Source organism: Trachemys scripta, chromosome 4, assembly GCF_013100865.1.
Source record: "Trachemys scripta elegans isolate TJP31775 chromosome 4, CAS_Tse_1.0, whole genome shotgun sequence".
Classification (NCBI taxonomy): Eukaryota; Metazoa; Chordata; order Testudines; family Emydidae; genus Trachemys; species Trachemys scripta.
Genome location: NC_048301.1, coordinates 94704690 through 94848868, shown reverse-complemented (window position 1 = coordinate 94848868; position 144179 = coordinate 94704690). Strand labels below are relative to the sequence as shown.

The 144179-nt window shown below is 41.0% G+C and overlaps 2 protein-coding genes across 3 annotated transcripts in view; both read left to right on the top strand.

Annotated features, from left to right (window-relative positions):
- LOC117876498 (F-actin-monooxygenase MICAL2-like) overlaps positions 1-29925 on the top strand; it is a 189250-nt gene extending 159325 nt beyond the window's left edge. Inside the window, exons 32-38 of the mRNA XM_034768763.1 lie at positions 1-595; positions 7806-7897; positions 12084-12176; positions 14939-15032; positions 23259-23358; positions 27611-27684; positions 27779-29925. The exon at positions 1-595 is cut by the window's left edge and continues 774 nt beyond it. Of these exons, the coding sequence (XP_034624654.1) occupies positions 1-595; positions 7806-7897; positions 12084-12176; positions 14939-15032; positions 23259-23358; positions 27611-27684; positions 27779-27963 (1233 nt within the window). The 3' untranslated portion in view covers positions 27964-29925. The remainder of the gene's footprint in view (positions 596-7805; positions 7898-12083; positions 12177-14938; positions 15033-23258; positions 23359-27610; positions 27685-27778) is intronic.
- An 8849-nt stretch (positions 29926-38774) lies between these two features.
- On the top strand, positions 38775-128183 carry PARVA (parvin alpha). 2 transcript variants are annotated; one of them, XM_034769985.1, is made up of 13 exons: positions 38775-39014; positions 93178-93267; positions 93367-93437; positions 94567-94669; positions 97286-97426; positions 99710-99825; positions 113276-113334; positions 114430-114449; positions 115854-115915; positions 116845-116913; positions 119168-119269; positions 120120-120192; positions 126128-128183. In XM_034769985.1, the coding sequence occupies exons 1-13, from the start codon at positions 38876-38878 to the stop codon at positions 126202-126204; spliced, it is 1122 nt and encodes a 373-aa protein (XP_034625876.1). In that variant the 5' UTR covers positions 38775-38875; the 3' UTR covers positions 126205-128183. The 2 variants fall into 2 exon arrangements, with proteins under 2 accessions (XP_034625876.1, XP_034625877.1); XM_034769986.1 differs by lacking the exon at positions 38775-39014 and adding an exon at positions 80705-80804.
- The last annotated feature ends 15996 nt before the right edge of the window (positions 128184-144179 follow it).

Below are 144179 nucleotides of genomic sequence, written 5' to 3'. Positions count from 1 at the left end.
GACAGTAAAGCCAACCCTACTTCAGAACACACCTTTTTCAATTCCCCTAATACCTTTGGCCGCTCTGTACGTTTAAAGAACAGTAATGGTAATAGAGAACATGACGTACAACCACAAGAATCTAATGGACTGGAAACTAGAAGCTCAGTCACAAACCCACCTAGTCTTTCCTGTAGTCTTGAAGAGAAATCTTCATGTGATTCCACAGAGGTATTGCTTCCGGTTTACAGTTTGCACACAGGTCCTTCCAAAGCTGCTGTTAAGCCTGAAAATTCATCTGGTGCAAAGACGGAGGATGTACCCAGACTCCTAAAAAACTTTACTCTCAAAGAAACTCCACTGAGGGCTTCCACTGATGACTTATGTATCTGTAACCAGAAGAACCTTCCTTTTTCATCTCTAAGTCTCAAGAACAAAACTTCCGAGGACATCCTTGGAGATCCTGCACAAATGAATATCTGCTCGCTCTTTAGTAACTTGAGGAATAAAGCCAATGAAAGGGAAAAGAACGATTCCTTAAAATCATCTATGTCCTTCATTAACAACTTTTCCCCCGAAAAAGTGCTAAATAATCCTTCCACTGATGAGGACTCAGGTAAATAGGATTGTTCATTTTAAATAATACAATTTTTTTAAGTTTAATATACATATGCATTAATTAGTGTAAACAATTTATTTGCCTTTTATTTTGTGTGTGTTTATTTTGAAGTTATGCTATTTAAGGAAAATTTAAGAAACGTTAATTTTAATTAAGAATATTGATTAAAACTTGGAAGATGATTGAAGCATTTAACAGGAGAAAAACGTACTGCTAACCAAGGATCAGAGGTCCAGGCTCAAGTCTGGTTCTCTGTTCCTTTGGGTTCAGACATGACTGTGATAAGCGCAATGTAAATACTGAGATAGAAAGACAGGTGGGATGGAAAATTTTGTAGAGGCTACCTGAGGAGTAATGGTTGCCATGATGTTAAATGTTCTGATGGAGGAGGGATCAAGTAGGCAAAGTTAAAAGCCTAGGAGAGGAGGGCAGAAGATCCCACTGTGGGAAAGAGGGAAAATACCAGTTATTTATGTGAACTCATGGCCTGACTGATATTGCTATTGAATGATGTCAACCCAGTTAAGAACATAAGAATTTCCATACTGGACCAGACTTATGGACTATTTAGTCCAGTATCTTGTCCATGACAGTGGCTGGCAACAGACACTTCAGGAAAAGATGTAAGAAACCTCACAGTGGATAATTATGAAGTAATATGCCTATAGGGGAAGCTTTTTTCTAATCCTCAACCTCATTTGTCTTTTGCCCTGAGAATGAAAGCTCGAGTTCCATAAGTATATTGTATGTTGTATAAAAAGCATTGGCTCTTATTAGTGTTACAGTTTTTGCTTTTCAATGTTATTGAATGTCCCTCTATTCTTGTGGTATGAGAGAAGGTAAACATTAGCACCTGGTTAACCATCATTACACTATTCATTATTTTGCTGCTCTAGTCACTGATTATGAATAAGGCTATGGTTTTGTCACAGAGGTCACTGAATCTGTGACTTACAAAGACCTCCGTGACTTCAGCCCTGGGAGCTGCTGGGTCCTGCTGCCTCCCGCAGCGACAGGGAGCTGTAAGATACCCACTCCCCGGCTTGAGGCAGTGGGCCCCCAAGCTCTCAGCCACCATGGGCAGCTCCTGGCCATTGCAGCAGATGGGGATCCCCGCAGCTCCCTGCCACGGGGCAAGGGAGATCATCCTGGCCACTCCACGCCGCGGGGCAAAGGGACCCTGTAGCTCTGAGCCCCCACTGGTGGTGGAGGCCCCAGAGCCCCCACCCACCCCACAGCTGCACAGCCCCTTCCCATTTTATCATGGATATTTTTAGTAAGAGTCAGGGAAAGGTCACGGGCTTCTGTGAATTTTTCTTTATTGCCCATGACCTGTCCATGACTTTTACTAAACATATCCATGACAAAATCGTAGCCTTAATTATGAACAACCATTCTTTTTTGGGAAGCAAGTTAGTTACTCTGCTGCTGCAAGGAACTCTCACAATCCAAATAAATGCTAATAACAAGGAAATTGGAATATATATCGGTGGCAGAGAGAGATGAACATGAACGGAGTCTGTGAAAGTTTGAATGCTTTAAGGCCTGATCTTATGAGTTACTGAGCACCCATTGCTCCTGTGGAAGACCCTAGACTAGAGAGCACTCATCACCTTGCAGAACTGAGTCCTTACATTACCAAACATTATAACCCACTGCTTAGGAGAACAGTAAATAGTACATCCTTGCATGGATCAATGAGGTGAAGGGCAATTGATGCTTTAATGCCTGTGACCCTTTGAGAAGGAACAAATCTGTGAATGCTGAAATGTTACATCATTAAAACATGCTGTTATAACTGATTTAAACATATCCAGTGTGAGAAATGACTCTGAACTTACATGCATGGATCAGAGAAATTGATGTGAAAAATGGAAGTACAGTTAAACAAATCAGTGTTTTATTTAAAAATTAATTGTGCTTGTAATAATGGCCTCATTAGGATCCATAAACTTGATGGTGACATTGCATTTCACTGCTGTTCAAAGAGACAAAGGTTCAGATGTAGGTTTGAATCTGTTGTCACTAAGGCCAGGGAAAGTTGAGCAGCTTGGGAACTTGATGATGATAGTATTTTGGAAGTTGGGTTAGCTGCATTTCTCTCCAGCTGCTGCAGCACATTCACTTACATTGTTAGTTTTGGTTAAGCTTCCATCCTCTTCCCACTGTGCTTAGAAGCAAAATGACTGAGCAGACACCGTTTCGATTGGGAGAAATAATAGCATGAGGGAAGGATATGGGAAAGTTCTGACATTATTGCACCAAGACCATGATCTGGAGTGCCTGTTTAGGGAAACTTGCAATATAAACAACCCCAACTTTTCTCAGTTCCCCTTTATTATAGTTCTTGTCCACATGTTATCCCCTGCCTTAACACACTGAGTCTAAAATCAAGATTTTACAAGAAGACTGAGTCTTCCAAAATGTACAAGACTATAGCAATGTAAACGTTCCAGTTATGACCTCAGAAGTGATATGAAGTTTCTTTAATACCAGGACAGGAAAGAGAGACTATAGCTACAGTGCTATGTATTGACTGGATGTGGTCTCAACATAGCAATAAATATTGGGAGTTGGCCCTTCTTGAAAGACTGTTTTGCTTTTGACACATCGAAATTCTCTTTGCATTTCATGTGTACTCCTTGGAAGTACATTATGATTTAACTAACTTTGAAATATAAACTTATTGAATCCATAAAATACATTTTGATCCAAACCCGCTTTATTTTGTTAAAACTGATCCAGTGTTTAAATAGGTCCAGCAAAGGGCTAAATTCTGACAGGTGCTGAATCACACTGAAGTCAGGATTTGGTCTTCGATCATCTCTTACTCATGGAAAGCAAGAACCAAGGCTAGAAATAAGGAAAATCCTCCAAAATATTCTTTTAAAATACAAGAAAAAAATAACTTTATGCTTGGGATGGCCCCTCCGTGCAGAATCAGTTTCACCCTAAGGCCTGTGACCATTGAAGGTCCCTTTAATTCCTAAAATAAAGCTTAAGTGGGAGTCAGGTGGTTCAGAGGCTTTGTACTTGTCCTCTGCATAGCAGTGAATTTCACCCGTAGTGGGCTCACAAGCACTGAGATCTTTCAGTGTGTTCTCAGTGCTCCAGCACTACTGAGGAACTATTCTGACATAGCGATGGAGCTGAAGGAGCAGTCTGGGTCCTTGCATACAAATGAATATACCAAGTATCCCAGTATTCTTTGGAAATCTTATCTCCAGTGCTACACCAGTGAATAGCTTTTGAACTTGCGTAGCTTTTACACATCAGGTAACCAGTATGAGAATTGCTTGTCTGCACCTCTCACAATCAAGCCCTTAGTGTAAACTCTTAGAATTCTTCCTATTCAAACTAGCCTTTGGTATGACTATTGGAACATTCCTTGCTGCAGGGACAGTCCTTATTATAAGCAAAGTTACTTAATAGACCCCTGAGGCAAGAAAGCTTTCTGTCAGATTCTTTCCTACCCACTGCACCCATTACACTGAAACAAGACATTTTTACCTCACACAGGGCTTATTTGTAAGTCCCTAAGGTAGCAAAGGGTATTCATGGATGTAACAGAGTGCACTCAACCCTCGTGAGTGCCCCTTTGGCTGAGTGCGCATGCCTGCACACACGCACTCTCTCTCTGATTGTCCCTCCTCTGGGATAAAGCAGCACCCCAGGGCTCCCTCCCTGGAGACAATGTCTTTGCCCTCTTGGGGCTTCCTGGCTACGGCTCTGTAGTTCAGTTCCCCTTCCGGGGTGCCTCACTGTCCAGGCCGCTTCCCCCCAGTGGCTAATGAGGGGTGGGGAAGGGACACAGACCTGCTGGTTTCTCACCTAAGTAAAGACTCCTGGTGTCGTAACATCCTCTTTGAGTGGGTAGGGGAGACTGAGTCCGCCGTTTCCACCAGAGTCTGTTCTAGGGCCCAATGTTGGCAGCTACATCCAACACCATGGGATGCTAAGCTGCTGCCCCCCATACCCTAGACCACTTCCTACTGCAGTCTCCTTTTAGCTTCCCAGAGTAAATCATTTCAATCAAGGCTCTGACCCCCACACTCAGTCACTTACCTCTACTTGGTGGGTTTGCACAGGTCTGTGTTGTCAGGTCTTAGGCAATGAGCTCCTGGGCAGTACTTTCCCCTCCGAGCAGCCACCTGCTCCCTTCTGCTGCCTGCCTCTGAACTGCTCTGCTCCCCTTTTTTGCTTCCAGTTTGTGCAGGCTTTGCAGGAGTGGCTGGGCAGAGATGCCTGGGCCCAGAGCTGTTCCTTAACCCCTTGCTCCCCAATGTGGGCTTTACATACCCCATCACATTTGGGCAAGTCATTCTACGTGCCTCCATTTGTAAAATGGGGATATTCATAAATACCACAAACTATAGAAATGCTCAATATTTTTCATTGTGCACAGGATCACACATTAAACACATTATCACCACTAATTGTGATTGAGTATTTTTATTTGGCCTAAATACCTTTCTGTCTTCAGAAGCCCTGATCAAGAACTTTTCCATGAAGGGGCATTGCTAGTTGTCACTTAGTTGCTTGGTGTCTTCTAACAATGCTTATACAATGTCCCTTGAAAGACTGGACTTTTTACAGACCATCTAAATTGATTTCCCAAGCAGAATAAGAGACAGATGCCTGACATTCCAGAATACATAAGATGACAGGCAATGTTGGGACTATACTATTAATCCATTTTATGTAAGGACACTGACTTCTTCATCCTCTGGTGATGGCCCTTGTCCTAAACCCTTAGGGAAGTGAATGACACTGCCTCTGTTCCAAAAAGGCAAACAACTCCCAAGTCGGAGTCCCTTGAGAAGGAGACAGGTGCTTTTGTATCACAGAAGGCTGTTTATCCTCTAGACCTTGTAACACTTTTTAATTATTGATGTAACTCAGAGAGGAGGACAGAGGAAGGCAATAATTTATTCCCACTGAAGAAAGAAGAAAGGGAGCATGTAATTGATTGTGTTGCCAACCCCACCAGAAAATTTTGTAAAGCTTAAAAATTTGCATTTTATGAAATTTTATTTCAATGACAGTGTGATCAGAAGAAAGATACTGGAGATATTTGGTAAAGAACAGAGGAAAAACAAAATCAAGTGAGAGATGATATTTGAATGAGTTAAACCATCAAAAGAAACAAGACTGCAAGCCAGAACCCAGCCTCTAATTCATTCCTTTTTACCCATTCTGACAGTGTGAAGGCTGTCTTAGAGAATTTCCCTGGATAACATAAAGCTGGCAAAACTGGCTGTACACCATCTACTGCTGGCCCTACAGTGTTCTGGACATGCCGAGGTAGGCATGACCTTTCTGTACACTGGCAATCATGATCAGCTGATCAGTCCCTAAAGGGCTATTCTAGCAGGTGCAAATTAGAGCCACTCTGACTTGTACCCTGTCCTTTTCTCTAAAGATGGGGTGAGGAGTGGAAAGCTCCACATTGTTCCCATACATAGAGTAGAGCTCAGGCACACTTGGAGATGTGGCTCTGTGTCTTTCAGAATGCTAACTGTAAAGTGGCTTCTTGAGTCTAGACAGCTCCTCTTTTTATGAGTAACTGTTTTTCTTGACCTGTGTAGCTCCTAGAAATCTTATGAGGACCCATTCTGCTCTCAATTAAACCTTTCTAAGCCTGCAACTTCATTAAGGTCAGTGGTTTGGTGTGAAGTCAACGGAGTTATTCCATGATTAACGTGGATGTAACTGAGGCTATGTCTACACTAGAGAGCTTACAGCAGCACAGCTGAGAGCTCTCCCATCGATATAATTAAACCACCCCCAATGAGCTGCGGGAGCAGCTCTTCCACCGACATAGCATTTTGCACTCTGTCACTTAGGCCGGGGTAACTTTTTTGTTGCTCTGAGGGGCGGTGTTTTTTTCACACCCTGAGCAACATAAGTTTTGCCAGCCTAAGTGGTAGGGTAGACCTGGCCTTATTGCGAGCAGAATTGGGCCCGCTATTGTTGTGCTTGCTACCATTTACTTACTTTTCTGGAATGAACATGTTTCAGTGACTCCAATTTTAAAGTCTTTTTCGAGACAGAAATTACATCTGCTTTTGAAGGGTTTGGATTCACAGTGAAACAAATGAGAAAAGGAAGGGAAACTTACACAGAGGGGAATGGGAAGTGATCATATTCCAAATAAAACTTGCATTCATATACTGGATTATAGCAAATCAACAGTTACCTGGCAAATGCTAAGCAAGAAGTCATTGATCACTTTAAATTGTGTGTACTCCCAAGATGCAGTCCACTGCAGATGTTAATCATTAACCTGCAGCAGGTTGAAGTGTGGAGACAGATGTTCCTGGAGCAGTTTTATTTCTTTAAACAAAGAGAATAAAGATATGAATTAAACAAATAAATTGAGAAGAACAAAACAGCCAGCTAGAACAAGACTCTGGTGAAATGGGCATAATAAAATTGTTGTAGTTAAATATACATTAATTTGTATCCCTGAATGCATGTTTTTCCCAATGATATCTTTTGAATTTCCCTCAGAGTATATTGTTGTGATGTATGGATTTTCCTGACTGATTATGGCATTTTAATCAACAGTTCAATGATGTGATAATATTCTTAAGACTGAAAAATAAGTGACATTTGTTTAGACATAATTAATGAAATATTTATGTTGCATGAGACTATGTGATAAAACCTTGTTCTCTTAGTCCATTTGCTTCTGATTACATTTGTGATTTTTTTATATGACCAGACATTCTGACGCCAGCTATTTTACACTGAGCAGATGTCATGTAGTAAAAATGGGTGCCAGATGCTAGAAGCCACAAGGGTAATTTGTTTAAGAGCTGGCTCAGACTTTTTGCATTCAATTACACCGCATGGTGAGCCTTACACAATCATTTAAGTAATATGGCTAACTTCAGATATGCTTTTTAATAACAAATTTCATTTCTGAATACATTTTGAGCATCATGCTACATAGATGGCGTTTAAGAAATTAATTGATTGATACATAATACTGGTATGTTTAAAAAAGAATTCCAAATAACAAGCAGCAAAGGCTTTGGACAGTGGCCAAAAATTTAATTAACATGATCAGCCAAATTTCCAAATTGCCTTTAGGTGCAACCTAATAAAGCTCAGGACAGGTGCATTATGCAAGTGGCTAGAGTGAATGTCCATATGTCTCAAGGGAGAATACTTCCTGCTTCACTTTGTTCTTGCATTTTAGGCTCTGAACACCTATCTGTCAAAAAACAAGTGACTACATGTTGTTCTTCCTCTGATGGTGAATTTGAACACAAGCCTTCAATAGCACTCAAGGTAACCTTTATTTAGAAACAAAAATAAGCTTTTACTGTTGAATTATACTTAGGATTTGTGTGATTTTGATTTTAAAATAGAACAGTTTTGGGGGGTGTTGACATGTAAACGTAGTATCGTAATATATAATGGATTGAACCACATCAGGTCTCTTTCCGAAAGACAGGTACCAGAATTTCTTGTACCTATCAGAACCGTCCCCCAGGTTATAAGAATTTTGACAGAGATGGATTTAATTTGAATAACAGACGTGCTTTACATAAACCACTTTGAAGCTGCATTTCTAAAGTGGTTTTAATATGTAGCCCAACAAACAAACCATTGAAAAAATTAAAACAAACAGATGCAGATTTCCCTTGGGGAAACACCACTTCATTTAAAAAGAACTACAGGCAGATTGCATGGAAAATGTTATATTTATTCTAATCAGAAATATTAAATGAGCCATGCAGTCCCATCACAAAATTATACCCCCAAAATGCCTACTGAATACTGGGCTCAGATAGGTCAGCTGTGTTTCTGTATCTAATAGGAAATAAGAGAGCTAAAATACCAATGAGGTTTTGCTCTTCATCTCTTACTTGCAGAGAGAGATTCTGTAGGCTGAATGGCTCATCGGAGACTTGTTTACCCTTTCTCTGAAAGTGGAGGGGCTTCAATAAGTAGCATCAGTAGACGGCCTAACTAGAGAGGTTGCTTGATTAGGAGGTGGCATTGTGAGTTGTTTTGTTTTTTAAATTAAACAAGTTAATGTTGGTAGCGTAACCCACACACCTTCTGGGTGTGGTGTTCTGTCCCATCTAGTGGTGTGGAGGGAGAGGGAGAGAGAGACAAAATGAGTCTGCTCTACAGCCTTAGCTAATAGCCTGCTGGCTTTTAGCTTATGCTGTAGCGGCTCATGCACTAAGCTCCAGAGGTCCCCGGTTCGATCCCGCCCACCAATGACCGGGGTCTGTACACGCAGTAGCACGCTGCAACCCAGAAGGATGAACTGAGGTTAAATCAGGCTTGGAATGACCAAAACCTGAAGGGCCCAAAATCCAATAACCTATTTCCACAGGAATCACAACATTTTGAAATACAAGGGTATGACACTTTTTGGGCTTACCTGAGGTGTCTAGGGTTTATCCCAGCCACCAGCCCACAGCAGAAAGGAGCTCTGTCTCCTGCCAACCAGGGGAACACTTCCTAGCCACTAGCTGCTGGCAACATAGGCACTCTGCTCCAGGCTCCAGGAGACCTACTTTTTCCTCCTGCAGGCTAGCAGTTTACACACCTCACTTTGTTACACTGGAGTGCCCAGTCCCCTATCTTCTGGACACCCACAATGTACTCCTATCTGCTGCCTCTGTGGAAGCAGTGCAGCCCAATTCACTGGTTTCACCTCAATTTGACAGTCTCCTTAGCACAAGGCACTTAGACTTGTCTATAGTGAAACCAAATTGAAGTTTATTTAACAAAGCTTGAGATACAAATCCAAAAAACGGCAAGTATAACAGTTTGGAGACACAAGGTTACAAATAAAAGAAAACCCTAAAACACAATCTATAGCCTATACTTATTAGACAGGAAAGTAACTTTTTAAGAAGGTATTTCTCACCCAGTGGTTAGTCCTTGCAGCACTTGTCCAATTCAGAAAACTGGAATCCTTTCATGAAACCCACCGACAGGAAGAGTTTTTCCTCTGTAATGGATAACAACTTGTTGCCATTTCTTCTGCGCTTATGCAGTTACAGGCTATTGTCTCTTAGCCCAGGGGGCCCCCTCTTCAGAGAGCTCTCCTGGGGTTCCTTTGTCTCAGGTCTTCACCTGGTCCAGGCAGTAGACCAAGTGTTGTCTCCATGGATGCCCATTGTTCTCAGCATTGATTGAGTTAGCCATGAGGCCCTACCTCACCTCAGGTGACAAGTCTCACTTCAATAGTTTTGCAACTTAATATGCTACATTTTGCATGTCTCTTAAACTATTTCCCATTCTCCACTGACAATAACCATGACAATCAGCTAGTTCTTAGCTTTCGGCAGAAACCATCCATGATCCCCTTCAGTGAAATATTGAGAAGATGGTCAGACACAGAGGTAATATACCTGCCTGGGTATGTCTGTGTCAAAAAGGGCAAAGGTGCATTGAGGAAGCAAGGCAGCAAACCCACTAGTGTATTTTTCAAAGGTGCAGATTAATATTTTGAAGGACTCTCCAAACCAATGCAACAAAGGATAAGCTGATCTGTTCCATTTGACCCCAATCTTTCCCTCCCAAACTCATCAAAAGATGTGCAAGAAATATCAGTTTAAACTTTGCAAAAACTTGGCTTAGAGGGAAGGACTTGACAAGTAGAAAGGGTGGCCACTTTCTTCAGTTCTCGTTACATTTGTCTTTTAACTGCTGCTCCTCCCACTGCTCCTACCTACAATTCCCCAGCAAACATGTCTCAAAGAGACAGTTTAGGAGACATTTTCAGGGTGGAAGAGGCTCTCTCACATGCATTCCTACGTGGAATGGAGATGCAGCAACTGCTTCCCACTCACTTTGATGTTTGAGGCTACCATCAATGTTATGTAATTTTTTTTTAACCAATTATTGGCTATAACAGTGTTTCAAAGTTTTCCTGGGTATTCTGTGTTGAAGACATCAGTTATTTGTAAAAGAAAAATGAGTAAGTGATGGTTCAGAGACAGATCTTGTTAAACTCAAAAACCAGAAGCTTCAAAGAATAAAGCCCTTTAAATAAACAAAACCAAAAACCACAAAGTGTGAGGAGAAAGAACCAGAAAAAGGAACTGAAATAGAAAAGAATATAATGGGGAATTAGATGAAATACAGAAAACATATAGGTGAAAAAACAAAGAAAACAAATCCAGGCATGAACTGAACAGGAATGAGTTTCAAGAATTCAACCAGCGGCAGGCACAAAGGGACATACGGGAATGAGCAAAGACTAGCTCTAACCTATGTCAGGTGTAAATGACAAACTATAGCACAAACCAGTGGCAGTGGCTCAGGCCTGGCATTTCTTGCCCTTTTTTGAGTCACATCCACTATTAAATGTATCAATTCATCTCAGTTGGCGCCCTGTGACAGTTGACATACCAGTTTTGCCTCGTATCTTAAAGATGTTGCCATGCTCCACTGACCAAACTGAAGAGAAACTGAAATGTAGCATTCTGAGAGAACTGGCTTCTAGACTTCTGTTTTCTTGTCTATTATTCTCTTATTTCCTGTCTTTCTTTTTCCTTGAGTGGGAAATCATGACTGGTCTTGAAACATTTTCAGATCATATAAGTGAGGAACAAGATTAAACAGTGCATGCCACTCCCTATGTGAACCCTTTAACAATTGCTTTGTTTGTACTTCTTGGAGGGCATTGCAGTGGTCAGTGATTTGTGTCCATAAAAATGTTCCCATTGCAACATACCTGTAACTTGAAAAATGAGGGGTGTTGGTTATCACCGGGAAGAGAGGGGACAAAAAAGAAAAGAAAAGGATGCTCTTTAATGGCAATAATTAAGCTGCTTTTGGAGAAGACAAACATTATCCAGTTTCAGATGCTAATGTGATTGTTGCACTGCTTCAGACTACATCAATCTTGTTACATTACAAGCTGCTCAAAGTGAACTGCTGTTGTATAATATGACTGACTTCAGAATTGCATCAGAGTTGATTAATAAACAGAGGGCCAGATCCTCTTCTGGTATAAATTGGCATAGCTCCATGGACTTCAGTGAAGCCACACTAGCTAGGGATCAAGCCCAGTTGTTTTTGGAAAGCATATTTTTACATATAATATAAAATTTTAACTAACAAAGAAATGATTATTTACACAAAGGAACTGAATGTTTAGTGACGGTCGGATACAGTAAAAAATAGGTCATGTTTTTCATAGGAAGCTGGTACTTTCTGTTCTCTGGTAACCATGATGTTCACAGAAGTTCTTGTGAGATGTGTGGTTATAGGCGTGTAGTTGTGTAGCTCTATTGATTCAATTTTCCCTTCATTGACAGAAATAGCTAATGCTTAACTAGGGATGCAGTGAGGGTCTTTCTGATAATGTCTTAATGGCTGAGAATAAACCTAGCTGAGTGAATCAAAAACTACTTAACATTTGCAGCTGGCAAAAGTCTATGAAAATCTAAGATGACTAAGTACAGGGTATTGATTACCTTCTTTTCTCCCCTTACTCTTGTAGGCAAAAAGGACCCTTAGAAGAAGGAGAAAACTAGAAAAGGAAACAAAGCAACTGGTTAAACAAGAGGAGCTGAAAAGACTCCATAAAGCCCAGGTGACAAAGTAAAACTGAGCTTGTGTCACACTTAAGGGTATTTTGTGGGTGGGGGAGAAAAGAGGGTGATGAGGGATGGGGGTGTAGTATGTACTGTGAGGATATTTGTCCTTTTAAATAATTTGTGAGCCCTCTAGTGATGCTTACTGTGTTTTATATTGCAGAAACTCTCGGAAAGCAGTCAGAGCAGCAAGATGTATGCAGCTAGCCTTGCATGTTTATCTATAGTTAGTAAAGATGATTTATTTGGAACCCAACTGTGCCCATGTAGCTTCTTCATACTATTTTTATTGTCCTATAAAAAGCAAAAGATGTAACAATTGGTGACGAGGATGAACACCTAACTCAGGAATACAGTGCAATAGAGAGTGACTGCAAAGACCATTGAAATTTAAACAAAAAGGGCCTGCAAGTAAACTGCTAATTTAGAAAGGATAAAAAAGGACACTACCGTATTACTATACACTAGAGAGGATTAGGAAAAACAAATTATTTTTTTCTGTGCCTCAGTTCCCCTATCTGTATAATGGGAATATTAATTCTTCCTTTGTTAATTGTGCAATAAGATGGCCCTCTGTAAAGGCTCTCTTCTCCAGACAAAGCAGAAGGAACTGTAGATTCTGTCCATGGTGACTCATACAGTTGTGCACTTGACCCCTCCTATTGCAAGTATCTGTCATGCGGTGTTTTGTGAGCACACTTCTCAATGAGTTGATCTCAAATGGTGTCTGATGCTAATGTGCCAGAATCACAGGTCATAGTTAACTCTTTTAACACATGTACATATGAGTTGCATTCTCTGTCTGAATTTGCATTGTTCAGGTATTACAGGCTAAATTTTCAAAATTCCTCAGCTCCCATTTTGGCTCCTAAATGAAGTTCTCAATGGGATCTGCTGGGTGCTGAATTCTTTTTTGAAAATCTGGCCCTACAAATTTATGTGGCGCATCAAAGGCCACTTTTGCCTGTTCAGACATACCTTTCTTTGAGGCAGGGACCGTCTCTCACTATATGTTCGTACAGTCTCCGTTTCAACTGGGGCCTCTAGGTGTTACTGTAATACAAGGAGTAAATATGTATATATACAGTGAAACCCCACTATAACGCAATGATTGGGGTCCAAAAAATTCGATCGTGATAAATGTGGGGTCGCAGTATAGCGAGGTTTACCATTTCAAGCCAGTCAGTTTCAAGCTGGTCAATTTCTCTTGAGCAGAAAACGACTTGCATTTGCGAACTGCCCGTAACAGGAACTGAAAGGGTGCAGCTCCAGCAGCGGGGGCTCTCAGCCATGCAGCAAGAGAGGGAAACACTTGGGGAGAGCAGGGGAGACGTGCAAGGGACAGAGGAAGAGTGAGGAGCAGCTGGGGAGGAGAACGGCTCTTCTCGCCAAAAGGAGAAGCGGAGGTAGGGGGGGAAGAGGCAGTGGGGAAGGCACATTCCATTTTGTTTGGTTTTTTCTTCGGTGGCACTCCAGCCTCTCTCTTTTTTTTTTTTTTTTTGCGCATGGAGCAGCCGGAGCCAGCTTATGATCGCGTTATATCCAAATTTGCGTTATCGCGGGGTGCATTATAGCGGGGTTTCCCTGTAATTAGCATGTGCATATATATTAAGTATTATAATAATATAAATATATATACACTATATAACGAGAAGTGAAATTGAAATCTCTGGAATTTTTAAATGGGTCTCCTCTGCTGATTTACTGTACTTTGAATGAACAGATTTTGTGCTTGAACCTATTACATTTTTCTCTATATTTTAAATAGAACCTATTACATTTTCTTTACATTTTACAAAATATTAGATTAATCATTACTGAGAAATCAATGACAAAATAGAAGCAACTACAAAAGAAAAAATCCACATGTGCTTAACGTATTTTTTGTAAAACTGAAATAGCAAAAATGAAACTAAATAAGTAAACAAAATCCGGGGGGGGGGACACATTGTAAGCGTCTTCCCTTATTTTATGGTGGTACAGTAATAAACATTTTCAGAAAGTGCCCAGTGATTTTTGGGTGGCTAACTTCGGATACCTTCACAGGGCCTGAATTTAAGGAAATACTAGGTACCTACCCTTTCAAAATGTGGCCCTTTAAAGGTGTGTCAGATTGGGCAATGGATGCTTTTGAAAATAGTTGACCTAGAACACAGACATGTTTAGAGGGTATGGTCAGGTCAGCTCATCTGAGGGTTACCTGTGTAGTGCCAATTAAAGGGAATTCTGGAGCTATATACTCTTTTCTTTTCCATATCAAAAGGTTATATGAGAAGAAAAAATAGCTGAATTATCCCACTCAATTCAAAATAGTAGACAAACCCTTTAAGTTATTTTAGGTACCAATATGGCTCCCATTACCATAGTGTCTGCATGCCTCACAATCTTTAATATATTTACCTTCACAGCAGCCCTGTGAAGTAGGGAGCTGCTGTTATCCCCATTTTTACAGATGGGGAACTGAGGCACAACAAGACGAAGGGCCAGATTTTTAAATGTATGTGAGCACGTAAAGATGCAGATAGACACCTAGCGAGATTTTTCAAAAGTGCTTTCGAAAATCCCGTGAGGTGCCTATATAATCAATGGTAAATCTGGCCCTAAGTGACTTACTCAAGATCACACTGGAAAACTTTAACAGTAACGGGACCTGAACGTGGGTCTCCCAAGTCCCAGGTTAGTGCCCAAACCACCGGGCCATCCTTCCTCTCTGTATTTTAAAGCTGTATTTTTATCTTTTATAATCTTTATAATTCTGCAGGCTATCCAGCGCCAACTGGAAGAAGTGGAGGAAAGACAGAGGGCCCTAGAGATAAATGGTGTTAAACTGGAGAGGGAACTGCGAGGAGAATCAGGTAAATGGGGCAAGAAATTTGTGATTATTTGGTGCCTCTTTAAAAGCAGAGCAGATTTTACAACTGTTTTAAAAGTACAGGTGGTTGGAAAATTTTCCCTGAAACAATAAATGAGAGAAAATTCACCTATTTTTTTTCTATTTGCCAAGCAGCTTTAGATGTTATCAGTTGTGAATTTGTAACTATTGGAACTTGAAGCTGAATCTACTTCCCTCCCATTGTTTAAAATCCTGAGCCTGATTTCATCTACACTACAGAATCAGTGATGTTTCTAGGTCCAGTAACTCCGTTACCAAGCCAGCAGCCTATGCTTAGTAACAAGGTCCTTAACAGCTTCTCTCTGAGTGTCAATAATATGATTGCAGTCAGTGACTGAACTGTGGAAATAACTCAGACAAGCCATGTAAAAGGGCAATGTGTAGTGAGACAGACCTGAACTATGAAATGCTGTTTTCTTATGGACAGGAGATAATTAGGATTTTTCCCTGCTCCAATGAAAGTTTAGGTTTTAATTAGTCCTGACCCAGCTGTGGAGGGGAGTTAGAGGGTATAAGGTCTCCCCTACATGCCTACATAAGGACTATTCACATTACAGTTCATGCACAGAAGGGTGAGGCGCAGATTCATAGATTTTTAAGACCAGAAGGAACCATTAGATCATTTAGTCTGATTTCCCTAACCATGCCTAACGTGATGTCTTTCCCTTCTGCTACATGAACTATTGGACGGGGAGGAGAAGGGGAAAGTGGACAGTGTAAGTGAAGAGTTGAGAGTTAGTAGAGCCATAATGCTGCCTTCCCCAGCGTGAAGACCCCACACAACTGGCTGGGTGCAAGGGGGGAAGCAAGCTACACCACAGAAAAGGGTGACACGACTTCCCCCCAGAGCAAGGAGCACAAGAGGGACTGTGCCTCTCAGAGATGCAGCTCTTCTCATAGCTCCTCCTGTGGTCAGCACAGCTTGACCCCACCCTTTTCTAAGGGATGAAATTTCAAGACCCAATCTAACCTTAAGGGTTTTTTGTTTTGTTTTTTTAATAAAATATGAACATAAATGGCTGCCCTGATGCAATCTACCTTCTGAGGAGATTTGAAAGCTATTTTAGATGTAAAAGATTGTCTGAAAGCCAGAAGTCATATTGCAAATCTGCTTTTTATATTCTTCCTTGTTACAAGCCAAAACTCCTAAATCATTAGTGTGATTTTGTGCCAGGGAGCTACGATGTTTTTTGATGCAACACCCAACACTTGGAAAATGTTGTTTTTATGCTTAGCTGCATAGTATGGTAAAGTTTCTATGTACTTTTTTAGTATTGTATTACAAAACCACCGTAATAGCAGCAAAATCATGCTGGGGCCAATGCTGAGTGCCTTACTGAGATTTTTATTCTCTCTGTGGGGGAGAATAAACTCCATCACTGTAGTACACAAACACTGAAGTAAAGAATTGGCTCTAGTAGTTGTTTGCCCAAGTAAAAACTGTAAGGTCTTCAGTATTTACCCAATTGGTTTATAAAACAAATGCCATACAACTGATTGAACTAATCTATTTAAAATGTTATTTAAAAAGCTAATGTCAATTCATTTGTTAACTTAAAACACTGTCTTTTTGAAAGGAGAATCCCCAAAGGGTTTTTAGTGTTAGGCCTGGTCTACACTTAAAAAGTAGATCATCTTACTTAGCCATGTCATGCAGGGTTGTGAAAATTTTTGTCCCTGTGCAACCTAGTTGGGTAGACCTCTCCCTTCCCCCACCCCCTGTGCAGACGTGGCTAAATCAACAGAATAATTCTCTGTCAACTTCACTACCTCCTCTCGGAGAGGTGGATTATCTACATGGAGGGGAAAAACCCTCCTGCCAACGTAGGAAGTGTCTACCCTATGGCGCTAGAGTGGTACAGCAACAGTGCCATGGCTGTGCCGTTGTAACAGCTGTAATGTAGACATCCCCTTAGTTCTAGAAAAAAAAAGTTATGCTCTTCTCTCTAGGTCTCTGAAAATATGGAAGATCAAAACTCTTCTAACTGTAGGGAAATAGGGATACGTGCAGAATACCAGAATGGATGGCCCAGAGCCACCTCTTGTTCCCATTATTTTGACAATCACATTTTCTAAAGAAAGCTCATCTGCTAAGAGATTGATGCTCCTCATTCCCTTTTCATCCTTAGTAATTTAATTCCTTTCATTAAGATTAGAGTGCTATTTTTTTCTCCCTGTTGATTGTTTTCATGTGGGTGGCCAGCTACAGATGCAGGCAGATAGGAAAAGGGGTGAGGACTGTTCTGTTTGAATACCTCATATTGTGTAAAATTTCAGGCTGAAATTCTCCGAACTAGACATCAAAATGTTAATGCTTTGTTGCTTGTAATAACATTTGTGTAATAGTGCAGGATTCAGACAGATAATATTCCATTCATCCTTTTAAAAATGTGCATTATTGTTTAATGAATGACCAGTGCTTATTAGGTTAAGTTGTATTTAAGTAGGCCTGTGCTTATGTAGCTCAAGTGATTTAATAGGTATTATTAAGGTAATTAGAAAATGATCACAGTTAAGCAATAATATTGAGCTGCAAAGGTTGTGAATAACCGAATTTAGAGACAGGCCTGCAAACACTAGTCTTCGGTGACATTTATGCAACTCTCCTCTAATAATTATGTGAGCATGGAATGAAAGGCTCTTTTGTTAGTGGGAGTTATTCATTAGCTACTGAACTGAATTAGAAGAGAACATGCGTGGGTGTGAAACAAACTGCCATGAAGACTGATGAACAAAATGAGGCTTTGATAATCTCGTAATTGTAGTGACAACAATTCATGCATTTAAAGAAAAATTAGAAATAATCAATACTATGAATAATTTTTGGTGGTTTCCCCCCTTCATTTACTTTATTCTGTGCTAAATACCAAATAATAAATCATTAATGTACTGCTGCTTTATTTTTTAGTGATATTTGTGTGGGTTTATAGGGATCTTTTGCCTACAACAAAATTCAGTAATGTAGGTTTTGAACCACATTTTCAATTGAAATTTGTATAACTCAAACATTAAACAAACAAGTTGTGAAGGTTGCTAGTAAAAAAAAAAAAAAATCCATGCTGAGGAAGCACCATTAGTCTCTCCATATTTCAGTATATCAGTGAATAGCTTTCTATAGGCTTATGCTTTTATAGATAGCGTACACAAGGTTTGTTTGCACTGCTTTTTGGAAAAGGGAAGTATTTAAAACTGTAAACAGAGTCAGAAATATTAGACCCTTTGAAAGTGTGTGTGGACAGGAATGTGAGTTTTATACCTTTTTTTCCCCAAAAGAACAAGTGGAAGAAGTTGAAGGAAGAGCCTGCTTATTCTCCAACCTTTTGTCTGCAGAAAGATGCTAAGATGGCAGGAAATAGAAAGTTTGAGAGCCATGTTTAGTAAATGCTGTTTTTAAATAGGCCATCTTAAAGTTGTTACGTAATAAAAAGAAAAGGACATCTTAATTTCTAATGGAGCCTCAAATGAAAGGGATTTGGATAAATAAAAAGCCACCCTTTTGCAAAAAACATTTTGCAAAAAGGCAACAAGGCTTGATAAACACAGGAACTGGCATCCAGTTGACCTTCCCTATCTCATTTGGGTGTTGTGGGGATTACTTAGTTTGTTGTATTGTTCTTGGAAGTTACTTAATTGTGCAAGTTAAGTAACTATTGGCATTAATAACAATGATAAATCAATAGAGAAGTTCAGTGAGTAAATGCAATGCAGCTTCAGGACACTAGAGGGCACTCTGTAGGACAGAGAAAGAACAAACCCAAAAGCTACATATCAAGTATCAGGGGGTAGCCGTGTTAGTCTGTATCTACAAAAACAACAAGGAGTCTGGTGGCACCTTAAAGATTAACAGATTTATTTGGGCATAAGCTTTAGCTACGGTTATTACAGCTACAGTAGGTGCTTTTGCTAGAATGAGGCATTTTGGCAAACCACATTGCTGTTTGCTTACTTCAGTTGAAATACAACTCAAATCTTTTATTAGAGGGAGAAAGTGATATTTCATACTATAAGCATGGAAATATTTAAAAAGCAATATTTTTCCAAAATAAGAATATAGCAAAAATTGGGAAGGAGATGGAAGAAGGACAGAGTGTTTACACAAGTGCAGTACATATGCACATCTGTGAAAACAGATTCTCTTGCTAGTGTGTTGTCTGGTTTAAATTCTGGCTGCATTTCTGCTGTGTGTGTGTGTTATATCTATATAAAATCCGGCTATATACAGGCATTTAAACTAGACATGTCCCCATTAGAGCTGGTTGGAAAAATTGCAACAAAACATTTTTTGTCTGAATTTACCGATTCATCCAAATCTATTGACTTTGACAAAGTTCTGCTGGAACCCAGGAGTAGCTGAACTGGAATTGTGCCTCGTTTTGTGCCAGCTCACCTGCTCAGCATCTCAGTATCCTGCCTGCCAGACTGCCTCAGAGTCGGGGACCCCAAGGGCTGCCAGAGTCCATGACACCAGGACAGCCCACCAGGCAGACTGCCCCAGAACCAGGACTCCATTGCCTTTTGTGGAGAATTTTGAATTATTTGGTTCCATTCCAAACTAGAATGAATCCATATTTCAAAATATTAAAATCCTCCAGGAAACTGAATTACCTTTCTCCACACAGCTCTAGACATCATATACCTGTACCTTGCTATTCCAGTTAGACAGCTTTGGCTTTCGGGAATGATAATGCCTAACCAAGATGGCAGATTTCTATAAGTACACAAATTTAGCTTCATCATATTTTCAAATTGAAAAAGCGGGAGACAATGCCATTATCTCTTGTGCTGCTGCTCCTGGTCCATTAGGTGTGTTACCTCTGTCTTTCTCCTTCGGGATTATCTATACTTATTCCTTTTCTCAGGTTGTTCTCTACTCCTTGCCTCAATTTCTAACCTAGTTTAATGACACCCTTGACAGATCGCCTCTGTGAGGTCTGACCCAGGAACCTCTAAAAACATGCGTCCCTAATTGCTTGAACTAAAGGCCCAAGTCCATTAGTTAGAGGCAGTAGCAGTCCAGCCACTAGAAGGGGACAAAAAGCCACCCTGTGTTAGCATGAGTTATATTAGCAAACAAAGAGGTAGTTGCTTAACCTAAAAAATTTTTTGGAAATCACAGCTGCATTCCTTTACCCCTGAGTCTCTCTCTCTCTCACCTGCCCCCCCCCCCCCACACACACACTTTTTCTGTCCCATACTCCTTTCCAGTTCTATTCTTCTCATACTGCCCTCCCAGGGAAGCAGCAGATTGAAGAGCCAACTGCCATTCTCTGGGTTGGGAGCTGCTGAACTCGTGGACAGCTCATCTCTTTGTGCCTCTGAGCAGTTCAGTGAGTGGTTCTCTCAGCTCTTCATCCAGGAGCAAGATGCACAGAGCTGAAATGCATAGTGTACTGCAGGAGAGGAGGAGTTGCTGCTTCATGACTGATGAAGGCACTGCTCTGGAGGATTTCAACACAGTGGTATCACTATGTTGACAGTAGCCAGAGAGATCAGATGTCCTGGGATTCTACTGAAATGCAGACAGAATCCTGACATTGGTGGAACTGGCTGGACATTGGAATTGTCCCTCAAAGTTGGGACAATCCTGAAGTAAATTAAGACCTCTATATCCTACCTATCATTATTATTATTAATTATTATTATTCACTGTACACGCCGAAAGGGAAGTGCACTGCAGTATGGACGTGACAGACATTATGGAGACAAGTTTCCAGCTTCCTCAGTACTACTGTAGTTAGTAACAATGGGAGCCATATTACAGCGTATTTAACTATCCCTAAATATTTAAAATCTAAAAGCGCTTCCCCTCCTCCCCCAAGGTCATCTTAGGCAGGATAACTCTTTCTTTCATTTAGCAAAGAAGAAACTGGAAAATTGGGCAGAAGGGCAAGCTAGAAAGGGGGAAAGAGATGTGTATAGATCAAGGGGGCTCAGATCTTTGGAAAGCCTCTTGGGCCTAGAGATTTTTTTTTTTGACAGGTCTGGCTGGGAAATGGTTGGTAAAATACCAAAGAATCAGTTTAAGGGACGAGTGTGTTAATTTTATAGCCAAATTTTCAAAGGTACAAACAACCTGCATCAAGGGGTAAATGGGTATGGTACACAAGCATCCATTTTAGATTCATCCATGTAGGGGGCTTCCTCAGTGCACTGCATCCTCTTTTGAAAATTTAGCCATATGTATTAATGACCTGTGGGATCCTACTGTTGTGAGGAGTACCTACTTCTAACAGAACATTGAAAGGATAGATGATTATGAATAGAGTATTTATCTATTGGTGGCTCGGTGTCAAACTGGCAGGACGTATCTAGTTGGCTCCTACCAGGATCTGTCCTGGGGCCAGTACTGTTCAATATTTTCATTAATTACTTGGATAATGGAGTGGAAAGGGTACTTGAAAAATTTGCAGATGACACCAAGCTGGGAGGGGTTGCAAATACTGTGGAGGACAGGATTAGAATTCAAAATTATCTTGATAAATTGGAGAATTTGTCTGAAATCAACAAGATGCAATTTAATAAGGACAAGTACAAACTACTACACTTAGGAAGAAAATATATGCACAACTACAAAGTGTAGAATAACTGGCTAGACAGTTGTACTGCTGAAAAAGATCAGGGGGTTGTAGTGGATCACAAATTGAATACGAGTCACCAGTGTCATGCAGTTGGAAAAAAAAAACTAACATCATTCTGGAGTATGTTAACAAATGTGTTTGATGGAAAACATAAAAGGTAATTGTCCTACTCTACTCAGCACTGGTGAGGCTTCAGCTGAGGTACTGTGTCTAGTTCTGGGTGCCACACTTTAAGAAAGATATGGACAAATTGGAGTCCAGAGATGAACAACAAAAATGATATAAGGTTTATAAAAATCTATCTATGAGGAAAGGTTAAAAAAGCTGGGCATGTTGAATCTTGAGAAAAGACAACGGGGGGGAGGGGTGGAATCTGAAAACAGGCTTCAACTATATTTAAAGCTACAATAAAGAGGACCATGATCAATTGTTCTCCAAGTCCACTGAAGGTAGGACAAGAAGTAATTGGTTTAATCTGCAGCAAGGGAGATGTAGATTAGATATTAGAAAAAAAAATTTAAACTATAAGGATAGTTAAGCACTGGAATAGGTGCCCAAAGGGGTTGTGGAATCCCTGCCATTGGAGGTTTTTAAGAACAGGTTAGACAAACACCTGTCAGGGATGGTCTCGGTATACTTGGTCCTAATTCAGCACTGGGGGCTGGACTAGATGGCCTCTCGAGTCCCTTTGAGCCCTACGTTTATGAGATGATGGGCTATTCCATGTCTTAAAACAAAGTTTCACCAATATACCCTGAATGACAGCTTGAAAAGGCCAGTTATCCATTGCCATCTCTTCTTGTGCGGCAATATTGGCACTCAGTGAAGGAATGCTTTCATCTTAGGGAATCTGTTCTTTATAGAATAGTTGTATCCACTAATTGTTTATAGTCTGAGTTCTTTGGGGCGGGGGCCATCTCTTTGTTATCTGACTCTATGGCACCTAGCACAATGGCATCCTGGACTTGAGACACTACTACAGTACAAATAATATTAATAATAATAAGGGACTTTCTATAGTGCAGCTTTTCTAATCAGTCAAAACATTTATTTCACAGATGCAGATTTAAAGACAAATGTCAGATGGCAAATGAGCTGGGGGCCCTTTTGGTAGGGACTTTGATTAAGAGTGAGGGTACCACCAGGAAGAAGGACCAGTTGACATATGCCAGCCTTGCCCACCCTTAAGTCTGATCTTTCTGATGGAAGTATCCACCTAAAATAGATAAATCAGGTGCTGTGTTAACATAAAAAAAATGAATTATTTATGCCAGAATAAGGAGCGATTAATACCAACCATTTCAAAAAGGAGTAGACAAATATTTTAAAAACAAAAAAAAAGCCTGCTAATTTTCAAGATGGAAGTGGGATTCTTTTCTTGTATTTATTCTAGCCTAAAATTCAGTTTATCCTTAACTACAATAAACTATAACAATAAACTGTATATCGGGTACCTTGGAAAACTAGTGACAGAAATATCACATCACAAAGGTTCTACATGGTACACATCTAGCCATACAAACAAGGATCATTTAAAGTGGCTTCAAAGCAGTTTGATCATGGAGAGGGAAATCCAATATAACACATTTATTTTTTTATATCTCAATCAGATTCAGGCACACAGGATGAAACTCAGCTGTTACATGAATGGTTTGAGCTGGTCCTGGAGAAGAATAAATTAGTGCGTTATGAGTCTGAGCTCTTGATCATGTAAGTAAGAAAACACAGTTTGCCATCAGTAGTAAAGATGTGGGGGGTGGGGAAGTGGACTCATTTTAGGTCCCAGGCATAGGATTTTCCTCTTGATACATGTGGCTCTCATTATTGAGCTAAATTGCCACTTTGCGTCTTGCATAGCATATTGCCATTAGCACACAGAGAGAGTCCACGCTTCTCCTTCTTGCATTACTGTTTCCTGGAGTTGGAAGTGTGTTAGAATAAATGGACCCAAAGCTACATTCTATTCCAAACACAGATTTGCACTTGAACTCCCCAGTGGTACAGTGGTTTTGATCCTATAGGTCTATTACATAGCACTATTTGTGGATGCACTAATGGGCCTAATGACCTCCCAGGCATTTAATCCACTGGAAAACAAATTGGTCAAGGCACCGAATGAGTGGGGAGTGGAGGGAGATTTCTAACATACCGTATATCTGCTTTTCCTGGGCAACACAAGGAAATGAGAGGAAAGATTAAACTCATTTGTGAGTAGAGCTGGGTGAAATGTTTTGGATAAATAGTTTACTCATCAAAAAATGCAGTTTCAGGTCAAATGAAACTATTTCTGAATTTTGGCCAAATCTGGTAAATAGTTTCCGTTGGGGGGAAAAGAATGCTGAAAAAGCTGAACCATTTCCATTTTGGGTTGACCTGAAATTAATTTTTTCCCCAGATATTTTGGTTTGGCCACCAGACTAAAAATTCAGTTATTCATTCTGCTCTAGGACTAGATTACAGAGGCAGAGTGAGTGGTGTCAAAATCTGGGGTGGATTAAAACAGAGTTTGGATCCATCAGTACTTTGGTCATTGTCTTAAAAATGTGCACCTTCGCTCCCACAAATGTTTGTACCATATATGCCTGCCAAGTCAGAGTCAAGTGACTCCCAGCTGCTTCCTACCCCTACTGCTTGGGCTAGATGGGTGGTGCACTGTAGGTCTAGATGGCATCTCTTAATCCCTGGGTTCTGCTCTAGCAGCAGGTAGATGGTTGGCATTTATCAGTTCCATATTGTGCAGCTGGCCACAAACACCAGGACTGGTTCAATGAGAACAACAAGGACATTTCCAAACTCCTAAGTGACCAGCAGAAAGTGTTTGTTGAATGGCAGAATGATCTCACTTACATCTCAAAGAAAGATAGATTTAAGTACCTAGAGCAGATGTGGGCAAACAGCCTGTGGTCCACATCCGGCCCGTGGGACCCTCCTGCCCGGCCCCCGAGCTCCTGCCCCGGGAGGCTAGCCCCCGGCCTCTCCCCTGTTGTTCTCCCTCCCCCATAGCCTCAGCTCGCCCCACCACCAGTACAACACTCTGGGAGGCGGGGCTGTGAGTTCCTTGGGCAGCACTGCTGCAGAGCGGGCCCAGCCTGACTCAGTGCTCTGTGCTGCGCAGTGGTGTGGCTGGCTCCAGCCGGGCGGCGTGGTTGCCTGTCCTGGTGCTCTGGGCAGCGTGGCTCTAGCGCCACCAGCCACCAGTGCTCCAGGCAGCGCGGTAAGGAGGTGGGGAACGGGGGGGAGGGAATAGAGGGCAGGGGAGTTTGGGGTGGTGGTTGGGGGTGGGGGTATGGATAGGGGTCGGGGCAGTCAGAGGGCAGGGAACAGGCGGGTTGAATGGGGGCAAGGGTTCCAGGGGAGCAGTCAGGAAGGAGAGGGGGGGTTGGATGGGGCAGCGGGGACAGGGGCAGGGGCTCCAGGGGCAGTCAGGAGACAGGGAAAAGGGTTGGTTGGATGGGGTGGGGTCCCGGGGGGGCCATCAGGGGGCAAGAAGCAGGGGAGGATAGGGGGTGGGGGCCGGGCCACTCCTGGCTGTTTGGGGAGGCACAGCCTCCTCTAACTGGCCCTCTATACAATTTCCGAAATCCGATGCGGCCCTCAGGCCAAAGAGTTTGCCCACCCCTGACCTACAGAGCAAGGCCCAGTTTGAAGTGAGGAGTATGGAGGATGAATGGTGGAAAGGAAACCTGAACAAGTTTAGCATTACGCAGATACAAACAATACAAAGATGTTCTTTGACTCTCTGAAAGCAATCTATGGACCATCTAAATCTGGCACAGCTCTCCTGAAGTTGGCAGGTGGCACAACCCTTCTCAAAGACAAGGAGGGAAATCATGCAGAGATGGGCTGAACACTTCAATAGTCTACTCAATAGACCATCCACTTTGATCAGCGTATCCTTGACCAATTACCCAAGAAATCCATCAGAGGATCTCGACCTCCTTCCAACAGTTGAAGAGGTCATGAAAACCATCAAGCAATTGGACTCTGGCAAGGCTCTGAAAAGGATGGTATTCCAAAGTGTACAAAGTAGCAGGCCCAAAGGCTATCAAGATGTTTCACGATACCTTGAGTAGCATTTGGAGGAAGACGAAATGCCACAAGACTTGAAAGATGATATTATTGTATCCCTGTTCAAAAACAAAGGCAGCAAATCTGGCTGACTGAAAACTACAGAAGCATTTCCTTCCTTTGAACAGCAGGGGAGATACTAGCTCACATTCTTCTGAACAGACTCATTGCAAACATATCTGAGGAGAATCTGCCAGAAGCTGAAGTGTGGTTTCAGACCAGGTCGTCATACAATGGACATGATTTTTTGTCATAAGGCAGGTCCTGGAAAAATGTTTCAAGCAGAACATGGACCTGTATGCATTCTTCATCGACTTGACCAAAGCTTTTGATACAGTCAGAGAGGGTCTATTGGCTATTCTACATAAACAGGGCTGCCCAAAAAGGTTCATACAAATCATCCATCTGTTCCACAATTACATGACAGTGCAAGTGCTCTTCAATGGTGACTCTTCTGATGCATTTAAATCTCGAATGGAGCAAAGCAAGGCTGCATATTTGCTCCTGTGCTGTTCAACTTGTTCTTTGTCTGTGTCTCCAACCAAGCCACAAAGGACAGAAGAAAGAAGTATAAGCACTTCACAGATAACCTGAGGAGCAGTCTCGAGTGGGCTGGCATCAGTCTCAAAGAACTTGAGCAGATGGCTCAGAACAGGACTCACTGGCGGTCTCTGACAAAATCAGGATGTAACAGGTTTGAGTAGGATTGACTAAATCATCTCCAAGTCTCACATGAAAGGTGCTACATAGTGGCATCATCAAACATCATAGATAGTCTTCCCATGATCTCAGTGCAGCTGACTCTGTGCATCAAGGTTTGGACTTCAGAGTTATAAGGGTAGCCACAGATGAGAACTGCAACAATATCGTCATCAGTGATGGACTGCCAACATTGTGCAGCTGGCCACGTACTACTGTGTTGGGAAAACCTCCAACCACTAGACCCTGATCACAAGGTTTATAATTTAAGGCTCTGTATAAATGTTTATTTCTTATTTGCCCTTTTGTTCTTGTGGTATCAGTGCTTCCTGTTGTCTGAAAAGGGCATTTAAAAAAACAAATATAGGACTGTATCAATCAATTCAACACATCAAAATGAGATTCTGATTTTATTCATGTGTTACTTCCTCTTCCTCCAGGGTCTCTCTCCTGTGAGGAGCTGCCCTCAACTTGTCGAATTGTTCAGTTTCTCCTAAGATCAGGCCCTTAGTCATCTTAACAAAGGATAATTGCGTACAATTTCACCACACTCAAATGCCCCAAGTGAATGAGGGAAATGGAGATCCTGTGTAATGATGCTATCCAGTTTGTAATGTGAGAATGTAGGAAGAGCCAAAACTTTTGGATCAATCTCACTGATTGTATAGAGAAGATACTGGACATGGGGGATATACACAGTATACTCAATGACTAGAGTCCATGTCTATAATAACGTTACCATAATATCTCAGTATGCTGAACACTAGCATTGTTATTCATTTTCTTGACAGTTATTTTAACAGGAACATCAACATTTGTCCATTATAGTGGTGGTGATTGTAATAAGAAAAAGGAAATGATCTTACCATTTTCTCTTATTATTTTAGGTAATAATAATAGCATACTCCTGCTGCATCTCACTAGTTTTAGGGAAAGAATGCCCTTCTTAATGTGCATGTACCACTAAGTTTATCCGCCAGAGATCTAAGAAGCAGCAACATAATAAAAGGACAGCAGTATTGACAATCAAATGAGCATAAAATCATTATAATCTTATTAAAAAGGCCAGATCCGTAGGAGCCTGTATATCAATCTTTTTAACAGGTCTGCTGAAGGTTGATTGTTACCTTCTGAGTTCTAAAATCCTTAGAAAATCTGTCAGCTGATTCTTTGCCATTCTTATTTTTGTATCTAGAGCCCAAGAACTAGAACTGGAGGATCACCAAAGAAGATTGGAGCAGAAACTGAGAGAGAAAATGGCCATTGATGGTAAAGAAACTGGGAAGTTAATTATATGTTTTGGTCTACAGTAATGGTCCCAATTTACAATAGTGTTTTAACTGCTTGTTTTGCAATCTCCTAGATAGCCTAAAAGATGAACGAGAACTGAACGAGGAACATGAAATTTTTACTGAGATGATGAAAGTGATTGAAGAAAGGGACAAACTTGTATCTTCTTTAGAAGAGCAGAGACTGAAGGAAAAGGCAGAAGATCAGCACTTTGAAAGCTTTATATTATCTAAGGGTTATCAACTCACCAGGACTTAGCCACGTGCAAATGTATGGAACTTCAGCTATATTAACCAACATGGAGACAGTCTTTTGGCAGAGATCTGGCTGAAATTGAAGGAATCATATCATTTTAGTATCAAACACTTTTAAACAGGCTCCTTGCTTGCACAACAGTGTCTCTAGTTCCACGCAGATAATTACAGGAAGAAACATCGCAATCTCATTGTCAGCAAAAAGGGCTAGTCATCCTGTGAGATGGAAAAGAACTGAATTCACCTGTGTGATGGACAGTGTGTGAAAATTACACTGGAGCTGTCCATTGTTTTCCTTTTCCCTGTAATTCTATTTTAATTCTGAGAACAGAGTTCCTACAGACGTAACTACATGATCTGGTACTTTTGAAACAGCAACATTTTCCATTCATTTGTCTGAATCTGTGTGTATTTTTTTTCTATTTTGGCTTGGTTGAGCCACAATGAACTGTATTCAAGTGTCAAAAATAAGCATCACCAATGTAAAAATCAGGTTAGTGTTTAAAATGTATTTCTAAAGGAGTAGGGGAAGAGTCTTTAGAATACTGACTACACATGTTGTAAATAACAAGTGTAAATGCAAGGTCAGGCAAATTTAATTATCAGGTGTATTTGCAAGCTTGAGTGCACTGTATGTATTGAATGAGGACTTAATACAATATTAAAACCTTACATTATGTAAAACTGTAACTTAATACCAAAGGGATTACTATTCTTAACAAAATGTTGTAGAGTCAGAAGACCTTTTGTCTGTAGCTGACCAAAGTAATCATTGAAATATGCTCGAAGAACATTTTAAAAAAATTGATTAACATGTATATGGTAGATTTTGCAATATGCATTCTTCACAAAAGCATGTACTGTATCTCAAAGTTATCACTAGTTAGAGACTTGGAACCGAATAACAACAAAAACTGTGGCAAAATTATATTCTGCATTTTTATGCTGATAGTTGATGGTTGCATATCAACCATATTTAAACTGCTGCAAAGATGAATGCATAAATAAGACTGTCAGAGCTATATCTGTTGAATGCATTTTTTACTTTAAAAAAACATAGAAAAGTGCCTTCTAGCTTTTCTCGCACATGCATAGACATAGCAGTTGTGCAAAAGATTTCCTTAGGCTATGTTTTCAATTTACTGTGAGCAGTCTTCTAAATCTGAGATGATTTTGTAATTTACATTTGATTGTTTCTCCCAGTTGTATGTATGATAGTCTGAAAATTCAGTATAAGAGACATGGAGAAACTGGAGGACTGTTTTTGAATATTGTTTTACCTCATTTTCTGACTGGAAGGGTTTACTGTTCTCATTACTAAATGAAAGGTGCTTAAATGCTGTTTCTGCCTACAGTTCAGCAAAGGCAAAAGAAACTCTTCTAAATGTAATTGTAAAACCATTTATAATCTACCTTAGTTTTTGTTACACTGAAATTTCTTATAATACATCTTTTTAAAGATAAAATCCAGATTTTATCATCATCCATGGATTATCAATATACCTCTGTAGAGGCTGAGATAAGAATACTATTGTTCTACGGTATTTATCTATTTATATTTATTTGTATATGTATCTGTTTACAGGAAATACCAATGTCTAATAATATTTTACATAGTTTGGTGAATTCTGTCTGTGCTTTGGATGGCAGCTATAAGATCTACAATAATAACATGATGGTAAAGCCATGCATAGTAGAGCAGAGGATTATATCACTAATGTATACAATAGGAACAAAATATAAAGTAAGACATAAACAATATCGTCAGATATTACACATAGGAATACATTTCTAACATGATGCACAGGGATTTAGTTACATTACTTCCATTAATCAGTGGGAGAGGCATAGCAGAATCCCTGTGTACATTCAGAATCTATCCTCTAGCATCTTTATCGGTTATATGCTTGTATCTGTTATATGCCTGATCTTTGAGTTATCTTCTTAAATTGTCTCTCTTGTTTAAGGTGGACTCAGTGGTATTTACTATTGAAGATGAACTACATATATAGTGAAGACCAAAATTAAATAAATCCCAGGTTTCAGTGCAGACTTGCCTGTGTTTTGAATGCGGGAGGCATTCAGCACAGAAATAAACATTTTTAAAGTTATTTTTTTCCTCCTTTGAAATCCATTGGCACGTCCTGCTTTGCCAAGGATTTCCTAGATTCTTTTTCCTTCTGGCATCATTGATACCAGAAGTTTTATGCAACTCAATGAAGTCACAGAATGATGCATTCTGGGAAATCTGTAGCCTACCAGGAGGGGGCCATAACTTCACAGGAGTTTTAAAAAGTTATAGCATGTTACTTAGCTCAGTGCCTTGCATTGGAGAAATTCATCTCCAAAATCCAGAATTACATCAATCTTCAGTTTTGTTTTGCAGTTCACCTTATGAAAAAGAGGCCATTCGTTTTAATATGTGTTACTGTCACACAGAGAAAAGGAGGGTAGAGAAAAGGGATAAGGAGTGTAGAAATATACAGTATATATATGTCTTGTTGTCAGGACCAGCCCCAAGCTTTTTGCTGGCCCAAGCAGCGAAGGAAAAAAAAAGAAAAACCCAATTGAGCTGCCGCCGAAGTGCTGCTGAAGAGGAAGAGATGGAGTGAAGAGACCTGCCGCTGAATTGCCGCCAAAGACCCGGACGTGCCACCCCAATAACGGACGAAGTGCCGCCCCTTTCTATTGGCTGCCCCAGGCACCTGCTTCCTTCGCTGGTGTCTGGAGCTGGCCCTGCTTATTGTGATTAGGACATTGCAATCCTCCTTTCACAAAGTGTAACTTCCTCATCCAAAGTAGGATCGATGAATTACAAGTAATCAGGTCAGTTCTAATTTATACACAGATCCTGGAACTTCAGTTTACAACAGATGTGCTTTCCAACAGCAGAGCAGGCAACACACAGGTCTAGAAATGTACTAGGTGCTACACTTTCCTTTTAGCTCTGAAGAACTAGGTTTTGAGGGTATTTGAGACAACAGGACTTGAGGGCACTCTGCATCTTACAGGGTAAGGTCCATAAAAGGAATAGTCAGCATTTTTCTGTATGCTGACTTAGTTGTAATATGCATGGTGCACAAATCCCCTCTAAATAACTGGTCTCCTGTGATTAATTGTAATCCCTCAAATGGCAGGGGGGATGCTCCTGCCTGGTGCTATTCCCCCACTGAACCAGAGTACCTCACAAGATCAGATCTAAAATATTTGCTGGAGATGTTTTAGTAAAGAGTGAAGAACATAAAAAGTCTTCACAGAAGTGTAGGGGTTGGGAGGAAAGAGAATCCACATGCACTGATCATAGGCCAACATGATATGTTTAGCTCAAACTCCAGAAATACATTAAACACAAAGGTTCATGTTTAATTATAAATGTTCTTTCCCATTACTCTGCCTTTCCTGTAAATTGGCTCACTAGCTTATAAGGGATTTATTGACTTTAAATCTTTGGCACTGTTATTGCTGAGTAAAATGTGATGTGATGGACCATATGCCTATGTCTAAATTTACTACATGTGAGCAGTTTTGTATTTGAAAAATTAAAATTGTTTCACTCTTTAATGCCCCTGTTTCATTTCTGTAATAATCTCTCACCCTCCCCATGTTCTGGGTGAAGTAAGTTTTTAGAAAAACTGTTTATGAGGAGAGTAAAGTATATTAGTATCTCACTCAACATACTGGTAATTACAGGTACATTTTAAAAAAAAAACCACCGCAATTTAAATTCCCTTTAGCTTGCACTTACATGTTTTATTGTTAAAAAAGCACATCTGAGCTATATGGTGTTAAATTCTTCATCCTAGTGCAGTCGTTGACACGCATGTCTGAGGAATTCATCCCCAAATTCTGTAAACAGGACACACAAACTATATCATCTCCCTTGATTGAAAAGGATTCTCTCTCTTGATCAGGAATATGGGATGTCTGTGCTCTCTTCAAAAATACAGTGACCAAAATCTGTAGTTACTAATGCTCTAACTTTGCCACCTGTACATTAGATTGTATCTTTTTCTGCAAGTAGTTGTACTGACATCAATGGTACTAACACATGGAATTTGAACTACTGAATGTGAGCAAGGTGGGGAGAACTGGCTTAGGCAGCACATTTTCTTCTCTCCACTCACCCTCACTTCATCAGTTCTGAACTGATGGATGGTCCCCTCTCCTCAGATGACAGATGGATAGAAGCTGCCTCTAAAAGGTTAGGAGAGTTTTTGGCAGCATTGAGCTCTCACTTTCCTCCTGCTGTGATATCATTTTCCTTCTCTCTGATCTGCCTCAGAGATGGACTCTCAGAGCAGTGGTGTTCCTGATATTGTGACTCCTAAATTCTCAGATTTCCATAGAATGTATCCACCCTCTAGTTTTACTGGAAGTTGTGGGTCAAATTCTGTCCTCATTTGTACCCAGGCAATTGAACTAACTTCAGTAAATGGCTGCCAAGCAAACTGAAGTCAGTGTGGTTGCATTGGAGTAAACGAAGGCAGGATTTGGCTCCACATGGCTAAATGTTGCTCAGCTCCTTGAACCCTTAGAGGTGGTTATTCTCCATTTCCCTCCCCCACCCCCTAAGATCTTGTGCATCTCCAGCTCGGAAGCAAAGAGGAAGCAGAAAATATGGCAGCCATTCAAGCTTGTTACAATGTGTGTAGCAAGCTTGTATAGGTTGGCATATCTAGTGATACTGCAGAGCTGGACATGAGATATATATTGTTACAATATACAGTCTGAATAGCTCTTCAGGTTTGCACTTCTTTTTTTATGAACACAGGGCATATCATTGTGATTGCTTTGAGGTAGCTATCTGGGTCCCTCTGAGCAAAAGTGACAATGGTAGTTTACAACATTGTATAATGAGGCACCAGCATTTTTGTTCACTTATATCCAAAATAGACTGCAAATGCACCCTGTGCTGGACCCCAAACTGATGATGGGAGGCAGGTTTTGGCAAAAGCCTCTCCCAAAAAGCTGAATTAAGCTGCTTTTTCTATTAAAAATGGGCTCCGTTTTATACCTTAGTAAGTCTTCCCACCATTAAAAAGACCTAGAGCTGTGACCATTGCATTTTAGACTGTACCCTGAAGTTGTTTGTATGGTAGTATATTTACATTGTTATAGAGTGACAGCTATCCCTATGGCCTTCATGACAAGCAAATCTCATATGGCTAGAATTTAGCAAATAACTTGTAATGAATACATTATTCAATGGAATTCACCTCAACTTTAGTTTGCATATTGTGCATGAACAGATTGTGTGGTCTCCTCAAATGTATTAGTTATTCACAATTATTCACCCAATAATTCTTGCAAATAAATTTAAGTCCATAGCTGGTTTGTGAGCAGTTTGTGGCAGGTATTCAATACTTGAAGGTCAAACATTTTTGATTGGAGACACAGATCATGTGGTATGTTTCCATTAACTGACAGGATGAGGGTGCCTCTTACAGTTGGTTTCTAGTGTGAATATCTCAACTACAAATTAGGAACTCAAGTTGCACAAATATATATTGAAAATGTTGCTCTTTTGAGCCCCAATCTGAAGTCCACAGTGGGGAGTCCTTCCATGGATTTCAATGAGCTTTGCAGCAGACCCTTGGTGACCTTTCTTGCCAGGAATATTCACTTGCCGGAATATTCATAGAAATGTGGTAGACGAGGCTTGGGACACAGATGAAGCAAATGCATTTGTAAATACAAAGGATTATTCCCAAAAATCTTTCAGTGGTATTTAAGTGAGGCTGTCCCAGTGAGTTCAGATTTAAATAAATATGATAGGGCCTGATTCTAGATTTATGTAACTCTGGTCTATTGTTTATAGTTGACTGTAAGTAGTGACATATCACTAAAAGCTGCGTGAGCTTATTTATGACATTGTATACAGTAGGCCTCCTTTTTCACCTACAGTTTTTATTTATTAAGTGTTGGGCTAGTTCTTCAGAGGTCCTAACATACAAGATGAGCACACAACATATTTATGAATGAACTACTTGGAGTTCAACTGTTTTCTTGAAATTTATAATGGTTGTTTTTATTTCTATAGTGCCCACACTGCTGGACATGTTAGGAAGGTATAAAGACAAGATCCTTGTCCCAAAGGGCTTACAAGCTAACCAAAAAATGTACAAACAAATGAATGTGGATGTGATTCAATGGTGAAGCTAAGCATGAATCTTGTTAATTCTGATTTTTTTTTTTTTTGGTTGAGGTGTAGGGGGCTCCTTAGAGGAGTGGGGGAAAAGAAGAAAGGGCTGCCAAGAACTTTTCTTTAATGTTGTCAAGTTATTTTATAGGTATTTGCTCTCCATTTTTTTGATTAGCAGAGAGAGAAGCAAGTAAAACTTAGGTGGATATGCACTGTCACCTAAGTATCCTCTCTTAATTTGCTGTTATTTCTGTAAACTTGTTAATAGCTAATGAGATGAATGTTTAGCAATTAGCTGCAAAGAGTTGGCAGGTCAAGTCTTCAGCAGATGGTTGATTGCAAACATTCAGAAAAATATGTAGGGTGGGATTTTCAAAAGCATTCAGAACTGGCCTAATTCTGCTCTCACTGAAGTCAATGAGAATATCACAACTGACTACAATGAGAGCACCAATATGCCAACACTGAGTGATCTCAAAATTCCACTCAGTGTCTGAGGATCATGTGGTCTAAAGGTTAGAGAAAAAGTGTAGTTAGAAGAAACATGTTGGCCTCTAATCCAATCTAATTTACTGTGTGACTTTGCCTTAGTCAGCCCAGCTTGAACCCTGTGTTAAATAGCAGAAATGTACTGAAAACCAGATATGACATCAAAGCTGATCTTTCTCCTGTGAATCAGTTATCTGAGGCCACATATAAATGTAAGCTGTGGTATTCTTTCCGCTAATCTAGCTCTCCTTCCTATTTGCCTACCAGTGGTTCTCAAACTCCCCCCTCCCCCCATGGGCCACTTGAAAATTGCTGAGTGTCTCAGTGGACTACTTAATGATCTTTCCAAGTATTGTTTGTACCATTAGCTAACTATTGTAAAGCGCTTTGGATAAAAGCGCTATATAAAAAAAACTTAATAATTAACTTTTTTTGTTCTACAAATAAAAGCACAAATCCTATTTTAATATCAGTAGACTTACCTTTCTAATGCGATGGATGTGCCCTCTCTCGCCCGCTGCGGCAGCCCCTGAGCTGGGGCTGGGAAGGAGGGCTGTCTCTCCCCGGCAGCCACAGCCCTGGAGCTGGGGAAAGTCACCTCTTTCTCTGGCCACCACAGCCCTACATGTCCCAAATTTCCCCCACTTCCTCTTCTCACCCCACTGCCCCCTCCACCTACCCCCTATTCCCCCCCAAGGCCACCACCTCACCTTACATGTGCATCTTCTCCAGGGTCCAGGCAACTAATTAGTGGAGCCACGCCTGCACAACTCCACTAATTAGGTGGGTGGCCCTTCATTCTTTTCTGTGCGGCCGCCCAGGTGCGCACCTTAGAGGAAACTATGCACGAACCACCTGAATGGAGTTCATGGACCACTGGTGGTTCGCAGACCACAGTTTGAGAACCTCTGGCCTAGACTATAATGAGCATATTATTCTATTCCTCTCAGCTTATTGAGAAAATTAGTTTGGATAAAATCCTTCCTTCACTGCAGTTGTACGCCATTCTAATTTGATCACTCTGAGCGATATAAATCTGTGGTAACCTCAAAAAAAGCCAGATATGAAGGGCTGTATAAGAAGGAGCATATGACTGTGTAGATATGATGGTTTTTTGTGTGTGAGCCCTAGGGATATTGAATGTAAAAAACCAAAACAACCTCTCCCCCCACAAACCCACTAGACCTATATTACTGCAACTTTATATAAGGTTGAGAGTTTACACAAATAAAAACTGAGAAATTTAAAGTTGTTTTCTACATCAACCATAACTTCCCCCTTATGCATATGTATGTAGTCTTTGTATTATTGTATGTAGTTTTAATTCAATGTTCTATATATGTTCCCAGACAGAAACACTAAGTTAAGACGAAGAGTACGTAGCAGGTAAATTAAGGCTAAAGAACATTACAGTGATGTTGTAATTATTCCAGTACTAAGAATTTCAAACCAGGAAATTCAGAGTTAAAGTTTTATACTTAAAAGAATTCCAAACATGTTAAGGTAAATGCACAGTTAAAGCACCCCAACAACCATAACTCTGCCACTATAGTGTCCCCAGGAAATAACAATTGTTATTAAGGCAATTTAATATTTGTGGTCTCAAATTAGATTAAACTGATTTAAAGGCACATTCATTTTTTCCCCTCCCCCCTCCCGGCACCAAAATCTCTCCCATAAAAGATGTTGCATAATATCTTATTCTGAATTAAATGTCCGTATTTTGAAAATAGAGGAAGACCGGGTAGAAAAAAGGTACCAGAGCTTTTTAGTTGAACAAGTAACCTGGCAATTGAACATTTAGTTCAGATTTTGCATGCTAGAAGGCTATGTGCCCCAGTATGCATTGTAGCCAGCAAAATATCTGATTTGTCCTTTCTGTCTTTAAGATGGAATCTTGTGGCAGAAAGGCAGCCAGACCGGCACTTGAAAAAATCTTTTTCATCTCCTGTGCCCATAAGATTTACATCCATAAGCACGTATTTATATGCATAAATTAGGTATAAATGGGAATCTAGCTGTGTAATTATGTGTAAATATCCAGGCCTCCTGTGTGTGCTCATATGAATGTCTTGAGGCTATATTTATTTCTCTCTCCTCTTTTAGAAAAGTCTCTAACTACATCCTTAAAAAAAAAAAATTAAAGCACCTACTGACCTGATCCACGCAGTGTCTGATTAACAAAACGTCTGAAAAATAGAGTTGATTTTAGTAGCATGTGAAACCCGGTAGAATATGCAGATAACTGTTCAAAAATACGATAAATGTTATGAGTCAGAGAGAGCAAACGTAAGGAAATGTGATATCCTGCCACCCCTCAAGCCAATGCCACTTTTAGAACAATGGCACTGTATGGCTGTATAATGTTGTTCTCTAGGGCATGTGCAAACAGTATACAGTAAATACTCATTTATGTCTGTCTCTCATCGGATACTCACTGTTACTGACTTGTAAACACAATTATTAACTGATTTAGAAATATCCTCATGGTAATTTCATTTCACTTATTATGCCTAATGGATAGCCAGATATTTGCATGAAGTGTGTGTGGCTTTTTGCCTAAATTGTTAATCAAGTGATTAAGTGGTAAGTGAAAGTAGCACATCCAGATGACACTAATGCTGTCCCACTCCTGGGCCTCTCCTGAACAGACTGCCAATCATGGTAAACTGTGTGGTTTTTATATACTTTTCTTCCAGGCTACTTGTTTACAAATCAATTAAAAAAACAGGGACGCAGTGCTTCTCCTTAATGGGAAATATACTAGAAAGCAGTGTTTCTTTTTCATATACATATATTTGTCACATTACTGACTTTTCTTTCTTTTGTTTTTTCTTACTGTATATGTAATATATGTTGCAGTTTTATGTTTCTTTCTTATCAGTGAAGTATATTGTACCCACATACTATGGTGATGGATGCAACAGAGGGGAGTGTGTGGAGAAATATAGTTTACGACAGGCGTAGGCAACCTATGGTGAGCTGATTTTCAGTGGCACTTACACTTCCTGGGTCCTGGCCACCGGTCCGGGGGCCTCTGCATTTTAATTTAATTTTAAATGAAGCTTCTTAAACATTTTAAAAACCTCATTTACTTTACATACAACAATAGTTTAGTTATATATTATAGATTTATAGAAAGAGACCAACCAAAAAAAGTTAAAATGTATTACTGGCACATGAAACTTTAAATTAGAGTGAATAAATGAAGACTCGGCATACCACTTCTGAAAGGTTGCCAACCCTTGGTTTATGAGATGAAAGCTCATTTGGAAACTTGAGTATTAACTTGCAAAAAGCTTGATAGTGTTTTCTTATTAGCTTGTTGTCTGTCTTGGTCAGATATTGTGGAAACATTCACCTTAAACTGTAATCTTTTCCACCCACTTTCAGAATTTAGGAATACTGATAGTAGCATTTAGTAATTTGGACTATGATCCTGCAAACACTTCAAGCAGCTGAGTAGTTCTTGTGGTTTAAATAGGACTAATCTCATGTCATCTGTAAAGTTTGAAGGATAAGGGCTGGTTTGTGGCCCAAATCCCAACCCGATGAGCACAGTATAAGGATCTAAATAGGATGGAAGAGAAGCCTGAGTTGTAGCTGAGGAGCACTTGGTGCACCTTTTGGGTAGGAAAGAAGGGCATGTGAACGTGGCTTTTAGCTAACATTTTGTGCCCACGAGCCTTGGGGCCATGTGGGTACTGGCCTGGGCCAAGTGTTAAATTAGAGAAACCTGGCCTGATCTTGCTTTGAAAGATCAGACTCTGATCCCTTGGGGGTGTCATAAATTTATTATTCATAGTGTCAACATCTCTACAGAGAAGCAAAGTTAAGTCCCCTGCCCGGCTGAGGGCACAGTTCATGCACTTAATATCAGCAGGGTCCATCTCAAGTAGGATGCACCTGCCTGGAAGAGAGGGAGGTGGTAGATCTTCCCCTCTTCTGAAAGCTAAGCTCCTAGTGCAGATCCTGGAATCCCTACTGCAGTAAACAAGCCAACCGCCCGGCCCAGCCCGGCCCGCTGCCCCCAGGAGCTGGGTTGGCATGTGGCAGTACATGGCGGGTAGAGGCTGAAGTTCCTGGCGTGCAGCAGAGGCTGAGTGAGCGGGGAGCGCACGGAGCGGCCTTCCGTGGCGCAGTGCGGGAGGGCGGGAGGGAAGGAGAGAGCAGGAGCTGCTTGAAATGCTTGAAATAATTCCGCTTCCGTTTGGAGCAGGGAGCAGCCTCTCGCTCCAGCTGGGTTTCAAACCTGCCTCCCCTCAGCCCTGAACTCGGGCGCGGCATGGCAACCTCTCCCCCGAAATCCCCCTCGACCCCCAAGTCCCCCACCACCCCCAAGTCGCCCCCGTCGCGGAAGAAAGATGACTCCTTCTTGGGCAAACTTGGCGGGACCCTGGCCCGGAGGAAAAAAGCCAAAGAAGGTAAAAGGGCCAGGTTGGCCCGGCTGCTGGCAGCGCCCTGGGCAGGGCGGCCCTGGGGAGGGGAGAGGGGCTGACTCAGAGGGCTCGCTGGGGTGGGGTGTGGAGGAGAAGCAGGAGGGAGTGGCCGCGCCCCCCACCCACCTCCCCGTGCGCTTTGCCCTGCGCTCCCCCTGGAGCAGGAGCGGGAGCGGGGCGGACGGGACCGTAGTGCTCGGCGCGCTCTGCCCCGCAGCGGGGCGGGAGGCTGCGGCCGGGCCAGGGGGCTGAGGGGCTGGGTGCGCCCGGGCTGCGGCTCGCGCTGTTTTTTCCTGTGGAACGCGTCACGCTCCAGAAAAATGCTGGAGCCCGAAGCGGGGGCGGGGGATCGGCTCCTCTAGGGCTCATCCTCCCCCCCTCCAACCTGAGCGCGCTCCCAGTGCCCTCCCCCCACGCCAATGCCCCCTCCCTGCTCCTGCCTTCTGCACCTCCGAGCGCATCATCGGCTCCTTAACTATGCGTAGCCTCTGGCTTGCTTTGCTCGCCCTAAGCCGCTGGGGCCGGGCGGTCTCGTTTGGCGGAGGCTGGCAAGCCGGTTAAACTCGTGCTCTGGCTAATAAGACAAGGGTTGTCTTTAATGCAGACTCTGGGGTGACAGGGCCTCTTTGCGCGCTCCTCGGTGGTGCTGTGCTGGGAGGAATTTCTTCCCAGAATGGGTATAAAGCAGTGAGTGTGTGTGTGTGTGCATCTCAATTTATGTTCCCTGGGAAAATGTGCAGTTGGCAGCTGGACAAGGCCAGCCTAGAGGGCGATTTGTGTGTTTATATTGCTGGAGCTGCTTGCGGCGTTCAGGGAGTGGAATTTGTAGAGTTTTTGAAATGTACCTTAAGCTTCATTTTTATCTTCATTTCAGAGCTGATTGGAGAATCTAGCAATTACAATTACGAAAGAATAAGGAGCCAAAGGGGACTGTGTGGGGGGAATAATGTATTTGGGCTGAATAACCAGTTTCCTATAAAACAGAAGTAAAAATCATGAAAAGGATGGCAAGGACTTCTCACTGAGCTTTCTTACTAATATTCTAATGAAATGATTCCTAAGTGGATGTTTGGGAGATGCACAAATTAAAGACTTGTGGGTGGTGGGGTTTTCCAGGAATGTAGGATCAGATTTAGGTGGAGCAAGGGAAGATGTTGGATGAACACTTAAGGAATTTATGCCATTTCACTAAAAGAGGTGAAGTGCCAAAATAAAAATAACATACACATAATGGGTCTGAATCAGCTATATGGCCACATTCTGCTATGCCACCAGTGTGAAAGGGCCCTAAAGCTGTCTTTACTAGTGCATGGAGGATACCTTTCTATGCAGATCTGTCCTGTTTATGCAGCTATCCAGCTTATACAACTCTTCTCACTGTAGTTCTTGTATCTACTCTGGTATAAGGGTGATCCTCCCATGGTTTAGAATTAGTTTTCCTGGAGGAAAAGGTGCATTGGCAGGTTGCCTCGGGCCACACCAAACCTCTGCTTTTGGTTTTGTTCCCTTGTAGCAATCTGGCATAAGCTGGAGCAGACCTTAGGCATCTCTAACTTCTTGCAGGGCCCCAGCAGGAATAGTGCAAAAGTCAGTTTTGAGCACCCGTGCCCTGAACTGTGCTCTGTGCAAATCAGCCACAAACCAGAATCTGGACCAGTATATTTAAAATGTAGGTTGTAACACTAACTGAAAAAAGCAAGTTCCACACTAAGGATGATCATACCCTCCTTGACTTGCCCTGTTATGGCAAGATGTGGCAGCACAGATTACTTTATGTACAGTTGCATGTTGATCTGAGAGGTTGGTGGAGTATCGAAGCATAACAGGAGGAAATAACAGAGTTATACTTACCTTAAAATTTCTTTGTTTCTGTTGCTTTATGTCAACAAAATTATACAGTTAATTTCCTTTATTTTTCTCATTTATTAAAGAAAAAAATATTTAAAGAAATGCATGAGATTAAAGGACCTACATATATTTGTGGTATATATTGTACACACGAATGATTCTTACTACAGTGGGGATTTTTTGTCTGAATCATATTTTTCACTGTTTACAGCTTTACAAATGATTTCATTTGACATAGTGCACATTTTACTAAACATGTTTGATGATGTTGATCTCAAAACAAAGTAAAATCTTTTTCTCTCTTTAAAGTTTTCTTGTAGTCTGTGACCCTCTCTCAAAGTAACTCATGATTAGACTTTTTAAAAGTCTAGAATATTAAAAGAAGAGACCACCTTTTCCCCTGTCAGATTTTGTGTGAGCCTGGTATCGTGATTAAAGCAGGGGACTGGGAGTTTTGGGTTCTATTTCTGACTTTACTGATGAGTCACTTTAGCCCAGATCCACAAATGGACTCAGGTACTTACCTCCCCACTTCGGAGCCGAAGCCCAAAATTTACGTTCCATTGAGATCCTCAAAACCCCTGCTCGGCTGTAAACCTGGGATATGGGAAACTGAGATTCAGTTTTGCCTTTTGCCTGATGAGGAGAAAGAATTTAAACAGGGGTCTCCCACCTCTCATGAGAGTGCCGTAACCACTGGCCTATGGGATATTCTGATGCAGGTCTCTCTCTTTCTCCTATTGAAGCTGTTCCACTTTTGCTAAATAATTAAATAGTCATTGGAGTAGGGGAACTGGACTCTTGGTCTTCCACCTTCTAAGTAAGTGCCCTAACCACCAGGCTGTAGAGTCATTCTCACTCTTTCTTTCTGTTAGTTAATGTTGGAATAGGAAATATTTCATTCTCAATATATGACATGAATACGATATCCAGCTTTGTTCCAAATACATCTTTGAAATACATACTGAATTTTCCCTCACCATTATGGACAATTTTATCATCTGCATCTGTACAGTTAAGACTCCCCTTTTTCCTGATAATTTTTTAAATAATTCCTTATTTTCAATAAGCCTACTGGCCATAGATATTTAGCTGTTACATTCAGCTTCGCTTATCAATTGTCCACATTTCTTACTTTCTGACTTGTTACTTGCCATTAACTACAACTTTTCCCCCCATTTGTTATATATCGATTTGTAAGTGTTCTGAAACGATTGCTAATTTTCAATCCTACTTTTCTGTTTAGATTTTTTATCTCAATCAATTCTGCTCATAATTATTTTTAGCTTTAGTAAGTGGACCCCTTTAAACCTCCAAGTATTTATATTACTGGCTGGGCCTGTATTCTGTTTGCACAAAACAAATGTAATTAGGTTACAATCACTTGCACCTAAGCCATCACTTTTATTTACTTGATCAAGTCATCTTTGTCAGTCAAAATGAGGTGTAATATTGAAATACCCTTTGTTGGGTGCAATACTACTTGTGTTAGAAAATTCCCTATAATTTATAGAAAATCCAATGATTTTTTTACTGCTGGCAGCGTGAGACCTCCAGCATATGTCCCCTAAGTTGAAGTTCCCTTTGCTTACATGTTTTTTCTTTCTACACATTTGAAGTAGATTTTTAAGAAGCCATTTGTCCTGTTCTCTAGTCCGATTTAGTGGTCTGTCAAACACTCACCAATATCTAATTTTGTACCATATCATTTAAAACATTGATCCATAAACATTTAAGATCCTGTGATTCCAAGATGTCAATCATCTAAAACAAGTAATGGTATCTTTGCTGTAGAGTGCCACCCATCTCCCCTTTTACCCTCTCTAAACAGTGATTTTAATATTCCAGTCATGCAAATTCTCCCACCAGATTTCTGTAATATCAACCATGTCAGTTTATTCTCATGATTTAACAGTTCTTCCACTTTATTATCCAGGCTTCTAGCACTGGGATATAGCAGTTAAAGAAAGAGTTTATTCTCTTTAAGTGTCAATGGGACTTCTGCTCACATAGATGCTCTTGAAAATCCCACTCTTTATCTTTCTCGTTACATAATATGTTTATATCTTTGTATACATCATATTGTTACATCTAGGGCAAGACATTTTAAATTATTTCCCCTGGCTCTTCACAATAAAGATTAAAAATTAGCAGTAGTTCTGAATGATTAAAGAAAATATATTTTACCTATTGTAGGTATTATGATAGGCTGTTACATATTAAAACTTTTTGTATTAAGTGTTTAGATAACGATTGTAAATAATACATAATACATATCCAAATGTGACTTCACAATTGTGTCATCAAAAAGTCCTTTGACACAGTCAAGACAATATTGAACTCTTTTACAAATTATAACAATAAAGGCAGTGCTCAAATAGTCTGCCAAATCAAAGTCCAGTTGGCATTTAAAATGTCTGTTTACGGTGAAGAGTTATATAAAAATAAACTAAGGAAACTGCTTGTGAAAGCAATAGTAAAACCTACATCATTCCAAATGCAGGAAAATAATTTGTTTAGAATACCAATATAAAATTCCTTTATATGAATATTTGTTTCATTTAGTGAACTTTTCCTTCAAGGACTCGAAAGCTGTTTGCAAAGGTTGGTATTATCCCTATTTTATAGATGAGGACACTGAATGATCTAAACAAGTTAAGTGACTTCTCCAAAGCTACACTGCAAGTTTAGTGGCAGAGCAAGGAATAATACACGTTATTCAAAATAAAGAAATACTTGACAGACTATAAAGTACCATGCCAGGATCAAAATCAAGCGAATAACCTGAGTTGCTCCTACCTAATAAAGCTGATTTCAGCTATGGTCTGAACAGATGTTAGTGCCACAATAAGGAAATGTTTATATGTAAAATATATTGTCACTGAAATAATTTTTAAAACAATTTTAGAGCACCTAAATTTTGGAGATGAGAAATGTAGTTTGCTTTATACAATGTGTTAACATCATTTCCTCTCACATGGGCTCTTGTACTGTATTTGACTGGAAATTTGTCATTGGCCATTGGTGTAGCTTAAGGATGGATAACTAAACTCTTAATGTTGGAGCTAAAAAGGCTGCTTCTCTGATAAGATAAAAACTCTTGTAATAAAAAGGTTATACTTTCTGTTAACTGTTGTATCCAGTGACATAAAAATCAAATGCCTAAATCTGTGTAAAATGTATTATAACTTGTTCTTGTAACATAAGGATAATATTTTAATACTTGCTTACAGGTGACATAACTAATTTTCACTTAATACAAGAAATAACCTAAACTGGATAGGATCATATTAATTGGAGCAGGATCAAGCCCTTAAATAAATATTTAAAAGTTTAATTCATCCCATATATGAAACTGGAGCAGGTTCAATCGTATAACTGATGGATAAATACCTTAGCTGGCCTATAAAACCCATTTTACTTGCAGTAATGCTTTTTACCAATTAGAAACACTTTTGTAAGCTCTTCATAGTGTTCAAGACTACTTTCTAGCAAATCTTTAAGGTAGTGGAAGAAGAGAACAAAATGATCTCTTCCTTTTTTATTTTCTGGTGTATTCCATTATTATCTTATGAGTATTTCATGGTGAGTTCAGTAAGGTCACATATGATTGTTCTTCCTGAATGTTCCTGGCCTGGGCTGATGGACATAAAAATTTCACACCTCATAATAGCCTACCTTAGTGGAGAATCTTAAAAATTGGACCCTGACACTCTAATAAATCTGTGATACATTCAGCAAGGCAGAGCAAAGTTCAAAATTGCTTAAATTGGCATAGGAGCAGATGCAAAACAGACAGTTTGGGCCCATGAATTGGATGGAGAGCAATTACGGTTCAATGTATGGGCTCAGTCAGACTTCCAGTTGATATGGCATCAATTTTAAGTAATTTGGCCTCTCTTCTATCTAGCTTATTTGGTGCTGATGGTGTAAGAGTTAGAATGAATTTTCCTGCAGCTTCCACTTTTGTGACATTATCTCCCTCATTTTTCTGTATTTTTTATTTTGTTTTCACTTCAGTGCTAGGGGTCAGAGGAGCTTGTATTTCTACTGACTTCTAAGGGAAGTTAATTATGTTAGAGTATATGTTTTAGATTTTCCTATTTCTTGCTAACATCCCCAAAATTCCCAGCCTTTAAGCTGATATCAGGTTGGGTTCCTGAGCGTAATGTAGTTAGAAATAAAAAAATAAAATTGACTGCAAGCATGCGATGGTGTGAGCTTTTCAGATATTTTAAATTATTTGAAATGTATACCTTTAATAAAAAGTCAGTAACTAAAATGCTGTGTCATATGGCTGATTGAAGGACAAAGGAATGCTCTGCTCTTGATATATATGGCCCATCATGGAAGAAATTTATTCTTTAGAGTACAAACAATTTTCTGTTTCTTTTTGAGACCTGAGTACTACTTTTTATTAACCCAATTCTGCAATCCTCTTCAAGTTAAATACACATTTAGTACTCATGCAAGCGGTCTTAGTGTAGTTAGTGGGCCTATTTGCATGACTAAGTACTATTTAGCCTGATCACGGGTTGCAGAATCTGTCCCCATTTTTGTAAATTCTACAGAAATATGGGATTAAGGTTTGTTCGTCTCTACTTTGTGCTTCATTTGAAGGGAGTGAGTAGGGATTCTAAGAAAGTTTAAATGGGTTTTTACTTCTACTCTTGGTTAATGTTAGATTTGAAATGGGATACACACTGGGAAGAGGAATAGGTACGTATCAAGACCTTCTTATTCTGTATGGGAAAGTAGGTAAAGTTTGTGAATGAAACATCAGTATTTTGTCTCTAGGCCTTATTATCGCATTAGAATTGCAGTATGCTTGTGTTTCAGAGATCTGACATGGTATATTTCCTCAGGATATTGAAGTTAATGCATAGCATTTGAAGTGTAGTATGTGATTATAACCTTCCTCTCCCTGGTGTACTACATTTATGCACATTCTCTTCTTCCTTATGTACAGCCAGATGTGGTCCTGGGTGTCAGGTGATATCACCTCTGAAAAATGAAATAGGTTGGAGCAGGCACTGAGAAATGGAAAATACAGTGAGTTGATTAAAGTAGCAGGAACAACTGAAAATAAGGAGGAAAGAAATGATGAGAAGAATAGTGAAAGAGGAGAATCCAGATTGCCTCACCCCTAAGAGTCAAATTACTTTTATTTCTTGTCTCTTTGCTCCTATAGACCTTTCTGAACATATCTACAATATTTATAAGGAAAAGAAATTCTACCCAGATAAAGACTTCAGTCTGTGAGTTTGTCTCAGAAAATATGTATCAACTGTTTATAAGGGCCGGTCTACACTGGGGGGGGATCGATCCAAAATACGCAACTTCAGCTACGTGAATAGCGTAGCTGAAGTCGAAGTATCTTGGATCGAATTACCTAGGGTCCACACAGCGCGGGATCAACGGCCGCGGCTCCCCCGTTGACTGCGCTACCTCCGCTCGCTCTGGTGGAGTTCTGGAGTCGACGGTGAGCACGTTCGGGGATTGATATATTGCGTCTTAACAAGACGCGATATATCGATCCCGGATAAATCGATTGCTACCCGCCGATATGGCGGGTAGTGAAGACGTACCCTAAGTGACAGCCACCACTATACCTTTAATGGCAGGGAGTACCAGGTATGTGCTGCTTGCATTGAAGCAATTGTTCAGCACAAGACAGCAAAACTGCAGAAGTAATTATTCTGTGCCAGTGTGGACAGGAAATACAAGTTCAGCACCTGCAATGGTGCCACTTGCCCTCCCAGTGCAGTCTCACATTGCTCCTGCCCACCATCGGTGACAACTCTGACAGTTTGGAATGCTGGCTCTTTCTCCCGCCAAGCTGTTTCCCACTAGTTGCAGGTAGTTCCAAGAGGAGCTGAAGTGGTATTTGGATGTTTTCTGCTCTGCCTTCACTTCCTGACCTGTTTGCACTAGTACTGCTCTCAGCAATAAACAGGACACTGTTAAATAGAACTTCTGTTTTTAATTATTTAATAAAAAGTTTAAAAAACACATTATCATTTGTATTTGGGCTAAGCACTGTAAACACATGCACACAGTGAATACAGTCCCTGCCCCAGGGAATTTATAATCTAAGATTCTTCAACATTATCTTCTAAGTATTTAAATATCTTTCTATCTTTTACTCCCCTCTCTGAGGCTTTGTAAAATTTAAATTAGAATATTTCTGACATTTCAGCACCTTTTAGTCTCAGTATTGCCAACTCTTCAAAATTTTATTGTGAATCTAGCCAATATTTGGTGTTCTCTTGCAGCTTCAGCTCCTGGAGTCTTGTGGTTATAAGAGATTCTCACCTTTCATTTTTGTAAAGTATGTTTCTAGCTCTGATAATTGCAGACAAAAGCTTGAAAGAGTGACCTGAAAGTGCACCCTAGATGTTCAGAAACCAGAAGGCCAATAAAAAGAACCCTTCATTATTTGTTAAAAATCATAACATTTAAAAATAATCTCCTAGGTTTTTGGCACCTGGCTTATGATTTTTGACAGTACTGCAGTCTTTTAAAAGTATTTGCTTACTATTTAAAAAAAAAAAAAAAAAACTCAGTAACATTATTTAACTTTTAGAATCCTGATTCTTTCCCTCAAGTTGTTTTTAGTTGTTGTCTAATCCTATAAAAAAGAGACAGTATGTGATGAAACAAAAGTAAAAAAAAGGTTAGAAATTGGGACAGTCCCCTAAGGCTCATATGTGAGAGATGCTACCCCTATGAAATAAGCATACGTCTGTACCTTGCTATGTCCTTACTAAGGCAGCCAGTGAAGCAGCATCTGCTGGATACCAGAGACTTGAAACTAACGAGGAAAGGTTAGTACAAAAACAGCAAATTATACATGGAATCACTAGTGGAGAAACACCCTCCTGCTGTCCTTTGAGATCTTACCATCTAGCTGTCCTACACCCACAATTTGCATGCTATAGTCCATAGTCCCCCTAAGTCCAAGGGAACCACTGCCACCAATGTGATGGGTGCGGGTAGGGGTCTAATTCTGGGTGCAGGGGGTCCCTTTGAGGGTTGTGCTTGCACCTGGTCAGATGTCTCTGGATCCTAAGGAGCAAATAGTACCAGTGCAATTGGAAAACAACACACTTGGAAAGCCACAGACAAGAACAATTCACTTACTTCCTTGACCATTGCCACTCATCATCAAAGTATCCCTGTGTGTCCTACTGAGGGAGAATCACTCAACCCAGGTACAGTACATTCTTCTTCTAAGGGCAGCATCAGGAATTTGACACATGCATGGAGCTGCCTATTGAGGTATCTCAGGACTAAGATGCTTGTGGGATACGTGAGCTGCCTTTTCAAACAGAATGTGATTTCCCCATGCCACATTTGTATTTATTTATTTTTTTGTCCGATTTACCTTTTGATTCAGAGTCTTTTTCATGCATTGAACTGTTTTTGCATAAGTCCCGGTTTAATCCCTCTTGACTTCTCAATAAGTCTCTTTTGTGGAAAAGAGTTCCTGGAATCTTTGTGCTTGTGTTTTCTATGAAAATTGGCATGCAGGCTCAGAGCCACTAAATTCTTTTTGGAACTGAGTCAGTCCCAGGTTAACTGGGCAAGTTGCTTGCTGCAAAAAATGTTCTTTTCCCACTTTTTTTTTTACCCTGAAATAATTTCTTCATCTTCTGTTCTTATTGCTGCCGAAACAGAATAAAACAGAAATTTCCATAGAGTAGATTAAAGGAAGTGTAAATATACAGTTTTTTAAAGCATTCTGTGTTAGGTGCTGAATTCAGCAGAGCCCTATTATTACTAAGTATGGTTAAAATTACACATGGTAAAATTAGTATTGTGAAAGCCTGAGTTAAGAAGGATTCAGCATTCTTGGGAGCATCATTCACTTGTGCCAGATACTACCTTCAAGGACTGTCTTTTAGTTCTGAGTTTTCTAGCACCTACCATAATGGGGGCCTGGTCCATGACTAGGGGTCCTAGGTGCTACAGTAATACAAATAATAAATAATTATTATTTAAACAGCAACTGTCCACAAATTATAGATCTGATCTTGCAAATGCTGCCAGTCATAGTGCAATGGGATTAGCAATGTTGTGTTATATGCATTGGCAGGCCCGAGCCCTATGTCTGAAGATACAAACATCTCAGAACAGGGAAGGTACTGTGATCAACAATGAAAATGGGTCAGGCCATAGGCTGTGGCCAGATATGACAAAGGGCACACCTCCTGATCACTCCAACTAATTTCACCTCAGTCCCAGGTGAAAGGAACTAGATACATAGCAATTATCCAGATGAAAGGTAGAAAGGATTAGCCTAAAGTGTTGTTTAACATCATCATTAATCAAATGGGGGAACAGCCTTCAACAGTTTAAAATTAACATCGATGTTTCAAAATTAAAAGTCAAAGCAATAATCGGAAGGAAAGGCACAGCCAAAAAACAGCTCAGACTCTTGTGTTTTTATTTCAGTGTGAGTTTTCATTCATTCCTTTGGATTTAGCAGTATTGCTATCCCAGAACTATTTGACAAAAGATACACATCTGGACCTCAAGGATTAATGTAAATCTAGCTGAATAAAACCACTCCAACATAATAAATAGAAAATTATCTTGGTTTCATTACAGTCTTTCCTCAATACAATGAGCCCCTGTAGTCAGGATAACCTTTAATTTTAGATTCAGAGCAAAAGAAAATACCACTACAGTTTTCTTATAGTTTCAGGAATCTGTCTTGAAGGTGAGGAATCCTTGAGGTTTTCTCATCTTCAGCCTTATCAATGGAAAAGATCTCCAGGGCTCTAGAATGAATGAATGAATGAATAATACACTGGGAGGCCCTAAATCCTCAAGAAACTCCCCAGCCTCCCAAGACTACTACAGACGCCCCCCTGACTTACGTAATCGTTCCGTTCCGGAAAGCCTTGCGTAACTCGCATTTTGCATAAGTTGGAAACGTATACCCCTACGTTACGCAAAAATTTCCGCAACTCGAAAATCCTATTTCTGACTTATGGAACTTTTTCCGTAAGTGCAAATTTGCATAAGTCGGGTCTTGCGTAACGCGGGGAGCGTCTGTAGTCTAAAGTTTTGAGAGTCCCACTAGGCTGGTATCCCTGAAAGGCAGCTTATTTTTTGTGTGGTTCTTTACTTTGTTTGATGACTTTGAAGACAATGTAATACAATGCAGGGTAACCCCCTTTTCTCACCCTGCCCCTGGCAAAGCAGTTTAATTAGTGTCAGGCCTCCTAAATTTCTCACCAATGGATGGCAGAGTTGCCTGAAGTTTAGATAGACAAACCTTTTATTTATTATTTCATTTGTTCTGGCATGTTGGACCCTGGGTTCTGAGACCCTTGTGGAGCTCCACAAGCCTGAGTCAGCTGACGTGGGCCAGCTGGGGGTGTTAAATTGCAGAATAGACATACCCATTGAGTCAAGGCTGCACTGTTAAGCTTAGTGTCTTCCCCTAGTGGACCCAGGAACCAAAACACCCACAGTAACTGGAACTATTTAGGGCTAAATCATGGATTTAGCTGCAGCTCTGCACTGGAGCACTATTGTACCATCCTGTTCCAGTATGAAAACCAGAAGGCAAATACTTCCCAGAGCTTCCCATCTTACAGATGCTCCTGGCCTGAATTTAGTAGGAGACGGGAAGCTTTTTGGGCTACTCTCTGCCTACTCTCTCTCCCGTTTCCCAACTCAGAGCCATCCCTGTGCTCCTTTGAGTGCAAGGGCAGTAGTTTATGTATCTGTATAAGATAGCAGAGGTTCCTCACTCCTTTCCCACTATGTGTAAAGGGGGAAACTGACTAGCTCTTAATGAATAAAGTACAACCTTTTCTATTTAATGTCTCAACTAATACTTATTCGTGTATTGTGTTACTTGATCAATGTCCTTATCTCTTTTGAGAAGGGAAGAGGGAAGGAGTAGGTAAGAGAGTGAATTAACTCACCTTGACTGACTCAAATGTGAGCCAAATCTGATCAGTGGTCTTAAGCAAGTCCCTAGTTCACCACACAACTTGGCACAGTTGCACATGGTTGGCAACCTGTGCTCAGGCCTGGGGAATCATAGGAGCAGAAAAACAAGGATGCTGTAGGTCAAGAGTGGGTTGTATTTGGCAAAACTGTGTTGGGAAGATTACACAGCATCTGCTTGCATTATTCCTGCACCTGATTCTAGGCTCAGACAATTGCTAAATTCACTCAAAATATTAAAGAAATAAAAATTAGACAAAGAGCTGTAAGGCCAAAATTGGGTTGAATAAGACACTTCAATGTCCTAAATGTTCTGCTCTCCTGTTAATTGTGTAGTACTGTTAACTATATTTAGGAAATGACATTGTGAAATAATAGTGTATGTGCTCATGAAACATTGATGTTAAATGTGAAATTCAAGAAAACACATTTGTCATGAGCAATGATATTGTTTAGCTCTAATATTTGATTTCTCCTTTTTAGACTTCTTATTAATGTTCACAATAGGTGTTTTATAGTGTTTCAATGGCAGTCAAACATCCCGTTTTCAGTTTTCTTAGATAATTGTTTTTAAGAAGGAAAATGGAACACCTGTGATTCTAATACCATGACATTTATGTGAATCATTTTGGGCATTTTTAAGCCAAGTTAAGCCCTAGTGATTTATTTGATGTCTGCTTACATAGGCCTGACTCTGCCATTTTCAGCATGCATTGAATGGTAGTGTACTCTGCAAGTAGTTCCGTTGGGTAGGATTAACCCTCCCGGATCTATCTGTTAAGGCAACTTTATGCCCTCTCACATGGAAATAAAGAAGTGTTTAGTAAGGGTGTGGGGGGCATGTTAGACACTTCAAAGGCACCATTTCCCACCCTGGGACATTAGGTTCAGAGTGGTGAGCAGAGACAGGGTGGGCTGGGGGAGTAGCTATACGCTTTTCAGTCCAGTGGGGATTTATTAGAGAAGGATACAATCTGATGCTGTAATATCTCTTTTTATAGAACTCCCAGGGGGTAACATGGCTCTGCTGGAACTGTTCTGGCAGGGAACTGGGCAAGGTGCACTCAGACATGCTGTGGAGGCACAGTCTGTGTTTAGAAGATCCTGCCTGGCTTCTGATCCCTGCCCTTCCCAGAACCATGCAGTTTATGACATGCCCCATGACCTGTTCCAGGGTGAAGGAGGAACCCTGTCCCTCACAAAGGAACAATTAGGGAGGAACGCATAGAGACTTCCTACTACAACGTCTTTCTGCAGGGTATACATGCAGAGTTAGCTATTGTCAGTCCCAGCAAGCAGAGCAGGAGCAGGTAATTAAAAAACAGTGATCCAGTTTCAACGTTCTGCTTTATGATGATCAGGTGAGGTGGCTGCAGGGTTGTCAGAAATTATTAGAGCCTCTTCAATGTGGAAGAGCCAATATGGTATATTTAAATGGATTTTTTTCTAATAGTGCAGTTTAGGGCTGAAATTTTATGTATAGCACTTTATCATGGGTACAAAGAATATCTTCTGGATTCTATATTATAGTGGTTGTTGTAGAGAGCACTGTGGTTAAAACTGCATAACAGTTTCCATTCTGACCACCTGAAGAAGAACTCTGTGTAAGCGCAAAAGCTTGTCTCTCTCAAAAACAGAAGTTGGTCTAATAAAAGTGTAACCCTTCTGCCAGTGGAGTCGGTAGCAATGAGGGCTGGGTTCAATATCTAGGGGTTCCTTTTCAACAGTACAACACAGAACCGGATTTAGAGAGGGAAATTTAAAATGGTTCAGAAAAAAATTACACACCACCGCTGGGCACCTCTGAGAGGCAAAACTTCCTCACTCACAAGTACAGAATCTGAGTGTAAAAAAAGAAACTTGTAATGAAAGGAGGGAAGTCACCTGACATTAATTAGGGAAAATGACACAAGCAGGATTCATAATCGTAAAGCTGTGAGCAGGACACTCACCCCCAGAGTGCGTGGGGCAGAGCCTTCTGCCTCAGGTCCTTGAGTTCTACAAGCAAAAGTTCCTTTTCAGTGCCCCTTTCTGGTTCCCTCACCATACCCCACTCACAGTGGTTGTCCTTGGTCAGTGAGGACCCAGGGTTCAGAGGTGCATCTGTGAGTTCACCTCCCACCCGGAGAACAAGGCACCTTGCTTGTTCTGCCATCTGAGCACTTGCTCGCTCTGGCTGGCTGCTCCCGCCGGCCGACTGCTTCTCTCCGCTGGCCGGGCAGAAACACTGTCCCACCACAAATGATTTCAGCTCTCATTTAAAGGTTTAAATAACAAAGCCTCCTAATGGAGCCTATTTAGCTCTACCTTTGAACGGTGGGGAGGAACAGGTTAAACCAGACTGGGGACCCTTAGGGAGAGTCCACACCTCCTGTCTGGGACACCTGTCCCCATCCCTCTTACAGTCACAGGAGTCTGGCATTTGAGCCCCTGGCTTAACGAGGTCCTTTAAGTTGAGGGTAACCCCCTCATTTGGGGTTAAGCTCAGTTCTGCTCCACTTTATTCATGCAATAAAAACAACAACATTGATAACATTTCTTAACCAATGCATTCAGAACTAAAGTCATTTGTAAGCTAACACCAGCCAAAGTTGATCACTTTGAGCAACACAGCTCTATCTGCTGGATATCTTGGCAGAGTAGGTGTGTTCATGTAAATACAGTTTGCTCCTGAAGTCTCTCCCACTCCCAGCTAGCTGTCAAGGGAGAACTCATTCAGACCCTGCTTACAAAAGATATCACCACACCCACCTTCTCTCTCTAATATTCTGGTAACAACATAGCTAAAACAACACTGCATATGCGTGTTTTCAGTCACTTAAAACTCTCTGAAACATACACCTTTCTGAACTTTTTTCAGTCCTTGGTCCCTCCTATTCTCTTCCCTTGGTCCTCCTATTTTCTCTGCCTGTGGCACATCATAGTCTAGTCTTCTGTGGGCTGTCATACTTTGGCCTCATGTCAGTTTTGGGGGTTACTGTGTGGGTGCTGACTAGTGTTGGTGGCCTGTGATATACAGGAGGTAAGCCTAGATGATCTGGTGGACCCTTCTGGAATAAAACTATAAAACTCTGCCAAAAAGTAAATTTATCTGGAAAGACTGATTATCAACTCAAACATTTTTGAGACTAAAGGGATTGTTGATAAGTTCTCTCTCTCAATCATGTATAAATAACTTTAATGCTAAAGGTGTTAGTATAAATAACATTGAAATTTGTTATGAAAATAGCTCTCATTGAGGTGAAATCCCTTGACAAAACAGGGCATGTGAAAGCCATCCATATAAAAAAGAACATAGTAAACTGTTTTTTACACAATATGCTACAGATAAGCATAACAACACAAAATAATAGTGAACATTTGCCATTATAGACAACCCACTTATTTTTAGCCAAGTTAATTTCATTGTGAATGTTCTCACTCCCTGACTTCCACTATGGCAGGCTGTGGTGTTGTTGAAAATGAAAAGAATAATACGTGTGTCTAACTACATTATTAAAATCTGATAAATAGAGAGATACTGGATATTTATGACAATCAACAGTGCAAGTAATTTATACAAGAATGCAAAAAATTACATAGTATTGCCCAGGCACATATAATGTTTTACAAAGAAAATGCTATACTGTGCTAGAAACAGCATATGATCATGTAATTAAAGCTTGTATGGTCATGCATACAAAAAGGGAGCAGAGTTAAGGTTACACATACAACCATAAGATTATAATTTCCTGACTTTTTAAGTGTTTAAACATGCAACTGAAAAAGTTCTCTTAACACATTTTTTTTAATGGAAAATGCATGTAAAATGAGAAAAGTACATTGCTACATCTCTGGCATTCATACACAAACAATATAAGCCTCCCTCTGCTGCCTCTACAGTGAGAGAGACCTTTTGATTACTATTCTCAAATCCATCTTGATGACATCAGTGATTGTGTCAATACACAAAGACGTACACAAAACAGATTTATGTGCATGTCGACTGCATTAGAAACATGGAATGGGGGAATCAGTGTAATCTAAACTGCAGAGACATATTTTTCTATATTACTCTTGGAAGTCTGAGACTGTGCATTTCAGCACTATTTTCTTGACTGCTTATGAGCAAGTAGTATTTTCCCTTATGTCAGCTGTAGAAAAAATAGCAGTGCACACCAGAGATATTGAATGGGACTCAACATAGAATAGAATACAGATATTGACCTGTGGGCTCTTGGATGTAGGACTTAACACTCCAGCAGCCCATACATCTTAGGGGAAACATGCAGGTTTCTTCCCAGTGCCTGGCAAGTTGATGATGTTTGAAAGTCACGGTATCAGTCTAATTATGTCAATGGAAAAACTGAAGCAGTCGTATCTTCTGTGCTTCTTTTACCCTTGGTTATTTCTACAGAGTATGTAGCTTGTCTGTATAACCCAGCTCTAGCTCACTTATGTCCAAAAGCCCCACTGCTCTGGTTAGCCAAATGAACAGGCTTCATGCCATGAAAATAGATGGACATGAGTGTAGGCAGCCAAGAGACCATGTATGTGCATCAAGCGTGAATGTTAAAAGTCAGAATTTCTCACAGAGAAATTTCTAAATTGCTCTGCCATTACTAATGCAGCTCTGAGTTGGATTAACGAAAGAGAATGTTTGGTGCTTCATTGAATTTGGCGTAGACGCGCCTTGGGTACATGTAGTGTGGAAGGGGAGAGAAATTTCTCTTTTGTATCTCTGCCTCTTTGGAGTTAGCCAAAATAAGCTTCCACACCTGCGTAACGGGCTGAATAGGTTGGCAGGGTGAGAGTCCATTTTTCCATGGGTTTATGTGTGTGTAAGAAAAGCATAACATTTTGTCAAAGTACGTATGTTTTTTCTTAAGTTTCTTGTCCAGCTTTAGAGTTAAGAATAATGTTTTTTCTGGACCTAAGTCAGCAAATATTAATAGTGGAATATGGATGCAAAAGAGCACTAATATACAGGAGATGCTAGACTCTGGAGCAAATGAGGCAATGCTGTCAATGCTTCAGAGTGTTATTAATTAAAATAATGACATTACAGGAGCTACAGTTACTATCAGGCAAAAAAATGATAATGTTTGAGTGCCAGGACAAATGCAGTATAATATATTTCAGCATTGGATTCAAACAATGATTTGTCCAACCTGTTTTCAGACTGCATGAATATGACAAATTAGGTGGCCAGGGAGCCTTTTGTTGCAAGTAGTTCTATTTTTATGGCCTCTACTTTTTAGGCTTCTCTGACAACACATGCTTCAGGTACTATGAAAATCCCATATGAATTTTACCAGTGGGAGAGACTATTTCTCCTTTTTGATGCCAATAGGAATAGAAAGTATGATCCTTGCAATGGGAAGGGAGGGAAATTTAACGTGGTTCAGAAAAAAAGTACAATTGCTATTTCAAAAGAGCCAATTAAAATAAAATAAAGGAAACATAAGTATGGTAAAGGTGGCTCAGAACCAAAACTTCAGATCCCAACGCCCCTGGAGAGTAGGTCAGATCCTTTTTATGCATATGACCCATATTTTATAATGAGTCAAACTAAAATCGCAACACTTTTTGGTGGGGGGATGTCTGAAATCTAGATCTGAATTTTGTAGTTGGAGTCCAAGGCTAAGCAGTAGTACATAAAATGTAACCATTTTAAGGCTCCGTGCTGTGCATCAGGCTCAGGTTAGATGCTATAGATTCAGGAAGGAGCCTTTCATGTGTTGGATGGGGAATGTTTAGTACAGTGCTACATGTTTATTATGTAGTAATGTGGCTTATAGTCTCAAAGTCCTACCAGTTTTGTTGTAGTTTTGAATACTAAGATCCCCAGCGAATATGAACTGGAAATCAGTGAAGCTATGACAACTTACAGCAGCTAAGGATCTGGCCCAAACTCTCTCAAGTTATCTTTTTCTTAGGCCTTGGCTACACTTACCCGCTAGTTCGACAGCTGGAAATCGAACTTCTGGGTTCGACTTATCGCGTCTAGTCTGGACGCGATAAGTCGAACCCGGAAGTGCTCGCCGTCGACTGCGGTACTCCAGCTCGCCGAGAGGAGTACCGCGGAGTCGACGGGGGAGCCTGCCTGCCGCGTGTGGACCAAGGTAAGTTCGAACTAATTCGAACTAAGGTACTTCGAACTTCAGCTACGTTATTCACGTAGCTGAAGTTGCGTACCTTAGTTCGAATTAGGGGGGTAGTGTAGACCTGGCCTTAGACACTTTCCTAAATTCATCAGATTTATGGATTGGCTTGGAAAAAAAATAAAATCAAAATGACTCCTTTCTTATATTTTGTATCTTCTCTCTCTTTTCTTAAGCAGCTTTAAAATAATAAACATAAATGAAATGGCTTATCATGTAGCATCTGAATAAATGTCTTCATAGAGATTGTTTTTGATGCATACCATACTGGAATGTATACTGGGCTTTATGAACAAATTCCCTACAAGGATTGCAGGATGCAGGTGCTTAGTAGGGCACAAGGTGGCTCCAGTAGCCAGATCACGAGGAAGGCTGAGATGAATTGGAATAAGTTCCAGGAATGAGTTCACAGATATTGACCAAGAGTGTGTCTGAACAGAGGACTGCATTTCTTTCTAATGCAGATATGGTATTTTTTTAATTTGGATTTGATTTTAATGGGGTTTTTTTGGAAGTGCAGTACATCCAGTCCAAAAGAGAGAGTGGGGCTGGTAAATTTGCACTGTATTTCATCCCGGGGATCCTCATATTTCATTGTTAAGGGAACGATTACTGTGTTCCATAAAATATTATGAGCTGATCAAGTTCTTCTGAATAAAAGGTGATTGCTAAATGTAAAGAATAGAATCTCAGTGGATACTGTAGAAACTACAGAACAGAACTCTACAGAATTGGAGCAGGAGTGTGGAATGAATTTGATAAGTGGGTAAAGCTCTGATGCAAACAATTGTGAAGAGGATTAGTGCAGACTATAGTTCTGTTTAGATGAGTGTTGTTTTGCAAGGGTTCAAACGTGTTTTCTTCCAAAAGTTCAGATTTTGTAAAAATAGAATAAAACAGGTTGAGTGAAAAAATAGAATAGCTTAGCAAATTTAGCCAAAAGTATCAACTCAGTATTATTAGTCCAGCATGCCAAAATATTTACAGTATTTTGTTTTCAATGTCTTTTGAGAGATGAACAAGTTTCCTGTGATCTCTATTTTAGAAAATTTTATTCTAGGCATCTCAAAACACTTTAAAATGGGTAGTGGGGTGGTAAGTGTTATTTCCATTTTGCAAATGGAGAAACTGAGGCAAAAAGAGGTGCAGTGACCTGGCTTCCTGTCTCTCAGGCAGTGGTATAGCTGGGAACAGAATTCTAGTCTCCTGACTCCCACCTGGCTTCTAGTTAATGCTGCCTGTCACTTTCACCGTTTTTCATTTTTTTAAATTATCTGTTTTATTTGTTCCATTTGATGGAGGTTGTATCCGTACAGGAAACTGAATTTAACTATGTTTATTCCTGAATTGTTTATTTTTTGAATAAGAGCTGGGCTGCAATTTTTTTCTGGCATTCCATTTCCTTGTGTGACTCAGTCAGAAAGAAAAAAATGTAGTTTAGGGTACTGCTTTGTGACAGGCATTGTGCTAAATAAGAAAAAATAATAACTAAAGAGTATTTCTTTGTTAAGATGCTGTTTGCCTTGCACAGCATCACAAAGGAGAATTAAGATACAAATTTTGAGATGACTTATTTAGTGAAGATCCTGAAATTTAAAAGCGGATTCTTTTGTTGATGAGGGTGTTTTTTTTTTTTTTTTTAAATTGATGAAACTAGTTTAATCATTTATTTATGTGTTTGTTTATTTTAGAAACATGAAACAGTTCATATTTGTTCACCTTGAAAATCTATTATAAAGACATATGCATAAGAAAGAAAAAGAAATATCAGAAATTGAGACTAAAAACAAAAAGCACATGCACCACTTGGACTTTCAATATTCTTTGTAGACACATTTTGTTATGTTAATTTTATCAAAAGTTAACTTTTGAGGTTAAAACAATAACACACGATCCTGAAATACGGGCCTAATCCTCTTGTCTCTTGCTCAGGCAGAACTCACATTGACTTCAGAAGGAGTTTTGTGTGAATAAAGACTGTAAGAAGTGGTCCACTAACATTAAAATATATATAGGGTCAGATCATCAGGTGGTGTAGGTGGGCACAGCTCCATTGAATTAAATGGAATTAAATATCTTGTGCATGGTAGGTAAAACCTTCAGAATACTCTGATGGTACTTTCTTAATATTAATTTGTCAAATTTGAAAAAAAATCTGGCCTTTCTTGGTCGCTTAAGTTCTTATTAGCATGTCTTCGTGTTTTGTGTTCAGGAACTGAAAATATGTATTCAAAAACATTTCACTGTTTTCATGAGAGAGGGAAGAAAATAGAAGTAATCAAAAATTGGAATTAAATACTTTGATAGTTTGGCCAATTAATAGATCTGCAGTTGCAGAATAGGAGGTCTGTGGGTTGGAACTGGCTCTTAACTTAATGTTAACTTACATTTAATTAGCCAGACCAGATGGAAGGTGGCTAAGCTTTGCATGAAGGCTTGTGGGAAAAAGACATAATCTTCCATTTTGTCAAAGGAACTAATACCACAGATTAAAGGTCGGTGTTCTTTTCAGAATTTAAAGCGTGGATGCATAGTGTCTGACAGCAAGAAACAGCAAGGGCACTAGCAAATTAACTTAACCCCTAGATGCCTAGTATACAGGCTCTGCTTCATTTGATCCTACAATTCAAGTCCTAGCACTCCTGTTTGAGTAATAAATCCCTAGTAGATAAGGATTTGTGAATTTCAGTCTTGTATAAGCAAGTAGGGTCACTTCTGGGAAGTTTGTGCTTAGGGGAAGGAGAACAGAGAATTCCCTACATAGCTGAGAAATGACTCAATCCTGTAAATGCTAAGCACCCTGGCTCAATTCAATAAAGCATTTAATTCCATGCTTAATAATAAGCATGTGAGTAGGCAAATCAATGGAACTATTCACGTGCTTAAGTACTTCTCTAGCCTGATCCAGCATGCTCAGCACTTTCAGGATTGAGCCATAAATATGTACCATGTTAGAGCATGAGAATGTAGTAAGAGGAGTAGAGTAGTAAGTGTTGCAGCAAGACATTACACATGTTTAAAAAGAGAGGAAATTAAAGTATAAATAAAAATAATTGTAATGAGAATTAAGGAAAGAAGTAGGTCATGGCTCTGATTTCTCCCTGAGCGTTCAGTCACTCTTGGCGCTGCTTCCTATACTCACTCAAGTCAGTGGCAAAACTGCTGTTGACTTCAGTGATGCAGGAATGAGTCCTTTCTGAACTGCTGAAGAACAATTTGCTCAACAAGAAATTAGGACACAGCACTGTCATGAAATTTATAGGCCACATTGTTTTAGCAGCAAAGAATATTGTGCTCTAATGAAGCTATGAATTCTTTTTAAGGGCCTGATTCTGCCATCCTTGCATGCATTGATTTCTGTGGAATTACTTGCACCAGGCCTACTCCAAATCCTGATGCTCTGAAGTCAGTGAAAAGGATCCTGTTGACTTCAGTGGGTTTTGGATCAGGCCTATGATAAGGTACTACTTTACATGAGTAATGGTGGGAGACATGGGTCCCAAGAAGATTTTTGATGTGATTAGTATTCAATAGAGTTGAGCAAATGTTCTGAAAGTATTCTCTCAAACTTTTCTCTCAAACTTTTAAAAATAATTTGCTTTAGCTATGCTCTCACTCTCTGTAAACAGGTTTTACCGGCATAAATGCCTGAAAATAGAAAATTTCTAAGTCATGTGCATGGGTAACGACGAGATGGCCTGGATTTTAAACTTCACCTGAAGTACTTGCATAACCATTTGATCAAGAAACAGAAAAGGGTATACTATATGACTTGTCAGGCCAGTCATAACTAAACAACATAGCCTGATTGTAAAATACTTGCAGAGAACTGATTATAAACAATGCATAGATGTAAAAAAAAAGTCAAGTAATTTTAAATTCTACCTTTTTTGCTCATACCAATTTTTAAATATCTCATGAAACCAATAGGATTACTTCTTTAGAACTCTGATTTTGATTTATTGAACATGAGTGAGGATGGCAGAATCAGGCCCTAATTCCTGATGAAATTACATTCTTTGATAGAATAAATTAATTAAATTAATCTAATGTATTATTATTTGAAAATTATTTTTTTCACTTCTTGTTTTAAGGTTAACTCACCATAGAAATCAGTATTAGATAAGATGAGGTCTATTTTCTTTCAGAGATATTAAATCTGGTGGTGACTGAGAATCCAAATCCATATTTGAATTCACATTTATTACAGAAAATAATTAATAGTAATGTGGATTTTGCCATAATTTCATTCGAAATACGAAGCCAGCAGAAGTTAATGTTTGCTGCTAATGTTCACATTGTTTAACATCAAAGCTTAGTAACTCAAGATATTCAAATATACTTCTTCCACTTCACCTAGAAAATAAAATAAGACACTTTGGGCTTTATTTGCTGTAAAAACAAACAAACAAAAAAACAAACAAACAAACACACCACACATTTTCATTAAGTGCTATCTGGTACAGGGGATAACTTAGGGAATATAGCACATTGTGCCTATAGGTTGTCAGTTCTAACCTGGCCATAGTAACTAAAACCATCTGAGGTCTGTATTTTTTGTTTGTATTAAATTAGTATGGTGGTATTGGGTTAGCCCCTATCAGATACATCATAGAACTTTAATAAGCTTCAGTAATTGGCCCCCTGGTACTGAATGAGCATGGAAACCTCATCCTATTTGACCTTCTTGAAAGTCAAGGTTGCAGCATATTAAGATAAGGGAACTTGTTCTGTTGCTTTCCATGCTATTCCTAGATTGTGGATAAACGGAGGATTCCAGTCTCCATAGCTGCTATTCTGGCACATTGCAAGGTACACACATTCAATAAAATAATTTAAAGGAAAAACTCTTTTGATTGTGCCAGCTGGCATCAGGGCACACATGTTTTTGAAGTCACCCCAGGACTTTAGAAAGTTCTTTTGTTGTAAAAGCTTTGTGTACACTGAATACATATAACTGCTGATGCTTATACTAAAACATTGTTTTCTTATTGTTAAATAACTTTATCTTGTGGATGGCAGAAGTGGAATTATAGCGGTCACTATTAAAAAGTCAGCATTTACGCACAATTACCATACAGTGGTACTGGAGATGCCACAGTTATTTTCTATTTTGAATATAGGGAAATACTGGCACATGTCAGACACCACTCTGTGGTAACTCTGGGCAAACATTCACAGGAAACTGGAAGTTAACAAATAGCAACAGCTGCAAGTGACAAACAGTAGCCTTTACTTATCGCATGGCTATTTTCAGCCAATCTGAAACCAGGAAAGTCTAAGTCTATATAATATGGTTTATTGAGAAGTGTAAATATTTTCACATTTTTACAGTTGAATTACACTTATGCTGCACATTAGGGACCAAATTCTGCCCTCTGCTATGCTCTTGCCATGGCAGTAGGATTGTTTAGGGGTGACCTACAGTAGGAATTAGCCCTACAAATTAATTTGAGGAGAACATTCAAGAACAGAATGAAACAGATTCTGCCCTGGGTTATGGTACATAGGACAAATTCAGTGAGAAATTGGAGAAATCTAAGAGCATAAGTTGGATCAGTATCTATAAATTCTATCCTGATCAAAGTTGTGCCACAAAAGGCATTGTTAAAAACATAAGAGTTTGAGAACTGCCTTTTTGATGGAAGTACTGTGCAACATGAACCTTGCCAAAAACTAATGTATCGTTTACAGGAAATTAGAAGTTTAGAGAGGATGAGTCAGTCTACTTCAAGGCTGAACAGTTTCCATTTAACTTAAATAACAAATGCCAAGACCTAGAGACAAAACAGTCAGCTACAACAGTTTTCCCTTCTTCAATTGTGTCTTCCATTCAGTCCATGCCATTCTCTCTTTAGGGGAGTCCTCTGTCCCTTTTACTTCACCAAGCATTAGGAGTGGTAAACATAGATCATTGTAACCTTTGGAGGAAAAAATAACGTTCTATATATTGGTTTAGTGCCAATTATCACAGAGTGCAGGTCAGCATGTGCAATTTTTGCCTCCAGGGAGCTCTTTTACAGGAACTTGCCACCCATTTTTGTAACATCGGTCTCCTTAAAAGGACAGGAATAAATAAGTAATCTGCTTTAGCTTCACACTTAATTCTGAAAGGGCACAGGTCGTTTATTTCCAGGCATGTACAAAGATCGTGACATAATTGCTGAATTACAAAGCAACCAATGAGAATGGTGTGTTTATACCAAGAAAATAACTCTGAATAGTTTCTATTTGTAATAGTTTCTACATCTGAATACCAGAACATGTTTATGAAACAAACACTTTTAGTGGTGTACAGTATGATGTTACTCTAACTCACGATAGAAACTAGAGAGAAAATGGGTTTTTATATAAACAAATTTTTTTAGATTCTTTTAATGCTGATTATTCACTTGGTGTACAGAGTGGTTCCATGGCCTTGTGAATAATGCTTTGTATTGTCATAGACAAGACAGAGATTTGGAAAGAGGCTTGTGAGCATTGTGTGAAGGTGATAATCTCAGCCTCCAGGGAAGGAGAGGAAGAAAGGGTGGCTGTTTGTATTATGGTCTTATATTCCTCCCTGGCCAGTCCTTGAACAGAGCTGCATTTCCTGAGATGAAAAGGGACTTAATTATTTAGGGCTCCTAGTCAAACTACTTTTTATATCTGTATTGGGGCCTCCTGTGGCATTTTTTAACACAATATAACTGTACATGGTCTAAAGATTAGGCCCTTGATGCTTCCAAGATCATACATACAATACTCCAGGGGGCATTCTGCACCAAAAAATTAAAAATTCTGCACACAATATTTTAAAATTCTGCAAAATTCTGCACATTTTATTTTTCAATAAATAAATGCAGAGGCTCCAGCATGGCAGTGAGGAGCACAGGCCACTGGTTGTATGAAGGTGGGAGATCACTCTGCAGCCTCCCCACACCCGGGACATGGACTCAGTGGTGAAGCTGCACCCGACCCTGACACAACATGAGACCTGGGTGTGCCCCAGAAACATTTTGAGGCCCTGCTCCTCTGCACCAGCTGCACCAGGTGTGGGGCAGGCCGGCTCAACCAGGCAGAATCCAAGTGTGGAGGGGCTCAATGTGGGGGGAGCCAGGTGTGTGGGACAATCTGGGTGCAGGCAGCTCAGTGGGGGTCTAGGTCTGGGGAGATCTGGATGCACAGAGGCTCATGGTGGGTGTGTTCCAGGTGCAGGGGCAATGGGACTCTGCAGGGGCTTCTAGCTGAAAGTGGTTGGGGCTCAGACTCAGTCGGTCTGGGTGCTGGTGAGTGGGACTTGATGGGGTGGGAGTCTTGGTGCAGCTAATTGGGGATCAGTGGTGTGGGGGTCTGCATGTGGGGGCTCAGGGTGGTGCAGGGGGGTGGGGGTTTGAGTGAAGGGAGCTCGCTGTGGGGTGATCTGGGTGCAGGGGCGGGGGGTCTGGAAGCTCCAGACAGAGTCAGAGTAGGGGTTGCTGGAGGCTTGTGACACTTTCCCCTCCAGCCATACTTTCGGCCATCAGACATAGAATTGGGACCGTGAATTGGGCCAACTGGCTACTTTTGTCAGAAGATTCTTTTCATAATATGCAACAGCACTCATTGGAGAGCAATAATTATTAGTGAGAATTATTGTCATGGTTGGAATATTTTCACAGGAAAGAATACTCATTTCTGTCTCTAAAGTAAAAAGGCTGGTCACATGCTCACAATTCAGTTTAAGTCAATTGTTATTCTAACAGCCGCCAGTTTTCACTGGAGTCTTTCACCAGCAGCACAACTTGGGTATCAAATCTATTTGTCACTTGAATTTTTACAGTACATAACAATTGAGGGTTAAACTCATTGACATAAATTTTAAACTTTTTATATATATAAGTTAATATATAACATTCCTTTTGTGCCATACAATATCTAATTAGTCAGATTACACTATGATTTACATTTCTTGGTATTAAATTCATCTTTTACTTTAGTGCAGTGAGTATCTTTCTGATTTCAGACAGTTTGAGGTAATGGGGTAGTGAGGAGGACATAGGTCCGGCATAGAGACACGAGGCCTGGAATGAGGTTCTGCATTCTATTGTTGGCTCTGCCACTAAATTGTTGTGTAATTGTGGGTACTTAACCAGTCTGTGCCTCAGTTTCCAGATGTATAATATGGAGATGATAATGCTTATTCACCTTTGTGAAGCACTTTCGGCTCTACAGATGAAAAATGCTAAATATTATTGCAAGAGGATTGTTCTAGAATTAAAGAGTGGAAGTGGCTCAAGAAATACTTTGTAAATCCAGGAATTTAGTTTTGGGCCAAATTGAAAATGGTAACCTTAACACCCAGTGTTAGTGTCTGCCAGGATTTAAGTCTAAAGAGTTTGAGTATGTAAGTTAAGGCTTTGTAGAATGCTGTTAGAGTGTCTGAACTTGTCATTCAGCATGTGTTTGCATTATTCCAGTGGAATGGTCTTAACTAGAATTCAGCAGTTGTCTGTGGTATATGTAATGGTTTTTATCATTGAATTTTACCTTCCAGAGAATGAAGGCAGATTACTAGAAAATAAGTTTTAAACAATTCTTTCTCTCAGAGATACAGAATTATTAGTATGTTTTTGAACTTCTGTTATGTACATGATGCTATTCTACCAGGAGATGATGTAAGAGAATCCTTGCTGATTTAGAGAGAATGAGTTCTACTCTTCATTCCCCAAAATCGATGTTAGCTATGAGCTGAGAGGAGGGGTTCAAATTAGGTACAACAAGCAATTAGGATGCCTTCATTGTGTTATCAAGAAAGGCATAATAAGTATATTGCTATACTGTAACATTTTGTACTTTAAAACCAGAATAACTCTGAAAAAGTTCATCCTGGTAAATCTTATGTTCCATAGGAGGAATTTTATCCTTTTGGTGAGTGACCTACAATGATTGTTTTGTAATGAAATACTGTTTATATTGTAAATCTCTTAAATTTTGCTGGGTCTGTAAATAGTTTTATAATTGATGCTTACCAGCTAGGCTTAATTGTTTCAAGGTGACAAACCTAAGTTTTAAATGTGAATCTGACTTTTTAACCCTATTAATCATAAAACTGTCTGACACAGCTTGTGTACAGTAACTCCTGTTTTTTCCCCACTATGGTGAGTCATGAGCATACGCTAAGTGATTTCTAAAGGGAAAAATAAATAAATAAAACCCAATACTTCCTCCCTCTAACAATTTTTTGGAAACTAAAAATCTAGCAAAGTCCAATGGTCTTTTATATAATGGCGTCAATGAAAATGAGACTCAGATCATAGTAACGTTTAAAAGGAGTTTATGAACACATGCTGCATTGTGGGGGTGGAAGAATTTGTTGGAGCGGTGGGTTTGGAAATGTGTGTGCTCTACCTAGAAATTAGATATAGCAATGCTTCTGTTTAAAGTGCTCATGGAATTAAAACCAGAAACCAAAGGAATATGAAAATCTCCTTTTGTGTTGTTTACTCTCAAAGAAAAACTCCAACTCTGCTTAGTCTTTTTTTGCTTAATCTTTTCTCCTTCCAAAAAATATTTTTAGAATGAAATTTTAAAAAGACTGAAAAAGAAGTATTTAAATTTTCTAGTTCAATAAATTATTTTTTTCACCCTGTCATTAAAATTTGAAAGGGGGAGGGGGGGAAGAGGGGAGAGAGGAACTTATGGAGCCAAATCCTGTTCTCAGTTACAGTCAGGCAACAGGGGATTGCACAGCTGTAACGGAGACCAATATTTAACCCACTCCATGCACAGTTACTGTAAATTATGCCTTGTGAAAAGAAGCCACTCCGTAGTGGTGAGTGTCAGTTTACAAAAGTATCTTTTGGCTTTGATGTAACACACACAGCATCTGTTGTGTTGTTTGCAGAAGGTAAATGGGCACATTTAACACATGTAAACTGGCCATATATAATACCATTTAACTCTCACATGACTCTGGGTTGTGCCTGTTCTACTCTGAAGCTAATGTTCAGCAGACTTCCACTGAAGTCAATGTTGGCTAGCACAGCCTTGGGTCTTACATCTTCAAAGTACTTTACAGACTTTTAATTATTTGTAACAATACCTTTGTGATGTGTATAAGTATTATTGCCATTTTACATGTGGGGAAGCTGAAACACAGTGACCTGTTTATTGTGACACCGCTTAAGTCTATGAAAGAGCCAGCCCTAGAACTCAGGTGTTTCTAGAGCTGAGTATTTCTCTACACGGTAGGTGTGATTGCAGCATGTTGGCACACCTGAGCCAGCTTTGATCAAGCTAGCTGGCTAAAAATAGCAGCCAAGCTGCAGCAGCACAGGCAGTGGCATAGGCTAGCTGCTCAAGTACATATCCAGGGTCCCAGGCAGGCTTGTACTCAGACTGCTAGCCAGTACTGCTGCCCATGCCTCCATAGCTATTTTTAGAGAGCTAGCTTGATCAGTGCTAGCTAAGGGCGTTCCTACATGTAGTGTAATCACAGTTGCAATATAGGCATACCCTCAGTCCTGTGTTCAATATGCTAGAACACTGCTTCTTGAATATTTAAAGTACTATCTCTCTCTCCCCTTTTGTTACCTTCTTCCTCCATTCTGTTCTCCCAAGTCATTTTAATTCTTGCTTTGCTCCTTTTCCTGTGGGGCGCTTTTCTTGTTGACGTGCACATCCATCTAATGCCAAAAGAACAAAGGGCTGATGGATTTTGAAAAGGTAAGGAATTGTAGATACAACAGCAAAAGACTGGGCTGGGATTTAGATTACATTTTTTTTTTTTTTTTACTTTCTTGTGACCCTACTTTGCCTTATTACTTTTATTTTTTAAAAATCATTTAGTTTTTCAAGGCCTGTTTCTTTATTGACTGAAGCATATAATTTTACTCACATGGGTAAAAGCTGTGTGCTTAAACCTTTGCAGGATCAGGTCCTTAGTTTTTAAGTGGATTACGAGACCAAAAAAAACCAACAATCCACCCCCAAAAGCCAAATGTAGAACAGATTGATAGAAGCTTACACAAGAGCCTTGAGACTTTTTGTAGAAAATGTTACATATAAATGTTGCTCGCTAGCCCAGATTACGGTATATGAAAGATCTATGGAGTATAAAAAGAGAGACTGAATTTCCCTGCACGCTGAATCTGTTGTGTCTCGGGAGCTCTAACATTTATCAGTTTAAAAATGAATTGTGTATAGACAAATGCATGCTACATGATTCCCCATTTTACTCAAGGAGTTAACAGTCTGGAGCTGTGCTTGATGAACCAGATGGTCTTTAACAGTAACATTGTTCATATTGTTTAGATTATCCTGTTGCAAATACAGTGCCTCGTTTACCTTTTATGGAAGAAAGTGTGGAAAATTGACCACAGATGTAAGTAACCAAGAATGATGGCTGAGGCAATTCTTACCAGGCCTCCCTCTCTAACACGCCTGATCCTGCAGATAAAAATAAATAGAGAAATGTGAGGCAGCATGAGAAATATCTAGTGTTACCTATTTAAGTATTTAATTTGAGCTCTGTGAGCTACTAAAATCTTTATTTTTTTTTAAACTGAGACTTCTTCATATTGGATTAGTTTCAGTCATACAACGTAGGCAGCCTGAATGTATATTTTATCCAGGTACTAAATAGCACATAATTATATATATTTTTTCATCCTGTTTAAAAAGGGAGAAGGAGAAGTCAAATATGCTGACCTCAAACACAGTTTCTGACCCAAAAATCTTCCTGAAGAGATTGGCACCCATTTTGTGCTGTAATGAGAGAATGTGCACTCCCCCTTAATATTGATTTGATTGGTATCATAAGCAAAGGCTGTGCCAAGTTAATTAGAGCTAGTCCATTGTTACTCCTAATAATGTATTACTGAGTTTGTGCCGTGTCTTGAAAGGCAATCCCAGATAGAAACAAACTTTTTTTAGACAAGTATCTCTTTTGTGCTGTATCTGGAATTGGAAGGTACAGTGCTTAAACAGAACAAAGGAAAATCACCACAAATGAAAGCAATAAACCCCTTTTTATAAAGTCCTTTTATTTCCTATCACTTTTCTCTCTCTCCCTCATTTCCTTCCTCTTATTAGGAGCTGCTGTCAAACGGCATTTACTTCTGGCAAGTGGTTCCCTTCGGAGCTCTAAAGCTGACACCACTGCATTTGCATGCAGGTGCTACTGCAACAGAGTGCAACCCCTCTTGCCACATGCCCCCCTGGGAGCAGAGAGGGCCATAAACCCATTCATCACTTGTAGGCCCAGAAACTGGAAAAACTCCAATTTGTTTTTATAAATTAAATGTCTTGGCTTGTATCCCTTTAGCCTACGGTTGAAAACAAGATGGCAGCTTTCTTTGACCTTGTTGACAGCAACACTCTCCTTTATTACACCTAGACTTAAATAAAAGATCTTAGAAGTGTTTCCTATCTCAGTCAGTGCTTTTGATCTTCATTCTGAGAACACATTGAGCCTTTGTTACATAAGTGAAACTTCAATGACTTCCAGATGCGTGGAGTAGCCGAGCGTGGAACTTGGCCCCATAGCTCTAACACTGTGAAATGGACACATACATAATTAATACAAATTGTATTTTAAAATTGTTCTGCGGGAGAAATATCCATTACACTGAAGGAATCTCAGGAAGTTTGAGATTAAACTCCAAACTATGCAATATAAGTTACTAACATAAAAACAAGAGTTAGCAATTTTCCCTGTGGAGAAGAAAATAGGTTTTTGCTTTTCAGATAGAAAATACAACAATAAATACATACTTAAAATGGGGCTAAATTGCGGACTATAGAGAGTTAGTATGCCCGTCTCTAATACTTGGATTAAGTTCTTGTAGATCACAAGTAAAAATAAGTTTTAGACTTGAATGGCAGCATGGTTTAGTGGACTAAAGCATGGGTCTGGGAGCCAGGAACTCCTAAATTCTAATCCTCGCTCTGATGTGGGGTTCTGGGAAAATCCTCTCTTTGTCCGTTATCCTCATCTGTAAAATGGGGGTTGTGACAAATCCATACCTCAAAGTGATATTGGGAGGCTTAGATTGTAGTTCTACTCTGAAAAGTGACCCGGCTGCTACTCTGAAACTTGTAAACGTGGTGTTTTCATACACAACGGATCTGCTGCTCTGAGAGTCATATCTGCTTACTTCAGTGACAAAAATGATGTTTTACTTTTCTACTTCTGCTAGCACTGCAGCTCTGGGAGAAGGAGTTTGATGCTATTCTGGCTAATATATCATCAACAGACTTTTTTACTAAATTAATATTGCAGGGCAAAATTCTACCCTCTGTTATCCGTGAAACCCTTTTGGGATTGCTGAAGTGAAATTGAGGGCAAGATATGGCTGGCAGATTCTTTATTACTGCTAAAAATGGACAAGCCAGAATGAAAACAGCTAGCTTTAGTGATCCCTGGTTGAGTTTGGAGAGCTGGCCATTAAAAAAACTAAAATCAGCTAGTTTATATGTATGCAACATTTTGCAATAGTACTTTGTAAAATCTGATAAGCAGTGACGGTTTCAAAACAAAACCCCAGATTTGACCATATTGTCATAATTACCGGAGAAAAGTACGGACAACTGGATTTTGTGCTTGGACTGGGTATTTTTCATGACAGTTGTGCAAGGCTGATATCTTTCTCCTGCTTTTTAACTTGTTCAAACTAGTGTTGTCAGAAAAGATTGGAATCACTCCAGGGTTTTGGGTGTTCTGGTTTTAATTTCTTAGACCTGGAAATGTAGTGAATTTTAAAGCAGGGTTTTGCAAGGGTTGGCACAAAGTTTCTGTAGTTTAATCTGGATTCCTGTTAGGTAATTGATTTTTTTAAAAAAATCATGTAGCTCCAGAAGGATGGCACCAGGAGAGAAATTTTCTGTTACACCCAGCCCATAGGAGTCTCCGGCTGGTCCATTGTGTGCAGGAAAGTTTTAGTGGACTACAGACCTAAGAAAATAAATCACCTTCGTTATCTAGAGCTGATAGGTGAGAGGATGAACAGAGAATTACTGTAGTTAGCGTGCCTTATAGAGCCATTGCTATAGCACACCAAACTTTCTCAGATATTTGGTAGTATGCCAGGTATACTACAAGCTCAGGGGCAAGTGCTGAAGGCGTGTTAGCTTCTAGGCCATGTAGACACTAGCATCTGGTGGGTTCACAATAAGTATCATCACACAGCTTAATAGAAAGGATTTTAATATACTAGGACTGGCAGAAAAGAAAGGGGAAAGATATACCCTCAGTATGATGGCTTAGTCCAGGGGTTCTCAAACTGAGGGTCGGGACCCCTCGGGGGGTCACGAGGTTATTACATGGGGGGGTTGCAAGCTATCAGCCTCCACCCCAAACCTCGCTTTGCCTCCAGCATTTATAATGGTGTTAAATATATGAAAAAGTGTTTTTAATTTATAAGGGGGGGGGTGTCGCATTCAGAGCTAAGTGAAAGGGGTCACCAGTACAAAAGTTTGAGAACTACTGGCTTAGTCAGTAACAACCAGGGCTTTGGAGCTGTGCTCCGGCTCCTCTTCAGCTCCAGGCAAAAACCTGCAGCTCCACTGCTCTGGAGCTGCTCCACGTTCCAGCTCCCGGCTCCTCTCCAAAGCCCTGGTTACAACTGAAGATCAACACAGTAATTACTTACTCTGTCGCTAGAGAAATGTTCAATTAGAGGGGTAGAAAGATAATAACCTGCACAGCAGAGTCATAGTAAAGGGAATTTAATTTTTTCCCTTGTTCTGTGGCGTCCTGCTTCCCTCATGCCTAGTCCACAAAGGAAAGGGAATGATGTTAAAACTAGAGATGGGCCCAAACTGGTAACATTTCTTCACACCCTTATATGAGACTTGGATGGTTTAAATAAAATAGAACTCAGGAGCTGAACCATACCAGGTCTGGCAAAACCTATGAATGAGAGTTTCCAAAACAAAGAATACCTGCTTTGCTTTTTATGGGTGATAAAAGCATCATGCTTTTTTTGAATTTCTCACCTCCTCCTCTCTAAACATGGTGGTTCAGACCAAATGGAAATAGATCTGAATCTGCCCCTGGTTTTACAAAATCAAACCCCAGCTTATAAGGTTTAGAAAAAACACAACTTTCTTAGCTCAGCTCTCTACAAAACATGTTCATTTTTGCCTTTATACGGCCTTTGAGGTTCCAAAACTGAATCATTCACTTTTTCAATAAACTAAATGTACCTGTTGATCTTTAAAAGGGCTCTGTGCTCTGAACCCTGGCATAAAACTTTTTGGGGTTAGAGTTCAGTATTTAAATACTTAGGACAAGTACAAGTTTTATACTGTGTGTCATAGGGTCATCCTTCTATCTCCCCAATCCCAAATGTACGTGACATCAGTTAAAAAGCATGATAAACTTATTAAATCAGCCAAATTGGCTCCATAAAGCATCTATATAACTCTCCAAAAGTCAAGGTAATCCTTGATTCAAAGTTGCCTTAGTGAGAGTTAATATGGTAGAAAGGAAAGCAGCATTATATATATTTACCACATAATCTAAAAAGCCACTTGTGCTTATTTTTACTTGAACTGGTAACAAAATATTCTCTCTGCACGTGACTTGAGAGAGACTTTGTTTTACTAGTTTCTATCTTGTATTCTGGTGGTTTTTCTTCTTCAAAAGTTCTGCAACTCTAAATTTAAGCTTGGGAATGAAAGCCCTCCTGGAGAGGCACTGTGGCCTTATGACTAATGCACTGGACTGGGACTCAAAAGGAGACCTGGGTTCTATTTCTAACTCTGCCGCTCGCCTGCTGGGTGTTATTGGCCAAGGTACTTCACTGCTTAGTCAGTTTTCCTATCTGTAAAAGGGGGATAATAATACTTACCTTCCTTTGCAAAGTGCTTCGAGATCTGCTGATGATAAGAGCTATTCGGTAGTATTATTTTATTTTTAAAATATTGTAGAATAGAGGAAAGAGATACTTTTTATTTTTGGTACCCTGTAAAAATGAAAAGAGTTTTTTTTTTTCCTTTCAGAATTACCTTTTCACAAACTATGCCACTATTGGTAGAAGCCTGTTTCCATGACTAAGACTATAATGAAAGCATCCACCAGTTAGGGTTCCAGGAATATCCTACACATCTGCTGCAATCAGCCAAAAACATAGAGACTGTTATTGAGATGAGTGGTTTTGGTTAATATGCATCATGAAGCAGAAAAAATTATGCCTATATATTTCAGGGCAGAGGTAATTATCAAGAAATTGTTTGTAGAGAGAAATAATGTATGGTTAGGGAATAAAAATGTAAGCCTTGAACTTCCTATCCTGAATATATAAATCACTGAAAGTTTTAAAGCTCTTGCATGACTCATATAGAGAGGTCATTGACCAAATTTGCTGATGCAGGCAGGATGAAACAAATTTGGCTACATTTTTATGATTTTTTTCCTGCTGCTGTTAGCTTTTTTTATTTATCCAAAGTAATACAATTTTCCAGAAAACTGTAGCAACTCTGACATATGGAACTGCTAACCAATTCACTGTCTAGGTGCATAACTGTATGGGAACAGTGGTTGTCAGTAAATTGCTTACTGTGTGACAGGAAAGTAGTCTCTCACAGGAAACTTATTGCCAGCTAGGTAATATTCTAGAGAGAGAGTGAGAGAGAACAAAAAAGAAGTGGAGTATATAGTGCAGTTTAGCAGATAGGATCCTGAGATGAAGGAAATTGGAGTCCAAGTTTAGTAACAAAGAGACAAAGGGAAGGCAGAGAGAAAGTAACAAGAAAGGGACAAGAAAAGAAAGATGGTCTTGTTCAAGTACAAGTCTGAGGGTCAAGAGGCTTAGGCTCTATTCCTGGCTGCATCACACAGACCTTGAGCCTGATTCTGACCTCACTCACACCAGTGTAAATCAGGAGTAATTACACTGCAATTTTTCATAATCTCGAACACTGAGCAAATTACCTAGTGCCAGATTCTGCTGGACATACTCTCACTGAATAGTACCTTACTTCGCAAGTGGCCCCATTGAAATCAGTAGGAACTGTAACACTGGAGGAAGATACTGCTTATTTGATTAAGGATGGCAGTATCTGGCAGTTAATCTCTTTAGGACTGATTCTGATCTCCATACTAGTTTTACACCATTGGAACTCTGTTGACTTCAGTGTAGTTTCTCTCCCTTTCCACTGGCATTAGTAAGGTCAAAGTCAAGCCCTTTGTGCCTCAATTTCCTTACTTATGAAACAGTGATAATTCTAAACTACTTCATTTCTCAATATAAGTATATCTGGTTAGTCAAGCTTTAGACTAGCATATGGCCTGATTTAATAGCCGGCAATGGGAGATACTGGATTGGAGTGGGGAGTTATATTGTTGTGCTTTTCAAGTTGAAAAGCTTATAAGCAGATTTTGTGGTAAGGATTGGGAGTATCTCTATGAATGTAAGGCACCTGGAGACGTGAATATAAATATAATAACGAATGAGATTCTTTCATCCTGTGTGTTTAGACTTCCCAAGCTGCTTGCAAGATGAAAGTTGGTGGTCTTGTCATATATTTATTCACACATGGACCTTTGCAAGAGGCACAACAAATAACAATTGCATAGCTGTGGGTCTAATCAACCCACTGAGAGTCTGTCTCTTAATCTGAAGTCATTTTTGATATGAGTGAATCATGTTGTATTAGTGGTAATTTATTTCAGTAGACAATATAATGATAAATTAAACAGTAAAAAGTCACCAGAACCAGATGGTATTCACCCAAGAGTTCTGAAGGAACTCAAATATGAGAACTACTAACAGGTATATAACCTGTTCCTTAAATCAGCCTCTGTACCAGATGGGTGGTGAACAGCTAATGTAATGCCAGTTTTTTAAAAAGGCTCCAGAGATGATCCTGGCAGCTACCGGTTGTTAAGTCTAATTTCAGTACCAAGCAGATTGGTTGAAACTACAGTAAAGAACAGAATTATCAGACACATAGATGAACGGGCTGTGTTGGGGAAGAGTCAACACAGCTTTTGTAAAGGGAAATCATGTATCACCAAACTATTAGAATTCTTTGAGAGGGTCAACAAATGTAGATAAGAGTGATCCAGTGAATATCGTGTACTTGGACTTTTTCAGAAAGCCTTTGACAAGGTCTCTCACCAAAGGCTCTTAAGCAGAGTAAGCAATCATGGGATAAGGTATTGTCATGGATCTGTAACTGGTTACAAGATAGGAAACAAAGGGTAGAAATAATTGGTCAGTTTTCATAGGGGTAAACAGTAAGGTGGCTAAGTTTGCAGACGATATAAAATTAGTCAAGATAGTTAAGTCCAAAGCTGACTGCAAAGTGTTACAAAGGGAGCTCACTGTGTGACTGGACAACAAAATGGCAAATGAAATTCAATGTTGATAAATATAAAGTGGAAAACGTAATCCCAACTACACATGCAAAATCAACTTTTACCACTCAAGAAAGAGATTTAGGAGTCATTGCGGATAGTTCTCTGAAAATATTAGCTCAGTGAGCTAACAGAATGTTAGGAACCATTAAGAAAGGGATAGATAATAAAACACAAAATATCATAATGCCACTATATAAATCCATGGTATGGCCACACCTTGAATACTGCATGGAGTTCTGATTGCCCCATCTCTAAAAAAAAAAATATTAGAATTGGAAAAACATACAGAGAAGGGCAACAAAAATTATTAGGGTTATGGAACAGCTTCCATATGAGGAGAGATTAAAAAGACTGGGACTGTTCAACTTAGAAAAGAGATGAATAAGGGGACATATGATAAAGATCTATAAAACCATGACTGATGTGGAGAAAGTGAATAAGGAAGTGTTATTTACTCCTTCACATAACACAAGAATGAAGGGGGTCACCCAATCAAATGAACAGGCAGCAGATGTTTAAAATTAAAAAAACACACAAGAAATTACTCCTGCAAGAGTGCACAGTCAACCTGTGGAACTTGTTGGCAGGAGATGTTGAGAAGGCCAAAAGTATAACTGGGTTCAAAAATAATTAGGTAAGTTCATGGAGAATATCTCCATCAATGGCTAATAGTCAAGATGGCCAGGGACACAACCCATTGTCCTTTAACTGTTGACTGCCAGAAACCAGGTCTGGACGATAGGGGATGGATCACTCTATAAATTGCCCTGTTTTGTTCATTCCCTCTGAAGTATCTGGCATCAGCCACTGTTGGAAGACTGGATACTGGGCTAGATGGACACTGACCCAGTATGGCCAATCTCTTGTTCTTAATGTTTTGCTGTCCTGGGCTTCAGTCCTCTAGAATTACTGAGCTTGAATGATACTTGCCAATGTAACACTTGCCATTTTCCCTAAATTTTCTTTGAAGATTTGTTATATTTGCACTTCTAAAAATACAACCCTGACAATTGTCCACTCCTTTTTGCAAAATGCTAATCTGTTTCAGTATGAGTCATGCGTGGATTTGACTCCCTCTTAAGATTCCTGGTGAAAATGGGTTTTTCCAAAGCCCTCAATGTTCGCCTGACTTTTATCCCATTGAAATCTGAGTTTTGTTGGGAGCTTTTAAAAATACTACCCTATCCTTTCACTCTTAGCTATTGCGAAGAGAATTTTGAATATCTAGCGCATTGTGTTTTCTAGACCAGATTCTTGACCATGCTTAAGGGCCCTTTGCACTGGCTGCTAGAATGGTGCAAAATAACTTTAAACCAACCCTTCTGGAACTCATAAAACCACCATGGCAGGTTTTACACCATCTGCTCCCCCATCCTCCATGGGAGAGGGAATATGTTAGCAGCAAGAAGAGATATTCCAGGGTGTGGAGCTAGAGGGCACAACACTCTACTGTCAGCAGAGCAGGGTCTATGAGACCACTGAGGCAGCTTTCTTTATGAAAGGGTCATTTTAGCCTCTTGCTTCTCCTTATTTATACAGTGTGTGTTCTTTTTTTCCCCTTTGACAAGATTCCTGTCTTTTTCCATTCAAGTAGATTAGCTTCAGATATTTTTAAGTGAATCTGCATCTTTTTGTGATCTACGCACCCTTAAAATTCCTGAAGGGGAGTTTGACAGACACAATACAGGGGACTTAGAGACTATAAGAAATAGCCTGACTGGCTTTTAGTTTAAAAACAACAGCAGCTTCTCTTATATTATTCTGTTGTGTTTTAAATACCACACTTCGTAATACTATAGTGTTAAGGAAACTATCGTCCTCCAGGGTGCAGCAGTAGGGATGCCTGGGAGTGGTAGAGTATGGGAGACTTTCCATCAGTTTTTCACCCTTCAGTCCTGATGGCAAGTTGCAGGGCTCCTAATAAAAATTGGAGACACCTCAAGGCTTCTTAACGTTCACTTGCAGTAACTTCCATGAAATAGTGAGACAGATAGTGTGGCCTAGTGGAGAGGGCAATGGATTGGGGTTCAGTTCCTGCCTGTACCAGTGGTGTTTTGGGTGGCCTTGGGCAAGTTCTTTCATCACTCCGTGTCTCAGTTTCCCCATCTTAAAATGGCAGTAATGGTACTTTGACCTTCTTTGAGATCTATGGATGAAAAAGTGCTGTATAACAGCTACGTATAGATCAGGGGTGGCCAACCTGAGTCTGAGAAGGAGCCAAAATTTACCAATGTACCTTGCCAAAGAGCCACGGTAACACATCAGCAGTCCCCCAACCATCTCCCCGCCCCCGACTCCCAGCACCTCCCACCCACCGGCAACCCCGCCAATCAGTACCTCCCCCTCCCTCCCCGCACCTCCCGATCAGCTGTTTTGTGGCGTGCAGGAGGCTCTGGGAGGGAGGGGAGAGGAGTGAGCATGGCAGGCTCAGGGGAGGGGGCGGGAAGGGGTGGAGTGGGGGCAGGGCTTGTGGCAGAGCCAGGGGTTGAGCAGTGAGCACCCCCAGGCAGATTGGAAAGTTGGAGCCTGTAGCTCCAACGCTGGAGTCGGTGCCTATAGAAGGAGCCGCATATTAACTTCTGAAGAGCCACATGTGGCTCTGGAGCCACAGGTTGGCCACCCCTGGTACAGATGCTGATGCCTCTTATGCATAGTGTGCAGGGAGAGGTGGTGATGCAGAGCTGACTACTCTGGCTTTGTTACCTGGGGATTTCCCTGCACACAACTAGCTCACTGTCCATTTTGTACAGGGTAGAGCAAAGAAGAAAGAACAGCATCCAGGATCAGGCCCTGTAATTTTTTGATAGATTTTATTAATATAAACAGAAGGCCAAATTATTTACTGGTGCAAATTGATGTAACAGAATTTGGCTTAGTATTTTTAAAATATACTGGCATAACATCAAGTTTTTTAAACATAAATTTCTGAAGCCAAATGCTGGGTTTGTTGGCTTATCTGTTTAAATTGGAAGCACATCACTTCTCATATAATCAACAATTTAAAGATGGTCCATAAATCATCAAATTTTATGACATATGAGGTTAGACAAACATGCATTTTTTCTACTACTATCTGGATTTTCTCAGGACCTAGATAATTTTATCTCATTTACATCAAACATGCAGGTAACTTTAGAATTCTGTGTCTGTATTATTTCTAGGGAGGCATAATACAATTACAAATGACAGTAATTGACATTACATGCTTTAATTAAATTTCCTCCTCTCTGAAGCAAAACCTTTTAACCAAGCATTGCAGTGCTATTTCTGTATTTATTTGTTAAATGGGTTAATGTGCTATGTGGCAGATATGGTATTTATCCATTTTCACAAATTAAGCTATCAATATCATGTTGACTTTAAATTGTTTCCTATATTGATGGCCAAAACCACTTGAAAAAAATTTCCCTCCTCCCTTTGCTAAAATTCCTATTTTCATAAAGCTGAAAATTGTGGGGCTGAAAATCATCCCTTTATGACAGTTTGGGTAGCCTAGGCACAAAGAATCTCACCAATATGCTGTTCTTTTCTGCAATGATTTCTGCTTAGGGCAAGCGGAAGCACATTTTCTGAATCTGAGACTAATCAAATGATTAATTTCTCCTAGATTACAGGAAGTAGAAGTGAAATCCTATTTGAAGTTGTTTGTGGGAAGCGAAAATGGATTGACAGGAGGGTGTGCTTACAAAACTTTGCTCCCCACCCCCAAGCATGTGCTTCAGACCATGAATTCTAAACTTCCTAACTAACTAGACTCCTGCAAATGTTATCCCACTCAGAAAACAACCCCACTTCAGTTATTACAAAGCTCTCATTCTTGCCCACTGAATAGTACTGTAACTACACCCAGGTACATTAGTTTAGTTAGACAGGGTCCTCCTGGAACTACAGTAGGTACAAGCAGTGTTTTAAAGATGAAAGACCGAGAAAACTTTTGGTATTTCATCCCATTTTTTCCACAATTAACTGGTGTTATTCAACATGGCAGCACTCCCACCTTCCTGCTCTGTGAGGAAGCGGGTGCTGATGCATTATGCCAGGTGGATAGCCCTCATTATTGTAGAGGGCTACACAGCAGCAGAACTTCCAGGAGGGAGGCTGGAACTCAGTGAACAGCCCATCAACCACAATGTTTTCATTAAGGAACATATGTGAGTTAAGTGCCCCACCTAAAGCTCTCCCATGGCTACACCGTGATGGGTGCAATGCAAGAGCCTTTTATAGAGTACTTGTATTTTTTCTATGATGGGTCACTTCAGAACCAGGACCAAGGGTGAGTGGTGGTTTGTAGCACAGCTGAATAACCCTGAGTAAGAAGCACTCCGCAGTGTCCATTTATGACTTTGGCAGTCGTAATTTTTATGAAGTTTAAATGGAAACTAGAAAGGTAACCACTTTCTCCTGCTCAGGATGGAGCCAGTCATTTGTCATTTCCTCCTTGTGCTCCAAGTGGAAACAGGCATTCAGGAACTTTTACAGCTCCTTTTCTAATATCTTCATAGCAATTCAGTTTTGACACCAAGTCAAAACTGATTATTATTTCATCTGGTCCTCTACTAAGCCACAATCACCCTAGAGGGGAAGAGAGTTATATGTTTTCCTTTCCCAGTTGTTTTGCTGTCCTGTTGATGTCTCATGCATTCTCACTCCTTGCCTTCCAACTTTATGTGATTGTTTCCATTTTAGGGCCTGATCCTCCTCCTGTTGGAGTTTTGCCATCTATTTCAGTGGGAGTAGGACCTATAGTTGGAGAAGAGGCACAGTGGGTAGGAGTGGAATTTGAACTTCCCTTGTACCATATTACACTTGCATCTCAATTCTGGAAATATATTTTAATGATTTGGCTGCTTATGTTGATTTTCACTCTTCAACCATTTTTAGTTTTTTATCATTCTGCACCTCTGATTTTTCAAAACCAATGCAGGCAAAAAACAAGGTGTTTCATTTCCTGTTGCCATGTCTTCATTCTGCTCTACTCCATCCTTTTAGGATAACCATGGTTCTATCCCAAATTGTATGGGGGATATAATACCAGTTATTCAGCATTAGAACTTGACTCTGAGATTGCATGAAATTACATGCCTTACAGACGCCATTCGAGTCTTTCATTCGATCATATGACAGGTAACAAAAGATATAGTCAAAGCTGCATCTTAGCTCTCCAGACAACAACTTGCCAAGCTGCGAAAGGCAGATTTAGTTTGTTTTGCAGATGGTCTATGAGTCTCATGTGGCATCATATTAAATTATATAGGCAGTCAGTCATTTGTTCTGAAGTGATGCACTGAGCTGAGAGATGTATCAGGAGCGTTCTGTTGGAAAACAAGCTCTAGAGCTACGAATACAGCTTCACAGAACAGCAACAAAAAGGGGGCCTACAAGGAAAGGGACTTGAAATACCTTACAGACAGCTAGTTCTCCTTGTGCAGATAAAATGAGGGTGACTTGGACAGTGTACAATGGGCTGTGGAGCCCTTTGCCCTAAAGGTAGGAGATCCTACACTACTCGTCATTGTTTTTCATGTTGATTTCTATGGTGTTTGAGGATTACTTTCTGCACTTATATTTTTGTAAGCGGTGTTAATTTTTGTTTTCTAATATTTTAAAATTGAGGGCGGGTGATTAGTGTCCTGTTGCGTTGGTCAGACTTTGCATTGTGAAGCTCCCACCAGTTAACAGTGGAAGACAATATTGTAGTTTGTTCATTTCAAATGTTATTCTGGGTCTGAAATATTTCTACAATATGAGATATTAACTAGGGCATGATTCTAGACTCACTGATGGTCAATGCAAGTGTTACTATTAACTTCAGTGAGTGCAGGATCAGGCTCCTAGTAATATCTGAACCAATGTGAAATAAACTTCGGAGTCTGAATTTCTACATGGGGATAAATTGTTTAGTTTAGTCAAAGGCATGTTTCAAATGAGGATTTTCAGATGGGTTGTGTGGAAAAGAGTACTTTAGTTTTTTGTATTATTTTCACTTTACTAAATATTTCTTAATACGAATATCTGTAAGTAATTGTTGTTTTCAATCCACAAGCCCTTTTGGTACATAAAGCAGTTTAAATAAGCTGCTATTGAAATTAAATCAATATTTATGGCTTTAACATCTCCAGGTTGAAAATTATGTTCGGAAACCTCTGAATTTGTGTTAATGCTGTACAGGAAAATCCATTTAAGATTATTTACTCAGATTTTAATGTGCATCCAATGCAAAGTGGCAAAACTTTGAATCTGCACTAGAGTTACTATGAGTCTCAATATTCTGGATGTTGAAAAAAGTAGCTGGATGTTGAGGAGTATGAGTGAAGTACATTTAACAGACAGTATGTTGTAGGGAGCTATTTCTAGTGCTATAGCCCTGCTGGATGGGTGGTAGCAAGTGATTGTATGAGCTACTTCTTGTTCAGAGTATCTTGGAAAGAACAACAGCAAAGTATGTGCAGTTCACAAGACAGTTTATTCCTATAATGCTGTTGCTGATATTGTGTACCACTTGTTTTCTAATTTAACAACATGCTAATACTGTACTCAAACGAATAACACCAGTATACCACTTCCTTGGGAAGAGGCAACTGGAGGCTAGAGCAGCCGGTTGGGTTTAGAAAGAAATTACTGCAGATTGGGAATGCACAAGAGGATGTATGAAGGGTTTATGAAGAGCGATTCATAGGGCATGATGAAAATTCCCAGAGCTGAGATGTAGGAGGTAGGATGGTCTTGTGATTATGGCATAGGACTGGGATGGGAATCAAGAGGTTTGGGTGCTATTTCTGTGTGACTACAGGCAAGTCACTAGGGATAGATTTTTAAATGCCCAGCTTCCCTTCTACGAGTACAGATTATCTCCACAGAGAGGCTGAGTCTTGACCCAACTCAAAATATATCTCTTAATCTCTTTGTGCATCACTTTCTCCCATCTGTAAAAGGGGCATAGTAATAATTTCCTACTTCCCTGGGATGTTGAAGCTAAATTAATTAACTTTGGTAAAGTGTGTTGAGAGGTTAAAATGGGAAGTGCTGGCTCATTCCCTCTATTAATTGAAGAGTAACTCAGTTTCCCCAGGCCAGGGTCCTGGACTCTTGTATTGGTTTCCCAGCTGTACCACTTGCACCTTGCTCTGCCTCCAAGTTTTCTGAGAACATCTTCTTTTTAAATTTTCAGTTTAATTTTAAAAGCAAAGCATAAAAACCTTATTACTGATTGAAAAGAGTAACAATGGCCCAGACCAGTGGTTCTCAAATTATTACACATTGTGGGCCGCATATGCAGCCCACAGTGTGTTACGTGGGCTGCAGGGGCTGGGTGGCAGGGCAGTGGCAACCTGGACCCTGACCCCAGACCCTTGCCATGCGAGCGTGTCTGGCTGTCCGCCCCGGACCGACTGGGAGCCCTGGATCCCGTGGGGAGGGCTAGTTGCCATGACCCCGGGCCTCCACTCCTGCGGGATGGGCTGGCTGCCCTGACCCTTGGCCCCTGCCCCCGCCAGGTGGGCCGGCTGCCCCAGACTCCAGGTCCCTGACTGTGCCGCGCCAGGCAGCCGGGAACCTGGCGAACCCTAGCACGTGGGCCGGCCTTTAGCACACAGCTGAGCTGGGCTGCAGCTGTGTGCTAATTGTGCCACATGCGGCCCGTGGGTTGAGAACTGCTGGCCCAGAGTCTCAGCTGTGGCTAGTACACATTAGGTATAGCTGTGAAGGAGGGGGACACAAAAGATCTAGCTGCAGCTCCCTGATTTCTGGAGCTGGTTCTACAGCTGGGGCATAAATTAGAGAGCATTTTGGCTGTTCTAATCTATGTCATATGACTAGGGCCCTCAAGGGGCTTTCCACTAGCCAGGAATTGCCGGAGCCCTAATGTGCTCCTGCCATGCCCTTCCAATCCCTGAAATGCTCCTTAGCTTGTGGACTACAAGGATGGGAGCTATGCTGGATGAGAAATTTGTGCCAGGGAAATTCCCAGCTAATGAGATTCTAGCTCGGTTCTGACATGCTGCTTTCTCTTATGAGTTTTTACAAACTTTGGATTTCTTCACAAAGTGCACCAAAAAGGCAACTGAAAATGAGGCATTCTTGGCCTTGTCAGGTGTATAAAGCAATTGAGTCCTTAGTAGAAGTATTTCTGTATCATCATCTTTTAACACATGCCACAACTTTTTTTACATTTTAAGTTATATACTTTCTGTATACTACTCTTAACAACATCTTGCACTAATGCAGCACCATTCATTAAAGGAACTGAATGCTCTAACTATACACACATTAACTGACATGACACCACTGTGCCCAAGGTAAGTAGTATTATGCCTCTTCTGCGGAAGAGTAAAGATGTCCAATGCTGCAAAGAAGAATAGAGCCCAGAATACCCGACTCCCTGTACACTGTTCTAACCACTAGGCAGCATGGCCTCTCAACAATGAAGCTACAGTAATAATTGCTTATAATCTGTCTTTGGTTTATCAACATGCAGGTTTCCAATGGCTTTCCTATCTAAAAGGACACTGTCAAGGTTTCTGGGCCTTAAAATGAACATACTTTGATAGACGCTACATGTTATCTCTCTCACATTAAAACATGTAGACATGTACTTTTCTTGTAAATTACAAAACAGAATCCTAAAGTCTAGTTGATTCAGAAAGTGTTAATGGGTTATAGAACCTGCTGGCTGTAAGAAAATAAAAAATCAAATTAGGAATTCCTGAAGCACTTAGGCTATGTAAATAAGAATAAATGGCAGTGGCAGTGAGGTGCAAGAGAAGTCACCAGTTGCCTGAACTAAGAATTTTGAAACAGGAACTAACTTGTTAGGCAGGATCTCATATTGAATTACCCTGAGAAGGATGAGAAGGAAGAGACCAATACATATATTCTTCCCGTCAGCACACGGCAGTTAATTCAGTATCTTCAAACATAGTGGCTTGTCTGAGATCATGATTCCCAAACTGTAGGTCCTGACTCTCCAGAGAATTGTAGAGAGCAGGCAGGTCATAGGAGATTACACAAAAATATTACATTTTACAAAAATTAAATGCATGTAAAGTGATTTTTAAAACTTGATGCACAGCGTAAGTCCACTAATGGGTGCCCATTTAAGGGGATCATATTGCTGAAACGTGAGACCCCAGTTAGATGTTCAGCTAGACGAAGGATGAGTGAAGGATATGAGCATGTGTAGCAGGCTACTAATAATAAATCACACCTGTCTGCTGTATCCTTCTCTGTTCTAATCTCTCCAGGTCACATTGATCTTATCTTCCTTTGTGTTTGAGACTCCTCCAGTTTGGTATTATCCACCTGTTTTATCATGGTTAACTTTATACCAAAGAAATCACAAAGGAGAAGAACTTGAAGACCCTCATGGCAGAAAAGTGTGTTTGTTTTGTTCCCATTGGTTGTAAAAATATCTGGAAGTTCTACATAACTCCTGGTCTTCTGTCAAGAAGATGTTTCTTGAACACCACCAGATGTTTGTCCATTATGATAGAAGCAGCTCCAGGAGCTGCGATTTCAGAACTACAGTCCTGTTTTGTGCAAACACTATATATTTGTCTTCGAAAAGGAGCTTTAGTTCCCTTGCAAATGTAACATATATGCAATCATTTCCCTAAATCCATTTGAAAAAAAAGGTGAGGCAGATGATGGGAATATAGTAGGGTTAAATCACTTTTTCTCTTTCAGAAAACGAGGCTTGTGTACACAAGGAGAAATGAGCAAATAGATTCAGCAAATCATTGTCACGCTACTAGTAGAACAAATGTGTGCCCTTACATTCCTGAGAACTATTTTTGTGATTTCTCTGAGGAATAGACAGAACTTTTTGAACTGGAAAAGACTTTTTGGAACAAATCTTTGGTTTTGTCTTTTCTGCATGAACGCTTCTTGTTGATGTTGGATAAATTGCTTGGTAATTCAGAGAACATTAGGGGAAAATCAATCCCATAAAATAAACTCTCTCTCTGCCCCCTCCCAATTTAACTCAGTTTTTGGAAACCAAATAGTGTAAGTGTAATGAACTGGCTGCCTTCTATTGGCTGCTCCTGACTCTGTTTATGACTCTGTACTGCAGGCGGCTACCTGAGATTTTCTTTTAGCTCAAGTGGTAGAAGCCTATGCTTTTGGGGAGCGGATGTGAGTTCTATCATTGCTGTCACCATGAAGTTCTGAGTGGATGTGGCGTGCAGCATAGTGAGAACTATAAGTCCTACTTGGCATTAGATTTGTCTCGATTATGACATTAATTTTTCATGCAGTGGTATCACTAGCAGACCAAATAATAACTTACATCTGTCCCCTGCCACTGCTGAATTGCGTAAGAGCCAACAAGGCATTAAAAATTGAGGCTATTTCCAGGAGCTTCCATCTAGACCAGACACTTTATTAGTCATGGTATATTCTGATAGAAATCTGGAGCAGTCGTAAAATTTCTGATTGGTACTATTTGTCCTTCGGGGGGCAGGAGGGGGAATTAAAAAGTAATTTGGATTCTTATCTACCTGTCTTCCCTACCCCACCTCACGTTTTTTTCAAGCATATTGAAAACCCATACATGAGATGACATGTTTTAATAGATGTGTTGAGAGACTCCAAAGGAATGAATGGAATCATTGGCACCTATATTAGATTGACACTGCATCATTTCTTACCTGTTATAAATCACAAGGGAATGCTGAGAAGGGTCCTTTATCCCAAACAGAAATTTGGAAGCATGCAAAGTTTAGTGGGGCTGAGTGTCACATGGTTAAGGAAAAGTACAAGTGATTTTGTAAGGAGTCCTTTGATCCTTCATAAGTTCTCTTATTCATGATATCTAATCTGTGTTTTTTCTATTTATTGCATGGGGGAAGTCAGATACCATCAAACAAAGTATTTAAGTACCACTGAATAGCTTTAGACATCTAAGAAAAGTTCAATTAATTTGTACTATATACAAGAGAATTAAATTGTAGGATTCCCTCCCCCCCACCACTCACATGTCTTTTCTGCTAGGTTTTGTTTAATGGAGAAATTAAACATCCAAAGAAAATGGATCCTTTTTAGAGAGTGGTTATTAATGCAGGAACATTAAAGTGAGACACGTTGTAGCCCAGTTTGCATATTTACTTTTACAAATGGTTGGCTTGGAGTCAGCAGTTAATGGAATGAGAATGATATTCCTCTGCAGATCATTTCCTGAAAAACATTTTCAACTGCAAGTATATCTCTGCTTTTCTTCCCTCATTTGTTATGTCTTTGAGAATGAATGGGGAGTAACATTTACAACTTAAGGTTTATGTTCTGAAAACACTTTTGACCATGATCCCCATATAAAAAGGTCCCTTTGTGTATGCTTATGCTGTTTTCTGCTGTGAATATCAAATTTCTGGTGGATGCCATGTCATACTCTGCAAACATGTAAACATCTACATATTCACTGCATCATTTCAGTGATGATGGGCTAAGCCCTCACTTGATGTAAATCAGTAAACCCTCATAGACTTCAGTGGAGCTATGTTGATTTACACCAGATGAGGATCTGACCCAGACTGTTTATCACTTGTTAGTCTTCAACAAAAAACATTAAAACTGCATTCTTAGTGCCTGATCCATCAAAGACTTTGAAGTCAATGGAATGGCTCAGATAAGTAAAGCTGTTCCCATGCACAGGTGTTTACAGGATTGAGCCCCTAGGGCCATAGATGCTCCCCAGAAAACCTGCACATCAGCAGGGAGAATAGGAGGGCAAAGTGAGCCATTTAATTTTGGTTCTCCTGAAAACTTTGGGGATTTTCTGGGGATGGTTTTCTCACCCTTCTCTCCCTTTGTTAATTTAAAAGTGGAGAAGGTTTTTAAAAAAGAAACTATGAGAAAGTGGGGGGAAACCAAGTTTTTTACTTTTACTGTTTTTCAACTGGAAAAAAAATCAGAAAACAGTGAGAAAATAGGTTTCCCTCCCATTTTCTCCTACTTTCTTACTTTTTTCCAAACCAAAAAAGAGAAGAAAAGGGGATAAGGAGGAAACTCCAAAAATGGAAAACAAAATGTTTTTGGTTTCCAAAAACCAAAACAAAATGACATTTTAAGTTGAAATGAAACTAACATTTTTATTTTGATTTATTTACATCTTTCCCATGAAAAGCTGAAATTACTTGACTGGTTTTATGACCATATCTAGTTTAAGGACAGAGCTTAGGGCACAGGGTATATATTTGGTACATACGTGTTGCAACCCTGTGTGTATGCAACCCTGAGTCTGGCAGTGGCAACTGTGCAGCTAACTGTTTTTGAATTATTTCTACAACAAGCAAGAATAGTTTGAGATAGGCATGCTGCATATGAGGCCCATAACCAGCCTGGGTATGAATGAACTCTGACAGTGTTGCCAACGCTCATGATTACTACTGGGGTATTTTTTCGTAAAGCCCCAGTTCCTGGAATCATGTGAAGGCAGCCAAATCTCAGCTTTCATCAAGGAAATAAAAGTACATTTCTAGCCCTCATAATTATAGAGGGAAGCTTGAAAATGTGAACCCTAAAAGCTCAAACCCTAGAGAGCAAATAAAAAGAACCCCCCCTTTTTTTTTTAAGATAAATAAAACACCCTCATGACTGTTTGGGACCTGACCTATGATTTTGAACATTGAGGTTGGCAATGTTGTACTAACCCTTCCAACTTTAGCTCTTCGAACATTAGAGTCCAAACCTACTCCCAGCGAAGTCAGTGGCACACTCCCAGAATCCAGCCTTTGTTCTTGTGACACTGGATTTAATTTTGTAAGTGCAGAATCAGTAACACTGGAAAGAAAGAGCTGCAGCATACAGAGGAGAACACTTTTAATGCTACCTCATGACATATTTGTTCTGTGATTCTTTTGTAGCATGTACTGTATATCAAACCACAGAGAGCATATCAAATGACATCGCATTTCTGAGCTCAGTTATATTATATTGTAAGAGAAGTTTGACTACAAGTTTGAATACCATAAAACCCTTCATACTAAACAGAACAGTCTAATACTTTCGACAGAGAAAATAAATACATAAAACTCCAAATGAAACTGTCTAATAAATGCTGTGTGGAGCAACAGGGTGCATGTATTAGAGGAATTAAGCCAATTTAAACTGTGCGGGGAGTACTCCACTTTCATATGTGCTCATCAGCTTCCACTGATTTCAATGGCAGTTGGAGACATGCATCAAAGGGTAAAATTTGGCTCATAGCACTCACGTGGATTTGTTAACATAGGTTTATGACCTTCTAATGCTAGATTTTCTAAACTGTTAAGAACTCTATCCAGCTGTAAATAGCTGTGATGGCTGCTGTTGATCTAAGCCATTGAGCTCCACAGCTCTGGGGCCAAAATCACTGTGGGCATAATTGGATGCAACTGATTGACCACTGATATCTGTAGAGCAGTGCCTACTTACTCTAGCAATGAATTTGGCATATGGGGGATAATCAGAAGTCTGAGGAGGAAACTATCCATTCCTTAGCAGGAGTTTTAACTGGGAATTGCAAACTGTCAGTATGAGAAGAGATTTCTCTAGGCCAAGTGTAACTCCACTGACTTCAGTGATCTCACAGCAGCAGTATATTCAACCCTGACCTCCACCCGCACAATGACCATATAAGCAACTTTGTGAATATAGGGACTGAATCTCCTCCTAGTTACACAAGCATAAAACTGGCATAAATCCATTGAAGTCAGTAGAGTTACTCCTGATTTTACATTAATGTAACTGAGAGGAGAATTAGCCCATGATAGCCTAGATCCTTGGCTGCAGTTGGGCAGCGATCACCACAGCAAGAGGAGGCAGCGTTATCGATGTACATTTTGCACTCATGCCCTGATGCTGATCCAATGACTCAGCCAGTCTTCAATATAAAATAGCAGAGCCTGGTGGATGTGTTCTACTTTAGCCCAGCTTTTCAAAGATCCCAATGGGCCATTCTGGCATCTGGGGATTGCTGCAGAGCAGGATGCCTTAGTTATGTTCTCTTTTCTTCAGCCAGGCCTCCTTTGCCATGGGACTGGGAGGAGTGGGTGCAGAAATCTTCCAGTGGTCAGATCCAGTGGCTTTAGAGCAGTGTTGCACCACTAGGGTGGCATAACTCAGCTGTTTTGTGTCAGAGAATCTGGTCTGTGTATTTAAGAATGTAATAAGAATCTTTACACTTTAAAAAAAACAAAAACCTCACTGTTCATAAGCAGCATCTCATTTCTAAACCCCAGTCTCTCCTCTGGTTTAATTTCTTCCTCACAATACTACAGGACATTGGGCTAATTTATGTCTCATTCACTTGTGAAATGTCACTATTAAATCACAAAAGTTCCCTCAAACCTGTGTGCCTCTGTTTTTATTAAAGTGCTAGAGCTACTTTAGTGATTCTTTATGAAAATTAATTAAAACACATAAATTAATAAAATACAATTTTAAAATGGTCTCCTCCGCTGAAATGTTATGTGGTATGCAAAGCCATAACCTAAATCGAATTCTTGTGTTGAGCTATAATCTCCTAAACATATAGTAGTGGTCTGTAATGGAAATTCTTAGAAACCCCATTGCTATATTATGCAATACATTTCGCTCTCAGCACACACAACCTGACAGGATATGTACTTTTTTGAATGGTCATTTCAATATTAATTCTATATGTTTGTGTATGTGTGCGCACACAAAATAAGGAGTAACTTCATTGTCATTGGAATTACACTTGTGTATAACCAGTACAAGTGAGAGACGAGTCACATTTCATGTGCGGGTATACACTATAGCCTCAAGATTGCAAATTTACAACATATCTGAGTAATTTTAGCATGTGAATAGTGTCATTGAGTTCAATGGGATTAGTCACTTGTATATGCAGGATCAGTGCCTATCAGTGAAATCCTGTCTTTATTGAAGTTAATTACCAAACCATACAGATTTTATTCATAATTAAATTGGTTAGACATCAGCCATATGACTAACATTAGCTGGGTTTTTTTGTTTGTTTGAGTGGGGGTTGCTCTTACCTTCCTGAGACTCTGATACCATATTGCAGTGCAACACTGAACATATAGATGTTAAAAAGTCTGCCTCATATGGCTCTAGTGCAGTGGCTTTCAAACTTCTTTACTGGTGACCCCTTTCACATAGCAAGCCTCTGAGTGCAACCCCCCTTATAAATTAAAAACACTTTTTAATATATTTAACACCATTATAAATGCTGGAGCAAAGCGGGGTTTGGGGTGGAGGTTGACAACTTGCGACCCCCCCCCCATGTAATAATCTTGTGACCCCTTGACCCCAGCTTGAGAACCCCTGCACTAGTGTACCCAATCTCCTGGTTGAGGAATCAGCCAGCTCTGCCAATGTCTCCTGATGGGGAGAGGACTGCTCGACTGTTTCCCTGTCTGTGTCCTGCTAGGAAGAAAAACTAGCTGCTTCCTCTCATATGTCCTGCCCAAGTAGGGCTCATTGGTTGGTCTGACCCTGCTAGTCAACCAGCTCCTCTGGGAGGGGAAGCCAGGGATCAGCGGAGCCAGCTGGCTTTAGCAGATTTTATTCACTATACTCCCTTATCAGAATGTATGTGAATAAAGTTTTCTACCTAGAAAACGGTGTGCTGAAATCCTTCATGGGCATAAAGATTTCAGTACACAGAGGTCTCTGTGTGGAAGTCTTTTATTCACTGAAGTTTTTATGCCCATAAAGACCTTAGAACATAAAAATCAAATGGGATAATAAAATCGATAGTGATTGTCTCCAGGGGGACATGAGCAGTTAAAAAAAACAATTGCCTTTATGTATAAACAATTACTGAGATTGTGCATGCTGTGTCAAAATCAGCCTTGGTGTAATTCTTCTAAATTCAGTGGAGTCACATGAGAAATTAGATTGCTCCATTGTTCTCAGCCTTCGGTTTCGGACAATATCCAATAATCCAAAGAACTATTATTGTCAGCATTATTTTACTGTTAAAATAGCCACTCAGAGCCACTCTATATGTGTGTAAAATATAACACACACACTCACACACAAGCAGGGTAAGAGTATGGAGTAAAGTTACTATTTTAATATTAAAGATGTCTGCTTCTTCTAAGTTCCTTTTGTGCACTTTAGAGTAATAAGCATTGCAACAGTCATCATTGCTATAGCCTTAATAGTATCATCCTATGTGTACAGTACCATTCCTCCAAAGGGTCCCAAAACATTTCCCAAATGATAGAGCAATAATAATACTTGCACTTCATAAATGTTTTCAAATCAATGCTCACAATCTCCCTGTGAAGTCAGTAGGTAAGTATTATTAGCCCCATTGTACCCAGGAAGTTGAAGCAGAGAGGTGAAATTATTTGCCCAAGGCCACAGACCCACTGCAGGGCTGGGAGTAGAATTTGGGACCTCTTGACTGTTGTCTGTCTCTCCCCTTCTCTTCCCCCTGCTCCCCCCACACACAGCTTTTTTTGAAACTGAACTGACCACAGCTGGAATGTGCCACCTCTGAAGTGGAAGATGGCAACTCTGTCTGCGAACATAAATTCTACACGTTGGTTTAGGACAGAGATTGGCAACTTTTGGCATGTGGCCTACCAGGGTAAGCACCCTGGTGAGCTGAGCCGGTTTGTTTACCTGCTGTGTCCGCAGGTTCGGCCAATTGCGGCTCCCACTGTGCTGCTTCCCGCAGCCCCCACTGGCCTGGGACGGTGAACCACAGCCAGTGGGAGTTGCGACCGGCCGAACCTGCGGATGCGCAGGTAAACAAACCGGCCTGGCCCGCCCGGGTGCTTACTGGTGGGTCGCGAGCCAAAGGTTGCTGATCCCTAGTTTAGGACGAGGAATACTGTGTCCAGTTGAAACTCCAGGAGGAATTTAGGCAGGTAGAATTAAGTTAGCCAGATTAAACTCTGGCCAGGAGAACCGGGTAACAACCTGTTCTTGTGAAAGTGCATTGGAAAGTTAATGACCACAGGTGCTGATGACTTTGTTACTTCTCATCCAAAAGACAGTGGGCCTAGTTCTTAAATCTAATCTGATTTGCAGTGGAGCTAAGCAGGAGCTAAGCAGACCTAAATCTGGCTGATTCAGCAAGTGGATGATTCCTTCAGCGTTGAGGGAATCCTCCAGTGGATTCGGATTGTTATAGTGCTCCTTTATGATCTCTGTGCCCTGGCATAGGAGCATGTATGGGGAAAAGGGGATCTTGACATGAGCATTGTGGCAACCTGGTGATCTCTGGCTGGTAAAACTGCCCCTAGAGGTATGTTGGCCACAGACCTGTTCAAAACTGTGCTGGTGAGCAGGCCAGCCCTAGGACCGGGGCTGCAAAGGGGTCATTTGCTGTTTCTCCCCTAGTTGTGTCCAGTGCTCTTCGGGTACATCTCAGAAACTGGGCCAACGTCTTTAGTAGCACAGTGTTGGGGCACTGGATCAGTACTGATTCAGGGAGAAAAGTGCCATCCCCCATTTCTTAATGCACTGTGAATGTACCTTCAGGAGCACCCTGTCCTGATTCTGCTTCATCATCAGACTGGAAAAGATCACAGATCAAAGTAATGTAGCTGGTGGAAATAATTATTTCACTTAGCCCAAATGGTTTGTTAGTGTTAAGTACCAGTTCGTTAACCATAAGAAATGTAAGCTGATCCTTTTCAAACTTGACAAGGAGTGAACCTGATCCTGCAAACTGACCTCAGTGTAATTACTCATGTAAGAACTACTCATGTGAGTAAGGTTTTGTTGGATTGTGCCTCTTATTTTTGTTGCCCTGAGGCTTAGGCAATGGGTTCATGTTCTTACAAATAAATTAATATAATTAAAGAAGCTGTTAACAGGAGAGAAGTAGTAAGTAAAAGTGGACTGAAATTTGACCAAGCTATTCTTTTTCATTTTCTAGTGTCTGAACTACAGGAAGAAGGAATAAATGCCATTAATTTACCTCTCAGTCCAATTCCATTTGAACTAGATCCTGAGGACACGATGCTAGGTAATTCACAATAATTTTACATCTTAACATAAGAGCCTGATGTAAACTATAATGTTATAAATGTATAATTTTTATAATAACTTTTTTTTAAACTCATAGAGGAAAATGAAGTCCGAACAATGATTGATCCAAATTCAAGAAGTGACCCCAAATTACAAGAGCTAATAAAGGTAATGGAAAGCATGCACACACTTTCAGATTTCACTGTAAAAAGAAAGCTAAACTATTTTTTTTCCTTTGACCTGACTTCTTTCATCTGAACACTTCAGAATACTGTACGTGCAATTAACAGCGCACATGTGATATTCTGGAGTTCAATCCAAACCAGTGAGGGCTTCTGTCACCACCTGCCCTGTATCTCTGGGTCCTTAAATGCTTTGCTGCTGTGGCTCGCAGCCCTGACACCAACAGCCAGTAGACAAATGCAGGAGACCAAGCAGGCAGTTTTGTGGAAATTTGGGACTGGGAGTGTGTTGGGGCCACCCTGCAAGTAGTAACCCAGGTTGGTAGATGCCAGGGCGGGACTGCTTTGTTGTAGGCAGGTTGCTGGGGTCAAAGCACTAAACCAGGACTTTACAGTACACAGACACTCAAGGAAATGTCTACTGGCTGTTGGTGTCTGGGCTGTGAGCACCCAGTGTTACAGGGCAGGTGGTGACACAAGTTCTTGCTGGTTTGGGTTGAACCTCAAAATGCGACAGCACGTGTTCTAATTCAGTAGGTAAAGTATCAATTTTTAGATGCGGTACAAAGCGGTTAAGTGATTTACCCAATGGTACAAAGCTAGTAGCAGAGTCTAGGATAGAACCCAGGAATCCTGAATCCCAATCCCCCTCTAATCATAAGACTGCTCTGATTTCCTCTGTAGCTTCTTTCTCTGTCTTATACCAGGAGCATCAGTAGGTAGCTTTTTTAGAGGCTGACTTCAGTAACTTTCTCCTCTCACTAGGGGCCTGGTACAAAGCCCATTGAAATCAATGAAAAGTTATTGGCCTAAAAGGGCTTGCATTAGACCCATACTCAGAGCTCTGTGCTACCCTGACCCTTCCTTCCAAGAAGGGTTAGATCAATATCTCCTCTGTGTCATGCACTCAATCACCATTGGTGTAACCAGCAAAAATTTCTTATCCCCTTCTATGCCTGAGTCTCTCCTATTTGCTCCTGTTGGAACTCCACACCAGTTGCCATTGCAGCACTCGTGCTCTTCGCTGAGTGTTTGCTGTCGTTGTATAAAATGACATGTTTTACATTGTAAATACACAATGCAGAATCCTGACAAATTTTGTATTCCTCATATAGGTATTAATTGACTGGATTAATGATGTATTGGTAGGAGAAAGGATCATTGTGAAGGACCTTGCTGAAGACATGTATGATGGACAAGTATTACAGAAATTATTTGGTAAGAAACTATATATGTATATATATGCATGTTGTTGGTGCACTTTCAATACGTGGGCCACTCATTCCTAGTTAGAAGAGGCTTGGTATCATTTTACATTTGTTGCACTAAAATGATATAAAAATAGCCCAGTGTTCTAAGACCCTTGAGCAATAGGCTGTATCCTGTAGTATAGAGAAATCACAGTTTTCTCAACTACATTGTACTGTGCGTTACACTGTAGTTGATAAAAAGAATATAATGCATACCTGGGGTGCCGGAGGCAGGGTTCTAGTCTTGGCAGCAAATCTCTCTCCAATTAAATGTATTATCTGTATGTGTGCTGTAGAAACTCAACTATGTGACAAGTGGAAACCAAGTTTGAAAGCGAGGATATTTCCATTACAATGGTGGATGTTTTTAATCTGTGCTGGTTCCAGAGTTTAGTTTATTCAAATCTCAAAGTCCCTCTGGAAAGTTGAAGTTTCTATCTGATTTGAGGTCTGATTTAATGTTAGTGAGGTAATGATAACCAGTGGGCTGCAAACTGAGCTTCAACCGAGAAAGGGAGAAAGAAAAGACTATGAAAGCAGAGCTGGCATGTTACTTAGCTGTTGGCTTGGAAGCCACTTTCTTGGTGATTACAGTAAAATCCAGTATCTGAAACTTATCTTGAAACATTTTATGAGCAGTTCTAATAATGGTCAGGCAGACCAGGTACATAAAGAGATTTTGCCTCTCTGAATGATTAAGAAATTGAGCACATTGTGATTCAATTAATATAGCTCTGTTCCTGTATTGGATCCATGTGGGCAGAGCCCCACTGACTTCTGTGCAACCCAAAAACATACATCAGACACAATCTAATTAATTTACTATAGATATTAATATTTCATTTACCTGGGCTTGATCCAGAGCCTGTTGAAGTCAAGAGGAATCCTTCCACCAACTTTAACGGGCTTTGGATCAGCCCTATGAAGATTTAAGGCCCGGATCTCCCAGTGTTCATGCAAGAGGCCCATTGACTTCATGTGGATCCTTTCAGGAGTGGGCTGTTAAGCTCCATGCCTTCTCCCATTGGAAGATTTGCCATTGACGTCAATGGACGCAAGTTAAACTCACAAACTGAATATTTCTTTTGTGAAACTAAACTCATGGGTGATTAAGTGTTTTATTTGTGGTGGTGGTATCAGGGTGGTTTTATTGCTAAATTATCTTTAACTGTTAATCAGTGGTTGGGAGGAGCCTGGCAGTTTAACAAAAACATTATCAAGCATTGTCTTTGCTAATAATGGTAATGGAGCCTGATTCTGCTCTCACTTACACCTGTGCAGTTCCACTGACATCAGTACAGTTATTCCTGAATTCGGACAATTGGGCCCATTGGATTTTTTCCCATTGCTTACTATCATTTTCAAAAGCACCTTCAATAATTTTTGAAATTACGTCTCCATTGATAATACAATGTGAGAGTTTAGGATGAAACATTCAGAGCAATGACTGGGAGTCAGAAGCTCCAGGATTATAATTTTTGCTCTTGGGCAAGCCACTTATTTTCTCTGTACTTAATTTCACTGTATCAGTTTCTAAAACTGTAAAATGTGGATAATTATACTTGCCTACTTCACAGGAATGTTGTGAGGATTAATCAATTAATGCTGATAAAGCAATTTGCACATGAAAAGAACTACAGCATAGGAGTGATAAATATTATTAATAGCAATATTTATCTTTTTTTTAAATAACAATTGCTTCTGACAGATTTCTGCTCAGTAAAAACTTTGCATTCAGATATTCCAGGATTGGAAATTATATTTATGGATGGAAATCATACAGTCATCTAAACCCTTATGCACATCCAAATTATTAGATAATTTCATAAATTATGGATGAAAGAACACTATTTAAATTAACCAATACATTTTGTTAAAATTGGGTTGATAAAATATCTTTAATCATCACTAAACTTGAAAATATGTGTGTGCCATTTTCTCATTACACAGACCTACTGTGCATTAAATTAATTAAAGTCCTTGTCTATACACACGACTTGCAATAGTTTCCAAAATTAGTTTTAAAAATTGATTTACTTAAATCACTGCAAATCCCTGTATGGACTCACTTCCATTGGTTCACACCTGGCTTTTATTCATATTTCTTAAGGCAGTAATTCACTGCGGGAGAAGCTGTTGGTCTGGAGTGGACGAATCAAACCTTTTTAAGCATGATATTTGTCTCTATCGGGCTTGTTGCTCTGTAGCGCAATTCACTTCTGTGCAGAAGATCCGTCGTGGTGGAGCTGTGGAGGCAGCATTAGCATGTTTAACCCTGAGATACGCTCTAGAAGGAGTTGCATCCAACCCTTCACTACTTTAGACTAAAAAGTTAGGGGAAATAAGGGGAAAATGTGGGTGATATTGTTAGGATTCCAAAATGAGACTGGAAATCCCCTTAAGGGAAAAAGAGTATCCTTCGCTGAAAAAGTTGAAAAATCAAGGGTTAATTTTAAAACTATGATGCCTGATATCTTCCAAAAATCCATTGGAACAGAATGTCTTCACATATATTACTCATGGTACCTAGGATTAAGGAGTAGACTGGCTGCTGTTGTTTTTTTTTCTTCCATTATCACTTCAGAGAAACTTGAGAGTGAAAAACTGAATGTTGCTGAAGTCACACAGTCTGAAATTGCTCAGAAGCAGAAGTTACAGACAGTTCTTGAAAAGATTAATGAAACCCTTAAACTTCCTCCAAGGAGCATCAAGTGGACTGTTGACTGTGAGTTGCATGTTTCACAATGGAATGCTCGTTTGTTGATCGTATAGATAGTATAGTTCCCCACTGCAATTCATGAACATAGAATAGTAATTCCACCAATTCCTGCCCTTCCTGGTGGTAGCTGCACAATAAGGGGAGGATGAGAGTGAATTCAGCAACTTCTCTCTTCATTCTCTACTGATGCCCAACCTTTCAGAGCCAGATTTTCAAAACATGACATCTGTGCACTGAAATGTGCCTGCCTACCTGTTTGCAGCTGCATTTACCATATGTATGCAGCATGCATAGCGGCAATATTTAGGCACACAGATATCCTTTTGCACGTTATGTGCAGGTAATGTGCTTGCATACAGATTGCATACAGCTAAATTGGATCAAAGCCCACTGAATATATTTAGGGTGAAAATTTGGCTCTACTGAAGTCAATTGCAAAAACTTCTATTGATGTTAGTGGGGTCAGGATTTCACCCACAGCCTTTAATGTATTAAAAAAAAAAAAGACATATTAACAGCTAGGAATGCAGGAGGGGGCCACAGGATGATTTTGCCCATCCTGTGATCCTTTAAAGGGGCCTGTATTTCACCTCAGCTCTTTCTGAAAACCAGGCCCCTTTAAAGTGTCTCAAGGTGGGCACCCAGAATCACAAGGTCATTCTTAAAAATCTTGGCCAATAGGTTTATAGCAGGTTTTTTTCTATCTTCTTCCCCCACCCTGAGCCACGTTCCCTTTCATCCACAAAGTCCATTGTCAACACAGATCTATGGAGGTAAAAGAGGTAGGTCTGAGGAGGCAGGGTGAACATTAAGTATAGCTACCTTTCCCGCTCATCCTATCATACTTTTTGCCCTATAGTTTTCTTCCATTCCCTCCTGGCTCCTAAAGAGGGCCAGCTCCAGGCACCACCCCAGCAAGCAGGTGCTTGGGGCAGCCAAGGGGAAGGGGCAGCACGTTGGGCTGTTTGGCGGCAATTTGGCAGCGGGTCCTGCCGCCGAATTCCTGCCGAAGAAGAAAGGGTGCGGTGGAGCTGCCGCCGGAGTGCCGCCGATTGCAATTGCAATAGCGGCTTTTTTTTTTTTCCCCTCGCCGCTTGGGGCGGCAAAAACCCTGGAGCCGGTCCTGCTCCTATACTGCAGGATGTAGGGGGTGGGGGCAGGGTGGCCCTGTGATTGACTTGTCTTTGTTTTAATGTGTTACGGGTGTTTGTGAGTTTTAGTGCTAAGGTAGGAGATTAACAGCAGTGGCTCAGGCCACTTCTAGTGCAAGTAGGTGCAAGTCAGTCTTCCCTATCTAGCTCTGCCAAAGCACCTCATTCTTGACAGTAGTGTCCCCAATAATGTTTGCCTTCTGTGCCAAATCATGTGGTGTTTTTGCAGAGAAATCTCTGGCACATGTTTGTGACTTAGATTAGAAATGACGGAGGAGAACATTTCATTGACTCTTTTACCATTTTACTTGTGTAATAACTTAGTAGTTATTGGTCAGTTTATGTATGGAAAATGTACAGCATTGTTTTGTAGCTGTCAACCATCATTTTAAAGCATTGCCCTAAGGAAGCCTAAAAATGCAGTGCAAATCTGGACACAAGCAAAAATAATAAGAAAGGAAGTACTAAAGTTAGAAATAGATTCCCCTTTGATGTCAGTGGGTTGATACTTGATTACATCTTACCTACAGTAAGTCCTTTGATATCTTGTAATTCTTGCTAGTGTTAACTACCCATATGAAACCTGCTGAGAAAAAGCTAAAATAACAAGAAGAACTATAACAAGTTCATGAGGAATGTTTGAGTCACTGAGTTTAGTAAGTTATTGCTTCAAGGCTTCAGCCAAAATAGGCTCATTTATCATCCTGCAGACATTGTGACACTTAAAAATGAATAAAGTGCATGTTATGAATACAAAAATATCTTTCTGATAGTTCATAAATTCATATTGAAATAAAGAGGGTAAAGGACCAGCAAAGGAGTGCATAGACAGCTGTTTCAGCGGCCGTATATAAAATCTGGCTTTTGGATCAGGTTTAGATTTCCACCTTCCCAGGCCAATGGCATCCAGACATATTGCAAAAGCAAAAAAAATTTTTTGCACTGCATTTCTACCACTAGCTGATTTATGGAAAGCAGGAAGGCAGTTGAAGAAAAGGTACCCTGATAGCAGCCTCTAGTGAGTCCAGATGCCAAGGGAAAAAGTATCCCATATTCCCTGGTGTTCCTGCAAGCAAAAATAAATATTTTCCTTAGTTACTTTTCCTTATGTAACTTGTGTTTTTAATATCTATTTCAGCTGTTCATGCAAAAAGTCTTGTAGCAATACTTCGTCTTTTGGTTGCATTGTCACAATATTTTCGGGCACCAATCAGACTCCCAGACCATGTGTCCATTCAGGTTGTTGTTGTCCAGGTAAGAGAAACGTAACTCAGCTCCTGGAAATGATTTTGAAATTGATTGGTGAGTTTGTTGAAGAATGAACCTAATACACGTATGTGCAAGTGCATGTATGTGTGCACACGTGTGTTTTGCTGGCTGACAGTGCTTTAAGCAAAAGGCAAAAGAACGAGTGTTACACCAGATTGAGCCGTGCCTCAGAATATCTTATTTTGATTGCAAAGTGGCCAGACTATGACATTAAGATGTATTAAATATTATTGTTGGAATATATTTGTCTGTTTATCACACAGTATGATCTCTAGAGTTAATATTTATCTCATTTCTGACGATCTTCTCACTGCCCCTTCCTAGTGCAGATATTTAAATCAGCCCTTGCACTGAGAGATGAATTGTCACCCTTTATTAAATCCAAATCCAAGTTAGGTGAATAAATATTCTTTTTCAGCCTTATATACACTAATCTAGTCTGATTACAAGTTTTGGCTCTTTCATAAAGAAACCATCAACTGGATTTTTCTGTGCCAATCACACTCCATATTAGAGCCCAATCTGCCTAAACTTTCCAGGCTCTTCTGTTTGTTATTTTTTTCCTACTAGACTCAATTCTATTTGTGCTTGCTATATTTTGTTCTGCTTCTTGCCATTGTCTACAAATCTGTTCTGCCTTTATTTTTCACAGCTTAGTAGCCTTTACCTTTTTTGTTTGTTTGTTTGTTTATATTGCTTGCCTAGGCCTCTTCTGCAGTATCTCTTTGCAAGAAGGCATTATTTAGGCTCTCTTCAAATATGCATGACTTGAAGATCTATTAGGCAAATCTAAAAAATTAACAGCTCTTATTTCCACCATTCACATATCAGAAAAGTTTTCAAATTTTGTAATTTACTAATAAAGAAAGCTCGGGGGAACTTCTGGTAGATAGATCTCTGAAAGCTGATAATCCTGCTCGTTGGCTTTAAAATTCCAGTTGGTGGGCTTTCTCCAAATATGATCAAAGTGACCCATGGTGAGACTGCACTGATGAGTGTAAGGCTTCAGAGGAAAATTACTTTCAATCAAACACTTTCCCTTCCTGATGTGGATGTTATACAAATATTAAAAGGATGAGTTTATCTCAAAGTGCTAATAACCACAATCCAAGAAGCCAAGAATGTACCTATCAGGTCATCCTTAGGAAAAGGACCAAATGGGGAGAGGGAAAAAATGTGAAAAATATATCCATAAGGAGCCAAATCTTGCATTCCTCTTTATTCTGACAAAACTCCCATTGAAGTCAATGGGCTTGTTTCTCCTCTTATGTAGCACAATGGTGTAAATCAGGAGTAATTCTACTCAAGTCAGTGGAGCTACATGACTATAAGGGTATGTCTTTTCTGCCATCACAACTGATTCATGCAAAAAGCCTTGTAGCGATACTTCATCTCTTTTGGTTCCATTCATAATAATTTTGAGCACCAGACTCCCTGACCATGTGTCCATTCAAGTTGTTGTCCAGGTAAAGGTAAACGTAACTTAACTCCTGGAAATGTTTTTGAAATTGATTGATGAGTTTCTTGAAAAGTGAACCTAATACATGTCTGTGTCCATGCGAGCTTTAATCTACCTAGCTTGGATCCCAGAGCAGTGAAGCAGCAGCAGCAACACGGGCTTCAGTTCAGGCTGTATAAGCCTGCATAGAACCCTGGGTCATTACTCAGGGAGCTAGCTCATGCTGAAGTACATGCTACTGTGCCTTCGCTGCTCTGGTACCTGAGTATCCCTACACAAGCTTTAATCATACCCTGTGGCTGCGCTATAGACATACCCTGAAAAGCATTGTTAAGTAGGGGGCAGAATGAGAACCAGGTTTTGTTCCATCACAGACCAAGCAGGACTGGGTCAATGTGCATGTTTCTCCTCTCTTACACTGCTGTAAATCAGGAGTAAGTGCACTGTGGCCAGTGGAGTTTCACTGAGATAGAATCAGTGCAATGTGGGAGGAGATGTAGCCCCACTGAGCCAGATCCAGTGTAAATCAGTGTAATTCCACTGAAGTCAATGCAGCTGCATCGATTTCCAGCAGCTAAGGATCTGCCCAGTAGTTTTAGAATAATTCATCTTTGTGTTTTTATCCATGTGGTTATTTTATACACAGTGGGCCTGATTCTAAATTCCTTATGGACCTGAAATGCCCATTTGAGTGAAATGGAAGTTTCAAGGAACAATAAATGCAGCCTTAGGCTTTTTTTCACTGTTTACATTAGAAAGCCTAGTAGCTTCAAACCCTGATATATTCTGTAAAATAAGGTCATGGCAAGGAAAGCTCAATAGGCTATAAGAGGCCTGTTTTTTAAATGCCACTGTTTGCAATTTGATAAAGATAGAGGGAATGTGTGTGAGTGGAGGTGGAGTGGGAATTGGAGAAAAAATACATTAAAAAGCCCTGAATGTGTTTCAGGTTTTTGTTATCAATTTTATACGCACAACATATGAAGGTTGCAGTGTTGGCTGGGGTTAGTTTACTGTAATACAAATTTGTTTCTGACATAAATAACATGATAAAACCCAACAGGTAATCAGGACAGTGCTTATGAAAGAGTAATTTTAACCTAGATTTCCTTCCTTTGTTTTGCACAAAAGCTGTTAGCAATTAGAGTAATTAAAAATCTAGATTATAAGCCGGTTTCTGAAAAATGATTCACTTGGATCTTCCCTGGTTCATTTCTGTATATTATTCTCCTTTCTCTCCTGTAGATATTTTTATTGACAGTATAGGTATCTTTTTTTTACATGCAGTGAGAGTACTGTTAAATTTCCACTGAAGGGAGTGTGAATGTTCAGGAGACCTGGATCATGCCTTAATTTTGCATTTCTTTACGCTGTATAATATTCAAATGATTATGGGGCAGATTGTGCCTAGCTTGCATGCAAGGGTTGTGGGAAGAGCATAAGAAACCTGGTGCCCATGCATAGTGCCCAAGCACATTGGTGGCCCTGCATTCTCCTTAGTGTAGGAACTGTTCCATTCTAGAACCCTATGGGACATGGTCTGGGCACAAAGAGCAGAGAGTATTGCACCATCCTAAACATGGTTCATTGGGTGCTTGGAAGCTCTACCAACTCTGAAACTCTGAGAAGGAGTGAAGAGTTTTAAAGCAGCGTTGCCTACAGGCTCTCATTAAATCACCTGGACCCAAGAGCACTTCCAAAGATATATTCATTCTCTGAGGCTACAGAATGGTTCCGTACTTCAGCGTCATGGGGCAGATTATAAAAGCAGACATCTCCAAGTTCAATTTATGGGGCCTAATCCTGCAGTTCTTGCATAGGCAAAATTCCTATTGACTTAGTGGGAGTTTTGTCTGAGTATGCACTGCAGCCTTGGGCCACAGTAAAGAAAACACTGCCAAAATGCTCAGTCTGGGAAAGGGGAAAACAGCAAATGATAGACAACACAACCACTTTTATTTTCAGATATCTTCTCCCCCACCCTCCAAGATATGTTTTAATACAGAAATGGCTTTTATAACAAGAAGGATCTGTGACTAGCTGGAGCTTGCGTAGCCTGGAATGCAACCTTACAGTTATTACTGATTAGCGCCAGCAGAACTGTAAATGCATTAACTTCCAAAGGGTAGCTTGTATGTTAAAATTCATTGGTGTGAACACACATCCCTATTTGAAAGGAAGTCTCTGAACTGATACCTAATTCCCTGTGTCTTCAATAGAAGAGGATGAACTTTGGCCTTCATTTCAGCAATGAACTGTGATAAAAAATGTATGAGTTGATATCACGGGTACAAGCTTATTTCCATTTTATGTCAAATAACGGAGTTTTGTAGAACTCAGAATGTTCAGTGGGAATGTATAGAGTTTGATGGGAGAATGGCAAAAATATTTTGATTCAACAAAGTAGAAATGTTTCAATTAATTTAATTTGACTTATAGTAAATATTAATTTTAATATTATATTTAGACATCACTGTAAATGTATGACATACATATAACATATTTTACAGTATTTTAATATAATTTAAGTCAAAATTAAATTAATCAAAACAATAATGTCAAAATTAAAACTTTCAACACTATTGATATGAACTTTTTTGATGATCCCTAATCAAAATATTTTTAAAATTTTGTTTTGCTGATAATTTCAAATTTGGGGGTTTTGTTCCCATTTGAAACAATTTCTTTAAATCATCAGAATATAATGTGCAATGGAAATTCCAAAGCCCAACCAGCTCTATTTATATGGAAGAGCTGACAGGTCACATCCGTCAAAGGCAGCATAGAGTTTGAAAACAAGTTTTTTTTTAAATTTTGTGTCGTCCTGTGGAATTCGTAGTAGCCTTTTTAATGGCGTTACTGGGAAATGGGGGTAGGTTTTGAAACATCTTTGTTTATTTGAAATACCATTTTGGATGGTTAATTCTGAGTCAATAAAATTGCTCCTGCCACCATTTTTTTTTAAATATTGTGTCACTTTCCATTTAATTCAAAGCAATCTACGCAATGACAAATGACTTCTCCATCAGGATCAGCTATTAATGTACACAAGTGCTATATAAGGAGTCTACATGTTTAAAGTTCTTAAATTACTTTTTCAGAGGTCCATTCTCCAATTGCTACATTTGTAGGGTTGCCAAGTTTGGTTGGATGAATTCCTGGAGATTGCCTGATGTCTCTTTTCCCATTAGTTAATGGGGGATTTAGATTCAGAACTCCCCTTAACATTAATAGGAATTTTCTAGTTAGTGAAGTACTTGTTCTTATACTGTACTAGAGAATGTTGTTTGGTCATGTCTTAGATTATTTTGCATACCTGCACAGGGAGTACAAGGACCCTGATTATCCCCCTGCATCACCATCCTACAAAGAGGGATGAACAACTGCCATCTTTTATGCTGCTACTCCCCTCAGGTGCAGACACTGGGCAAAGCCTGGGCTCTGTTCCCCCTCTCCCCTCATAATGCACCACTGCACCTCAGCTCTAGCACAGAGAGGGCCATAAATTGTGCCAGCAAAAAAGGTTTTTTTCTGCCCTGGAGCAAGGGCGAGGAGCCAGATTGCAACTGCATCACAGTCATGTTCCTCCTCAGTTCCTGGGGCAATACAGCCATATACTGCCCCTTACTCCGGCTGCATTTTAAGGTTTCAACCCAGCCCTAAATAATTGGGGTATTACACAGAAAAAATGTGTTCTTCTTCGAGTGCTTGCTCATATGCATTCCATTAGGTGTGCGCGCGCTGCGTGCACGATCGTCGGAGAATTTTCTACCCTAGCAACACCGGCGGGTCGGCTGTGGAGCTCCCTAGAGTGGCGCCTTCATGGCGCTGAATATATACCCCAGCCGACCCGGCGCCCCCTCAGTTCCTTCTTACCGCCCCTGACGGTCGTTGGAACTGTGGAGCGCGGCGTAGCTGTTCTCCACTCTCCCTAGCTTATTCAGTTATTCACAGTTATAGTTATAGTTCTAGTTGTTTATAGTTAAATAGTTGGTTATTCACTTTGTTTATAGTTGTTATATAGTTGAAGGGGATTAAGGGGGTTGTCTCCCCCTTTTTCCCCCGGCCGCGTGGCCGGGCTCATGCCCAAGGCTCCCGGCTTCAAACAGTGCGCCTCCTGTGCTAAGCCTATGCCAACGAGTGACCCGCACGACTCGTGTCTGAAGTGCCTGGGAGAGTCCCATCAAACAGATAAGTGCAAGATCTGTAAGGCCTTCAGACCGAGGACCAAGAAGGAGCGGGACTTTCGGCTCCGGCAACTCCTTATGGAGGCGGCACTTAGCCCGGACGCTCCATCGGCGCGTCAGGCCCCGGCACCTAGCACCTCGGTGCGCAGTGCCCCGGCGGCACCGACCATTCCGACCACGTCGGACAAGCCTCCACGGCACCGGACCTCGTCGGCACCGCACTCACAGCAAGTGCCTCGGCACCGTTCATTATCCCCGGGACATAAAAAATCCCATAAGACGGGGACCTCCGTGCCGAAGACGCCGGCTCCCCCGGTGCCGGGGGTAGAGCCGCGTCCGCCTGTGGAGCACCGAAAACAGGTGCCTCCAGCACCGTCGACTCCGGCTCCGAGGCCGTTGAGTCCGGTGCAGACAGGGTCACCACCACGACCGGCGGTGATACAGTGCCTCCCGTCGACCCCAGAGACCTTCGCGACGGCGAGAGACTTGATCGCTCTCACGGAGCCGGCACCGCCCCAACCACCGGCACCGTCGGCACCGTTGACTCGTCCGGTCCAATCTAGGGGGAAACCTGCCTTGATGCGCCCTCCATCGCAGGGGCTGGAACCACGGCACCGGTCCAGGTCCCGAAGCAGGTCCCCACGCCGCTCGCAGTCCCGGCGCCGGATATCACCTCGGCACCGGTCGTACTCGCGGCCAAGATCTTCGTCGCGGCACCGCTCTACGTCTCGACACCACTATGATCGTCGGCACCGATCAACATCGAGACGTAGTTCTCGGCACCGATACGATCGACGCTCGACGTCGAGAGGCCGCTCCCGGCACCGGGCCTACTCCAGGTCATCGTCTAGGTCCAGATCCGACTCCCGGCACCGGCGAGGTCATCGGCACCGATCGCGATCTCGGCACCGATCGCCGGCACCGCATAGAGATAGAACATCTCCAGACCGGCACCGTGCGGCACCGTATCCCACGGGATTTGTCTCGGCGCAGTCGGCACCGCCATGGCCATCGAGATCGGTGTCTAGCTCCTCTGAGGACATATCGAGATCGGCATACCCCCCTCAGGGGCAAGCCGAGGAGCAAGATATAGGCCATTGGCAGGAGGTAGCAGAGGACCCTGCTCATGGCCCATCTCACTGGTCGTTCTGGACCCCGTGGGCGTACCATCAGGCGCAAGGGGCTCCAGTAACTTCAACCTCTCGCTCGGGTCACTCTGATAGAAGGGCCCCAGAGTCCACCATCTCTCGCCCTCCTCCAGGGGGCATGGCGGCTTCCGTGTCCGCACCACCTGACGTCCTGGACCCAAGGGCAGGTGATGCTCCAGCCCAGAAACAGGGAGACCAGGATCCTCCCTTGGATCCCTTACCACCGGAGGCATCTTCCTCTTCCTCTCCGGATGAGGCAGTGGCGGGCACGTCATGCACAGGTCCACCCCCAATAGATCTTCGGGCTCATCAGGACCTCTTACGTAGGATGGCCCGTAATATGGACCTACAGGCGGAGGAGATAGTGGAGGTGCAGGACCCCACTGTAAATATCCTCGCGGCGGATGCCCCATCAAGAGTGGTGTTGCCCCTGATCCGCACGATCCAGGCTAACGCCACTACGATATGGCAAACTCCTGCCTCTATCCCACCCACAGCGAGAGGGGTGGAAAGAAAGTACTTTGTCCCCTCCAAAGACTACGAGTACTTGTATACCCATCCCCAGCCGTGTTCACTGGTGGTGTCATCAGTGAATGCAAGGGAGCGCCACGGTCAACAGGCCGCAGCGCCCAAATCTAAGGAGGCTAAGCGCCTCGATTTGTTTGGCCGTAAAGTTTACTCAGCCGGAGGGCTGCAACTTAGAGCGGCTAACCAGCAGGCGCTCCTGAGCCGCTACAACTTTAATTCCTGGAACTCTATGGGGAAGTTCAAGGAATTGGTTCCCCAAGAGTCCAGGGAGGAGTTTGGGGCCTTGGTAGAGGAGGGTAAGAAGGTGGCTCGGACCTCCTTACAGGCCTCCTTGGACATAGCGGACTCGGCTGCGAGAACCTTGGCTTCAGGTATCGCTATGCGAAGGACCTCCTGGCTCCAAGTTTCGGGTTTGCCCCCTGAGTTGCAACAAACCCTGCAGGATTTGCCCTTTGAAGGACAGGGGTTGTTCTCGGAGAAGACGGACTCTCGCCTGTAGAGCCTCAAGGACTCCAGGACAATCATGCGCTCCCTGGGGATGCATGTTGCGGGTCCTCAGCGCAGGCCATTTAGGCCTCAGCCTCAGCGCTTCTACCCCCCCCCACCTCGTCAGAGACAGGACTCTGCCCGGAGGCGGGGGCGAGGTGGTAGAAGAAGGTGGACCGGCCCTCAATCTGGTCAGAACCAAGGGCCACCAAGGCCACCCGCAGGCCCCAGGCAGAACTTTTGAAGGTGCGGTCGAGGACGGCGCCCCAGTCACCCCCCAGGATCCAGCCCCCTCCTTTCGGGATCGCCTCTCCCACTTCCACCGTGTTTGGTCCCTTATAACTTCGGACCGTTGGGTCCTTCGCACGGTGGAGAGGGGATACGCTATCCAGTTTTCTTCAATCCCCCCCTCCCACCTCCCTTCCCCGTCCCTCTTCAGGGACCCTTCTCACGAGCAACTTCTTATACAGGAGGTTTCCACTCTCCTTACTATGGGGGCCATAGAGGAGGTTCCAGTAGAGTTAAGGGGCAGGGGATTTTATTCCCGTTACTTCCTGATCCCCAAGTCCAAAGGAGGTCTGCGACCCATCTTGGACTTGCGCGGACTCAACAAATTCGAAGTAAAGTTGAAGTTCCGCATGGTCTCTTTGGGGGCCATTATCCCTTCCCTCGATCCTGGAGACTGGTTCGCCGCCCTCGACATGAAAGACGCATACTTTCATATCGCAATTTACCCGCCTCACAGACGCTTCCTGCGATTCGTGGTAAGCAAAGTGCACTATCAATTTGCAGTCCTTCCCTTCGGCCTATCCTCGGCCCCAAGAGTGTTCACGAAATGTATGGCTGTCGTGGCAGCGTACCTTCGTCGGCAAGGGATACAGGTGTTCCCGTACCTAGACGACTGGCTGGTACGCGGTCGCACCAAAGAGCAAGTTCGAGCTCACGTCCACATAATAGTGCACACATTCAACGAGTTGGGCATCCTACTCAACAAGGACAAATCCACTCTAGAACCTACCCAGAGAATAGAATTCATCGGCGCAGTCCTAGACTCCAGACGTGCACAAGCCATCCTGCCAGACAACCGCTTTTGTACCATCACGAGCCTCATTCAAGGGCTCAGGGCCTTCCCAACTACCACGGTGAGGTCGTGCCTCACCCTGCTGGGCCACATGGCTTCCTGCACGTACGTAACCAGGCATGCCAGACTTCGGCTTCGCCCACTCCAGACCTGGGTGTCATCGATATACCGCCCACATCGGGACAGCCTGAACATGGTGGTCACGGTCCCGAACTCGGTCCTGACCTCCCTCACCTGGTGGCTAGATCACAATGTGGTTTGCGAGGGGATGCCATTTCACGCCCCACAACCCTCTCTGCACCTGGTCACAGACGCTTCATCTCTGGATTGGGGCGCCCATCTCAACGAACACCATACCCAGGGCCTGTGGACTGCACCCCAGATAGCCCTGCACATCAATGTTCGGGAACTGATGGCGGTGCGCCTGGCGTGCCAGGCATTTCTCAATCTCCTACGTGGCCGTTGTGTGTTAGTTCTCATCGACAACACCACGGCCATGTTTTACATCAACAAGCAAGGAAGAGCACGTTCGTCAATTCTATGCCAAGAGGCCATTCGCCTGTGGGACTTCTGCATTGCCCACTCAATCCATCTCACGGCATCGTTCCTCCCTGGAGTCCAGAACACTTTAGCGGACCGACTCAGCAGGTCCTTTCAGACGCACGAGTGGTCCATCCATCCGGACATCATACATTCTGTCTTCCAGAAGTGGGGGTTTCCCCAGATAGACCTGTTTGCTTCTCGAGACAACAGGAAATGCCACGTGTTCTGCTCCCTGCAAGGTCGAGCTCCGGGCTCCCTCTCGGATGCGTTTCTCCTTCCCTGGAAAGACCACCTGTTTTATGCCTTCCCTCCGTTTCCTCTGGTCCACAAGGTACTGCTCAAATTGCGCAGAGACCAGGCACAGGTAATTCTGATCGCTCCAGCGTGGCTGAGACAACACTGGTACACCACACTGTTGGAACTCTCGGTTCAGACACCGATCCCGCTTCCATTATGTCCAGATCTCATCTCGCAGGACCACGGCCGGCTGCGTCACCCCGACCTGCAATCGCTCCACCTCACGGCGTGGTTGCTCCATGGTTCACCCAGGCAGAGCAACAATGCTCACACTCGGTCCAACAGATTCTGCTGAGCAGTAGGAAGCCTTCAACACGGACCACATACTTGGCCAAGTGGAAGCGGTTCTCCTGTTGGTGCGAACAACGAGCCACGTCCCCGTTACAGGCACCTATTCCTCTCATATTGGAATATCTCCTCTCCCTAAAACAGCAAGGGTTGGCGATATCTTCAATTAGAGTTCACCTGGCCGCTATATCAGCCTTTCACCCAGGAGAACTCGCGTCCTCGGTATTCTCTAATCCGATGGTCGTTAGATTCCTCAAGGGCTTAGACAGGATGTACCCACAACAACGTCAGCCCGTTCCGACGTGGGACCTCAACCTGGTTCTCTCCAAGCTCACAGGTCCTCCATTCGAGCCACTGGCCACCTGTTCACTTTTGTACCTATCCTGGAAGACAGCCTTCCTCGTAGCCATCACCTCAGCAAGGCGCGTTTCTGAACTCAGGGCGCTTACATCCGAGCCCCCTTACACAGTTTTCCATAAGGATAAAGTGCAGCTTCGCCCACATCCTGCCTTTCTCCCTAAGGTGGTTTCTCCATTTCATATCAACCAGGATATATTTCTCCCGGTCTTTCATCCTAAACCACATGCTACTCGCCAGGATCAACGTTTGCATTCTCTGGACGTATGCAGGGCCCTGGCTTTCTATATTGACCGCACAAGGCACTTTAGAAAGACAACGCAACTCTTCGTTGCAGTGGCCGACCGAATGAAAGGCTCACCGGTCTCCTCACAACGCCTATCCTCCTGGATTACGTCTTGCATCCGGACTTGCTATGACCTGGCAGGTGTCTCAGCACCGCACCTCACCGCTCACTCCACGAGGGCCCAAGCTTCCTCGACGGCTTTCCTGGCGCAAGTTCCGATCCAGGACATCTGTAGAGCTGCGGTTTGGTCATCAGTCCACACATTTACAGCTCACTATGCACTAGTGCAGCAGTCCAGGGACGATGCTGCATTCGGATCAGCGGTTTTGCACACAGCAATGTCTCACTTCGACCCCACCACCTAAGTTGGGCTTGGGAGTCACCTAATGGAATGCATATGAGCAAGCACTCGAAGAAGAAAAGACGGTTACTCACCGTTGTAACTGTTGTTCTTCGAGGTGTGTTGCTCATATCCATTCCAAACCCGCCCCCCTTCCCCACTGTCGGAGTAGCCGGCAAGAAGGAACTGAGGGGGCGCCGGGTCGGCTGGGGTATATATTCAGCACCATGAAGGCGCCACTCTAGGGGGCTCCACAGCCGACCCGCCGGTGTTGCTAGGGTAGAAAATTCTCCGACGATCGTGCACGCGGCGCGCGCACACCTAATGGAATGGATATGAGCAACACATCTCGAAGAACAACAGTTACAACGGTGAGTAACCGTCTTTTTTTTCAGTAATTTACACAGTGCTGCATGTCTCAGCAGCCATTATCTGAGCCATGTTTAATTAAGAGACATATACAAGCATCACTACAGTTTGTTTCTTTGTTTGCAGTTTTTTAATGTGTAACAACTCTTCCCCCAGTATGAAGTTTTTAGCTAAGTGCAATTGGTACTTTCAACCAGAAATTAGAACTTATTTGGTACTTATTTAAATCTATAGTTACAAAACAAACAAACCTGAAACATACAAACCTGAGGGCTACTATAAGGTGGGTGCATAACTGGCTGGATAACCGTACTCAGAGAGTTGTTATTAATGGTTCCCAATCCTGCTGGAAAGGCAAAACGAGTGGGGTTCCGCAGGGATCTGTTTTGGGACCGGCTCTGTTCAATATCTTCATCAACGACTTAGATATTGGCATAGAAAGTATGCTTATTAAGTTTGCGTATGATACCAAACTGGGAGGGATTGCAACTGCTTTGGAGGGCAGGGTCATAATTCAAAATGATCTGGACAAATTGGAGAAATGGTCTGAGTTAAACAGGATGAAGTTTAACAAAGACAAATGCAAAGTGCTCCACTTAGGAAGAAAAAATCAGTTTCACACATACAGAATGGGAAGAGACTGTCTAGGAAGGAGTACGGCAGAAAGGGATCTAGGGGTTATAGTGGACCACAAGCTAAATATGAGTCAACAGTGTGATGCTGTTGCAAAAAAAGTAAACATGATTCTGGGATGTATTAACAGGTGTGTTGTGAGCAAGACACGAGAAGTCATTCTTCTGCTCTGTTCTGGTTAGGCCTCAGCTGGAGTATTGTGTCCAGTTCTGGGCACCGCATTTCAAGAAAGATGTGGAGAAATTGGAAAGGGTCCAGAGAAGAGCAACAAGAATGATTAAAGGTCTTGAGAACATGACCTATGAAGGAAGGCTGAAGGAATTGGGTTTGTTTAGTTTGGAAAAGAGAAGACTGAGAGGGGACATGATAGCAGTTTTCAGGTATCTAAAAAGGTGTCATAAGGAGGAGGGAGAAAACTTGTTCACCTTAGCCTCTAAGGATAGAACAAGAAGCAATGGGCTTAAACTGCAGCAAGGGAGGTCTAGGTTGGACATTAGGAAAAAGTTCCTAACTGTCAGGGTGGTTAAACACTGGAATAAATTGCCTAGGGAGGTTGTGGAATCTCCATCTCTGGAGATATTTAAGAGTAGGTTAGATAAATGTCTATCAGGGATGGTCTAGACAGTATTTGGTCCTGCCATGTGGACAGGGGACTGGACTTGATGACCTCTCGAGGTCCCTTCCAGTGCTAGAATCTATGAATCTATGAATTAGCACATGCAAGGGTCTTCCTGTATATTGGCCTGATCCATAAAACATTGAAGTAAAACTAACACTGACTTGGAATTTGGATCGGGCCCTGTATATTGTCCTTCATTTTGGAGTTTCTTCCCAAACAAACACAGCCTCTAAGGCAGAGAGGAGCAAAAAATGACAAGTTTGAAATAAAAATAATAATAAGGATGAAGAAAGAGAACAGGGAAAGAAAGGATAGCTAGAATGGGAGGAAAGGATTGCAAAAACTGGGACTACGGGGGCACCCTTTGCCTGGGCTGCTTTTTCAACATAGGCTTCAATTCAGCACACCGGCTCTCTTCAGCGAACCTCCGATTTGTGTGCTTAAGCTGTTTCATGTGCTTTGCTGAACTGGAGCCTTAGAGAGAAAAGTGAGGGAAGAAAAATGGAGAAAGGGGAAGAAACAGATCGTTTAGTCCTTAGGTTCTCTGTTACACAAAGTGACATTTCAAGTCTCTTAGTATTATACCATTGGTGGCCATTCTTAACTTTTTATTTTAACAAGTGAGTTATCTGGACTAAATTCTGTGGAATACATACAAATGGAAATAAAATAATACAGTCAAGTTTGAAAAAAAAATGTAGATTTTTATTTTTATGTTTATCTGATGATATTTGTAGATCATAGATAATTTTTATAGTACCGTAAACATTAAACTGTACTAAACTAAACAAAAACCAATTATTTTTTTTTCCAGAAACGAGAAGGAATCCTCCAGTCCCGACAAATCCTAGAGGAAATAACTGGTAACACTGAGTATGTCAACACCACTGTTGCCAGCAGTTCAGTAATTGAACACAGATGTGTCTCAAAAATTCAACCATTTGGTGATATTTAGATTTCATTATTGGGGTTCCAGGAGGGATCATGCTTCAGCTAGTGATTATAGTTTAGTCTTTACAAGGCTTTCAAACATGCCTCTCAAAATGTAACATTACCGAGTTGGAATTACTAATGACAAAGTAACGGCAAATCTCCAAAAGACTGAGACTAAAGGAAAGGTAGAGCAACTATGTCTGAAATTTGTGCATTTCAAGAAATCTATATTGCATCCTGTTTCAAATACTATAGATTCAAAATTGTCTGAATACGTTTTTCAAACAGACAAGAAGAGGGGTATGTCTTAGGCTTTTACCTTTCACAGTTTAGTTGATGAAGTGTTAAATTATCTCAGAAAAGAAAAAACTGTTCCCCAATATTTCATTCGCCATTAGGCTCTGAAGAAGCATAAGTGACCATGGTAAAACATTTACATGTGATCTCACAGTGCAATGTACAGTGGAAACATTATTCAAGTCCAGCAAGAAGCAACAGCAGAAAATTCTACTTTCTAATAGAGTGAGGAGTGTTCAGGCTAATGACTCATTATTAATTCTCATTATTATGGGTTTATTACAAGTGTGATATTTATATGAAGGATCAAATGAAACAAAACTCTGCAGTCCTTAAGAACCTAGTCTAGGCATTGTTGTTTTGGCTAGCACTTTATTGTAGTGGCCATGACAACTGGATATTTGGGGCAAAGGGAAAAGAGTTCATGAAATAAACATAGCAAAAACCTTCTCCACAAGAGAAGGCTGTTGATTTGGCTCAGCAGTAAGAAGTGTACTATTTGGTATCACCATGAACCTTTATTGAAGCCAACAAGACTATGTTAGTTGATTCAAGATGCTATGAGCCAGAGTCTCAAGTGGGTAAATGGGTGGCGCTCCATTGAACTCTATTAACCTACTCCAGTTTCCACAGAGCTAAGGATCTGGCCATATATGCAGTTTTCTTGTCCATCTTAAAGAAAAGCATGAAGTAAAGTAAATGAGATACATAATAATTGTGTTTTGCTTTTTACTATAGGGCATTATCAGGAAGGTATGGTAAGTTTCATTTGATTATTATCATTTTCTTGAGTGTACATGAATTAATTCTCCTGCAGCTGATCCGTTCAGTCAAACCATAAGTCAGGCCAGGATTTGCAGCTGCCTTGATAAATATATAAATAAATGTGTTGTAGATTGGGATGGCAGTTAACAAATAAGAGGAACATTGATGTCAGCATAGCCATTTTTAAAACAAATTATTTCTTATGCCTTTCAGCAAATGCTATTTTACAGGTGATTGGTGATTTCACCCTAGGACTTCAGTATAAAAATATTAATGATTAGAGGTTCCCAACATGAATGAAAGATGACGTTGCATAATACAACTGCCATTCCTTTTAGAGCATTTGATGCTATGCTCCTCTTTGCTTGCAATGGAGACGCTTAGTCTCTTTTAATTGAAAGAGTTGTTATGATTTTATCCTGAGATTGCACCTTTAATGTCACTGAGACTAAAACCAGAACAATGTTAATCTGGTTTACATAATTTATTCACAGCTGAGTTCAAAAACGCTGGTCATGGAGATGCTTTTTGGGTCAGGCTGTGATAGTCTTATTCATATTGAGTAGAACCTTACTCCATGTAAAATCACCATTGAAGTCAATGGGACTGAGTAAAGTTATCATTCTAGCTCTTTCTGTTTAAGGAGGGCAAAAGCAGCTCTCTGTGGAGTCATTTTGTGCCACCCCAATTACTAGCCAAAATGGAGTAACTTGGGGATGATTCAAGGTCTCTTTTTCTTTTCAGAAGATGAGTCCACTGTTACCTCAGTCCTCCCACCTCTGGTAGGTTGGCTATCTGTCCTGGTCTTTCAGAGATTACCCTAATTTCAGTGGGGTTGTCCTGCAATCTAGGACATTAAAATGTCACAGGACACATTTCACGGTGGCACAAAATCATCTGTACCAAGCATCATTTTACAACTGTGACATGAGGACTTGTTATAATATGGTAACGAAACAAGATCACAATGTAATGCAAGCATCCCATGCACTTTGTTACAAATGTTGCTCTCTCAGTGACTGAAGGTGCAAGTTCACATTGTATATGAATTCATTTGGTTCACTATCTACCTATGCCTAGTTATCAAGGTTTTTATACAGGTAGATATTGATCGTTGTTAATTCTCAGGGAGAAAGTTACAGTTCATTGTTCAGATCACTTCATTAAGCAGCCCAAATCCCAGCGAAAATCTATGTTACTGGCAAAAGACAGTAATAGTTTCTAGGAGATTATAGAAAGAGACGAACAATCAGAATATACAGTAATTGCCGTAAAAAGAAACTACATTAAAAGATTCTGCTGATGCTGTTGGTCTCATTCATGCTCTTTAATTAGTGTTTATTATGCACTTGGATAGCTGTTGCTTGCTATGTTAACAGATTTGACTATTTTTTCAGAACGGGATGCATTTGACACTTTATTTGACCATGCTCCAGACAAGCTCAATGTTGTAAAAAAGGTTGGAAAGTGTTTTATTTCTGAAATACAATTAAGTACCATATTAACATATTTAATGTAATAAAAATTAAACTTTACACTGAAAATGAAAGTCATAATCCTGTGATTACAAATTCTGAGTGTTACATTTATTGCTTTCATCATCATTAATTTTGCTTCAGAAGATAGAACAGGAGAGATATATAGATGTCTCCATTGTAAAGAACTTTGTCATGTAACTCTGGGTATGTCTACACTGCAGTTAGACACCCGCAACCGGCCAGTGCCAGTTGACTTGAGCGCATGGCTAAAGGGCTGTTTAATTGTTGTGAAGACATTTGGTTTTGGGCTGCAGCCTGAGCTCTGGGACCCTCCTACCTTGCAGGGTCCTACAGCCTGGGCTCCAGGCCGAGCCCAAATGTCTTCACTGCAATTAAACAGCCCCTTAGCCTGAGCCCTGCAAGCCCAAGTTAGCTGGCATGGGTCAGCCAGGGGTTTTTAATTGCAGCGTAAACGTACCCTGTATGTAATGTAAAAGAAAACTCAATAGGTCGATCCTTATCTCCGCTGAAGCCAATTGAGAAATGCCAATTTACATTGGCGGATTATCTGCCCCCATGTATTTCAGCTGCTATCAGATTGAAGCCTAGTCTAATGACACAACTCTCTAGACTGCTACAAATCTTTTTTTTTAAGCTTTCTGAAAGAAGAATCACATTATAACAATGTGTTTTAATTATCTGATTAGTGTTCATGTCAGTTCTGTTCCTCTCTCAGAAAACCAATCAATCTAGGAGTAAAATACTTTAAAAATCGCAGGTTTCTGTTTGTAACTTTAAAACATTTAGAAATCAGCTTTAAACAGTGTGCACGTGCAAGTCTAACTTATGGGAAAAGTTGAAACTGCTGCTTTAAAAAGTGTGCCTTGATCGACATGTTCTTATTTTTCAGACCCTCATCACTTTTGTGAACAAGCACCTGAATAAACTGAATTTGGAGGTTACAGAACTGGAAACCCAGGTAAGAATTCATAGCCATGGGAGGACAATTGCACCATACTATACACGTATCATAACTTGTTCAAAAGTTTCACTGGAGTCTTATTAAGCCATCTTCAAAGAAATTATTTCACCCAGGAACCTCTCTGGATTGCTTAATTTTATATAGGGCTTTCATGTGAAGATAAAAACTATACTGCAAATACAATGAGCTATTCTAGTAGTAACTGAATTTCTGGAGCACATTCCCTCAAAAGATTTGTACTTCCTTTACCATTAATATTAATTAATGTTAGCTGTACACTATATAAGGAGGGTCCAGAACAATTTTGGTCATTAGAGATTCCATAGCAGTTTTTGCAGTAAGAATCTTCACCCTGGTATTCTGATCAAATTCCAACTTGGGCAATTGCATTCCAGCTATCTTTACTTAACTCAAATGAATAATCTCATGGGACTGCTGTGACACTTCTCACAGAGACTGCTTACACACAGAAAGTTATTGAGTGTATAAGCAGTTGCATCACTGGGTTCTAAGCCTGAGAGCTTCACAGTGTGACATGGCGCTGGCTCCTCCTCCTTGTTTCCAGTCACTAGAATGCATTGAAAGAAGCTAAAAATACATTAAATATTTCCCTAGTATTCTTTTTCTATATAAACAATTGCTGCAGTTGCCACAAGGAAGTTACATGATGCGATAGGAAGGAAGGTGGTCTGCATGATCACTAGTGAGAGGGGAGATGTCCATAGGGCATTTTTTCCTTTAAGACATGATTCTTTTTACAAAAAAGTCTCAGAACCCCTTGTATAACTGTCTACAAGTCTCTAATAGGTATGGATTTTGCACAGGTGAAATTAAGAACTAGATGGGAGAAGACATATAAAGGCTTTCAGAAATATGGCTTTGTTTCTAAGTGTGTTTGTTTATTCCATTGTTTTCTTACTGAAGAACCCTCATTAATCAACGTCCCTAGAGACCCCTAAAAAATTCATTGAAACTGGATTTCGCTAAGCTGAAAGGTTGATTGTATTTCCAACAGCAGAGAGATGATGAGCAGCTTCAGGGAGACACTGAGCTGCTTCAGATAACCTGGGGAATTGGATAAACAGAATTTGATTAAGTGAGGCTATGTTCTAGCATTGATAGTCGTGATGTATAGATAAGATTGAGATGGCCATTCTATTCTAAACCTCTCTTCACAGTCATTCATGACTTTCTCTGAAATATTGCCTTTGGGCAAAAATTTGCTCATGCCTGGTCTCAGCCCAGGTTCAGAAAAAAATCCATTAATCTGCTTTTGTGTTACACAAGTGTGAAAAGAATACATTTCTTTTTTAAAAAATACAGAATTTGTGTCATCTCAAGGAACTCAAACCCATGTTTTTAAAAAGCTTGACATGCTTATCGTTCTTTGAGGAATGTGATCTTGTTCTGAAATTTTTGAGAAACATGTTTTAAAATTTAAAAGTAACATGTATGAAAACCATGTGCATAATGTGTGAAGTTATGGTTCATAATGAAATAAGGATGCACCATAGCAGTTAGATGGATGCCGTCTACCTATAATTGTATACACTGAAAAATAGGTTAATATGGACTTTACTGAACTCTGGACAATCCTTTTGTTTCTTTATTCCCCTCCTCTTTTTCCAATATATTGAGATTTCTTGTGCAATCATTAGATGACATATTCATTTCTACTTGCTTCTGCTCTGGGGCTATGTGCCATATCACAAACAGTTCGGAAGAGATGGCTGTGCCTCTGCCACAGGGCCAGCAGAATCTGAATTGAAAGTAAAAAGAACAGGAGTACTTGTGGCACCTTAGAGACTAACAAATTTATTAGAGCATAAGCTTTCGTGGGATACTGCCCAAGTGTGTTCCATAGACCAGCCATCCCAAGGCTCCCACACTACAGAAATGGGCTCACAACCCCCTGTTCCTCCAGTGATGAATCTACTTCCCAGTTACCAAATCTACTCAGCCTTTAATGACAAGACGCCCATAACTGCAGGTCTCTGCTGGCCACAACCTCTTTCCAGGGTGTTTATATGCCCACTTGTTTATGTCAGTCTCAGATCAGTTTAGCCATGAAGGCATAACACAGTGTAATACCTGATATAAGCATAAGAAGTCACATAGATTAAATCTTTTGATGTAATTAAAAATGTTTAGGTTAGTAGTGTCGCCAGCAGACAGAGGGTATCTTGCTTATCAGGCAAAATAATTATATGGTTTTAGAATATATACTCAGACATATCATGGTCTCTTACAGTTTGCAGACGGTGTGTACCTAGTGCTGCTAATGGGTCTCCTGGAGGGCTATTTTGTGCCTCTGCACAGCTTTTTCTTGACTCCTGATAGTTTTGAACAAAAGGTAATTCTGTTGTTGGATTTTATATTTTTATATAAAGAAAAACACTTCCTGTAATACACCATACAAACCTTTTTACATAAGACTGATGTACTCTACCTAGGTTAAAAAAAAAAAAAGGAACTACAGTGGTCACCATTAAAAATTCAGCATTTGCCAGCATTTACTACACAGTAGTATTTGAGATACTATGGTTATTGCCTCATCTGAGTAGAGGAGGAAGTTGTGTTAACTGTCTGGTTTCTAGGAAATATTAACTGTTTGTTGGCAGCCACTGCAGTGCTGCCATTGAGCAATACTCAGTATTACCACTGACTTAAATAGGACGTCTGTGGCTGAGTGCTGGCGGAATCAAATTATGAACAACAAAAACTGGACATTTGCAAGATTTCACATAGTTTAAAAATCTGAAGGCATATTCCCTTATATACATAATATACAATTTTAAGACCAAACACTGCCCTTAGTCTTCACACACAATCTCTATTCTCATCCAAGGCAATTCAGCTGTCTATTTGTACCTGGACTGTATAGTGTTCAATTTTTACTATTTTATTTTTATTGATTTTTAAGTAATTTACCAAGCTAACTTGTCTCTCAGTGGACAGTTGAGCCCAATTCCTATTCAGATCAGGACAATCCCATTTGCAAATATTTTGATTTCTGACCAAAAAATACTTGGAATAATGATTAGTTCCCTGATTTCTATGGACTAGATCCTCTGATGTAGGGACCCATGACAACTTACACCATCTGAGGATTTGGCTCTGTAGCCTTAAACACAGCCTATGCTGACCATGTACACTGGGCAGGAAATAATGTACAATAATGAATGTGTTCATTATATTACCAGGTCATTAATGTGTCCTTTTCATTTGAGCTAATGCAAGATGGAGGATTGGAAAAACCAAAACCGAGGCCAGAAGGTATCCTACTTTATTTATTATTAATCTTTTTATCAGTTTAAGGATGAAATCCTATCCTGTGCAGTGGTGTTGCGGGTGGGATGAGGGTACAAGGAACCTTTTAATCGACAAAAGTAGAGAGGCAAGTCTGTCTGTAGTGCTCAGGCAATCTGTGGTTAGGGTATGTGTCTAGCTCTCTTTCAATCAACATCAAGTGCTACATGGGGGTGTATGCTGATCCTCAGAGAAGCAGCATAGTCCTTTCAGCATGTGTTCCTCAGCCCCTCCTTGACAATTCCTGCCTTTGCCAGTAAAAGTGCTTCTGCAAAGGACACAACAGGTGATAATTCTGCTCTGGCCAGGGTAGGACTTATCCATCATGAACACCTGTACTGAACAGTTGATGATATTAATAATATGAAAAATTATTTGTGAATTGTATTGCCCACACATCTGGATAACCCTACTCCCTTCCATTTCACCTTCGCCTGCTAAACCCTCCAAAATGTGCAACATAATTCATAAGGGTTGTGTCGAAGACTTATTCATTGTGGTAGGAAAAGACAAATATCTAACGTTCATTGAGTTGCCTTTGAACACAGTATTTAATTGTGAAAATTCAAAATATTTTGCATTTATATGATCCAATGTTCCCTCATCTTCATGAGATGACTTTTTATACTGGTGAATTTTCAGACTTGCGTCTTATGTATTTCTGCTGCTAAATTTATAGGCAAGAGGTTGAGACTTGGGGGGAAAGCTGAGCCCCACTGAAGATGGTGAGAGTTTCGCCATTGATTTTAGTAGAACCGGAATTTCACCCTTGCACTCTCATATAAAAACATGGGTTTAAGTCCCACTTACAAGGCTGGATTGAGGCATGATATGACATGGAGTGCCTCTGTGGCGCCACTCCTGTAGCCCCGCCCCAGCCATGGTTCCATCTCCCAGTATGAGTAGTGTGGCAGGGACTTCCTCTCCCTTCCCAGAGAAACAGGGACAGCAACTTGGGCCCCTCTTATCCTCTCAGGAGTGGCAGCTCCCTTCTCCCCCTTCCCACCCCTCACTGCTTATATACACACATGCTTCCCTTGGAAGAGCAAGGGTCCCTCAAAAAGGCAGGAATGGCAGCAGGGCCCTGCCCCAGTACTTACACCCAGGCTGTTGGGGTATCTGGCCTTACTGCACTCTGCCGACACACACGCAATGCTTTTCTGGGTGGTGTTGGCTGGACATTTCCAGCACAGTATGGTGTGGAAGTAACACCCCATAGAGATGAATGGGACAGTTCGGACTTTTCACACCTATCATTGCAGGTTGTCTGCAGACTAAGGCTGACATCACTAGAGCATATATGCTATGGTCACCTTTTCAACTATTTCTTTGTAATGATAACAGCTAGAGGCTTAGTCCTAGTCTACACTAAAAAGTTAGGTCGACCCAGCTACATTGCTCAGGGGTGTGAAAAATCCACATCCCTGACTATCGTAGTTAAGCCAGTCTAACTCCCACTGTAGACAGTGTTAGGTTGACAGAAGAAATCTTCCATTGACCTAGCTACCATCTCTCAGGGAGGTGGATTACCTACGCTGACCGGAGAAAACCTCGTGTCGGCATAGGTACTGTTTATATTGAAGCACAACATTGGAATAGCTGCAGCTGTGCCGCGGTAGCATTTCAACTACAGACAAGCCCTTACTTTACAAAACAAACAAACAAAAAAGCTGAAATTCTGACATAATCATAGGCCTCAGGAGCAGGGGTTGTGGGCACAGACCTTTAGGCCTATACCTTAATCTGGCAATATTGATCAGAGTTTTTCACTTCGTGGCTGGAACTATTGCGTGCAGGCCTACTTTAGCTACATTGACGGTGACTATATCACAAGGCCTTATGTTTGGGCAATCAAAGTAAGGTGGTGGAAATAGTGAAATCCAGGGTTTCATGTGAAACAGAGAGTAGCTGTGATCTCCCACTCCTGGTGGAGGTTTAAAATTCTTATAGCATTTTAATTTTTCAGGTATTTACTGCTCTAGGGGACAGCTAATTTTTCCAATATAAATCAAGCCATAGGGACATTTCTTGTGCATTTCTTGTGCATTTTTCCATTCACACTGGGCAGGAAGTTTCATATTAAGCATTTCAATAAATGCACAAGAAATGGCATATATATATAGATAGATAGATAGATAGATAGATAGAAATGCTTAATATGAAACTTCCTGCCCAATGTGAATGGAAAAATGCACAAGAAATGCACAAGAAATGTCTCTATGGCTTGATTTATATATATGAGATATATATATGCCATTTCTTGTGCATTTATTGAAATGCTTAATATGAAACTTCCTGCCCAGTGTGAATGGAAAAATGCATCTGTTTTATGTGTTGTTACATTGGGCACAATGCCCATGCCTAAAATTTCCAGAGAGCAAAAGAGCATTGGAAAGTATCTTACTATAAATGTGTATACTAAATAGTCTTAAAATTCCTACACAGCTTCTATGAAATTTCTGATGAATAAATGCTGCAGAATATGAAAAACATATGTAGAAAAAAATAGTGAATATGGTAAATAAATTAGCATATCTGCATGGTATTAACTTTTTCAGGGCCACCCATTTATTTTTGTTATTTGCAATATATTATTTGCAATTATATACAATGAAAGGGCTTAAAAGGGCCCCCTTAATTTTATCTTTTACTACTACTTTGTATTCAAGAGATGTCTACAGATATGATGCTAAATGTCATCAGCCAACATTTTCAGAAAAAAAAACCTAAAGTTAGACTCTGAAGTCCATGTTTACGTACCTAAGGATGGGATTTTCAAAAGCACCTAAATGATTTAGGAGCACAGCTTGCATTGAAGTGAATATGGACCGAAGAGCCTAAATTTAGGTTCCCAATTTTGGCCATCATTGTTTTCTTTACTAGTCATTATGATTTTCTTTCTAAAATGGCCCTAACTGCATACAGCAGAAGTGATTTCATAAACTCTGTTCATCAGTCTTTAATGAAAGCCTTGAGCTTGCAAGTTCTTGCATGGTGCAAGGCTGTTGGCCTTCGGTTACAGCACAAATGCAGGCAGAAACTTGGTGCGGGTGTAATTTAAAATGTGAACACAAACACAATTAAATTGTGGTCTCCAGAATGCAGCCAGCTTTTCAGGCCATCCAACTCTAATATTTAAGGGGCACACTCCGGCAGAAGATAAACTCCATGACTCATAGTCCAGATCCTGGTTGGACTTCCATCAGTTCCGCTAGGACTCATAGGAATTTTTGCACTCGGCCTGTGTCTCCTCATCCATGACTGAGTGAAGAAGAATTTTAAAGCATTGTCGAGTGCAAGCTCCTTCTGGGTGACACTCCATTTTAGAAACCAGCCATGGAAATGAACTATTATGAGAAGAATTTGATAAAATTATGTTTCTATAGAAATATAATAGAGTTCTATAAAAAATTAATAGAATTCAGTGTTATGGAAGTGAATAGAAATGATTAGTCTTTCTAGAGGTTTTTTTTTTAACCATCCTGTACTCCTGGGGGAATTCTGCACCACTGCACATGTCCAGAATCATGTCCCCCACAGATTTCTTTGCTTCCCTGCAGAAAAATGACTTTCTGAAAGGGGAGCAAAGAGAAGCTGCAAGAGCAGTCACACACCACTCTCTAGCAGAGCAGGTACATCATTTCATGCACCCGAAGCAGCTGGTGGAGAGGCAAATCGCTGCGGGGCTAGGGACACCCCAGCCAGTGGCTCCTAACCTGAGCTGGGGTCAGCTGCTAGACCCAGCTGGGCTGGAGGCAGGAGAAGACATGACTTCCTCTTTCCTGGCAAGGAGTGTCTGGGGCTGCCTCAGACCCACCCCCAGAAACCTCCCCTAGCTGCAGGAAGCTCAGCATCCTCACCTGCTTCCTGCCCCCATCGCTCCTTAACTGTGGTGGGAGGGGTCACTGTACCGGGAGCTGCTCCCCCATCCACCCTACACCCATGCATTTGGACCTCCCATACTCAGACACCCCTGCCAAGCCTCACTGTGTACTTCCAGAACTCCCCTAGCCCTCCATACCCAAACCTCACCCCACTGAACCACAATCCCTGCATCTGGAGCCCCCCTGCCTCAGGACCCCCTGTCTCCAGACCCCAACCCTGAACCCAGACCACCATCCACTGAGCTCCCTTCACTTAAACCCCCTCCCTGATAACCCACCTCCTGCACCAGCCTGAGCCCCCACATCCAGACACCCAACTAGATGCACCCAGACCCACACCCCAACAAGCCCCATTCCCCCAGCATCCAGACCCCTCCGCTGAGTCCCAACCACCTTCACTTGGCAGCCTGTGCTCCCCACTGCCATGCTGGAGCCTCTGCATTTATTTATTGATAAACAAAACATGCAGAATTTTAAAATATTGTGCGCAGAATTTTTAAATTTTTGGCGCAGAATGCCCTCAGGAGTAATCCTGTAGAATTCCATAGAGATTATGAAATTTTCAGATACATTTTATGGGGTGGTTTGAAAATATTTGTGCAAAGTTTTCCATTAAGTTCTGTAGGACTCCTCTACAAGGGAATAAAGGGGGTCATGTGACTCCAAGATTCCCAGCTCCAGGCTTGATGGGGGAACTTCCCCTTTTTAGAGGTAGAAAGGCAGACCATAACTGTAGCAATCTGGGCTGTGTAGAAATGCCCTTCTCTTGATTCCCAGCAGCTTTGGGATTTTTTACATTTTATAGCCTTGCCTATTAGCTCCTGGAACCTATCTGTGTCTTCCAAGGGGCAACAAAGTGAAGGGGCCTAGGGATTCATTAATTCCGTTAGGTGGAATAGTCCCTTCATGAAACTCAGGAGGCTCCATAATTACTCAACTCTGGAAATGAAGCTTTTTTTTGTATGGCTTCTGCAGCTGCCTTGCCATGTAGCCAATGTCCACAGCCTTCTACAGCTTGCATAGCTTGGAAAACCATGCATGGGTTTGGCTGGACTGGACCATTAGAGCATAGACATTTGTTGTGTAATCTTCAGAATCGCATAAAAGACTGCAATATAACTACTAGAATGGCAATATTATTTTGATAATTACATAATTTGCTAGGACTGTCTGCATGCTTTGAAGATGACTTGTTTACACGGACCAGAGCAGTGATTCGGGTCATTTAATTTGATATATATTCTGTCACAATAACATTGACTTTCTCAACAACCTCTCTCGGATACAGAGTGGCTCTCTTGTTTCACAAAGGTGGGGTTTTTTTAAGCTTAGATATATATTGGTTGAGGCTCCAATTCAGCCATCTACTTGACCATGTTCCTAACTTTTTAAGGACTGGGGATGTGAGATCTTCAGCAACAACTTTCAGAGGCATTTGTACACTGAACTCCCAAGGTGTTTTAGAAAAATCTCACCTTAAGAATGTCGAAGTGCTTTAATTTTCTTGCTAAATAAATATCTAACAGAATATGTTTTATTCAGTATAGACCCAATCCTGCAGCCCCTCCATATCTGAACAGTCCGACTGGAAGATCAGGCCCTGAGTGTCAATTTAAAAAAAAAAACTGCTTCCAGATTTGTACCTGCAACTTTTCACCCACAATCAAATGTGGGTGCAATTTTGTAGGTACAAATAATCACGGGTGCTAATTTTTTGCATGTAGACATCTAACTAGCTGACAGTATTTGCAAATCAGGAAGTTGTGTGTTCTGTATTCATCTGCACCTACAATTAAGTGTGGCTGTAAAATTGTGGCTGGGTTGATGGCCTGGTCAAAAATTGTTCTTATATTTGTCCATCTTCCATACCCGCGCTTCCTACGTTTGTGATTGTGTATTTGGGGAAGAGACTGAGGAGAAAAGAATGTACTTGCATGCAAGAAGGATGGGCATTTTTTCTGGGGCTTCCTGGATGTCATGAAAAGAGCTGATTTTCCCTTTTCCCCTTCTTTTTCTAGATATTGTAAATTGTGACTTGAAGTCCACACTGAGAGTGCTGTACAATTTGTTTACCAAATACCGGAATGTGGAGTGAGGAATTTATTTGGGACAGATGAACGTCTGTTAACAAAGCAACCCATCACAACAAACAATCGTATACTTCATGGTCATCCCTTTGCATTTGTATTTTTTAAAGGAGCTGAATCATTTCTCAGAAGTGTTTTGAACTGATTATTCTTGCTACGCTTATTATACCATATGCTTAAAATTAGGGCTACATTAAACCAAATGAAATGATGAAGTAAAAAGTTTGAAGGAAGATAACTAGGTACCTTCTGGGGAATTCCATCTCTGATTAATATTTCTCTAGTCTATTTAAAATACTCAGAGCAACAAGCGATAGACTTGATAGCTTTAATTAAACTGGACTTTAGAACCAATTGTAGGAGGTTATCTTCAGCTGTATATTAAATAATAATTGGGGGGGGGAATCAGTTATTTTTCTAATCTGAGAGAAGACAATGTCTTCTATCCATAATAAGATGGATGCATCAGGGGATCCTGCTAACTTACTGAATGTGTATGGAAGGATAAGTAGGATGTGATGGTTCACACTGGAGTTAAGAAGACGAGATCTGTAAAAGGCACTAAACCCGGTTAACTATTTTATGTTGTTGTATAAATCAAGGCTTAAATTTTCTGGGTACTAACTGATATGACTACTTATTCCTTCAGACTCGTAATGATGTGATGTTCTGATTTAAATGTGCATTGTCGATCAGTCGGAACAGCACTCTTTACAGCTTGTATGCTTGATTCTGTGCAATGAGAAGACCTTTACTGCGAAGTACAAAATTCATTACAGTGTCAAAACCTTATAATACAGCCTCTTCATAAGTATAGGATCTATCCTACAAAGACACCCAGGGACAGTAGAAACTGAAGTAAGGGAATTGTTTTTACTTAAAATGAACAGTTTAGAAAAATATAATTAGTATAAATTATGCAGTATGTTGGAAGGGCACAAGGAATTAATAATTAAAGCCTACATTTAAAAAAAAACCTGGGTTCCCAACTAAAGGCCTTAAAGAAGCCTGATTTTCAGAAAGTGGGTGCTCAATACTTACTGAAAATCAGACCTCTTTAGGTTGCTTCAAGTTAGGCACCCAAAAATGGAAGCGTGCAAGATCACTATTCACTTTTGAAAAATTAGGCCAAAAGCCTAATATCGTGTAAGAGTAGTGAGGCGTGTTTGAGCATACACATTTTAATAAAAGTGGTAAAGAGTGATCAAGAAAAGTAAAGTTTGTAGTGTATCATACTGTAATATTTGTAAAACTATTAGATGGGATAGCACTTAAATACTGTAGCCTAAAAAATACGGGATAAACAACTTATTTTTTTTACTTTGATATTTTGCCTTTACTTTAGAAAGAAATTCTATAAATTAAATAGAAAATAAAATAGTGCCTGTTTTTCTCTATAGTCTATTTTATACATTCAGCTGCAGGCCTTGTATGTTGCTAGTTTAGATTTATTTACATAAAAGGAGGCAGTGTCTATCCCCTTGGTTAGTTCATGATTGAATTGTTTTGTTGTACAATGTACATCACGCAAAAGTATGATTGTTATTTTCTGGAAACAGTCCTCCACCCTTCACATTCTAATGCATTTTTTGGCATTAACTCAGACTTGCTGAGATTGTTACAATACAAGATTCTGTGGAAGTTTTAGATGAACAAGAATTATTTTTCCGCTCGAATCATGACATTCATGAGCTGTGATGATTTTACATTTTCAGTTGTAAGACACACAGAAGACATGGGGCCTGCTTCTCCTCTCGCATCTCTATCAGGCCTCAATTGGATAGGCATAGGTGTCCATGCTAGTAGATCACATTGCATGAGTCTAAATCAGGAACAGTGCCATTGAAACCAGTGGTTACCAAGGAGAGTAGTAAATTAATAATTACTTATAGTTTTAAAATCAAGATTTAGATGTCTTTCTAAGAGGGATGCTCCGACTCAGCCACATGTTATTGGGCTCAGTAGTGTTCACTTAAATAGTTGAAAAGAAAAAAAAATTCTTTTAGGGCTGGAATTACCGGGTAAAATTTTTGGCCGGTGTTATGCTGCAGGTCAAATTAGATGTCCATAGTGGTCCCTTCTGGCCTCAAACTCTATGAATTACACCAGTGTAAAATTAGTATAGGTGAAAGGAGAACCATGCCTGTGGTCTCTTGAATCAGTTTATCTGAAGAAATGCAATGCTGGTAAGAATTATTCATAACAGGTTTATGTTACTCATTATCTAAAGCGCTAAATATTTTATTTTGCAGTTTTTGCTCATTTGTTTTTCAGTGCAGTCATTAGTGTTAAATCAAGCAATGATGTTCTTCCATGGATACTAAGTGATGTTAAATAATAAGCTGATATTAACTTTGGTTGAGGTGCTTATTGAGATTCATTACTCTGAGAGGTAAATATTGACTGAGGCAAAGATAACGTCAATATTTAATTCAAGGAACAATAAACCAGGATGTTCTCTGAACCAAGTATTCAATATCTGTATTGTTACTTACTTTCTGAATATCCAAAGACTATCTGGATATCCCTACATTTTAGTAATGGTTTTCAAATGCATGGCAGCTTTTCCTTTTAAACGGAGTTTCTAAAGGGCTTATGAAGTGAGAGGTTTAGAAAAGAAAAAATATTTTCTTCTTTTTTAAGAGGTAAATAATTGGACTTTTTGCTCCCAGTCAAAATGCTCTAATTTGTATATGTTATCTGATTAGTTAATGTCGTTCTAGATCTCAGTATTATTGACCTTTTGAGGAGATAAACAATAGGAACTCATCCTGTGGTGGGTTTTTTTGAAAGTCAGCCAGAAGTGTTCTCCTGTACATACCCAAAGTTACAGTATGTTTTCAGGAAGTTTCAGATTTTCCTCCTTTGGTTATTTGGCATTTATTTTGTCCATCTACAAGTCTATAGGCTAGTAACTGCTAGAATGCCACAGCTCAGTTCTTTATTTTATTTTTTACAGATTTAATTCAGCTGGAAAGACATGGCACTCTCACACACACTGAACATATTATATGAGCAAAGCATATATTTTTAACTGCCTTTGTTTTCAGGAGAGCGCTTTTTTAGGAAGACAGTTAGCTCTCTGTGCACAGAAGAAAGATTATGTACAGCAAAACTAGTCGTTTCCTGCATCTGTGCATTCGTCCTAATTCTTATTATGGGTTGCTCTGCTAATGAATTAATTGGCAAATTTTTTGTTTCAGTAAATTCCATCTAAAACAAATCAATGGACAGAATTGTGAAATACTTACAGTACAGTAATTGTTGGACACTTAAGACTATAAAATCTCATTGTTTTTCAAAACAAAATTTAAACTTTTATATGAACATCTGTTTTATAGCAAGAATTTTTGTAAACTAAAATCTTATATAACTATATGAGAACACAAGTAGTATAAACCTAGAACAGTATAATAGTTTACACACACACACACACACACATATTACAGGCCAATGGATTACTGCTTATATTTCTGATTATATAGATTTAAATAGCCTATAAAATGAATATGAAATCTAATCTATAGATATCTAATATTTATTGCTTTTAATATAGAAAAAATAGAAAAATAGAATATTACTGTAGTCAGTTTTCTCTTTATCAAGTAATATTTGGCCTGCACCTTACTTATGTGAAGCTAATTGGGTAAAATTTTGCTCTTAGTTAACAGTGCAGTTACTCCTGATTTACAGCAGTGTAACTGAACTTGAATTTGTCCCATTGGCTTAGAGGTGATTTAAGTTTTAGGTCAATTATGGCTTTATTTATAATTCTTGTAAATGATTAAATATTTCCACATCAATGGTAGCAATTTTAAAGGACAATGTTTTAAGATTACATTGAAATTCAGTGGGCCCGATCCAGCAAAATAATCTCTGGCTTTCTGTGACATGAAGGTCCACAGGTTTCTCGGACCACAGAAGGCTAAGGGTATGTCTACACTACGAAATTAGTTCGAATTTATAGAAGCCGGTTTTATTGAAATCGGTTGTATACAGCCGATTGTGTATGTCCACACAATAAAATGCTCTAGGTGCTCTAGTCGGCAGACCGCGTCCACAGTACGAGGCTAGCGTCGACTTCCGGAGCATTGCACTATGGGTAGCTATCCCACAGCTATCCCACAGTTCCCGCAGTCTCTGCCGCCCCTTGGAATTCTGGGTTGAGATCCCAATGCCCGGATGATGCAAAACAGTGTCGCGGGCGGTTCTGGGTACATGTCGTCAGGCCCCTCCCTCCCCCGTCACAGCAACGGCAGACAATAGATTCGCGCCTTTTTATCTGGGTTACCTGGGTTACCTGTGCAGACAACATGGAGCCCGCTCAGCACAGCTGAGCTCACCATCACCATATGTCCTCTGGGTGCCGGCAGACGTGGGACTGCATTGCTACACAGCAGCAGCTGCTAACTGCCTTTTGGCGGTAGACGGTGCAGTAGACTGGTAGCCTTCATCGGCGATCTGGGTGCTGGCAGCCGTGGGGCTTGCCTTTTGGCAGTAAATGGTGTATTATGACTGTTAGCCGGCCTATTACAAGTCGGGTCATCGCACGTTAGCAGAGTCTTCCCTGAGCAGCAGCTCGTGCAATAGGCCTGAAGACCATCGTCATACACCGCCCAGTATTTGCTGCCAAGCACCCAGAAAGATGCCGAGGGCTATCAGTCACGCTGCACCGTCGTCTTAAGATGTAAAAAATAGATTTTCTCTGTATTCATTTGCTTCCCCCTCCCTCCGTCAACAGGGTTTTCAGTTTAATCTTTGGGGGGGACCAGTCTGTGACAGTTGTTTGTGTCTCTCCCTGATGCACAGCCACCGTTCTTTATTTTAATTCCCTGTGCCTGTACGCCATGTCGTCACTCGGCCCCCCTCCCTCCTTCCCCTAGGCCGTCAGATACTACGTTTGCGCCACAGCTCGAGCCGAGAAGCGGTTCGCGCCTTTTCTTTGAATTCTGGGTTGAGATCCCAATGCCCGGATGATGCAAAACAGTGTCGCGGGCGGTTCTGGGTACATGTCGTCAGGCCCCTCCCCCCTCGTCACAGCAACGGCAGACAATAGATTCGCGCCTTTTTACCTGGGTTACCTGTGCAGACAACATACCACGGCAAGCATGGAGCCCGCTCAGCTCAGCTGAGCTCACCGTCACCATATGTCCTCTGGGTGCCGGCAGACGTGGGACTGCATTGCTACACAGCAGCAGCTGCTAACTGCCTTTTGGCGGTAGACGGTGTAGCATGAGTGATAGCCGTGGGGCTGGCAGCCGTAGTGCTGCATTGCACCAGCCCCTTGCAGGCGATGGTATATTATGACTGGTACCCGTCGTCGTCGTACTGGTATGGCTGTCAATCATGGCCACCTGGGCAGACATGCTACTGTTTCGATGATGACGGTTACCAGTCATAATATACTATTTTCTGCCAATTGCCCAATATTGTCTGCTAAGCACCCAGAAGAGGCCGAGGGCGATGCTGGGTGCTGGCGGACGTGGGGCTGGCAGACGTGGGGCTGCATTGCTACACAGCAGCAGCCCCTTGCCTTTTGGCAGATGATGGCATATTATGATTGGTACCCGTCATCGTCATACTGGTATGGCTGTCACTCATGCTGCAGCGTCGGCTGCCACCTTAAGATGTAAAAAATAGATTTGTTCTGTGTTCATTTGCTTCCCCTTCCTCCGTGAAATCAACGGCCTGCTAAGCCCAGGGTTTCCAGTTTAATCTTTGGGGGGACCATTCTGTGTGACAGTTGTTTGTGTTTCTCCCTGTTCCTGTACCTGTACGCCATGTCGTCACTCGGCCCTCCCTCCCTCCCGCCCTCCTTCTCCTGGTCCATCAGATACTACTTTCGCGCCTTTTTTCTGACCAGGCGCCATAGCTAGCACTGGGATCATGGAGCCCGCTCAGATCACCGCGGCAATTATGAGCACTATGAACACCACGCGCATTGTCCTGGAGTACATGCAGAGCCAGAACATGCCAAGGCGAAACCCGGACCAGGCGAGGAGGCGATTGCAGCGCGGCGACGAGAGTGATGAGGAAATTGACATGGCCATAGACCTCTCACAAGGCACAGGCCCCAGCAATGTGGAAATCATGGTGTTACTGGGGCAGGTTGATACCGTGGAACGCCGATTCTGGGCCCGGGAAACAAGCACAGACTGGTGGGACCGCATCGTGCTGCAGGTATGGGACGATTCCCAGTGGCTGCGAAACTTTCGCATGCGTAAGGGCACTTTCATGGAACTTTGTGACTTGCTTTCCCCTGCCCTGAAACGCCAGGATACCAAGATGAGAGCAGCCCTCACAGTTGAGAAGCGAGTGGCAATAGCCCTGTGGAAGCTTGCAACGCCAGACAGCTACCGGTCAGTCGGGAATCAATTTGGAGTGGGCAAATCTACTGTGGGGGCTGCTGTGATCCAATTTGCCAGGGCAATGAAAGACCTGGTGATAGCAAGGGTAGTGACTCTGGGCAACGTGCAGTCAATAGTGGATGGTTTTGCTGAAATGGGATTCCCAAACTGTGGCGGGGCCATAGACGGAACCCATATCCCTATCTTGTCACCGGAGCACCAAGCCACCGACTACATAAACCGCAAGGGGTACTTTTCAATGCTGCTGCAAGCCCTGGTGGATCACAAGGGACGTTTCACCAACATCAACGTGGGATGGCCGGGAAAGGTACATGATGCTCGCGTCTTCAGGAACTCTGCTCTGTTTCGAAAGCTGGAGGAAGGGACTTTCTTCCCGGACCAGAAAGTGACCATTGGGGATGTTGAAATGCCTATCGTGATCCTTGGGGACCCAGCCTACCCCTTAATGCCATGGCTCATGAAGCCATACACAGGCAGCCTGGACAGGAGTCAGGACCTGTTCAACTACAGGCTGAGCAAGTGCCGAATGGTGGTGGAATGTGCATTTGGACGTTTAAAAGCGCGCTGGCGCAGCTTACTGACTCGCTCAGACCTCAGCGAAAAGAATATCCCCATTGTTATTGCTGCTTGCTGTGCGCTCCACAATATCTGTGAGAGTAAGGGGGAGACATTTATGGCGGGGTGGGAGGTTGAGGCAACTCGCCTGGCCGCTGATTACGCGCAGCCAGACACCAGGGCGGTTAGAGGAGCACAGCAGGGCGCGGTGCGCATCAGAGAAGCTTTGAAAACGAGTTTTGTGACTGGCCAGGCTACTGTGTGAAACTTCTGTTTGTTTCTCCTTGATGAACCCTCCAACCCCCCCCCGACCCGGTTCACTCTACTTCCCTGTAAACCAACCACCCCACCCCACCCTCCCCTCCCCTCCCGCTTGCAGAGGCAATAAAGTCATTGTTTTTTCACATTCATGCATTCTTTATTAGTTCCTTACAGAGGTAGGGGGATAATTGCCAAGGTAGCAGGGATGGGTGGGGGAGGAGGGATGGAAAAGGACACACTGCATTTTAAAACTTTAACTCTTATTGAAGCCCAGCCTTCTGATGCTTGGGCGATCATCTGGGGTGGAGTGACTGGGTGGACGGAGGCCCCCCCACCGTGTTCTTGGGCGTCTGGGTGACGAGGCTATGGAACTTGGGGAGGAGGGCTGTTGGTTACACAGGGGCTGTAGCGGCGGTCTCTGCTCCTGCTGCCTTTCCTGCAACTCAACCATACGCTCGAGCATATCACTTTGATGCTCCAGCAGACGGAGCATTGCCTCTTGCCGTCTGTCTGCAAGCTGACGCCACCTATCGTCTTCAGCCCGCCACCTCTCCTCTCGTTCATGTTGGACTTTTCTCATCTCCGACATTGACTGCCTCCACGCATTCTGCTGTGCTCTATCAGCGTGGGAGGACATCTGCAGCTCCGTGAACATCTCGTCCCTCGTCTTACGTTTTCTCTTTCTAATGTTCACGAGCCTCTGCGAAGGAGAAACATTTGCAGCTGGTGGAGGAGAAGGGAGAGGTGGTTAAAAAAGACACATTTTAGGGAACAATGGGTACACTCTTTCATTACAAGGTCGCATATTTCGGCTTGCAGGCAGCCATCGTAGGCCACAGTGTTTTGGCTTATTTAACCTTCTTAACATGCGGGAAAGGTTGCAAACAGCAGCGCATTTCCCATCTCAAGGATGAATTGGGTTGTCCATTTAAAATGGGGTTTCAATGTAAAAGGAGGGGGCTGCGGTTTCCCGGTTAACATGCGGCACAAACACAAGTAAACCACCCCCCCCACACACACACACACGATTCTCTGGGATGATCACTTCACCCCTCCCCCCCACCGCGTGGTTAACAGCGGGGAACATTTCTGGTCCGAATAGCAGGAACGGGCGCCTCTGAATGTCCCCCTTAATAAAATCACCCCATTTCAACCAGGAGAGCTTTCTGGAGATGTCCCTGGAGGATTTCCGCTCCATCCCCATACACGTTAACAGACTTGCTTGCTTTTTTTTGTAATGTTTACAAATATTTACAAAGTTACACTCACCAGAGGTCTCCTGTGTGCCCTGAGGGTCTTGGGTGAGTTCGGGGGTTACTGGTTCCAGGTCCAGTGTCACAAACATATCCTGGCTGTTGGGGAAACCGGTTTCTCCGCTTCCTTGCTGCTGTGAGCTACCTACAGTACCTCCATCGTCATCTTCCTCGTTCCCCGAACCGTCTTCCCTGTGTGTTTCTCCAGTGAGAGAGTCATAGCACACGGTTGGGGTAGTGGTGGCTGCACCCCCTAGGATCGCATGCAGCTCCGCGTAGTAGCGGCAAGTTTGCGGCTCTGCCCCGGACCTTCCGTTTGCTTCTCTGGCTTTGTGGTAGGCTTGCCTTAGCTCCTTAATTTTCACGCGGCACTGCTGTGTGTCCCTGTTATGGCCTCGGTCCTTCATGGCCTTGGAGATCTTTTCTAATACTTTTCCATTTCTTTTACTGCTACGGAGTTCAGCTATCACTGCTTCATCTCCCCATATGGCGAGCAGATCTCGTACCTCCCGTTCGGTCCATGCTGGAGCTCTTTTGCGATCCTGGGAGGACTCCATGACGGTTACCTGTGCTGATGAGCTCTGCGTGGTCACCTGTGCTCTCCACGCTGGGCAAACAGGAAATGAAATTCAAACCTTCGCGGGTCTTTTCCTGTCTACCTGGTCAGTGCATCTGAGTTGAGAGCGCTGTCCAGAGCGGTCACAATGAAGCACTGTGGGATAGCTCCCGGAGGCCAATAACATCGAATTCCGTCCACACTACCCCAATTCCGACCCGCAAAGGCCGGTTTTATCGCTAATCCCCTCGTCGGAGGTGGTGTAAAGAAACCGGTTTAAAGGGCCCTTTAAGTCGAAAGAAAGGGCCTCGTTGTGTGGACGTGTCCAGGCTTAATTCGGTTTAACGCTGCTAAAGTCGACCTAAACCCGTAGTGTAGACCAGGCCTGAGAGAATATTGATGTGCCATGAGGGATCAAAAAAGAAAGAAAGAAAAATCTTTACCATGGGTGTTAACAAATGCTAGGAGAGCAGAGAGTGCTCTGCTTCCCAATTCTTAATTCATCTATCTCCCATCACAGCCATGCAGCAGTGTTGTGTGGGTCTTCCCCATCCCCATAATGACCTTCGGGTTGTTTGTAGAGGGGAGCCCTCTGCAATAGGTAGAGCCCTCTGCCTCCCCTCCCCAGTTACTTTTTGTCTGACAATGAGGAAGGGCAAGTGTCTAAGCCAAGTAGTCTCTATTTCTCAGAAGAGACCTCCAAAATGGAGTTGTCACCAACTGAGGTTCTAAGATCTTAAGGCTATGGCTTCTCCAATTTTTTTTTCCATCTGACTGACATTCAGTCAGCCAGGGAAGAATGAGCCTGTGAAAAGATGTCAGGGCTGAGTGAGTTCTTCTGTTTCTCCAATATCATGTCCATAGAGATGGGTTGCTATATATTGCAAATGGACTGTCCATGAAAAGGGGTGCTCACAGAATGCCTAATCCTCAGCATTCCTTAGTTGCTAGGTACTTCTCTCTCTCAAAAGAGGGAGCAGCAGCCTGTACATCTTCATAGCTCAGGAAAGCTCATGGAACTTCTGTGGACCAGCAACTGCTGGATACGGCCCTAACATTCTAAGTAAAGTCTACTTATGTTTACTCTTTGGAACAAATTCTCTGCTGGTGTATCTCCACTGAAGTAATTGGAGTTGTACCAGCAGAGCATTGGTCCGTTCTGTTTTACAGCAGGGTCTCAAGATAGGCTTTGGGTATTTTTTATGTTCAGACAAGCTGTATTAATTAAGACAAATGATGCTTGATCAGTTTGACTGACCTTTGCATTGTCCATTGATTTTGCAGGGACATGTTTTTAAATTCATATTTCAGATTCACTTAGCAGATACTCTACTCCAAGCCACAAATGTTGTTAAACGGAATGGCTTTAAAATGTGATGGGTTTTATTTCATTAGGCAGAAATATGTATGAATATTAGATATAGTACATATTAGCTTTAGACCTTTTTTATTTGTTTATTTTTGATCTCCTCTCATAATGTTGTCTTCACTCAAAGCCTCTGAATGTGCTGAACATCCCAGAGTAGAATAGTGCCTTGAATAATACTTGTAGCCTTCTCTGCAGCATTACTTAGTGGTCTTTTATCATCTTATCGTGAGAACTATTGTTGCATTTTTCTGAAGTTAATGCAGTCACAGATTAAATGTTTCATGTAAAGTGAAAATTAGGTTAGAATATGATTTTTAAAAAAATTGTTCACATGCAAAGTAGTCTATTGTAAGTAGATATTGGAGCCAAAATAATAAATATATCAGAATCACAAATGTTCTACTTTCTAATGCCCTCTGATCATTTAACATTTGTGAGGGCTAAATTCTTTGTATCTGAGTCTAAATCTGTGCTTGCTTGCCCTGAATCTATTAGTTAAAAACAACTTTGTCATATTCAACCTGTCTGCAGTCTAATAGTTTTAATAATTCTATGCTTTCCAGTATTATTAGTCCCATTTCATTGTTTGGTTATAAAATTCAAGATCACAATAATTAAATGTGCAACACACAAAAAAAGAGTTGTAATTCTTGCTTCATAAAATATATATCTAATTTTGCTGGTTTATATAAATTAACCCACATGCCTTCAACTGCAGATTTAATGGCTTTTATAAACATGTATTTTATGTACTCTGTAAATAAGAGAGACACTACATTACCAATATTTCTTGTGCTTTTTCTGAAAGATCTGTTAAGATACACAATAAAAATCACACCTGAAAATCAGAATTGCATGTTACTGTCTGTGCTAAAGATGATTTATGAAGCAAAAAGTAGCAAGGTTACGTGGTTGTACATCCCTGGAACTCCAAGCCCTCTGTGTGCATTTTCCCCACTCCCAATTATCTCCTTGTGGGTGTGCTTGGTGTTTATTATTATTATCTGTGAAGGTTGGGGACAGCTGAAAGTGGGTTGATAAAACAGACATGTAAACATATGCTTGAGCCTATTAGCAGCAGCGGGTACAGAAAAGGCTGTACCTGACTCAAAATAGTGTAGGCAAAGCACACCCTGCCTCTCCTGGTTATTGTTGGCATATTAGACACTTTCACAGTGAAGTATTATATCATAGTCTGTGAAATATTTCAGTTGTGTTATTCAATAGTGTGTCAGCAACGTATGTAAACTATTGCAGTTAAACCTTTCCAGTACATAAAGTAACTGTGGTTGGTTAATGCATTGTTGTTGTAGCTGGATTGGTCCCAGGATATTAGCGAGACAAGGTGAGTGAGGTAATATCTTTTATTGGAACAACTCTGGTGGTGAGACAAGCTTTTGAGCTTACACAGAGCTCTTCTTCAGCATTGTTAAGAAAGCTTTGGGGACCTAATTTTTGTAATGAAACTTTGTTGTGATACTTATATATACACAGTAGTTTTAATGCAGCATTGTTTACTATTTGCATGCTGTTATATTAAATTGCTTTCTCAATAAAGTAGGTCATTTTAATGCTAACACATATGTACCACAGTCAAGCAATTAAACTGTATCTGAATTGCATGAATTAGAAGTGTTTGTGAAAGGACTGCAGGGTTGCGATTTTAGCCACAAGGGTGAATACAGATTGATAGTAACAAAATCACAAATCTGTATGGCCTTTTCCTAAAGTCTTTGCAAAGAAACTGGTGGTGGGAAATTCTTATAAAGTCACGTATTCCATCCACCAGTCAGTGCAGGATTTGTCCCTCCATTCTATTTCCAAATCAAATTTAAAGGAATCCAACAATGGGCTTGTGCTACCTCCCTTATGAAACTATGCCACATTCTAACAGACCTCAGGTTAGAAATGTCCTGATATTCAGTCTAATTTTTACCTGATTCAATTGATTTCACACTGAATACCTGATGTCTTCTTTCTTTGATACTTGCACCACTCAAATTTGGTGAAAATTAATACCACACTATTGTGTGCTACCACAATTATTTTTAAAAAAAATATACTATTTTATTACATTTTGAGACTCAAAAGTTTTCAGCTGTCACTAATAAACACAATTCACTGCTCAGAACTTCTGATGTTTAGAATAACTAACTGCACCAATTATAGTCATTTTTCTGATTTATTAGGCAAAGTATTATATTAGGTGAACATATTATTCTATTAAATTACATAAGGAAAAAACCCTGCGACTAAGATGTTCATGTATATTTTCTAAAAACAATCCTCATTGTTTTTTCCCATCAGATACAAACACACTCTCTCTGGTACAAGAGAATAGCAGATAATTTTGTATATGGGCTCAATCTTGCAAGGTGCTGAGCATTCTCACCCCAATCCAGAAAAGCATGTAAGCACATGCTTAACTTCAAACATTTGAGTAGTCCCTTTGATTAATTTGCAGGATTGAACCCTGTATAAGTAAGATCCCATGTTACACAGAAATATGTATGTTAGCAAGAGATGTGGTATGTGGATTTTCACCTTATATTTAGGATTTGAGGCCCTAATGTGGCCATCACAGCACCATACTTACTGGGTACTGGGTTACCTTTAAGACCTGCTCCCTTCAAAGTATCCTCAATAGTTATTTCATAAATTAGCTCAGAGGGATACATATCATCTATTATTTTTACCCAACCCTGAAGTCATTCAGGGGAAGTGATTTGAAGTCATTAGGAGTTTTGTCTGCATGCTGGCTGAAGAAACAGCGCAAAGGATGCTTTCTGTGTGTGAGGCTCTTTGATCCAGATTCTCAAAGATACTTAGGTGCCTAAGTCCTATTTAGGATCTGGGATTTAGTGATCAAGAGAGCAAATCATCTGCATAGTAACAATGTTGGCAACACCTTCAACTTTAATATTAAGTTTTAGGCAGATATGATTCACTCCGTGTGGTTGACTGGTGAGCTGTTTGTTTGGTGTGTGCTTATTAATATTTGTGTTATGGTGGTGCCTAGAGGCCTCATTGTGTTAGCCACTCCACAAACACAGAGACAGTCCCTGCCTTGAAGGGCTTATAATCTTAAAGAAGGTGTGGGAGGAGAAAAGAAGCAAAGTAACTTCCCTAACATCACCCAGCAGGTCAGTGGAAGAGCTGGGAACAGAATCCAGGTCTCCAGAGGCCTAGTCCAGTGCAATAGCCATTGGACCTCCCTGTGCTGTGGTGGATACATCAGTGCAAAACGGGAAACTGGAGAGAGGAAAATACCAAGGTTCCTGTGAAATTCTAGTCCCCATGGAAAAGCAGAGGGTTGGCAATGCTGCTGACTTGAGGGAACGTCCCTGAGGTTCTCATTGGTACTCTGTGCTGCCCAACATAAGGAGCTGGAGAGACAATGCATCCAGCCAGCAACGCAGATGTGCACCCAGATGACCAGGTTGCTTTGGGATAGTGGGGAGTGTCAATGCTACCTATAGAAGGTAGAGAAGTTGCCATGCAGCTGGCTCAGAGGGAATCCCCAGCAACGTGGGGATCACTGCGGGGTTCTACACTTGCATAGAGGCTGGGGTGCATTGTAGCTGCTTGAGGGATATCTAATACTGCCACTCGTGATGATGCCCTGGTGGGTTCTATTCAGATTGGTGCTGGAACTGCACCTACATGCATGAATGTCTAAGAGATCAAAACAATTAAATAATATCGTTTAAAAAAGCATATTAAAGCTATTAAGTTATTAACTTCTGGTGTCTCAAACCTTCTAAATCTCCAGATACTTCTGAACCGGTGTTTTAAATGGCACTTGAGGACAGAGAAAGGACAAAATTAAAGCAGCTGTGGACTCTTAATTACATAATAGCAATCTACTGTGTCAGGAGCAAGTGCTCAGCTCAGACAGTGTCATAATGTCTAGCTTCATTTTTTCCTCCACAATAGCAGCTTTACTTCATTTTATCAAGACAAATTAACCCCTTTATTTTCATGTACATTATTGTAAATCAGAGTCTACCACATTAACATTCTGGTTTTAATTTACTTGGCCTCCACACCAATGCTCTTCACGAGTGAAATATAGTATATCAGTTATAGCCTACAATAAATTTTTATGAGATCACGTTACAAAAACTGATTCCCAGAAAGACCAGGGGTGGGGGGCGGGGAAGGAGCTGCAACAGTTTGCCTTCCGAATTGATTGTCCTTACATGTTTTTCACCTAGCATCCCTTGAAAGAACAATTATTATTATTCCAGGTGCTTATTAGCCTGGAAGTTCCTGCAGTGTCCTTTAAAGGAACCTAAACTTTGTTGGCATATGGAAAAAACGGTCCTTAGGAGTGACATTTCCATAGAGGAGTCAAAAAGCAAAAACCACCATTTTAGCCAGGTAACAATTATCATCACACTTCTTATAACAAAATTGCTCTGGAATTTAGGCTGCTTTCATAAATAGCTATATCTTTCTTTTTAAAGATGGGCTGAAAAGATTTAAGAGGACAAGATGTTGCTAAAATAAACCCCTATTGTGGCATTGAACTGGGTGAGAATGCACTCTCCTAAAAAGACAATACTGTACCACTAACATCTGAAACCCAAGCAAACTCATCAAATGTGAAGATGGAAATCTAAAACATAACTGACCATAATTTGTCAACAGAATTAAGACTAATAGAACTAAAGAACTAATAGAATTAAGGAGGTCATTTCTAACAAAGGACAATTAACTACCTCACAGACCTTAGCACTTTCAGAGCAAATTGCAAAATCCAAGGCCTGAATCCTTTTACTCTATATCCCCTTTATGTCCCTCTAGCAGTGTAAAGGGGCCCTAAAGTAGGCATAAATTATATTTCTACTCCCAGAGCAGGCCTCACTATAAATGAGAACTAGGCCCACAGATACTTGACTGAGGCTTCCCACAGTAACACCATCTGTAAAGAAAAATATTTAGAACAATCCTGAAAATATTTAAAATAAACATAGTCCAGGGAAAAGAGAGAGAAATATATCTCTGTGTGTATGCTTTATAATTAGTGAAGTGCTCATATATCACAGTGAAGGTACGCTCATGGTCTAGAAAAGAACCTAGATAGCACAATTAGCTAGAACTACATCATGTTTACAAGTAGCTATCTTGTGAACAATAACACAAGAAAGTCTTCCACTTGGGCAGGTTTCATGTCTTAATTGTATTAGGATGAGTGGCACTGAAGAAGGGGGGTCAAGTTTCAAGAGGGACTTAATTTGGTATAGCCCCAAAGAGCTCAGGAATAAAGCTTGGCAGCATTTTTCAGTTGCATTTTTTTTTTCAATGAAAAATGCAGATTTGGTAACACCAAAACATTTCACAAATTCATGTTGGTTTTGCTGAATTATTCATATTTTTAAAAAATCTGAAAAAGTCAAAATGTTGAATTTTGACATTTTCTATAAAAAACATAAACAACCTGTGACGTTGTGGGGTCTATATGGTTTTATAAAAATATAAGTGAATATAATGTAACTGGGATATGCTTCATGGAAAAGGTCTATTGTAAGGTATCATTACAAAGCTCATAATCTACTGACTATGATCATCCTATTTGTAGAAATGTACCACTCTTGTATCTAAAACTAGAAATATAAAACATAACTCTGAGGGCCTATTGTAATTATGTAAAGTGTGGGCCATTAAGGATGGTTTGGAATCTTGATGACTCCCATTGTCTGCAGATGGCTGTTTACCTGTGAGTCTTCCTGTATATGTGTGTGCTGGCAAGTGAGTAATGAAGTCTTGCAGTGACATGTGATCATGTCACCTGAACTGGAATCCATCTTTAACCTGGTGCTTTTCCAGTGAGGAGGGGGTGGAAACCCAGAGGGACAAAGGGTTCCCACCTTATGCAAAAGATATATAAAGGGGTGGAAGAGAACAAGGGGAGGGAGGAGCCATCATGAAGAATCCCCTAGCTATCACCTGAGCGGGAACAACAGCTGTACCAGGGGAAAGAATTGTGCCCAGGCTTGGAAGGCGTCCAGTCTGAGAAAAAACTTACTGAAGCATCTTTGAGGGTGAGATTATCTGTATTCAGTTTGATTAGGCATAGATTTGCGCATTTTATTTTATTTTGCTTGGTGACTTACTTTGTTCTGTCTGTTACTACTTGGAACCACTTAAATCCTATTTTCTGCATTTAATAAAATCACTTTATTTAGTAATTTACTCAGAGTATGTATTAATACCTGAGGGAGCAAACAACTGTGCATATCTCTCTATCAGTGTTATAGAGGGCGAACAATTTATGAGTTTGCCCTGCATAAGCTTTATACAGGGTAAAACGTATTTATCTGGGTTTAGACCCCATTGGGAGTTGGGCATCTGAGTGCTAAAGACAAGCACACTTCTGGGAGCCGTTTTCAGGTAAACTTGCAGCTTTGGGGGCAAGTGATTCAGACCCTGGGTCTGTGTCTGGAGCCAGACGGGAGTGTCCGGCTCAGCAAGACAGGGTGCTGGAGTCCTGAGCTGGCAGGGAAAACAGGAGCAGAGGTAGTCTTTGCACATCGGGTGGCAGCTCCCAAGGAGGTTTCTGTGATCCAACCCGTCACACAACCCACTAAAAACCTAAATGGAATGGTTAATTTTGAGTTAACCCAAACACAATTTTTTTCAAAAGTTTTGGCAAATCAAAAAACAAAACAAAACATTTTGCTTGACCCGAAACAATTTTTACTTTTTGAGTCACCAAAAGTCATTTTGTGTGGAACAAAACATTTTTCTTGACCTGAAACAATTTTATTTGTATTTATTCATTTATTTATTTTTTACTTTTCAACTTACCAAAATTTTTGAAAAAATTCATTTTCGGGTCAGCCAAAAATGGGGTTTATTCACACAGCTCGACTAAGGAATGCAAGCTGAGTGCAGGCCCTTAGCTCTCAAAATCTAGAGCCCTTGCATGTAACACTGGCCATGCAGAATAGTAAATCAAGATCTCTTTCCTAGAACTCTGCCTGCCTGCTTCTAATAAAACATTAACTACCTCCCCACTGCCTAACTAATGACATTACAGATCTTTCATCAAAACAAAAAAATTAGAGGTGCATATCAGAATTTAGCATCATTCCTTTGGAGAGTTTCCAAGTGCTTCTCTTCAGAGACTTTGTGTCTCAGAGCCAGGATCTCTCTAGTTCTCCAGTGTATATGTGAAAGCCTAGCTGTCGGTCACCATTGACTACAATTAGAGTTTCACAGTCACCACCAAAAGTAGCAGAGCCATTTATCCAGAGGCAAGACCCAGATATCTGTGCAGTGGGGGCCATGTGTGCAGTGGTCTCTCGAACACTTGCACTGATTTTGAGGTATGTGTACTTTGATGATGTTAATGTTAATTTCTGAAGTTCCTTGTGTTGCTAACTAGACTGAGCATTTCATTCTCTATTAATTGCAGTGGATTTTTTCCCCCTGAGCTGTTTAAGGCTTGCTTGTCTAAGTTGCCCAGAAATCATGCTGATATTTTATTTTATATTTTAAAGAATGGCCAACCTATGAATTGGGCCTGAGGGAAGTGGTTCCCTATGTAATGTATAGTTTGCAGAGCACTATGTGAAGGGCACTATGTAAATAGAAGATAATGATGTATGGGTTT

Excerpts from the sequence above, each read along its gene's own strand:
- PARVA (XM_034769985.1), top strand. The coding sequence starts at position 38,876 with ATGGCAACCTCTCCCCCGAAATCCCCCTCGACCCCCAAGTCCCCCACC. Across the intron at positions 93,438-94,566 it reads AATTACAAGAGCTAATAAAG|GTATTAATTGACTGGATTAA; the intron begins GTAATGGAAAGC and ends TTCCTCATATAG. Across the intron at positions 113,335-114,429 it reads GAAATAACTGGTAACACTGA|GGCATTATCAGGAAGGTATG; the intron begins GTATGTCAACAC and ends TTTTTACTATAG.